Genomic DNA, 113,767 nt, shown 5'->3' on the forward strand with positions numbered 1-113,767 from the left:
TGCAATTCTTTTTCCTGGAGGGGGTGGGCACGCCTGGCGGTTCCGGTGCTGCTCCGGGCCCGTGGATGGCCCAAGGGTCCATCTCGGGTGGAATCCAAGCCTTCTGCATGCAAAGTGCTCGCTGAGCCATCCATACCACTCTCTGTCCTTGGTTGGGGGGTCATGCCCACCGGCTCTGCACTCAGGGACCCTCCTGGAGGAGGTGGGGGGATCCCAGCATGGGATCCCTACGTGCTGTATTCCTCTCCAGCCCACCATTCTCCTTTGTAAGTCTTCGCTTCTCCTTCGCTTTATAAAGCCCCCCCGACCCCCTCCCCCCGCCAAATTCAAGGGTGGAAGCACAGCGGACAGGGGCCATGCTGGGCCGCTGGCAGGTTGCTCCCCCCACCATATGTGGCCCCTGGGCACCTCCAGGAGTGACTCTTGAGCACAGAGCCCGGAGTGAGCCTTGGGCACAGTCGGTGCGCCCCCTCCCAGGCCCCCCAACTTAGGGTGGAACCCTGGGGGCACAGTGCATCACAGCACCGCGTCCTGGGCGGGCCGGAGCCACGTCCCCACGGAACCGGGCCTTTGGGGCTAAACCTGCCTTTCGCACAGACTCGGACCCCCAAGGGCCTACGAGGGGGCGGGGGGGAAACCCTCGCCAAAATGGGGTTTGGAGGAACTTTCCTTAAGATAGTCGAAGCCATCTATCACAAGCCTACGGCAAGCATTATCCTCAAAGGGGAAAAACTAAGGGCCTTTCCTCTGAGATCGGACACAAGACAAGGATGCCCACTCTCACCACTCCTCTTCAATATAGTACTGGAAGTACTTGCGATAGCTATTAGACAAGAAAAAGAGATTAAGGGCATCCAGATAGGAAAGGAAGAAATCAAACTCTCACTATTTGCAGACGACATGATACTGTATCTAGAGAAGCCTAAAACCTCTACTAAGAAACTCTTAGAAACAATAGACTTATACAGTAAAGTTGCAGGCTACAAAATCAATACCCAAAAATCCATGGCCTTCATATATGCAAACAATGAGGCAGAGGAAAGGGACATGAAAAAAGCAATCCCATTCACAATCGTGCCCCAGAAAATCAAGTACCTCAGAATCAGTTTAACCAAGGAAGTAAAAGACCTTTACAAAGAAAACTACAAAACGCTACTCCATGAAATCAAAGAGGACATTCGGAAATGGAAACATATACCCTGCTCGTGGATAGGGAGAATCAATGTTGTCAAAATGGCAATACTCCCTAAAGCATTATACAGATTCAATGCGATCCCTATAAGTATACCCATGACATTCTTCAAAGAAATGGATCAAGCAATCCTAAATTTCATATGGAATAACAAACGTCCAAGGATAGCTAAAACAATTCTTGGGAAAAAGATGATGGGAGGCATCACCCTCACCAACCTCAATCTTTACTACAAAGCAGTAACAATTAAAACAGCATGGTACTGGAACAAAGGCAGAGCCGTAGACCAATGGAACAGGGTGGAATATCCCTACACACAACCCCAAATGTATGATCATCTAATCTTTGATAAGGGAGCAAGAGATGTGAAGTGGAGCAAAGAAAGCCTCTTTAACAAATGGTGCTGGCACAACTGGACAACCACATGCAAAAAAATGGGTTTAGACCTTGACCTGACACCATGCACAAAAGTCAGATCAAAATGGATTAAAGACCTCAACATTAGACCACAAACCATAAGGTACATTGAAGACAAGGTCGGCAAAACCCTCCACGATATTGAAGATAAAGGTATCTTCAAAGGTGACACGGAACTAAGCAATCTAGTAAAAACAGAGATCAACAAATGGGACTACATTAAACTAAAAAGCTTCTGCACCGCAAGAGATACAGTGACCAGAATCCAAAGACTATCCACAGAATGGGAAAGGATATTTACACAATACCCATCAGATAAGGGGTTGATATCAATGGTATATAAAGCACTGGTTGAACTCTACAAGAAGAAAACATCCAACCCCATCAAAAAATGGGGCGAAGAAATGAACAGAAACTTTACCAAGGAAGAAATACGAATGGCCAAAAGGCACATGAAAAAGTGCTCTGCATCACTAATCATCAGAGAGATGCAGATCAAAACAACCATGAGATACCACCTCACACCACAGAGATTAGCACACATCCAAAAGAACAAAAGCAACCGCTGTTGGAGAGGATGTGGGGAGAAAGGGACCCTTCTTCACTGCTGGTGGGAATGCCGACTGGTTCAGCCCTTCTGGAAAACAATTTGGACGATTCTCAAAAAATTAGATATTGAATTCCCATTTGACCCAGCAATACCACTGCTGGGAATATATCCCAGAGAGGCAAAAAAGTACAATCGAAACAACATCTGCACATGTATTTTCATTGCAGCACTGTTTACAATAGCCAGAATCTGGAAAAAACCCGAATGCCCCAAAACGGATGACTGGTTGAGGAAACTTTGGTACATCTATACAATGGAATACTATGCAGCTGTTAGAAAAAAGGAAGTCAAGAATTTTGTAGTTAAGTGGATGGGCATGAAAAGTTTCATGCTGAGTGAAATGAGTCAGAAAGAGAGAGACAGACATAGAAACACTGCACTCATCTATGGTATATAGAATATCAGAGTGGGAGACTAATACCCAAGAACTGTAGAAATAAGTACCAGGAGGTTGACCCCATGGCTTCGAGGCTGGCCTCACGTTCCGGGGAAAGGGCAACTCAGAGAAGCGATCACCAACTACATTGTAGTCGAAGGCCATGTGGGGGAAGGGAGTTGCGGTCTGAATGAGGGCTAGAGACTGAGCACAGCGGCCACTCAACACCTTTATTGCAAACCACAACAGCTAATTAGAGAGAGAGAACAGAAGGGAATGCCCTGCCACAGTGGCAGGGTGGGTTGGGGGGGAGATGGGATTGGGGAGGGTGGGAGGGACGCTGGGTTTACGGGTGGTGGAGAATGGGCACTGGTGAAGGAATGGGTTCCCGAACTTTGTATGAGGGAAGTATAAGCACAAAAGTGTATAAATCTGTAACTGTATCCTCACAGTGATTCTCTAATTAAAAATAAATAAATTATTAAAAAATATATATATAAAAAAAGAATGAATTTTAAAAAATAAATAAATAAAATAAAGATGTATTACAGAAAAAAGCAGTAGAAAAAGTACTTCTTTTTTTCTTTTATTTTTATTTACTTATTTATTTTATTTTATTGAATCACCATGTGGAAAGTTACAAAGTTCTCAGGCTTATGTCTCAGTTATACAATGCTCAAACACCCGTCCCTTCACCAGTGCCTATATTCCACCACCAAAAACCCCAGTATACTTCCCACCCCCCACCCCCCCATCCACTGCCTGTGTAACTGAATAATTTCACTAATCAAAGTAAAGAGAAAAATCACTTCTGCAAAAGCCAGGAGTAGTGGGGATCAGGAGAGAAACCAGCACTTGGCTTTATTTTCCCCTTTCTACAGTTTCCAACCCCCCATTTCCTATTACTCCCACTTTCCCCCACAAATGGATGTGAATATTTTGGGTCTGAGGTCTTAACAGAATGTGACTGATTTCATGGGTTACCATGGTAATTATAAACTGCCATGGCACAGAGGGCATCATTTTGATATGTTATCCTTAATGTCATACAACGAACTAGATATCTTACAGTTCCATCTATGATGCAACAGATTGTATGATTTTATCATGACTTCAGCTGCATAATATTTCAGTATATGTTAAATAAACTTAAAACTTCTTTATTTGTTGTTCCCTTATCTAATAAGTAGTGTCTATCCTTATCTCTAATTACTTTCTGCAGATTGAATGCTTTTGATTTGATATAGCATGGCTGTCACAGCTGTTTTCTGATTACAGTTGGCTTGTATGATTGTTTCCCATCCTTTCACTCTGAGCCTGCATCTATTCTGGGATATTAGATTTCTTTTCTGTAAACAGCAAATGGATGAATTTTGTTTTACAGCGGTTGGGCGTTCGCCTTTCACGAGGCAGACCCGAGTTTGATTCCTCCACCCCTCTCGGAGAGCCCGGCAAGCTACCGAGAGTATCGAGCCCGCGCGGCAGAGCCTGGCAAGCTACCCATGCGTATTGAATATGCCAAAAACAGTAATAATAAGTCTCAATGAGAGACGTTACTGGTGCCCGCTCGAACAAATCGATGAGCAACGGGATGACAGTGACAGTAACAGTGATCCATTTTGGCACTCTGTGTCTTTTGATGGAAGAGTTGACTCTATTGACACTTAGAGAAATTATTCATATAAAGGGTTGTGATGCCATTTTACTGTGTGTGATTGTTGCTTCTGCAATTGCTTTTGTTTTGAATAACTTTCAGTATTTCATTCAGGGCCAATTAAGTTATAGCAAATGCTGTCAGATCTTGTTTATCTGAGAATGTTTTTATCCTTCCCTTCCATCTAAATGAGAGCTTCACAGGGTAATAGACTCTAGGTTAAAAGCTTTTTTTTTTTAATTGAATCATCATGTGGAAAGTTACAAAACTTTCAGGCTTAAGTCTCAGTTATACAATACTTGAACACCCATCCCTTCACCAGTGTACATATTCGACCACCAAGAATCACAATATACCTCCCCCCAACCCCCCAGCCCCCACCCTGCCTGTGTAGCTGATAAATTTCACTTTACTTTCTCTTTACTTTGATTACATTCAATATTTCAACAAAAAATTCACTATTATTGTTTGGAGTTCCCCCCCCCAAAGTCGGACCTGCTAAAAAGGAAGCATTTGATAATTTGTTTTCCATTGCTGAGAATGAAGAGGTATGAGGTCCTGCGGCCACAATAGCAGCCGCACAGTTTTGGGTTTCTGTATTTTAGTATTTTAGTAACTTAAGTCCAGAGAAATTTCTGCCAGAAGTTGCACCATTGCAAGCTCGTACCTCTCAGCTACTTTATATTCCACATATGAGTGCAATCTTTCTATGTCTGTCTCTTTCTTTCTGACTCATTTCACTCAATATGATACTTTCCACGTTGATCAACTTATATGCAAATTTCATGACTTCATCTTTTCTAACATCTGCATAGTATTCCATTGTGTAGATGTACTAAAGTTTCTTTAACCAGTCATCTGTTCTTGGGCACTCCGGTTTTTTCCAGACTGTGGCTATTGTAAACAGTGCTGCAATTAACATATAGTGCAGATGTCATTTCTACCATACCTTTTTGCCTCTCCAGGATATATTCCTAGGAGTGGTATTGCTGGGTCAAATGGATGCTCAATTTCTAATTTGTTTAGAAATATCCATACTGTTTTCCAAAAGGTCTGAACCAGTCTGCATTCCAACCAGCAGTGAAGGAGAGACCCTTTCTCCCCGCATCCACGCCAACAGTGGTTGCTTTTGGTTTTTGGGATGTGGTCCAGTCTCTGTGGTGTGAGATGATATCTCATTGTTGTTTTGACCCTCATTTCCCTGATGATTAGTGCTGTTGAGCATTTTCTCATGTGCCTCTCAGCCATTCGGATTTCTTCTTTTGGAAAGTTTCTGTTCATTTCATCACCCCATTTTTTGATTGGGTCAGCAGTTTTCTTCTTGTGGAGTTCAACCAGTGTATTGTATACCCTTGATATCAACCCTTTATCGGATGGGTACTGGGTAAATATCTTTTCGCATTCTGTATACTGTCTTTGTATTTTGGTCACTGTTTCTTTTGAGTTGCAGAAGCTTCTTAGTTTGAGATAGCCCCATTTATTTATCTCTGTTTTCACTTGCTTGGCCAGTGGCGTGTCATCTTTGAAACTGATGTTGAGGTCTTTAATCCATTTTGATCTAACTTTTGTACATGGTGATAGGTGGAGATCTAAGCCTATTTTTTTGCATGTAGCTGTCCAGTTTTGACAGCACCATTTTGTTAAAGAGGTTTTCCTTGCTCCACTTCACATTTCTTGCTCTCTTGTCAAATATTGGATGATCTTATATTTGAAGGAGTGTGTCAGAATATTCAACCCTGTTCCATTGGTCTGCAGCTCTGCCTTTGTTCCAGTACCATGCTGTTTTAATGACTACTACTTTGTAGTAGAGTTGAAAATTGGTGGAGGGTGATTCCTCTTTTTCCCAAGAATTGCTTTAGCTATTCATGAGGGCTTATTGTTCCATATGAATTTCAGGAGTGCTTGCTCCATTCTTTTGAAGAATGTAAAAAAATAATTAATAAATAAATATATATAAATAAATAGAATCTTTTTTTTCAGTGAGCAATTTGAATACGTCATTCCACTCTTTTCTCTCCTGTACATGAGAGATGTGTTGTGATTCTTATGTTGCTTCCCTTATATTTAAGATTTCTATTCTTTCTTGAAGATTTAAGAAAGCTGTCTCCTCTTTGATTTTGTCATTTCAATTACTATAGGTCTTGGTGTTGTTTTGTTTGGGTCTACTTTGCATGGGCTCCTTGACTCTGTACATTAGCCTCTCATTAGACAGTAGAGAAGTTCTCAGCTATAATATTTCTCTCCACTTGTTTGTACCCTTTCCTGTTTATCTTTACTTCTGGAATTTTTGTAATTTGAAGATTTTTTTCTCTTGCTATTGTCCATTAAGTATCTCACATACATCCGTTCTAGTGCTTCTCTTTTCATTTGCCATGTCTTTATCAGTGCTCGCTTCTATTTTGCCTTCAAAATGGTTTTTCAAGATGGTTTTCTGTCTGTGTAATTCTACAACAATGCTTGCTATTGTGTTCTTTAGTTCCTTCCGTTCATTTTGTGGGGAATTTGTCTCCCTCTGAATTAGATCTTCTTTGAATTGATCAAATTTCTTATCTAGTGATTACTTAATTTCACTTTGTGCTTGTTTAAGTTTGATTGCCAATATAGTGAGAATTGATTTCAGGTCCTCAAACAGGCTTGAGAGTTTTAATGGGCTCAAGGGCTTGCCTGGGTTTCTATATTTACCTGACACAAGAGTTGGGTTCCTAAGTTTTCCTATTGTTTGAATTTTATGTGAGTTCATGTTGGAGATTTATATTCCAAATTGCTTAAGAGATGATCTGTGTAGTTGCTTATACGAGAGAATTACTTGTAATGCCTCTGTTATTCAGATTCTTTTCTACTGAGTATAATGACAAGATCTTGAACTAGTCATTCTGTCTAGCTGACTGAGGTAGAGTCTTTTATAAGGTCAGTGAAGTACGGTTGTTCAGTAAAAGAGTGTGTTCAGTAAAAATATTATGATCACTGTTTGGGGTTTGGAGAATTAGAGTTGACTTCAGGTTCTGTAGCTCCCTGATCTATAGGAGGCCCTCAGTACTATGTCCAGGCCTTTCTATCTGGAGCCTGACCATGGCAGAAGGTAGGTAGAGTTCCTTAAATATCTTTTAAATATCTAAAGGCTGATTTTTTTTAAAAAAAAAATTGTGTAGTGGAGGGGGTGGGGGCTGAGGGGGACACTCCTGGCTGTACTTAGGGCTTACTCCTTGCTCTTTTCTCAGGTATCACTCTTTGTAGTGCTCTGGTGAACATGTGTAATACCAGGATGGAACCAGGTCAGCCATATGCAAGGCATGTGCCCTTTACACCATACTATCTCTCTGGACCCAAATTGGATATACTCTTGTGTAACCAGGCTCAAGATAGAAGTAAGAGACCACCCTGTGATGCAAAACGCAAGGAATTTTATTGTTAGCTCGAGTCAGGGTCCAAGTCCCCACCAACACAGTGGCCTCAGGACAAGGACCCTGATTCTAGTTTCAGAGGTCATTATATGGCATATGGTCACAAAAGCTCCTCATTCTTTGAGGTTAACAAAAGACAATATCTGGCACTAGTCATTGCTGATATGGCATGTGGTGATTGATTGAGCCCACTTGCTAGGCCCAAGGACTTTCCAAGTTGGGTCTTGGTGGGTAGTTTTGCATTGTTTTATTTCTGGGAAACCAAAACTGTTTCAGTTCCAGGAATTGAACCTGAGGCCTAGCTGATTTTTCTCATTTCTGCCGCCTGTCATGGCCTGCCATTGCTTATTGTGTGGCTCATTTCTTCACTAACTTTAGCATGGTTTATGTTAAAAAGTAGCAGTAAAAAGTGCTAGAAATTGTATAGAGCAAATAGAGTTCTCTTATGCTTTGGTGAAAGTGTAATTTGTAGCAACTACTTCAGACAAAGTATGGTGCTTCCTTAAGAAGTAATAATATAGCTGCTAAATCATTTTCAAATAGGCCGTTAATCCTACTTCTGTCTATATGAGGAACATGAAAACATAAAATATGAAGTTATACAACTCTAATATTTGTTGTGCCATTTTGTATAATAGCTAAAGTATGGAAGCCACACATTCATATATTGATAAAAATTTATGATGTAAACAAGTAATGCTGTTATCCTATATAAAAAATGGAATTTGCTATTCGCAATAAAATGTAAACCCTTAAAAGAATTATGTGAAATGAAATAAGTCAGGAAAAATTAGAATTATTAAATTACTTTGCTTTTATATACAATGGAAGCACACAAAATGATGACCAGACAAAACAAAATTTTAAAATGTGGACTTGATAGATCAAGAAGATGTCTCACACACACAATGGAATAATACACAGATGTAAGTAATGTTGAAATTTTGCAATTCACGGCAACAGGGATGGAGCTGGAAGACATCATGCAAGCCAGAAGAAGGATAAACACAGAAGGATACTACTTATATGTGGTATTCAGAATTACTGGATGTGAGAGTGCAATTGTTTAAAGGGAAAATGCCCTGATTAACCTTGGCCCCAGAGTATAGGGAGGAGAAGAATAGAAAAAGTAGAGAGGCTGGGAAGAAGAGACAGATTGCCATCAACCTGAGGTGACAGGGTACCTACGAGCAGTGAGCCAATTCCAAGATGTCTATGACTTAAGTTCATTGATACAAACATGTGTTATTGCCTGGGCACCAAGACGTGGGTCACTGACTGACGATCAACTAACAAGTTTATTCAGGGCAAGAAATGATTATATAGAGGCGAAAGCAGGCATGTGGTAAGGGGGTCAAATGCAGCAATCAATGGTTGCTTGTTAACATAGAGTTTCAGAGGGACACAGACTCAGTTTTCAAGCTCTCTAAACAGAAACAAAGCTTATTCTTAAAGGTTTCAAAGGCCACTCGCACCCCCAAGTCCAGTCAAAGATGAATTATTAATCTATACTATTCTCTAGAGGAGTGTTAGCCCCTCCCTAGCACAAGTCCATTGTCATTGTCTGAACTTAGTACTGTCATTAGACATTGTCATTGTCTGAACTGAAGCCATTGCCTCTGGGAACCCTGAAGTGATCTCACAAGTCACTCAGTCCAGGTGGCTCCCAACAAACCGGAACTTCCACAAACAGATGAGAAGCAACAGGAGCCAAGTCAGGGGAGCCACATACCAAGGTGCTATTAAGGAATGTTAGATCCAAATATCTAAATCATAGAGTCAACAACACTGAAATTAAGAGACACAAATTTAACATTCAAACTTAGAAAGGTGCCTGTCAAGAGGGCAGGCTGGAGTGGGATGTAATATGGGAGAGATTTGGGGACATTGGTATAGGAAAGTTGGTATGGGTGGTAGAATTGGTGCTGCAATACTGTATATTTACAATCCAACTGTGGAACACTTTGTAAAACATGGTGCTTTAATTTAAAAATATGCGGTGAAAATTTGATCATTGAACTCACTATGAGAAAAAATAAAGCTATCTACCGAAAAGATATAAGTGGACTTTGTAACATGACTAAGGTTTCCTGAGGTAAAGTTGAGGGAAGAAGATAATATTTTGGAAGATAGTAAAGAAAATAATAAAAATGTGCATTATTAACACATTCAATATTTTTTTTTAATAAAAAGTGATACTAGAGTCAGAGAATCAGTATAGTGGATAAGGCACTTTCCTCGCACACAACTGACCAGGGTCCAATTTCCCACATGCCATATGGTCCCCAGAGTTCCACCACAAGTGATTGCTGAGCACAGAGCCAGGAATAAGACCGGCAAACCTCTAAGTGTGGCCTCAAAACAAAATCAAAAAATTATATACCTATACAATATATTATTTTGTAATGGTAATACAATTTTGTAATAGAATATTATTTTGTAACACATAAACTATTGATATTTGCAATAAAATAAATAACAAATATGGTTAGCAATATAAAGGAAAGGAATTCTAGACCAGAGATATAAAGATAATTTCTGATCATAAGAAAGGACTTAGCTTGGTGCCCTGCATTCATAATGATATTAGAGCCACAGAGATACTAGAGTAGGTAAGACATTGGTGTGGTGTGGAACATATGTACTGAACAAGTATGAAACTTTACTCCTAGAACTTACACAGTTTTGTAAGCCAATATCTCCTCTTATGCAAAAAAGTAATAATAAAAAGAGGAATTGTAAAGGATACAATTTATATCTGGCAAACAAAACTAGTAAAAGTTCAACGAGAAGATAGAAATCTGGCAGACTTGTATCTGGGTTTCTCCATGAATAAAAAAATGTAGCAATTATTTTCCAATTTTAAGAGCGTGTGTATTAAACTAATCTATTTAGTTTTCCTCTAAATACAGGTTGAATCAGAGGATCTTAGTGTCTACAACACAAAGCAGGTAATAACAGAAAAAACTCAGTGAAAAATGGTTTATTTTACATTTTCAAGCAATGCAAAGTCCTGTGTATTAGTGATAGCATTATGGCTTTACTTTAGGGATAGAGAAAAAAAGTAATTGAAAAAGAATTAAGAGATACTAAGAGACTTAGAGATAATAATCAGAGAAATAATTTCCACATTAAAGCAGTCTCAGAAGAAGAAACAGTAAATTAGGGAGAACTTATTATTGGTGGATGAAATAATAGCTGAGAAGTTCCCATTGTAAAAAGAGGTATTTGCAATCATTCACTAAGCTCAAAAAGTTGAACACAAAACTAATTTAGAAACCAAGTCACACTATAATTCAAAGAGCAAGAACCTGACATAGTGTCCTAAAAGAAGCAAGAGAGAAGACTAAGAGTTAAAAAAACATCAGACACACAGATTATTTCTTGATTCTTTGCCATGCCAAGAAATATGAGTCTTTGCTATACCAAGCAAGACCAGTAGGGGGTGGGGGTTCAAAGTCTTGAATGCAAAGAACTTCTAACCTCGAAACTTGCTCCTTCCAAGGCATCACTCCAATTGGTAAGAATGATAAAAAATCACAAATGCTCGCATCTGGCTTCAAAGCAGATTCTATAAAGAATGCTAAATGATTTTCTATGTAGAGCAGAAAACTTCAGTAATAGGTGGAATAATACAAAAGTCTTTAAACGGGGAGAGGGGGTGGTGGAGGTCAAGAAAAATAGAGTGCACAAGTGGAATGCTAGATTTCTATGTGGGAAACTATAAGAAAAAATAATAACAATATATTGGCTGTCTATTGAGAGTTAAAACAGAGGATAAGGCACTTGCCTTGTACAGCTAATCTCAGGTCAATCCTTTGCAACAATAACAATTCAATAACTCTCAAGCTTTCTTTACCCCCAGCCTCTAGTGACCAAGAAAGCAAAACAAAAATATTAAAAGTACAGAAATGCAAAAGACTTTGCTTTTAAAGTGAACACAATTCAGTATAATCTTTTTATTAATGCAAAGGTAAACAAAATGTCTCTGCATCTTCACTTTTGTTTGACTCTTCTGCAGAACTGTGACATGCAGAGTATTTCCTCAGTTTTATTAGTATTTTTAAATTTTATTTTATTTTTTATAAAGTTGTTCACAATAATTCATTATGTTTACTATTCAAACACTAATCCCACCACCACTGCACCTACTACAAAGTGTGTGAAGATTGTTGTATTTCATCTTGGAGCTATTAAGCTATTAAGCTATTAAGCCCTTGTATAAGAGATTACAAACATGTGTGTGAAACCCAAACAAAAGTGTAATAATTTTGGTACATCAGTGGGGGAGAGCATAAGAGGTCCGATCCAGAAATTCTGAAATTTAGAATACAGCAGCATGGGCATTTGGGTTTTCATACCTTGGCTGCTGTACTAAGGCACGGTGATAAACATGGGTGTGCATAAAGCCTTTCGTTTTGGAGATCAATGCCAAAACTGTTTCTAGGGTTTTATGCACTAAACATTCCAGCATTACTTCTTTATATCCACATATGAGAGTATATTCTAATTATCCCACATGTGAGAGTATATTCTAATTCTGGCCCTCTCCTTCCAGCTTTCACTCATCAGAATGATACTCTCCAGATCTATTCATGTATTGGAAAATTGCATGATATTATTTTTTTTAAGCAGAGTAGCATCCCATTGTGCATATCTACCATAGTTTCTTGATCCAGTCATCTGTTCTCGGATACCTTGGTTGTTTCCAGATTTTGGCTATTGTGAATAGTGCTTCAGTGAACATAGGAGTTGAAATATCATTTTTGCAACATATGGCCCTTGGTTTAGATGCCAAGAAGTAAAATTGCTAAGACATTTGAAAGTTCAGTTTCTCCCTTCCCTTAGCCTCTTTCTCCATTTTTATTGAAATTTTTGGATTTACCGTACTGTTAACTATACTTTTCATGTATGCATCATTCCAACATCACAGACACTCCCAGATATTCTGCTTCTGACCACCCAAAGACCTCTCTAGGACACCCCTCCCTCCCATGTAAGTTCAGGTTTATAGACTTTGGCCTTCCTTGTTCACTTAGTATACTTATTTATATCCTATATATGAGAGATCTTTTAAAAATTTATTATGGATACACTTGGTTATATCTACATGTATAGATAATTAAAGTCAAACTAAAATTCCACAAAGTTCTGAATCAAAAATATATATACATATATATTTTTAAATTGTCTCTTTGGGGGCTGGACCTATAGTACCCTACAGGGTAGGGCATTTGCCTTGCACGAGGTCAACCAGGGTTCGATCCCCAGCATCCCATATGGTCCCCTGAGCACCTGCAGGAGTAACTCCTGAGTGCAGAGCCTGAAGTAACCACTGTGTATCGCCTATTGCCTGGTGTGACCCAAAAAGAAAAAAAAAAAAAGGGAAAAAATTGTCTCTTTCTCATTTAGTAGTTATATAAATTTAAAGTCAATGTGGATTTTATGTAAATTAATTAAAATATAACATGAAAGAGGTAAATCATACAAATACACAATTGAGTGAGAAGATAATTAAGAAAATTTAAGGTAAACAATGGATAGGCTTATAAAAGCATAAAATAGTGTATTTTAATTATAAAAAGGGACTATAAGCTTATATTTAGGAAATACTATATTAGAGATCATTCTTAGCTATCTGCATTGATAAATAAATTATCAAAATTCTTTATAGTGGGGGTATGGTGTATGGTGCCACCAGCAGGTCAACCTGTACCTGTGGGGCAAGTGCATCAGCAGCCTGATGATGCCTTCAGACTTCCAGAAACCCCAAAATTTCTGCTGTGCCTTTGGCCAGACCCCAACAATGTGGGGCCAAGTTTACCAAGAATTAAACACCAAAATTTAGGTATGTGAAAGACACACCCACACACCATCTCCAGCTCAGCTATAAGCCCATTTATTGGCCTTACTTCAAAGACCCATAAATCTCTAAAGAGATCAAAAGATGCAGTTAGGGCCTGTAACACAGAAGTAAACGGGAACCCATGACTGAGAGCCCCAGGCTCGCTTGGGTCAGGACTCAGCCTCCTCCCCACAAGTCCCCAGTTTTCCAGTAGCTTGGGAATCACACCCACAAACTGCCCAAAGAGCCATGTAATCTCATCAATGGCCAAGATCCAGAGACTATACACTAAAGCTTCTGGAAGAGAGTGCCACAGAATGCCCTGACCCCGCGCCAGGCTGTCTTCACCAGGGCATATTGGAGGTGGGGTGGGTTGAGTTTCCCTCCCTGCCCCAAGCATAACCCCAGCAGCTGGAAACCTCCAGAACCCAACCACAACCATGCCCAAGGCCACTCTCCACATAGTCAGACAAGCCTCACCCAAGAAAGGATGAACCTCACCAGAGAGCGGACCGTCAGGAAAACCCAGATACGTGGAAACACATGACTGAGATCTTCGAACCCACTTGGATTGTGACATGGCCTTCTCCCTCCAGGTCCCCAGTTTTCTTTCCAGTAGCTTGGCAGTTACACCCACGAACTGCGCCTGGTGCCTTGTAATCTCATCAATGACCAAGGCCTAGAGAATACAAATTAAAGTTCCCGGAAGAGAATGACACAGAATTTCTTGGACATCATATTCTATCCATAACCAGCAAAACAAAACAAATCATCTAGCATTGCTTTTTTGGCAGGTTTGAGAGTGGTGGTGAGACTGGTGTCGAAATACCAAATGTAACCAAAGTAGAGAGAGAGTATGGGGGAAATTGTCTGCCACACAGACAGGGGGAGGGTAGGAATGAAGGTTGGGGGGGAATACTGGGGATTTTGGTGATGGAAAGTGGGTGAAGGGATGGGTGTTTGATGGGTGTTTGATGATCGAAGCTCAAACATGAAAGCTTTGTAGCTGTAGCTGTATCTCATGGTGAATTAAAAATGGGGAAAAATATTAAAATAAAGTTAACATTCAGAATAGAATAAAAAAAATGTAATGTGGAGTTCATGCCCAATTCAATCAGTTTAATCAATGGCTGAATAAATAGCAGTACTCGTACATTGTTTAAAAACTCTTTATAGATGCAAAAATGATGGCATAGAAAATTACATGTAAATGAAATATTAATTCATTATTTAAAAAGTATAAATTTCCTTAGCAAACTAGAGTTAGGTATACCTTTCTGAGTCTTTTACTCTGAGGGCGACCTTAAGTGTCATGAGTGAATGCCATACTCAATGACAAACTATGATATTGTTATTTATAGCAGAGTTTTAGTTGTTCCAGCTCTGATCCCACTATCAATATCAATTTCCTTCGACCAATGTTCCCAGGATCCTAGTGCTAACACCCCACCCCAGTTTGACAGGCACCTTTTAAAATTTGGCTATTAAAGTTTGGGTCTCATCTGTGTCTTCTCCCCACCCTCACATCTACTCAATTTCTTTCCTTCTCTTTCCTTCTCATCCCTAAACTCTATGGCTAAGGGTTATCTAGGCATCTCTCTTTGGGATCCATAAACATTGCATTTCTTCCTCTGGTTATTCTAAATGCCACATGGTAGTGATATCATCCAGTATCCCCTTCTCTGGCTTAATTAAACATATTTTCCAGTTCCATCCATGTTGCAGTGAATTACATGATTTCATCATTCTTTACAGCTGCATGATATTTCATTATATATATAAAATCATGATCCATTTATCTGTCATTGGGCATCTAGATTGATTCCAAAGCTAGCTATTATACTGAGTGCTTCAATGAATCAATTTATTCTGTTGTGAATATGTCCTTTTGAACAATTTTTTTTTGTCCTGAGGATAGAAACCCAAAATGGGTTGTATGGCAGCTTAATTCTAAGTTTACTGAAAACCTTCCATACTTTTTCCCATAGGAGTTGAATAAGAAAACATTCCCACTAATAGTGGTTGAAAGTTCCTTTTCTTTTTAACCACATCTCCAACAACACAGAATATTCCCAGAACTTTTGTTTTGTATCATTATGGCTGGTAGGTGACATCTCATTGTCACCTTTGAATTTCCCTAATAATGTGATAATAAGCATTTTTTCATGTTCTGTTTGCCATTCATTAGTCTTCCTCAGAGAAGTCCCTCTTACTTTTCTCTCCCCCTTCTTCTGAGGGGGTTTCTAGTCTTTGTTGTCCTTTAGTCTCTGTGGGTACTTTATATATCCTGGATATCAACCCTTTATCTGATGTGTTGAGTAAAAATTTTCTCCCATTAAGCTGTCATTTAGTTTTAGCCCATGTTTCTTTTGTTGTACAAAAAGTTTATAATTTTATGTCAAGCTATATATTTACTTTTAATTCTGTATCCTTTTCCATTGGTATTGTATTATTGAATACTCCTTTGAGGTCGAGCTCTTAGAGCATTATACCTATGTTTTTCTCAATACATTTTATAGTTACAGTCGATCTCAAGGTCTTTATCAATACTGAGCTTACTTTTGTGCAACGTGTGAGATATATGAGATTTTATTCACTGAATAAATACTACATCTGACATTATTTTTCTTTTATTTTTAATAGAGGGAGTCAAGAATAAAAAAGCATTTACTCCAATTGTCTTAAAATTCATTCCAAGGATATCTTTGATGAATCATTCAGCACTGAGGATATAGCACAGCTATAGAAAGGTTTTAGTGACACAACAAAAGAAAGTGACACCACTGTGGGGAAAATGCATTCAAATGTCTGAATTTGGTGGGCAAGTCTCAAGGCCCACATGACTAATACTAACCTGGTTTCTATCATACATCTTATCCAAACATTTCCAGTGCATCTTATTTTAAGAATGATTTGTATTAACAGTAGCAAAATGTAAACTCTGGTCAGGGGTAAAGATTGGTCATGCATGGAATATTCTCATCTGAAATTACTAAAAATAAAGCATATAAATCTTCCTAAAGATCCGAGAGTTAATGACAATGAAAAATATTGGGAAATGATCTTGTGGATAAACCCACTCATTTAGAATGCACAATTAAACTACTAAGAATTTCAATGCATTCACAGTTTGCGCAACTACCATTACAATTGTAGAATAACATTGGTTGGCCCTTTCTCCCTGGCTGCAGGGAGCTTGAGTTTGTTGATTGCTCCCCAAACCTGTTAATTACCTTTGCCTCCTGATCAGACTCTGTTGACTTGTAAATATTGCTTTTCTCTTCTCCTTAATGTCCTTCACACAGTTAGTTACTTTAGAGCAATTACTTTTTATATGGACACAGGAAGACAGTTAAAAAGATAAGCCTGTAACTTGGGAGTTAATTGACTACAGATAATATTACCGCCTGGACATCTGCTCTCTCAACTTAAGCCTCAGTTGCCCTTACTTCCTAGAACCCCAAAAGCAGGGTCCCAATGAGGGACTGAATGGACCCAGGGTAAGCTGTGAGCTACTGTGGCATGGAAGTGGTCAAAGTGCCATAATGCTTAACTATAAATTAAGAGCGTGGTCATGGACAAAATTCTGTCATGATCTAAAAAGTAATAACTACATTTGACCCTGCTGCGGTTAGGAATGATTAATCAGGCCTGAGCACTGTGATCTGAGTCTGTGGTGAGGTGTCCCCAGGAGAGCTACCCTACAAGCTTAATGTATCTCTTACTGTGTCCTAATAACTAATATTAAGAAGTAAAATTAAGATGTTAATTAAGTTATTGGACTAGGGAGAGGAGAAACACCCATAGGTGGTATTTCCCTCCCTTGAGCCTGGTCAGCAATCAGGAAGGGCTTTTGATATGTTGATTGTGCTAACAGATGGGGTGTGGTGTCTACCCCCAAATGCTGGGAGCTGGTGAAAGACTAGAGAGAGACCAGAGCAGCAAGATGGAGCATAGAGAGACTAGCAAGGGGGACAGAGGGAGAAGAATGTAGGGGAAGATTGCAGGAGCAGATGGGTAGAGAGACTACAGAGAGAGAGAGACCAGGCTTCGAGAGGGTGGTGGAGAAATGAGTGGGAGAGACAGGAGGAGAAAGAAATGAGGGGCAGTGTGAGACTAGAATGAGTGACTCAGTGAGACTGGAACAGGCGCATGGGGAGAATGGAATAAACGGCCACTGACCATCAACCAGCCAGGTGGCCCTCATTCATCCTTCGTCAGCCCATGGCATTGGCCATCCCTGGTGGGCGAGTGGCCCGAGTCCACCAATCATAGGTGGCGAGAGAGAGCCACTCAAGGCTTTCCCTAGCCACCAGATTACACAATAATCAATACAATCAATATTGATAAGATCGCCTACAAGGCACCTTTAGAATTTTGGTTCCTCATCCAATCTTCTCATCCATTACCCTACTCCCAGACCATAAATAACAATAAACATTGTCTTAAGAGATGATCCTTTTCTAATATTCCAAACAAATAGATGCATTGTGTTTATTATTTATAGGTGTAACATAATGTTTTTAAGGTTCATCTATGTCTTTAAAGTATAAGTGCTTCATTCCTATTGTTTACTCATACATTATTGATGAACATTCAGAAAAAAATTATTTAGCTCTGTGAAAATTCCTGAACCATGATCATCTTTTGAAAGATTGACTTTGTAAATCCTAATTCAAGTCTTAGTGTAGTGATTGTCCCCTAATTCATGTTTAATCCTTTGAGAAATGTTGAACTGTATCCTTCTCACTAAAAGATGGAGAGGAAGAAACCAAGGAAAATAATTTTACTCAGAAATTTTGAAATCCAAAGAAGAGCAGAATTTCTGAGTTCTTCCAAATGTGTGTATGTATTCTACTGTGTAACCTAGTATTATAATAAAAAAATTACCTGAAGAGAATAGGTATCTATAATTAATAATTCAATATGAAAGATTCCTTGAAGATAGCTAGTGACTATTTGAGGACTCAGATGTCGCCGTAATTTACCTTTTAGCACTTTCTAATAACCCATGGTTTGGAATGGATAGGGAAAGGAAAGTTTTTATAAAAGGCAGACTATAGGTTTAATATGAGATTAGTTTGCTTGGATATTAACATCTAAACAGAGGCAACAGCTATGATTAATGGACTTCTCTTAGTCTCAAATATAATAACAATCTCTCAATTTGAAAAGAGCCAGTGATGTTTAATCCCTTCTAAGAACCACAGAGCAAGTATAGAAATCAACAGACACACACCTACAAATTTTCACTCACAGAATTTATTTTGGCTTATGAAATTGAAAGCCTAAATCCATGATGAAAGAAGGAAGCAGCAGATTTTCTTTCATTCTTGCATCCAGCCAGTATATGGTGATTTGGTGGTAATGTCCTTTTTTCAGATTTATAGTACTGAAGATGAGTTACTTTTGAAAAAGAAATAAAAAATTAGAGATTCTAAATTTTGTTTATTAAAAATATCATTTTATTACTCATCTGTAGCACTGTCAATCCATTGTTCATCAATTTGCTCGAGAGGCACTAGTAACGTCTCCATTGTGAGACTTGTTACTGTTTTTGGCATATCGCATATGGCACGGGTAGCTTGCCAGGCTTTGCCATGCAGGCGGGATACTCTCAGTAGCTTGCTGGACTCTCCGAGAGGGACAGAGGAATTGAACCTGGGTTGACCGCATGCTAGGCAAACGCCCTACCCGCTGTGCTATCGCTCCAGTTCAAGTCATTATTACTCATCAAGATGAATAATTAAAGACTGTCACCATCTATGCTTATTCTCTATGAAATTTTTAAATACAGGTTTATTTTTCATCAATTTGTAATTGGTATAATAAAATGAAATATTGTAAATTTATATATACATTTGTTTACAGTTTCTATGTGTGTAAAATATTATGATCAACATAAAAGAGTGGGTGGGAAAAGTATACAAGTAAATAAAAATTATTTTTAACTACTTCCAGAAGTCCTCGATATATTTTCAACAGATTTCCCATTTACATATGTCCAAACCAAACTAATTTTTTTACTCCTCTCCATTTTATTTTTGCAATACCATATTAATTTTTAACCTATATTAATTAGCATATCACATATTCTAGACTATTTGTCCTTGCACATATTTTTAACCCCAAGATACCTATCCAGTTACCTCTTTAATAAAAAATCTATTTTATTATTCTCAAAAATATAAAAGTGCAGTTCACAATGATTTAATAAAAAAACATGAAATTTTTCTTTAATTCATTAAACTAATTTTTTAGTTTAGTAAAACTAATGCTAATTTTTAAAAATATTACAGAATTTCCTTAAAATCATTCTTATTACAACAGTATTGACTAAGTTAATTTAAATATTGCTAAACTTATGTAAAGCAAAATTAATAGTAGATTTGGATGAGTTCTTTTACTGCACAACATGAATAGGTAGGAGAAAGAATTAGTAATTATGAAAATTATTATTACTAAAATTGTGTAGAAAATTAATAAATTATGCATTTTGTTAATGATTTTATTATTTTATTTCACCTTAAGCTATATGATTGATTTTCCTTACTATCAGATTCTTCTTCTTCTTCTGATATTGATCTGTAAAGAACAGATGTCAATTTCAGGGTTAGGAAGCATACGATTTTTAAATTAAGACAAAAATACATAGGTTTATGCTAATCACTCAATTAATATGTTAGATTCCATTTTCCATTTAATACACCACTCAGTGATAACATATTCTAGTGATTGTTATCCTCCCATTGCTCATCGATTGGTTCGAGCGGGCACCAGTAATGTCTCTCATTGTGAAACTTATTGTTACTGTTTTTGGCATATCCAATATGCCATGGGTAGCTTGCCAGGCTCTTCCATGTGGGCGAGATACTCTCGGTAGCTTGCCGGGCTCTCCGAGAGGGGGAAGAAATCAAATGGTTGGCTGGCCGCGTGAAAGGCGAACGCCCTACTGCTGTGCTATTGCTCCAGCCCTGTAGTGATTGTTATTTTTCCTAATGTTGCTGTATAACAATTAAAATGTTAGTTAAGTCTCTTCAAAGTATGTTGCCACCTAAAATTTATAGTTGTGTAAACTGTTAACTAGTTTTTAAATTTTAATCTCCCTTTATAAGGTACATAAAGACACTCAGTTCTTTATAATATTGCAAACCTAATATGTAGAGAATATAAGATATTAATATGTATTAAAAGTGTTTTTCTCTAAAGTTAAAAGAAAAAATCTGCAAACCCTCAAAATCTAAAACTTTTACAGTTATTTCTATAAAATAAACATGCAAATAATTATTTTACTTTTATTAATGAGATATCTGCTTTGCAACTATACAGGTATTTAAAATGTATGTTTGTCAAACCAGACCCCTTAGGTTTGAATGCCACACTGAGTGAGCTCAAGTCTTACTCCAGGCATTGGGCTCAGGAATAGCTTTTAGCAGTATATGTGTGAACATATATGGTTCTGGGGTCAAACCAGGGAGTGTCATGTGCAAGGCAAGCAAGCACCCTTGTACTATACTTTTTGGCCCCTATTCTACTTCCTTAAAAATAAAGTAACATAACTCCTACATTTGTAACTGTTCAACCAAATGTGAATATGGGCATCCAAGTTACTACTATATGGCTAAAATCCCGTGGCCACAAATGATAGATTCGTCCAGGAGCAGAGAAATTGTACAAAGATTAAGACACTTGCTTTATATGTGGTCAGCCCCAGTTCACCTCAGTAGTGGACATGACCATCCAAGTAGAGCCAGGAATGATCCCAGAGCACAAAGACAATAGTAGTCCCCGAAGACTAATATGCTTGGCCCCAATGTCTCCAGTGCCCCACCACCACCATAAAATATGTGTCCAAATACCTAACTCAGGATGTGTAAATCACATAGAACACTTTAAATTTTGGTACATGTTTTTAAATTGACATAACCATGCAGAGCTATGTTCATTCAAAGCAGTGATTTTTCAGAAATTGTAAACAAATGGTACAAATTATAAAGACAGGATAGAATAACCTAAATGTGTTTGATTTTGAGGGAGCAGGGGCTGTGGGCATACGGGGCTTTACTCAGGGAGGGCTTACTCCGTGTTCTAGGTTCAGAAGTCTCTCCTGCTAGAACTCAGGGTCTTACCAGGTGTTGGAACTTGAACCCATACAGGCTGCATGCAAGGCAAATCACTCCACCCCCAGAATAACCAAATTATGAATACCTAGCAATTTATTACTATTCTTTTTCTTGCTTTAGTTTTACATTTTGGTTCTACATCTGTAGTTTCAATTTCTGAAAGTACAAATACTCTACAACATAGACTGTCATGACTGATTTTAGTTGTTTATGATCAATAATACCTTTTCTATGACTTTTTTTACAGAAATCAAAATTATGTATATAAACTGCTTCAAATTTTTGAAAACCAGAAATGTATGCAAGGTACCATTTACTTGACTCTATTATAGTTTATTATGTGAATGTCTAAATTAGTGCCTTTCTGATATTGACAACTACACTGGATTTATCTAATTTATACTAAAATACTGATGAGTAAAATTAACTAACTTGGCAAATAGAGCTGTTGATGTAAATTTCATACAGTTTATTATCTTTATCTTTACCAAGTAGAAAAGAGATCATTTTATTTTAATATGGAAAATGAGACTCATTAATTTATTTTTATTTCTGCATTTCATTATCCTAAATATCCAAATTTTGGATTTGTAGATAATTTGCATAGAGAAACTATGCAAATTCTTTAACTCTAATTTTAAAAAACCATAAAAAATATGAATTATGTACATATTCTGTTGTCTTTATTACTCAATGCCATCTTTTATTGTTCTTACATTCTATTTGTTCTCTTTACAAAATTTGTTTCCATATCTCTATTAACCACTTGCAATAAGTGAATGTAAATGAAAGAAATGTAGGGATACTTGGAGAGCAGGTAAAATTCTTAAAGCAATTGCAACCAAGATGGCTTGGTATCTGAAACCACTGAAGATTTAAAATTTGAGGAACATGATATATTTCTGTGTGTATAAGAACATTGCTGGGGCTGGAGCAATAGCATGGTGGGTAGGGCATTTGCCTTGCACACGGCTGACCCAGGTTCGATTCCCAGCATCCCATATGGTCCCCTGAGCACTGCCAGGGGTAATTCCTGAGTGCAGATCCAGGAGTAACAACTGAGCATTGCCAGGTGTGACCCAAAAAGCAAAAAAAAAAAGAAGAACATTGCCTAAAATGTGAAAATTTTTATTTGTACTAAGTATTTCTAGCCATTCACCTAATTCATTACAAACTTCCTTTGTTTACAAGGCTGAAGAGCACTTGAATACTTCTGTTAACATGCTTTAATTTTTGTGAATTTTTTTCTTGTTTATTTTTACTTTTTAAAATTTATTAATGCAATGTGGTATGCAAATCTGATAATGCAGGGTTTAAAGCATAAAACATTTATATAGAACACACCGCCAGAGCTTCCCCTGCCCGCTTTGTGTGAAATTTACTACTAAAGATGAAGATTTCAGTTTTTGTTGCCTTTGAGTAGTAATTATTCCCCACTATGTTTCTTTATGTTCTGCATGTGAAAGAAATTATTCTGTCTGACCCTTTCATTCTGACTAACTTCACTTAACATGATAATCTCCAGATCTAAGTAGCAGCAAATTGCTTGATTTTGTTATGTCCTAAATGGAGTGATATTCCATTGTATTTATTTACCATAGTTAATTTATCCAATCATCCATTCTTGGATACTTGGTTGTTTCCAGATTTTTGCTACTGTGAAAATGCTTGCCAATCAACATAAGTATACAAATGTCTTTTCTAAAGAGTTTTTGAATCCTTGGGGTAATGACAAGAAGTGAAATCATTGAACCATATGGAAACTCAGTTCCTAGCTTTAGTATTAAATATAAAGTAAATTTACTTACCCTTCAGTTACTGTTTCTTCTACGGTCCAAAGTCTACTTATAGTGCTCCAATTATAAGCAATTAAACCACAGACTATGATTAAAGGTACTGAAATGTAGGTAATGGTCCAAATTTTATTTCTTTTATGAGCGACAGGATGTGGTAGAAGAAAGTCTTTACTTGCTAAAAACATAAGAGTACTTTTTGATTTTACAAAAATATTACACACAACATATTTTAGAAACTTTAATTATAAAGACTGTGCTTAAAATGATAAATTAGCTAAATTAATAAATTTTAAATGGTCACTGAATAAATTAAGTAAATTAATAAGTTAGCTTCATAGAAGTCTCTATCAATATCCAGTTATGCATTGCATAGTTTGACACTTTATCATTGGCATACTTTATTTTTATCTTTTATTGTATCATTTAAACTTATGTGCTATATTCTAAAAGATGTTATTCTATTATATTATTCTTGGCTAGTTATATCATACTAGGTTAAGATTATTTTATAAATGTTTTCATTTAAAATATTGAAGAAAATTAAAACAGTAAAATCATTCAATTAATACTAAGAACTAATTATGAAAATATTTCATAATTTTGGGAAGAAAAGTTTTGGTTTTTTATTTGTGAGAAAATATTGACTACTATTTTGACAAAGTGTTCATATCTATGACATATAGTTCACACAAAATTCAGTAACAAAATCAAACAACAACCGCATCATAACTGGGGATAAAATCTCAACAGATACTTTCCCAAAACAAACATGAAACACAGTGCCTGAAGAGGGTCTCACATCAGTTATTATCAGGAAAATTAAAATTTAAATGAATAATATGTCAGAGAATACTGATAAGAAAGGCATGTTTCTGAATAAAGAGAAATGTAAAGAACTGGTATTAATGGAAAACAAAAGGAACTCTCATTCATTGTAATTGGGAATGGAAATATGTTCAGTCTCTATGGAAAACAGCATGATATTTCTTGAAAATGTAAAAGTAGAACCACTGTTTCCAATCCTTGATATCCATAGCAAGAAATAAAAATGCATAGTCAAATGGGTATATGCACACCTATGTTCATGGCAATGCTTTTTAAAAATATTTATTTATTTATTTATTGGGGCTGGAGTGATAGCACAGCGGGTAGGGTGTTTGCCTTGCACATGGCCGACCAGGGTTCAATTCCCAACATCATATGGTCCCCCAGCACCACGGGGAGTAATTCCTGGGTGCAGGGTCAGGAGTAACCCTTGTGCATCACTGGGTGTGACCCAAAAAGCCAAAAAAATTATTTATTTATTGGGCTTTTGTGCTACACCTGTACACAGGGGCTAGTCCTGGCTCTCTGCTTAGGAGTGACTCTTGGCAGTAAACAGGGGACCCATTTGTGGTATTAGGGACTCTAACTAGGGTCTCGGCAATATCAACTGCATGCAGAGTAAGTGTTTGCCCCCTGCACTATCTCTCCAGTCCCAATATATGTATAGTTATCTTAAGCGTGATTTGTTGAAAGCATTGCCTCTTAAATAATTGAGTGGTCATGACTTTAATCATGACGTTATAAGATGCAATCAAGCAGTTTTCTTTAAAGTTGATGGAACTGGTAGGTGGGTAGCATGTGAAATAAAATAAGCCAAAGGGGAAAAATCAAATACCAGATTGGCTCACACATCTTAGAATGTACAGAGGCAAACCAAGTAAATACACTGTATCAAACAATGACAAAATATCAACCTTAGATTTGAAAATTTATCAACAGTGGAGAGAAAAATAAATCCGGGACAAATGTTGGATAAGAAGTGACAGAAGGATAGGAGTCTGGGTCGTGAGCACTTGATAGAGCTAATGCACATTGGTTCTATCAATGTTGTAAATGTGAACACTATTATAACCACGTTTACCTAAACTATAATATTAAGAAAATAAGGCCTGAAAAAATTAAAAGTAAATTGATAGGCTAAAAATATCCAAGGACTCATTTCTAGAGTCTCTGTTATGCTGGAAAACAACAGATTTATTATTTTATTGTTCAAAATGATATATGGATTTTCAAAAAGCTACAAATGAAACCTAGGGAAAATTTGTATCTTAATATAGGCATATCTGATAGTATTCAAGTCAGCGGGAATACTCCAACAACACTGGGACTCAGAGTGCCAGCGGTGACGCTGATCACTCAGGTTCTCATGTATATTAGGCATGTATGGGTGAACTATACACATGCTACCTCTATTTTTTTTTTAAGAAAATTCCTTCATTAAGTACCACAGAAAATTTAGAGGTGGACTAGAGTGATAGCACAATGGGTAGGGCATTTGCCTTGCACTCGGCAGAACCAGTTCAATTCCTCTGTCCCTCTTGGAGAGCCTGGCATGCTACTGAGAATATCCCGCCCACATGGCAGAGCCTGGCAAGCTACCCGTGGTGTATTCAATATGCCAAAAACAATAACAATAAGTCTCATAATGGAGACCTTACTGGTGCCCACTTGAGCAAATCGATGAACAATGGGACGACAGTGCTACAGTGCTATCCAAAAATCACTGTCACTGTCACTGTCATCCCGGGTTGTCAACCCGGGTAGGCCATAAGCAAGGCAAAGGTCCTAACTTCTGTGCTATCGATCCAGCCTATCCAAAAATAATTAAGGAAAATATGGTGTAAGACCTATTGCGTTTTATAAAAAGACAGATGATAGGAAACAACAGCGTACTGCTCTGAAAAGGTGATGAGGAATCTGATCTTTGAAAGTATGATCTTAAAGAGAAAGCTTTCATTTTTTAGTATTTGGTATGAAGTTATCTGTGACAGAGAACTTGATTTTAATTATGTTGAAGTAAGTACATGTGTTCCCTTCTTATTGAACTGATGTCTATTCAGAGTAAAACAGGAATACTTTGGGGTACAGTCACAAAACCATACAAAAAATAAATGAGCAGATAATTACCTGTCTTTCATGTGTGAATCTCTGTATTTAATCTCTAGCAGCTTCCTTCCCCTCAAACTAATACCCCAAATGACCAACATAATAATCTATTTTGTTTCTATATACAAAGATATTCGGAAAAGGGATCAAGAAAGGCATCCATTGACATTTGTATTAAATATTTAATTAATAAATTTTCATTGTCTTATTTATATTTGGGGCCCACACCTGGCAGTGGTCAGGGTTACTCCTGGCCCTGTGCTCAAGAACCACTCCTGGTGGGGCTTGAGGAACCATATAGGCTTCTGGAAATCAAACCTGGATTTGCCTTGTGCAGGGTAAATGCTGCCCTATTACTTTGACCACATAATAAATTTATAAGATTATAATAAATTTCACCAAGAGAAACCTTATATAGAAAAGTATAAATTATTGTAAAGGAAATATAATACAAATAAGTAGAAGGACATTCCACATTTATGAATGGGAAACATTTTTTTTTTCTTTTTGGGCCACACCCGGCGATGCTTAGGGATTACTCCTGGCTCTGCACTCAGGAATCACTCCTGGCGGTGCTCAGGGGACCATATGGGATGCTGGGAATTAAACCCAGGCCAGCATCGTGCAAGGCAAACGTCCTACCCACTGTGCCCCCAGGATGGGAAACATTTTATGGCTATCTTTACTTTTTTTTTAAATTTTAGGGACTGTAGTTTACAAAACTGTTATTGACAAGGTTTTACAATTAGAACATTTCAGCACCACACCTTCAGCAAGAGCGTCCATTAGATTTCAGCACTACCTTATCTCCTATGAATACATATACTAGGCTAAATCTTAGTCAGGAGACATTAAATTTGAAGTAATAAGTGTAATAGTCTTAGCAGACATATATTGAGCACTTCATTCCCCTGAAGGGGAATACACATTCTCCTATAAACATGGGGCGTGCTGGATCACAAACTGTATCTCCATAAAAACTGGATCACAAAGTATTGACCACATTCTGAATCACAAAATGTATCTCCATAAATCAAGAAGATAAAAATTGTGTAAACTAGAGGGCCAGAGCAATAGTACAGTGGTTAGGGCATTAGCCTTGCATGCTTCTGACCCAGGTTCAATCCTTGTTAACCCATGTGGTTCCCAGTGCACTGCCAGGAGTAATTTGTGAGTGCAAAGCCAGGGAAAAACCCTGAGCACCACCAGGGTTTACTTTTAGACGTAACAGAAAATATTCAGAACTAATATTTGTGATAAGTTCATATAGTTCATACCAAAAGCCTAACAATGAAAAAAGATACATTACTAAAATAATTAGTAAGGTATAGTTAGTTTGAGGAAAATTACAAATTTGAAGAAAATCTGTTCAAATTTCAAATAAACAATATTCATGTATTTCAAATATCACATTTTAACACACATACATTTCTACTGGGGCAACATAAATAAGTAGATTTTTATTGATGTAAAATCAGTACAGTTTATACATTCATGCAGGGCAGAAACAAAGTGCAGAATGTTGGGCACTTGCCTTGCATGTGGTCAACCTGGGTTCAATCCCCAGCACCACATACGGTTCTCGAAGCACCACAATAAGTGATACCTGAGCACAGCATTAGGAGTAAGCCCTGAACATAGCCGGGTGTGTTCTCCAAACAAAATAAAACAAAAACAGACATTTAAACACTCCCATTAAGGGAGTGAAAGAAAATCAAACTAATGAAACAAAAGTTAATGGTAGCTCAAATATTTTATGAGAATGTTTTTAAATGGAAGCATACATATATTATCATTGGGAATGTTAAATGATACTATCACTCTAAAAAATAATTTAACGGTTTCTAAAAACTTTATATATTTATCATAAGCCTGCAAATTTCACTTAGATATTTTTAAAAATCTATAATAAAATCTTGTACTTGAATGTTCATTGTGGATATAGTCATAATAACTAAAACCTAATATTCATTGAAATGTTCTTCGTGAGTGAAAAATCCTGGTACACAGTTACATAGAAATGCTAGTCCTAAATAAACTTAATTATATACTCAACTATGCAGCAAATCAAGATAGTTCCTAATAGTTGAACAATGTTAACCTCAAAGAGATGCAAACCACACAGTTAATCTTAATAATTTATTAGTTTTTATATGTTACTATGGTAGGAAAATATTAATATGTTTAAATTCATATTGTTATGTAAACAACCCAAGTGTCCAAGAACACATGATTGGGTAAAAAATAATATATATATACTATATATACATACATATATACACACATGATTGAATACTACTACTAGGTTATAAGATGAAATCAATCAGACAAGTTGTTTCTATGTGGATGGATCTAGAGAATATTATGCTGAATAAAATTATTAATAAGAAGAGGAACCGATACTGAATTATCTTTTTCATATATCTGAAATATACATAGCAAAGAAGTAGTAAATGCCCAAAGGCAACAGAAACCAGCTTATTAGTAGGAAGTTTTCCATAGTAGGGAAAGGGGAAGATATTTGTGTGTTTTGTGGAGTGGATACTTGGACCTTGGTTGAGGGAAGTGGACACTCAGTGGTGCTGGATACCCTTTCATTAACAGTCTACAGGGGCACCCTGCAGACAACGGCTCAGAAATTCAGACAGACTGCCCCACGTTGGGCGCCATTTTCTCCTTTTCATATTTCACACGAAGTTGTTTTAACAAATCCCGTCCCCATAGGGTAATGGCTATTGGAGCAACATATGGCTGAATTTCTGCCTTGTCTCCATCAGGATCAGTACAATGAAGGGGTCGCACACTCTGCTGTACGTCAGTGATCACACCCAAACCAGAAAAAGTAACATCTACACTGTGCTTTTCCCAAATCATAGGCCATTGATGAGAGGCAATAATAGTAACATCAGCACCTGAATCCAACATACCTTCCAGTTTTATTCCACCCGCAAAGGTCATAACTAAAGTAGGTTTATCATCAGTTATCATTCTTGCCCAAAATATTTCTGCGTTAGTACATCCAAAATCACCTTCTCTTTTCATGCCTGTACTTTTCCCTGATACATATGGAAGCAGAAGCAATTGAGCAATGCGCTCCCCTTTTAATATCCTGAAGTCTGCTTGGACAGTGACTATGAGCCAGGTACACAGAGGCTTGACATTAGATAAATTAAGTTTCTCTTACCAATTTCTTAGTTTTTGTAATTACTAGAGTATTCAGAATGTTAAGATGCTTAATGACAAACATAAAGAGGCTTAATGACAGACATAAAGATCTTTCTTCTAATTTTTTTCTCAGTTTGAAAAAGTGCTCACAAGCTTCTCCTGGCTCATTGCTTGGGGTTCAGTTTAGGTGGCATTCATGGAACCATGTCATACTAGGGGTTGAATTTGGGAGTAGCACATTCAAAGCATGCAAAAGCACATTTAACTATTTCTTTAACTCCTCTATATTTCTTAGTAATTCCTTATGTATCTATAATTTTCCAGCATAAAAATTAAAAATCACAGTGAGATTTAAATCTAATAAATAAAACACAAAGTTTAATTCTTTAATTGTGTTATACATATGTTGTATAAGTGTTGGAGATGTAGAACACTACTGCTAAGTGAAGAAATATCTATTGGATTAATTGGTCTAAGTACTAACTTGTCATAATCCAATTCCCATCATCAAGACTTCCTCCTGGAGATGATGGTGTTGGTGTACAATTTGGAGGGCTGTATCCAACTTCGCATTGACAATGAAAGAGTTCATTGCAAATCTAAAACCAAAATTAAATGATAATTGAGAGTACTTTGTATAAACATAAAAATCAGGTGTTTTACTTATTATGTTAAATACAAATGAATTATTAAGTTAGTATAATTTATAATGCCATAGTAAAATTAATGTGCAAAATAGAGATAAATATAATAAATGTTAATTTAATATATTGCTAAATATTTCAGATAATTTCTTGAATTTAATATCTTTTTGATAGATAACATTTAAAGACAATTGAATTATTCTTGTAAAAAAATCATAGTATACTAGCAAGTAACATTTATAAGATTTAGATTTTGAAAATAGTTCTAGATTTTAAAAATTCATTCAGAATCAGTTAAAGACAAAAACATAAGAATTTTCTTCACACCTTTTCCCAAAGAAATCATGTAAAACTATGTATTGAATAATTCTTTCTGAGAAAAATCAAGAATGTGCTCACAAGATAAAACATTTAGAAATGTATAAAAGAAAAAGTCACAAATGTTGGTTTTTCAAGCAACCTCACCTCTGAGAAGTTAGTTCAAAAGTAGCAGAAATATTAAAATAAGGACATTCCATTTAAAAAGTTAAGTATTCTAGGCCTATATAATGTGTCCCAACCCTTGACACCTGCACAAGAAAAAAGATACCTGGAAACACTGAGATTTGGAAACTAACAGGGAAATCCTAAAGAATCCGGGTAACACAGAGTTAATTCTTCAGATACTCACTCACTTAGCACCCAGCACACACTTGACCCCCTTCTATCCCAGTCAACCGCCCACCTTCACCACCCCCACACACACACATAATAAAGTTGACAGGCACCCAAACTCGTACAGGAAGAAAACTCATCAGCTGATCTTAAAAGTACCTAGAATATAGAAAATTATCTCTAGGAATGCTCTTCCTAATCATAGCTGGCATGCACCATTGTTGCATTTACACTATACACTCACAAAGAGAGGATACCACTTCAGCATTATACCTGTCAGACAAGAGTTTGCTGACTTGTGACCATAGAGTCCTTGTACTAGTCTACCTCACCAGTTCTCCACTAGAGTCAGGACCCAGAGTCCAACACCACTGGAGAACTGGTGTGGTAATCCTGCCCAGCTAGAGAGTTCTGGGTGCTTCTCTGTCAATGACTTCGGGACAAAGCAGAGAGTACTTTGAGTACATAAAAGCAGCAAACCTTGAGCTTAGAGTCTAAACTGCAAGATGGTTAAGGTAAACCAAACAGGCTTCTACACGCACCAAGTTTTGATTTATTCCTGAACAAAGATTTCTATTCTACTCGGTCTCCAGAAAGGAACAGAAAGCAGTAGCTGAAGGAAGAAAGTAATAGAGCAAGTGAGGTCCTTGCCATGCACATGGCTGACCTGAGTTCAATTCCCTGAACCCCATACAGCCCCCTGAGCACTGTAAGGAGTAATCCTTGAGTGCAGAACAAAAACTAAGCCCTGAGACCCGCTGAGTGTGCCCTGACCTCTTACTTTTCCCACTCACTGAAAAGAAAAGAAATATACAGCTCAGATCAGCCACTGACTTGACTCAATAAGCTTGACACAGCAAACTCCCAGTACTGACCCAGATACAGTGGTGAATGGAATCATCATTGACACCTAGTCATCACAGGATGGCTAATCTTGTACCTATTATCCACATAGCATTGAAAACAGTAAAAGAATAGAGAAACCCACCAGCATTGATGGATAATGTCAAAAGTGTAAAGTATATCAAAGCTTTTTGCTATCATTGATGAGAAACTTAAAATGTCATTAAATTGAAATAAACTATACAGGAAAATCCCAATAAGAAAAAGAAATTGTGAGATAAATTTAATAAGAAATCACTGAAACTAAAAGAGCATAGTAGGGGAACTAAAAACCTCATGGAGAAAATAGGCAGTAGATTGATGGACACAGAGGATAAATAATTATGCTCAAGATCAAAATAAAAGAAACAGTTGAAGAGAATATAATGAAAAATAAGATTTAAAGAAAGAATGAAGAAAACAGCTAAGACCTGTGAGACAATTCAGAAACAATATATTATTGATAGGGTTCCCAGAAAGAGAGAAAAGGGAGAAGGAGGGGAAGTTGATGAGATAAGTACACGCAATCCTAAGAAGCTCAAAGTGTTTCAGTTATAACAATTCCAAACAAAATAATATCAATAGACATCATAATTAAATGGCAAACTAAAGATAGTGAAATATTCTAAGAGCTGTAAGAGCAAAGCAAAAAACTACCTATAAGTGAAGGTCTCTTAAAAATAACAGTGATCATTTAAATGAAACTGTACAAATTAGGATGAGATGGTAGATATAACTAACACACTGAATAAGTACACTACCAGACAATAATTCACTTTAAAAATTAATTTTTTTAATTTTTTCTTTATTTTTTAATAGGTGAGTCACTGTGAAGATACAGTTACAAATTTACCCATCTTTGTGCTTGTGTTTCCTTCATACAATGTTTGAGAACCCTTCCACCACCAATGTCCATTCTCCACCACCAGTGAACCCAGTATCCCTCCCACCCTCCAATCCTGTCACTCCTTCCACCCCACCCCGCCTCTGTGGCATGGTATTCCATTTTGTTCTCTCTCCTTTTGTTTGCGATAGGGGTATTGAGTGGCCATAGTGTTCAGTCTCTAGTCTACTTTCAGCATGCTTCTCTCTTCTCGTGCGGGGTCCCCAACTACATTTTACTTGGTGTTCCCTTCTCTATCTGGGCTGCCTTTCCCCCAGCATGTGAGTCCAGCTTCCAAGCCAGGAGCCAAACTCCTGGTATTATATACTGCTATTCTTGGGTATTAGTCTCCTACTCTGTTATTTTATATTCCACAGATGAGTGCAATCTTTCTATGTCTGTCCCTCTCTTTCTGACTCATTTCACTTAGCATGATACTTTCCATGTTGATCCAAAGTTCATGACTTCATCTTTTCTAACAGCTGCATAGTATTCCGTTGTATAGATGTACCAAAGTTTCTTTAATCAGTCATCTGTTCGGGCACTCGGGTTTTTTCCAGATTCTGGCTATTGTAAACAGTGCCGCGATGAACATATAAGTGCAGATGTCATTTCGACTATACCTTTTTGTTTCTTCAGGATATATTCCCAGAAGTGGTATTGCTGGATCAAATGGAAGCTCAGTTTCTAATTTTTTGAGACGTGTCCATATTGTTTTCCAAAAGAGCTGAACCAGTCGGCATTCTCACCAGCAGTGTAGAAGGGTCCCTTTCTCCCCACATCCGCTCCAACAGCGGTTGCTTTTGTTCTTTTGGATGTGTGCCATTCTCTGTGGTGTGAGGTGGTATCTCATGGTTGTTTTGATCTGCATCTCTCTGATGATTAGTGATGCAGAGCATTTTTTAATGTGCCTTTTGGCCATTCGTATCTCTTCCTTAGAAAAGTTTCTGTTCATTTCTTCTCCCCATTTTCTGATGGGGTTGGATGTTTTCTTCTTGTCGAGTTCAGCCAGTGCTTTATATACCCTTGATATCAACCCCTTATCGGATGGGTATTGGGTGAATATCCTTTCCCATTCTGTAGATTGCCTTTGTATTCTGGTCACTGTATCTTTTGTGATGCAGAAACTTCTTAGTTTAATATAGTAAATTTGTTTATCTCTGTTTCCACTTGATTGGTCAGTTGCATGTCATCTTTGAAGATACCTGTAACTTCAATATCATGGAGGGTTTTGCCAACCTTTTCTTCGATGTACCTTATGGATTGTGATCTGATGTTGAGATTTTTAATCCATTTTGATCTGACTTTTGTGCATGGTGTCAGGTCGAGGTCTAAGCCCATTCTTTTGCATGTGATTGTCCAGTTTTGCCAGCACCACTTGTTAAAGAGCTTTCCTTGCTCCACTTCACATTTCTTGCTCCCTTATCAAAGATTAGATGATCATACATTTGAGGTTGTGTGTAGGGATACTCCACCCTGTTCCACTGGTCTGTGGCTCTGCCTTTGTTCCAGTACCATTCTGTTTTAATTGTTACTGCTTTGTAGTCAAGTTTAAGGTTGGGGAGGGTGATGCCTCCCATCATCTTTTTCCCAAGAATTGTTTTAGCTATCTGTGGGCATTTCTTGTACCATATGAATTTCAGGATTGCTTGATCCATTTCTTTGAAGAATTTCATGGGTATTTTTATAGGGATCGCGTTGAATCTGTATAATGCTTTGGGGAGTATTGCCATTTTGACAATGTTGATTCTCCCCTATCCATGAGCAGGGGATATGTTTCCATTTCCTCATGTCCTCTTTTCTTTCATGGAGTAGCATTTTATAGTTTTCTTTGTAGAGGTCCTTTAATTCTTTAGTTAAGCTGATTCCAAGGTATTTGATTTTCTGGGGCACGATTGTGAATGGGATTGCTTTTTCATATCTCTTTCTTCTGTCTCATTGTTTTCAAATAAGAAGGCCATGGATTTTTGGGTATTGATTTTATAGCCTGCAAGTTTACTGTACAAGTCTACTGTTTCTAAGAGTTTCTTAACAGAGGTTTTAGGCTTCTCTAGATATAGTATCATATGGTCTGCAAGTAGTGAGAGTTTGATTTCTTCTTTTCCTACCTGGATGCCCTTAATATCTTTATCTTGCCTAACAGCTATTGCAAGTACTTATAGTACTATATTGAATAGTGCCTTTTGGTGAGAGTGAGCATCCTTGTGTTGTCACTGACCTTAGAGGAAAGGCCCTTATCTTTTTTCCATTGAGAATAATACTTGCCATAGGTTTGTGGTAGGCGGCTTTGATTATTTTGAGGAAAGTTCCTCCAAAACCCATTTTGGTGAGAGTTTTCATCATGAACCGATGTTGGATCTTGTCAAATGCTTTCTCTGCATCTATTGATATGATCATATGGTTTTTATCTTTACTTTTGTTGATATGATGGATTATGTTGATTGATTTCCGAATGTTGAGCCATCCTTGCATCCCCGGGATGAATCCCACTTGTGTATCATCTTTTTTAATGAGTTGTTGGATTCTATTTGCTAATATTTTGTTGAGGATCTTTGCATTGGTATTTATCAGGGATATTGGTATATAGTTTTCTTTTTTTGTGGTGTCTTTGTTTGCTTTTGGTATTAGGGATATGTGTCCTTCATAGAAACTGTTTGGGAGAGTTCCTGTTTTTTCAATTTCCTGGAAATGCTTGAGGAGAACTGGCAACAGGTCCTCTTTAAATGTTTGGAAGAATTCACCAGTGAATCTGTCGGACCTGGGCTCTTGTTTTGGGGGAGGCTTTTGATTACAGTTTCGATTTCCTTGATATTAATGGGCCTATTCAGGTATTCCAGGTCTTCTTGGTTCAGTCTTGGAGATTGAAGGAATCAAGGAATTCATCCATTTCTTTTAGGTTCTCTTGTTTCATGGCATACAGACTTTCAAAGTAGTCTCTGATTATCTTTTCAATCTCCTTGGCTTCTGTCATGATGTCCCCCTTTTCATTTCTGATTCTGTTTATTAGGGTTCTCTCTCTCTTTCTTTGTGAGTCTTGCTAGTGGTTTATTAATCTTGTTTATTTTCTCAAAGAACCAACTCTTGGTCTTATTGACCTTTCAGATTGCTTTCTGGGTTTCCATGTTGTTAATTTCTGCTCTAATTTTTATTATTTCTTTCCTTCAGTTAGGTTTGGGTTCCTTTTTCTGGTCCAGATTTTCTAAGATCTTGAGCTGTGAAGACAAGCTATCTATGTAGGCCCTTTCTTCCTTCCTAAGGAATGCTTGCAGAGCTATAAATTTTCCTCTTAACATGGCTCTAGCTGCGTCCCATAGGTTTTGGTAGCTTGTGTCTTCATTCTCATTTGTTTCAAGGTATCTTTGATTTCTTCCTTGATTTCCTTCCTGACCCACTCAGTGTTCAACACCGAGCTGTTTGATTTCCAGGTGTTTGCTTTGGTTCTCTGTGTCTGTGTGTGATTAGCTTCTATCTTTAGAGCACCGTGGTCTGAGAAGATAGTTGATACAATTTCTATTATTCCGATTCTATTGAGGTATGTTTTGTGGCCCAGTACATGATCTATCTTGGAAAATGTTCCATGTGCACTGAAAAAGAATGTGTATTCTTTTTTTGGGGGGGGGGGGAGGTAAAAAGCCCTGTATAAGTCTATTAGGCCTCTCTCTTCATTTTCTTCTTTCAGAGTCAGTGTTTCCTTGCTGAGTTATGTTCCTGTGGATCTATCCAGAGGTGATAAGGTGGTGTTGAAGTCTGACTATTATTGTGCTGCTAGCGATGTCCTCTTTAAAGTCTGTTAGGAGATGTTTTAAGTATTCAGCCAGTCGTTCATTAGGTGCATATATACGTTTAAGAGTGTGATTTCTTCCTGTTGTACATATCCCTTGATAAATAGAAAATGACCTTCACTGTCCCTTCGAATCTTTTTCAACCTGAAATCTATGTTGTTGGATATTAGTATGGCCACCCTAGCTTTTTTGAGGGAATTATTTGCCTGTAGGATTGTTTTCCATCCTTTGACTTTGAGTCTGCATTTGTTCTGATTGTTCAGGTGTGTTTCTTGCAGGAAGCAGAATGTTTGGTTTAGTTTCCAGATCCATTTTGCCACTCTGTCTCTTAATTGGTGCATTTAGGCCATTGACATTGAGAGAGATAATTTTCATGGGGTTTTTTGTCATCTTCCTTTGGGGTTTGTTGTTCTTGTGGGGTTCTTCCTTGTCTTACAATAGATCCTTTAGTCATTCTTTTAAGTTTGGTTTTGAGTCTATGAAGTTCCTGAGCTGTTGTTTATCTGAGAAATAGTGTATCATTCCTTCGAGTTTGAGTGAGAGTTTAGCCGGATAAAGTATTTGTGATGCGTTTATTTCGTTGAGTTTTTCACTATGTCCCACCATTGTCTTCAGGCTTGGAGGGTTTCCTCTGATAGGTCTGCTGTAAATTTAAGGGGTGCTCCTTTGTATATGATTTCCTTCTTTGACTGTGCTGCTGGCAGTATTTTGTCTCTATCACAGCATCCATCATTCTGACTATGATGTGCCTTGGAGTCTTTTTATTCGGGTCTCTTTTTGCTGGTACTCTTCGGGTTCCTTGTATCTGGATGCCTGCCTCCTCCAGCTCTGGGAATTTCTTAGCAATGGTGTCTCTCACTGTGTTTTTTTCATTGGGGTTACTTCCCTGTGCTTTTGGTACTCCAATGATTCTTATGTTGTTCCTCTTGAGGTCATCCCCTAGGACTCTGATTCGCTCTAGGGCCATTTTGAGGTCTTTTGCCATTATTTGTTGTTGCCTGAAAGCTTTGTGCAGCTCATCTTCGAGCTCGCTGATTCTGTCTTTGGCTGTAGTCATTCTACTGTTGAGGGCTCCTACTGAGATTTTTAATTCATCTACTGATTCCTTTATTTGTTTGACTTCCGTTTGTAGCTTTTAAATTTCTGCTCTCATTTCTTCCTGCATTTTCTTGGTGGACCGTTCCAATGCTTCATTTATATCCTCCCTTAGTTTATTGGATGTCTGTTTCATGGTTGCTTGGAGTACATCTACTCCCTTCAAGATTTCCTCTCTGAATTTTTTTTCTGAAAGGTCGTATAGGTGGGTAGCCCCTGTTGAGGCTTCTGGAATCTTTTGTTCATCCTCTCTTCGTGGAGGGGATTTTCGCTGTTTCTTCTTATTGGTATGGAAGTATAGAATTGAAACGTTCTAGTTGTCTATCCCTACTCCCTCTTGCTGCGGGAGTAGGGGCTCTGTTTGCACTAAATTGATAATGGTAGCCTTGTTCCTATTCTAGAATTCTTCCTTACTCTCAGGCATTCATCTTGATTTATGTGGGGCCTCTAGTAAAGGTTTAAAGCTATGCTCTCCTTGCAAAGTTTCTATTGTTCACAGATAGTTTTTGTGAAGTTAGAGTAGGCTAATATACTACTGACATAGAGTGATTGAAGATGGCCAGGGTATTTTTCAAAGGAACAGGTTATACAGATTATGCTAAAAAATAGTAACTGTGGCCGCTCTGGCAGGGGCCACGCCCCCTGTGAGACCACGCCTCCTGAGATACAGGCCACACCCACAGTAACCACTTGGACACTGGCAGTGCTCTGTGCAGGACAGGGGCAACGCAGTTGGGGAGTGAGCAGAGGCGTGGCGATGGAAACAGGGTCTGGAGGGTTGTGGGAGAGCCAGGGAGGGCGGGGCCAGCCTGAGAGCGGTCCAAAGCCCAGTAGGAGGAATTCACGGTGGGCTGATTACCTGGAGGACAGGAGCGACACAGTTGGGGAGCAAGGAGAGAGGTGTAAAAATTAATTTTAATGGGAGAAACATCTGATGGTGCTTGCTTGCTCCTGGTTCTATACTCAGAAATCACTCCTGGCAAACTCCAGTAACCATCTGGGATGTCAGAGATGAAGCCTAGGTTGGTCATGTGCAAGATAGATGCCTGACCTGCTGTACTATCTCTCCAATCCCCCTAACAGGAATTCTTTATAGAGTTTGGCTATCATTTAAGTTTGAAGTAGTGACACAAAGTTTTACTGCATACAGCAACTAAAGGAGTTCATGAGCAGTTAACTAACAATGCATGAAGAATGAAATATTCACAACGCAAATAAAAGTCCAATAAAACAAGTATTATTCAAACATATACAACCTGATAAAAAATTTAAATCAGGTTTTTTCAACAATTTTTTCAGTGCCAATGTCCTGAACTTAATATTTTAAAGACACTGCATGTTGCGATGTATCAGATCAGAAAATTAAGCATAAATTTTTGCTAACAAGTAAAACCCTTGAGCTACCATGATAAATCCAAGATCATAAAATTGTATAATCATTGTTTTCAGTTGGGGAGAAAGCATTTATTATTATTCAACACCTGAGTGTAATAAATACTATCAACAAAGTGAAGATTAAAGAAATTTAACATAGTAAGGTAGTCTATATACAACCAATTTACAACTAATAACTATACTTATTGGGAAAATTTGAAAGCATTTCCTTTAAGATCAAGCACAAGACAAGGCTATCACTTTCACTGCTATCATTTAATATACTATGGGAAGGTGTAGTCACAATAAAGCAGGAAAGATAACATAAAAAGATTCGAATGGTAAAGGAAAAGACAACTGAGAACAATTCACATAAAATGATATTGTACTTAAAAACAACCAAAATCTTTTAGAGTCTTAAATTTTAATTATATAAATAAATTTTGAAAGTTTATCCACATAAATATGTAGCATTCTTATATGTAAATAGACAAGAAAAATATTTAAAATTCCCTTTGCCATGTGAGAAAAAACAGTAAGTATCTAGGAATTAGCTCAACAAAAGTGGTGAAAAAAAAGTACCTCGTAAAAATCATAAATATCAAACAAAATAAATAAAACACAGAAAGTGAAAACATTTCCCTTGTTCATTTTGATTAGAATAATCAATATTATTAATATGACCATCCTTTCCAAAATCATAAAATTTGAATAAAAACATACAATTCCCAGATAACCAAAGTAATTCTTTTAAAATAGAACATTCAGAGTTATCTTCAATGATTCAATGCCATTGGTCAAGTGAAAAGAAGATAAAGAAATAGGACAATATTAAATTAATAAGCTTCTGCACTACAAAAGAAATGATTCACCATAAAAGATAAAACGTCACCTTGATAAAATTTATGACTTGGAGAAATTATTTATCTAGTATCCATTTGACAAAGTAATTTCCAAGATATAAAAAGCACTGGCAAACCTTAACTAAACAAACAAATAAACAGCTAAATCTCATCAAATATGGGGAGAAGAGATGAATAGGAACTCTCAAAGAAGCCATACAGATGAACAATAGGTACGTAAATATTCCTGAATTACTGATCATCGGTGAAATGCAAAACAAAACAAGGAGCTATTGCTTCACAAGAGTGATCTAGGAACACATGACAAAGAATGAATACAACCAATGTTGGTGTGGATATGGGGGGAGAAGGCAAGCTCATGCCTGCTGGTGGGGATGCACACTGGACAATTATTTCTGAAAAACAATATGCACATTTCTCAATAAATAAACAATTTAACTTCTATATGACCCAAAAATCCCACTCTGGGCATCTACCCAGATGCCTTGAAAACCCTACTCAGGAAAATATCAGCACTTTTATGTTTACTGCAGCACCATTCACAATAGACAAATCTGGAACAACTCAAATGTTGAAGAACAAATGAGGATTAAGAAACTATGGTTTTTTAGAATAGTACTTGGCTCTAAGAAAGGAGAAAGTCATGCATTATGATACTATGGATGAAACTGAAGGGCATTATGCTGAGAAGCACTGTGGCACTGTCCTTCTGTTGTTCATCGATTTGCTCGAACGGCACCAATAACGTCTCCACTTGTTATTGGTGCCCATTACTGTTTTTGGCATATCAAATATGCCAAAAATAACAGACTTGTTACTGTTTTTGGCATATCAAATATGCCACGGATAGCTTGCCATGCTCTGCCATGTGGGCGGGATACTCTGTAACTTGCCGGGCTCTCCTAGTGGGATGGAGTAATTGAACCCGGGTTGGCCACGTGCAAGGCAAATGCCCTACCCACTGTGCAGAATGAACTCTCACATATGTAATATAAAAACCCATAGCAAGGAAACAAGAAATGGCCCAGATCAACAGAATATAAGATCTGGTATACACCAGGAAAAAATGAATTCATGAAATCTGCTAATAAATGGATGAACATGGAAAATATGTGAGTGAAATGAGTCAAAAGAAGGGACAGGCATAGAATGATCGCATTCATTTGTGGAATTTAAAAGAAAGAAATGTTGCATGAGAATAATATCCAAGAACACTAGGAACAAGGCCAGGGGGACTGGTCCACAGTTGGAAACTTGCCACAAGTGTGTGTGGTGGGGCGCTAGAGCATTAAGACATAAAAGGTAACACTATGAAAATGATCACTGAAAATGACTAATGTGGACAAGAACTTAGTACTGAAAGTAGGTAAAGAAGGAATATACCAGTATCAGTATTATAAACTCGAAAGGAGAGAGAAAGAGAAAGAGAAAGAGAAAGAGAAAGAGAAAGAGAAAGAGAAAGAGAAAGAAAGAGAAAGAGGGAGAGAAAGAGGGAGAGAGAGAGAGCAGGAGAAAGAGAAAGAAAGAAAGAAAGAAAGAAAGAAAGAAAGAAAGAAAGAAAGAAAGAAAGAAAGAAAGAAAGAAAGAAAGAAAGAAAGAAAGAAAGAAAGAAAGAAAGAAAGAAAGAAAGAAAGAGAAAGAGAGATAGAGGATCAAGCACTGGGGGGCATTGGTGATGTGAAATTACAATGATGAAGGGACAGCTGTTGAAATATTGTAATACTGAAACCCAATCATGAAAAACTTTTCAACTATCTATCTCACGGTGCTCATTAAAATTTTTTTTTTCTTTTTGGGTCACACCTACGATATTCATGGGTTACTCCTGGCTCTGCACTCAGGAATTACTCCTGGAGGTGCTTGGGGGACCATATGGGATGCCGAGGATTGAACCTGGGTCGGCCACGTGCAAGGTAAACCCCTTATCCACTGTACCACTTACCACTCTGGCCCCAAAAATTTTTAAGAGAAATAAAGATCTGATCTACATAACTGAACTTATCAGGGCAATAAGTTAGAGGAATGGGTGGGAATGATGAGGTGGGGGTTGAGGTTGGGTGAGGGTGGAGCGAAATAAGACCCTATGGTGGCAGGTCTGGAGTTGTAATGTATGCAAGAACCCCACCCCATCCCCACGAAAGCATTGTAAACTGTAAATCACAGTGGCTAAAATAAAATTTTAAAACAAATTAAAAATAAGATAGGAGGGCTGGAAAGATAGAACAGTGGGTAATGTGTGTGCCTTGCAAGCAACTGTTCTGGCTCTGATCCTTGGCACCATATATATTCCCTTAGATTCACCACGAGTGATTAGTGAGCACACACAGAAAAACAAACATATATACCTAAATAGAATAATACACAAACACATTATAATCAACTCAGCAAGAACAAAAGAGAGACATACTTAAAACAGCAAGAGAAAAGAAAAATTAAAAAAAATAATTCAAAAAAATAGAAAGAATATCAAGCTCACAACAGATCACCCATGAAGATCGTGAAAGTATGAAGAATCCATCCTTGCAATGAATACAAATGATCACCCACAAGAGCAAATATCTACGGGGAAAATAGTCAAAATCAACACAGAAAAATGACGGAAAACTCATCTGTGTCATATATTTTCCTGAATATCATATATATTTCCTGAATATCAGTGAATTAAACTCTCCCATTAAAAGGTGGTGACTGGCTAGGTGGGTCAGCAAACATAATACATCGAGTTGTGAATTACATGAAAAAGGAATCCAACTAATTGTACAAAATAAATACAGGCTTAGAGTAAAAGAATGAATAACAACCATACAAGCCAAACAAACAAAATATAGCTTAAGCTACCATACTTCTATATAAAACCAAACACCATTCACTCTAAATGAATTTCTTAGAGATTGGTGTGGACATTGATTATTGGTTACGGGAACAATAGATTAAGAAGTACTTATGCTTATCAACATGGGTGTACCAAAAGAAAGGGCAGAAAAGTTAATAAATCTTCTCACAGACCTAAAGAAACACACTGACAGAAACACAATTCCACATTCATCATTTGAGATCATCTAGACAGAATGTCAGTAAAATTACAAGAGCCCAAAATGAGGAATTGATAAAACTTGTATTAATTTATTCATACAAGGCCCTCTATCTCAAGAATTTTATTACATCTTTTTCTCTAAAGGACATGAAATACTTCTCTGGGTAGATCACATACTAGAGCATAACTTAAAACAACTATAACTCAAACATACATAATTTCAAACATTTATAAACACAAAACTACCAACCGCCTTCTCATACCACAGTACCATGAAAGTTGAAATTAAAAAGAAAGGGGAACTTCAGTAGCTGGAAGCTGAACAAAATGTCACTGAATAGCAACTGTGAAAGTGGAACTAAAAAATTTCCTTGAAACTAATGCAAGAAAATAAACTAACAGAATCTATGACACAGAAAAGCTATCCTAAAAAAAATAATAATTCATTGCTATAAAGGCCTACATTAGGAAAGGGGGAAAAAAGCTCAAATCAAACTTAAATACACAGCTTAAAACACCTGGAGTTGAATAACAAATGGATCCCAAAACTAGAAGGAAGGAAAGAATTAAAAATATAATATTTTTTATTTAAAAAAATTTTAAACATGTTCTTTAAATATGCTTTTTTTAAAAATAAAATTTATTTTAAATATGCTCTAACTGAGCAGAATTCAATGCTACAGAAGTCAAAGAAGTAATGCGGAGTCAATAAAACCAGGAGCTGGTTCTCGAAAAAAAAAAAAAAAAGAATGGCAAATCGTTGACCAGAGTCATAAGGGAAGTAATGAAAAATTCCTTAATAAATCATATGAGATGAAAGGAAAGAATTACATTAAACTACTCAGAAATTCAAAATGTGATTTGAGTTTACTATGAATAAATTTTATGCGGTTAAACTGAAGAACCCTAAAAAAATTTTCTGACTCATTTGATCTCCATGAACTGAATGAAGAACAAATAGAAAACCTGAGCAGGCCAATCATAGTTAAGAAAATTGGAACAGTAATTGGGAGTCTTTCAAAGAATAAAAGTTGAGTTCAGGTAAGTTGTATCAAACCTTCAAAGAAGAATTACTACCTTTACTCATTAAATTCTTCCAAAATGCTAAAAAAAAAAAATGCAGGAATTCTTCTTAATGGCTTCTATCATGACAGCACTGCATTAAAACTCAAATTTCAGATATTACTGAAAACAAAAATTTCAGACCAATTTCCCAAAGGAAGATTTTTGCAAAATCCTCAACAAATTCTAATGAATATTAGTCAACCATAATAAGAAAATCATACACCATGATCAAGTGGGACCACAAAATGCAAGAATAGCCAAGATGTAAAGGGTCCAAAGATAATGGTTTAACTAGTAAATGCTTTTATAAAACCAATACTGGTGCAGCTCTTTCATGTTTGTAAAAATGACCTGCTTTCTGATCATGGTTTAACATGAAGATGAGGGGCTGAGCCACGGCACAGCAGCTCCTGCCTGCAGCCAACTGGTTCCATCCCCAGCACCACAGACGCTCTCCTGAGCATTTTGTAAACAATTTTTAGACTTTATGAGGTCTTTTGTTTGTTGGATATTGTCTCTGGGACATGAGAGGCGAATGTGCTGGTTACCGTAATGAGAGTTCACTCTCCAGTGGGCATTTAGTATTCTTCCCTCTTCTGTACTGGAGCCATAGCACAGTGGGTTTGCCTTGCACCCGGCGGACCCCCGGTTCGATTCTTCCGTCCCTCTCAGAGAACCCCGCAAGCTACAGAGAGTATCCCAGCCTCACAATGGAGACATTACTGGTCCCCGCTTGAGCAAATGGAATGAACAACTGAGGCTACAGTGCCACCACAAATCAGATAAAAATCCTGCTGCTCATCGATTTGTTCGAGCGGGCACCAGTAATATCTCTCATTGAGAGACTTATCGTTACTGGTTTTGGCATATCCAATACGCACGGGCCACCGACGCTGGGGCTGGATACACTCGGTAGCCTGCCTGGCTCTCCGAGAGGGGCGGAGGAATCCAACTCGGTTCCACCGCGTGAAATGCAAAAGCCCAACCGCTGTGCTATCCCCAGATAAATATATATATAAACAGTGAAGAGAAAGGTTTTGACAAAACCCAACATTCACTCATGATTTAAATAAAAAGAGTCAACAAAGTAAGATTATATATACCACCATACTCAAGAAATCAATGATCTCCCATCCGTACTAACCAGCCTCCCGCCCCGTTTAGCTTTGGAGATCAAACGCGTCTCGGAGAGCTCAGCACAGTACGGCCACAACTAGAGCCATTGCCCAGCAGACAGGATGTTTGAATTGCACGAAAGCGATGACCATTAGTGTTTATGCCGCTCTCAGCCCTCTATCGGTTTTGCTACTGCAAGCAAGAAACCATAAGCACATTCTATTGTTTCAGACAAAGCTTATCAGGGGAGAGCGCGAACGCAGTCCCCCACTACCACAAATTATGCAGTCGAGTTTCCCACATTTGGGGAAATCGCAGGGGTCAGCACATCCGGAGTGCAATGGATAAGCCTCGCCCTGGGAAAACCACCTTCGTGATCATGGTATCTCCCCTGCCAGGTAAGTATGAGTTGCTAATCTAGCCTGGCACCTCAACCTGATCATCAACACACTTCATAGTTATGGTCATTTTGTATTTGTATTATTTTTTGTATTCAGTTAGAAACTACGGAAATACTCGTAATGAAAAATTAAAAGATATAATTTCCTATATTCAATAAAACGTTTTATAATTCAAAAATAACTAACCAGCAGTCTGTGCGCGCATAATTTGCATATCCACGCCTCTGAGCGGTACTTAACCTTTTCTGCAGTCCCCTCCCTCCGCCTCCGGAGGAGAATACTTTCGCTCAGGCTTCAGAGGTGGTATAACTGGGAAGATTTTTGTTTGCTTCCTTGCTTTTCTGGATCTACACAGAGGTTCTGATGTGGATTTGTCTGCACCCAACGCTGCAGTGCCGAACCTACTGGTAGGCTGTGGGCTAAACGGCTCCCACAGGGCAGGCGCTGCAATCCACGCAGTGCAATAGATTAAATCAATTAAATCGGATTGAAACGCTGCTTCTCTCAGCGACTAAATTACACACTCAGCCCCGGTACGTTTCTCGGTATACGGATCCGGGTACTATCTCCCCCACCTATTTTTGGTTATAGGTTGCTCCCGGCAGTGCTCAGAGCTTACTCCTTAGCTCTGAGCTTACTCCTGGCGTTGCTGAGGTGAGGTGTGGGTGGAGCACAGCAGGCCCTACTTCTGGCTCTGAACTCAGTAGTGAAAGATTAAAATTATAACAAATCAAGATGTTTACTTCCATTGCCCTTTTTATTTAATATAATATTAGAATCCCTAACAACAGAAATAAAGCAAGAAAATAAATGAAAATAATTGGAAAAGAAACCAACCTGTCCTTATTTGCAGACGACATGATAATATACTTAGAACACCCTAAAAAGTCTGTTACGAAGATCCTAGAAACTTTAACCAATACAGCAAAAGACAGGCAGCAAAGTCAACACAAAAAAATTGGTCACATGCTCATAGACAAATAATCAAATATAGAGAAAGAGATAGAGTGCCTATTCCATTTAATATCAAAAAAATCAAGTATCTACATTCCAACACAATAGACAATGAGAGGGACCTAATAGCATGTCTCTTTTGAAAGAGAGGAAAAGACCTTAGAAAAGTGGAAAACACTCTATTGTCAAAATAACCTTCCTATCTAAAATATGATATAAATTCAATTCAATTGCCATCCAAATTCTAATGTCACTCTTTTAGGAACATGAAACAATGATCAATAGTAAGGTTTTTATGAGGTGGGGGGCCAGGACTGATAGTACGGTGGGTAGAGTGTTTGCTACACATGGCCAATTTGCATTTGATCCTCTGCACCCAATATGGTCTACTAAGAGTTATCTCTGAACACAGAACCAAGATTAAACTCTGGTTATGTGATCCCTAAATAAAAAATTATGATTTGTATAGACCCATAGAATATCCCAAATAACGAAAACCATATTGAGAAATAAGAAATTGGGAATCAAGGCATTACCTAACTTGAAACTAAATAATAAAGCTATTACAATAAAAACAGCATGGTACTGAAGTAAGAACAGTCTCCGACTAATGGTTTTTAATCAGTTACCTAAAGACAAGTCCCAGATTTATAGTCATCTAATTTTCAACAAAAGAGCTTTCAAACATGAAATGCAGTAAAGATAGCCTCTTCAACAAATGGAGTTTGGGAAACTGGAAAGCTACAAGTTAAAAAAATGAAGCTGACTCCATATCTCATACCTTATAGAAAACTCAACTCAAAGTGAACCAAAGGCTTTGGTATCATACCAGAACCTACAAAATAGATATATAATACAATATAGACAGAATGCCCACAAACCTGTACTTTCAAGGTGTTTTTAATGATACAGTTCTATTGTAAAAGAAAGGCTACTGAAACAAAAATAAATGAAACTGCATTGAACTAAAGAACTTCTGCCAGGCAAAAGAAACAATTATTTTTGGTAGTACTAAATGACATCATCCTCAGGAAATTAATGGACATCTATTACAAACTCACACCCACTATCATTTTCAATAGTAAAAATCTATAATTATTAACAAAGCAAGATGGGAGATACTAGATTAAACTGATTAAATCGGATTGAAATGCTGCTTCTCTCAGGGACTAAGTTACACACTCAGCCCCGGTACATTTCTCAGTATATTGATCTGGTACTATCTCCCCAATCTATTTTTGGTTTTAGGCCGCTACCGTCAGTGCTCAGGGCTTACTCCTTAGTAAAAAACCAACACATACGATGAAGAGATTAACCAAAAGCCCTATCAAAAAATGGGGAAAAGAAACAAAGACAATTATCTGAAGAAGACATAACAGATGCATAAAAAAGTGCTCATCATCACTTATTATTAAGAAAATCCCAAGAAAGACTACAATGAGACATCTCACATCAATGAGAATTGCACAAATCAAAGAAACTGGAAGCAATCTGTGTTGGCAGGTATTTGTTGTAAAGGGAGCTCTCATTCAATACTCGTGGGAACAACCACACTGCTGTCTGGCTCAAACCCTGTGGGAAACAGTATGGTGATTTCTTAGAAAATTAAGAATAGAGCTTCTCTAGGACCCAAAATTTCATTTCTTTGTATCTACCCTCAGAAACACAAAACATTCCTTCAAAAACACATATGCACACTATAAAAGTTATTCATTACGGCACTTATACAATAGCTAGGATACAAAATCATCACAGGGTCCAATCACAAATGAAGTAATGAAGGTGATATATATATATATATATGCATATATACATAAAATGGAATAGAAAGCTGTTGCAAAGAATGATGATTTCATCATGCAATATGTTGCAACTTGGATGGAACTGGAGGATATGGTATTTAGTATAGTAAGTGAAAAAAAATAGGATGATGTCACTTTATTTGCGATGCATAGAATGAGAATGCAAGCTATAAAAGAGGGGATACACTTTAATTATTCTTGATCCTAGATTACAGACAGGAGAAAGAGCAAAGAAGAAATTGGGGGAGAAGAATAAGAAAACATGGACAGGAGGTAACAGGGAGAGGGGTAGGAGAAAGGGGCCTCAGGTGTAAACGTTTGGTGTATATAATATATACATAGAATCTGCAACATTGAAAGCATAGGACCCAACGTACAACACCCAAACTTAAATATGTGTCTACTTAAAAGGTAGGCTGTGAATTGATAAGGAATCTGGAGACAAAGGTGGAAGGAAACTGACAGTGGTGGTGGGACAATTTTTCAAATCTTAGTGCCTTTGTAAAAATCTAAAATTGCAAAGCAATTTTATGATTTCTCAAATACTGTGTAACAATCAGATAATTAAACCTAACACAGGAGAAAACTGACAATAGTCCAGAAATAAAAGTTCATTCCACAAATAGAAAAATCTTAAATTGAGAAATTAAATTAAAATTAATAAATTAAACAAAATATATTGTAAATAGTGGGATATTTAAGCTAATTTGGAGGAAAAATTTAATAAAAACAAGTAGATGTTACTTTCTCTAGATTGCAAACAAAAAATGAAGTCTCAATACATCAAGAGATATGAGCCACAATATTAAAGGTAGACAAATTCTTTGAAACCATTAAAAATTTACAAAATTTATAAGCTACTTAGTAGTTTCAAATCAATTGAACAGTATAAAAGCAAATGCTAAATATCTTAAACAGACTGAAGAAATATAGGATTATTGCTAAATAAATGCAAACACAAGTATTGTTAGATTGTTTAGAGATTAAAAACTGATAGTATAGTCTGAAAAGAAAATTTGAGTAGTGTGTATATCAGTTCATCAGATTTTATGGCTCAGAATTTAATAAATCATATAAATAATGTACAAAGGTGTGTAATAGTGGCTCTTTTCATGATTGACAACATTTGAGCAAATATATAACTTTAACCAATGACTATAAAATAATGTCTTTTCTAATACAGTGTGGAAGAGATAAATTATTTTAAAACATTGAAACTAAAAATGAAATTGATAACAATTAATACATGTGTAATACTTAATAAAACCATTTCAAAAATTTTCAATCTTAATCACATTATAATACACTATTTCATGCAGTATTTTTAACAAAAACATTTTAGTGTATCTTACAAACCCCAAGACAACATAATGGAGTGCAAAAATGATATATATAAGTATAAAGGCATTTATATTGAAAACTAGTTTTCCAAAATGGATTTTCTTATCTAACAATTCTGAACCATGTTATAATTTAATAAATATCACTGATATGATTTAATATAGTTATACTTAAAGATAGTTTACATAGTTATACATCATTATACATCATCAATAGTTATACATCATTACATACCCCATGTCCATGGCAATGTTTACTAGATACACAATTTTCTAAGATATTTAATCTACTTCTGTATCCTGTGACAGAAATGCAATCTTCTTTGTTACAAAACTGTAAGGTTAAAACAACAACAAAAATTTTGAATTGATCATCAAGTTGAACAATGGCTGCAATGCGAAAATTAGATGTCTATAACCATAGAACAGAGTACCTGCATTAAGCCACGACAAACGTCTAATTTTACCCTTCACTATACAATAGGCTCCCTTTTATGCTACTTACATGCCTTTTATTTCCTTTCCCTTTTGTACCAACTAATTGGTCTTATAATATAAATCACAATTTATGAAGCTTTTTCCAAGCTACATCCTTCTCCGAACCTGGTTTCTTTTCTGTGCTTCTCATTCCACTGGTTAGTCCCCTATCTTGTGCTATGAAACTCCATTTACAAGATTTTCATGAATGACCAAGCAGCATCACAGGGGACCATATGATCACTGAGAAATATGGGTCTAAAGAACAGTTCTATTCAGGCATTCGGTTAGTTCCTCTACATACAATATATTAGTAAAATCATATAAAGTTTGTCTTCTCCACTGTACTTACTTTACTAAGAATACTCGTTAGGTCCATCCTTGTTTTTATAAAAACAATATTTCATCTTTCCCCTGAATAACTGAACTGTATTCTATTATACATATATATCATATTATCATTGTCCAGTAATCTGCCAATGGATTGTTTCAAATAGAAACACATATCTATTATATATAATAATATACTAAATAGGGAAATATTACCATGCCTTTTAAAATTAATACTTTAGAAAATTTTTTAAATCACTGAAATTTTAATTTTTGTTAAATTGAGAAACCTAATTTATTCATTTATTTATTTACTTTTGGATTTTGGCTCCACTTAACACTGTTCAAAACTTATTCCTGGTGGATTTGGGGGTCATATGGAGTGTCAGGGACTGAAGCAGGGTCTGCCTCATGCAAGGCAAGCACATTACCCACTATACTATCTCTCCAGTCTCCTTATTTCTACTTTACATATTGTGTCAATTTGCATTTTCATCAATATATGTATCAATGTTCCCTTTTCTTCATATTTTCTCTAACTTTTTTATTATTTTTGATAACATATTATCAGAGTTGTAAAGGGATATATAATTTAGTTTACCTAATTATAAGACATCTAATAGCGCAACATCTAATAGTCTAGTTCTCCCTCTTGGAGAACCTGACAAGCTCCCGAGAGTCTATTGCCTGCATGAGAGAGCCTGGCAAGCTCCCCATGGCGTATTCATATCCCCAAATACAGTAATTATAAGGAGATGATGAAAATTTTTTCATGTACCTATTGCAGATCTGTATGCATTTTAGTGGAAAATTGTATTCTCATAATACAATAAGACACAAAGGCAAAAATACAATCTATGTTTTATTAGAAATACCAATCCACAGAATTCCCATGTATGATTCAAATAGAATTTTCTGTTGTCTTGCTTTTAGAGCCACACTCAGCAGTGCTTATTGCTTAATCCTGGCTCTGTACTTCCTGGTCATTTCTGACCAGGGTCAGGAAAACATATGGAGTTGAACCTTGGTTGGCCATGTGAAAGACTAGTGACTTACCTACTGCACTCTTTCATCAGCCCCCATAAAGAATTCTTGTTTTGAAATTTCTGCCCTGAGGTGAATTTATAAATTGTTATGAACCATGTTCAAATTTTATTTCTAAAAAAGACCCTGTGAATAATATAGATACACTGAAATTCATGATGGACCTGTATTTGGCAGTTAATGTTTTATCCTTATTATAATACATTATAGTTACTCTATGTCAATGAGTATTTATATCTAAAAATTAATTTAATGTCAGCACATAGAAATGAATTGTTAGTTTAGACTATACTTATAAAATACATTCTAAACAATATGATAATGTTTTTATAACAATGATTTCTCTTTCATACATCTATTGTCAATGTCAAAAAAATTGCTGAACATTCACTTGCATTTCATTCAATCATAAGAGAACCATTTATATGAACATTGGCACATGTTGAATTTTATGCTTTTTATGTTTTATGTATATAAATGAATGTGTATTACTATATATTTCAATATGCATTGCTACTAATTCATACATTATAATACACATACTTATTGTGGTGTGCATATATTTTGTAGGGTATTTTTGGGAAATTACTGAAGGCCCAGAAATTTGAAATGACTTTGTTTCATTAGCTGAACTGAATTTGTTAAATTGCTTCACAGAACTGAGGAAAATAGTTTTTTTTTCTATAAGTTTATAATAAAAAGAAGCAGGAACACCCAAGTTAATTAGTAACCATAGGACTAAGAATCTTTTGGTTTTGTTTTTTGATTTTTTGCTTTTAGAGTTACAGCCAGCAATGCTCAGGGGTTACTCCTGGCTCTGCACTTAGTAATTACTCCTGGTGGTGCTCGGCGGACTATATGGGATACTGGGACTCGAACCCGGTTCTGCCACGTGCAAGGCAAATGCCCTACCCTCTGTGCTGTCGCTCCAGCCCCTAAGAAACTTTTGGTTATAGAGTGATGGGAAATGAGGGCCAGATGTTAGAACTTACAAATTCTCTCAGAGCACATAAAGAAATCAAGAAAAAATCTTTCTTCTAGTTTATTGGGGATTTTTTTTATATTCCTATATGCAAATAAAACAATAAAGCAGAGGAAGAAGAAATTTTTAAAGACTCAGTTCCTAAGAGTGTCTCAAAAAATCGAGTACCTAGGAATATGCTTAACAAAAGAGATGAAGAAGTTATGCAAACAAAACTATGTGTTGTTTTAAATATACAAAAGACACAAAGAAATGGAAACACATCCTCTGTTAAAAGCTTAACAAAAAGGATGAAGAAGTTATGCAAACAAAACTATGTGTTGTTTTAAATATACAAAAGACACAAAGAAATGGAAACACATCCTCTGTTAAAAGATTAAGAGGATGAGTAATGCAGAAACTACCACCCTTCCCAAATCACAATAGACAATCAGTGTCATCCTAACAATTATTTATGACATTTTTAGAGATATAGATCAAATACTGTACTGTAAGTATTAAACTCCTTACATTGCCAAAGCAGTCCTAAGAATAGTGAAGGAAAAAAGCTTTAAATTGTACTAGAAAGGGCTGCACTGGAACCAAGATACTAGTACATGCTCTCAAATCAGTGAATTAGAATAGGACACAGAGACGAACCACTCAGGAAAGTGTTCTCAACAAATGGATAAATCCTGGTTAATTATGTTTGTTTGTTTGCTTTTTATCTATAGAACTTAATGTCTGTCTCACAGATTCATCAGATTTTATGACTTATAATTTAATAAATCATATAAATAATGTACAAAGGTGTGCAATAATGGCTCTTTTCTCAATTGACAATAGTTGAGCAAATATATAACCTTAACTAATGACTATAAAATAATATCTTTATATACTAATGAATACCCAAAAGTCAACACAAAATGGGTTAATGTCCTTAATATCAGGCCTTACACATAAATTATATTGTGGAAAACAGGGAGAACCCATCATGACACTGAATCTGGAGGCATCTTCAACAGCAGAAGCAAAATTAAACAATTGGGAAACATCAAATTAAGAAGTTCCTGCATCACAAAAAAAATTACCTGGAACAAAGATATCCCACAGACTTGGAGTAAATATTTTCTTACCACTCATATGGCAAAAGGTTTATATTCAAATAGAGAAAGAACTTGCAAAAAAAAAGTTAACAGCACAGCACCAACAACAAAACAACCCCAGTAATTAATGAGGGAAGAGATAGGCAGTCCTTTAAGGAAGACACACAGATGTCCAATAGTTATATGAAAAAAAAATGCTCTCTATCATTAACACCTGAGAAATGTAAATCACAAGATTAATGTGATATCACCTCACAAGTGAGACTGGCATATATACAAAAGAACAAAATGTATAAGTGCTGATGTGGACGTGGGGAAATAGGAGCCGTCATTCACTTTTGGAGGGAACATAGACTGCTTCAACTTCTTTGAGAAACATTGTCAAAACACCGAGAACTGAACTTTCACACAACCTAGAAATTTCACTTCTTATCATTTACTCCAACGAACCAAAAATTCTACTTCAAAAGGCATGTGTGCCTCTGTGTTCGTTGTAACCCTATTCACCAGTCAAGATTCAGAAACAATTCAGGTACCCCCAAACAATTGTCTGAATACAGAAATTGTGGTATATGCACACAATGGAATACAATTTTAAGAAAAGATGAAATCATGCAATTTGCATCTGCATGGATGCAACTAGAAGGTTTTACGCTGAGTGAAGTCAGAGGGAGAGGGACAGATAGTCAATTATTTTTTTTATTTTTGGGTCACACCCAACGATGCTCAGGGGTCACTCCTGGCTCTGCACTCAGGAATTATCCCTGACCATGCTCAGGGGACCATATGGGATGCTGGGAATAAAACTCGGGTCAGCCACGTGCAAGGCAAATGCCCTACCCGCTGTGCTATCACTTCAGCCCCCAGTCAAAATTTTCTTATATGTGAAATATAAAGAAAAATAGTACAGGTATCAGAACTGAAATGAAGAGTTGTTATAGAAAATTAAAAATTACCTGTTAGGGGGAAGTGGATGGGAGCGGGGTCTTTGAGACATTAATAAAGGTGGGTGTTGTGCTGGGCAATTATAGCTATGAATATATCACAAACAGTACTTTAAATTTTTATATTTTAATGAAATTGGAGAACAAATTCTGACTTTTGAGTTATGATGTAGTAACCAAAATTTATAAACTATTAACATACAAGAATTTTAATTTATCTTTTTCTTTCTCATGTGCAGATGCACAAACATAAACACCCAGACACACACACGCACACACACACATACACACCATATATAGAATCAAGTAAAATATGTAGTTACCTTTCCATCATCACACTTAGTACCAGTTTCCACAACTGTAATATCTTTACTTGCCCTATTTCGTAATGATGAGGATATACATACATGTTCTCCCAGGAAAGTATATTGAATATCAAGCTTATTATTTTCTGCTATACGTGTATCTGTCCAGTGACAAACTAACTTTCCACACAGTATATTCCTGGCAATGTAGGACAAAAAATAGTACCCATATGTCATTTAGAGATGCTAGATATGACATAACAGATAAATATATGAGAATAACTTTAAAAGATCACTCAGGTTAAAAATACCAAACTATTCAAAATATATATAATCTTACGATATATAACATCTACATATAACATCTATAAATCCACCTATATATCCCATTTGAATATATACTTTGAAGGTACATGGACACATGCATTTATAAGATGTATGATTTTCTAAGTACTCACGCATAATCACATGGACCTCCCTTACAGTTTCCAAATTTATCATTTTGTGAATTCACTTCTTGTGAACATAAATATGTTGAGAACGTAGCAGCTGAAAATATAAATAGTTTAAATTATTTTTAACATTTTTAAGTGTGGTGATTAAATAATTATAAGGACATCTAAACAACAATGTTATAATTTAAAAATATCACTCACTATAACTTTTTATTTTCATCTTACTATAGAAGGAAAGGAAAATTGGGGCTGGAGGTGTAGTACAGCACGTGCTTACCTTGCACCTGGCTGATCCTCAGCACCCATATTGCCCTCTGAGCACTGTCAGGAGTAATCATTGAGCAGAGAGCCAGGAATAACCCCTGAGCATCACAAGGTGTGATAAAAAAATAAACAAATGGCACTACATAAAATTGAAGAGCTTCTGCATGACGAAAGAAAAATGAGCTATATCACCCATGACATCAGTGTGTAGAGGAGAGAAGGACGAGAAATCAAGGAAGGTAGAAGAAAATGAAAAGTAATGGGTGAACAGGCATCAGGGCTTCAGTGATAAGGGTGTTGATATAGCCATATATCCAAAACACAGACTCCATACAACTGAGAACATGAGCTCTAAGCTGTAACCACTGAATCTTTGTAATCTGCCAATCAAGTTGACAGGCATGGATGGGGCAGGTGTTGGAGTGGGGAGGGAGTATGAGAAAACTAGTGGAGGGAAGTTGACACTGGTGGTGGAATTGGTGTTGAAATATTATGTGCCAAGAATTCAACTATAAATAACTTTGTATGGGGCTGGATCAATAGCAAAGCATGTAGGGCATTTGCCTTGCACGCAGTCGATTGGGGTTCAATTGCCAGCATGCCATATGGTCCCGAGCACCGCCAGGAGTAATTCCTGAGTGCAGAGCCAGGAGTAATCCCTGTGCATCACCAGGTGTGACCCAAAAAACAAAATAAATAACTTTGTAAACCACAGTTTTCTAATAACAAAAAATTAAAAAATAAATTTCAGGACTAAAATAAGAACAAAAATATTAATTATTAGAGACATGTAACCTTTACTACAATGGACAAGCAAGCACTGTCTTTTCGTTGTTCATCGATTTTGCTTGAGTGGGCACCAGTAACATCTCCATTGTGAGACTTGTTCTTACTGTTTTTGGCACATGGAATACGCCACGAGGAGCTAGCAAGGCTCTGACGTGCAGGCAGGATACTCTCAGTAGCTTTCCGGGCTCTCTGAGAGGGATGAAGGAATCGAACCCGGGTTGGCCGTGGTGCAAGGCAAACGCCCTTCCTGCTGTACTACTACTCTAGTCCCTTGACTACAATAGCTGAATAAATTTTAAAAGTAGCAAATTTAATTCAACTATACACCATGAGTTTCTGTCATTGCATATGGTTTCCTGAGAACCACCAGGAGCTATCCCTGAACACAGAACCAGGAGTAAGCCTTGACCAATGTGTTTGATCCCAAACAAAAATCATAAAAAATATGATTATAGGGGCTGGAGTGATAGCAGAGAGGTAGGGTGTTTTCCTGCACGCGGCCGACCCGGGTTCGAATCCCAGCATCCCATATGGTCCCCTGAGCACCGCCAGGGGTGATTCCTGAGTGAAGAACCAGGAGTGACCCCTGTGCATCGCCGGGTGTGACCCAAAAACCAAAAAAAATATTATTATAATATATAAATACATTTATACTAATAGGAATAAAAATCAGGACCATGAGTAGGTTGTTCACTCTCTCCATTTCTATTTAATTTAGCATTAATGGTTTTAGAAATGGTACAAAGTGACTGGAGAGATAATAGAGTGGGTTGCCCTTTACGTGATAGATCACTGTTCTATACCTGGAACTCCATATAATCCCAAATCCCAGATAGAAGTTGATCCCAGAGATCAGAGTCAGGAGTAGGCCCTGAGCACAGCAGTTCTGGTTCAAAACAAATGGGGGGAAAATATGTTGCATTCCTACATGAGAAGTAATTTAAGAAATTTAAGAAAATGATCTTTTTATTTGCATCCATCATTAAATTTGGAATAAATTTAACAAGGAATTTAAAAATATATACAATGAAAAATACTATAAGACATGGTGTAAAATGAAAATACACCAAGAATAAAAAATGTATCTATGAGTTCAAAGAAACAAGTCTTCTGTGGTTTTACATTGTTATTAAATGTTGCTATGCATTTTCCTAAGAACAATGTAGAGATTTAGTGAATTTCCTATCAAAATTCCAGTAAAATATTTACTAAAACAAAAAGGATTAATTTATAGAAATTTATAGAAAACATATAAGACCCCAAATACTGGGTCAGAACAATAGTAGAGAGAAAGGTGTTTGCCTTGCACTAGACGGATTCTGATTTAATCCCTGATACCTCCTCACATGGTTCCAGACACATTATACCAAGCTTTCCCCAGATGTAATTCCTGAGCACAACCAGGTAAGACCCAAATTCCTCTTTCCCCCAAAATACCTCAAAACCCGAGGAACAAAATAATGTGTAATATCATTTTAAAGCTGTTTATATGATATATAAGTAGATAAACAAATTGGATTGAACAGGGGGCACAGAATTAATACTGCATAGACACCAATATTTAATGGAAGCTATGGTCACACGATAAATTAAAAAAAAAGCTCTTCAATACATGGTGTTAAGAAAATAAATAGTCAAAAAATATAAATCTGGAGTCTATCAAATTGCTCAAAAATTAATCCAGAATAAATACCTAGCTGTAAGACATGGAACTATAGAATACTAAGAAAAAATATATAAAATATTGCATAAGAAAGACATATCTTTGGGGACTACATCTTGACGAAAAAGAAAATTAAGTAAAAAAATAACAGTTTGGACTACATCAAATTAAAAAGTAACAACAACAAAAACATTGAACAGTAAAACAAAACAATAACTAAATAAAATACAACCTATTGAGGAGAAGCTATTTACACATAGTAAGCATAGAAAATTTTTTATATACACATTATCGTCACTGTCACTGTCATCCCATTGCTCATCGATTTATTCAAGTGGGCACCAGTAACGTCTCTCATTGTGAGACTTATTGTTACAGTTTTTGGCATATCTAATACACCACAGGTAGCTTGCCAGGCTCTGCTGTACAGGCGCAATACTCTCGGTAGCTTGCCAGGCTCTCCGAGAGGGGCAGAGGAATCGAACATGGGTCGGCTGCGTGAAAGGTGAACGCCCAACCGCTGTGCTATTGCTACAGCCCATATACACATTAAATATGAATTTATGAAACAAAAATTAACTCCCAATCTTAAAAGTAGGCAAAACGTGTTTATAGCTACTTCTCCAAAGCAAAGATATAGATGAGTAAAGGCAGCTGAAAATATACACATCATCAAATAATTAGGAAATCAATTTTACAACAAAAAATGGTAATCTCACATTTGCTTAATCAAAACTGATAATAATTATAGATGATAATGTGGGAAAAGGAAGCCTTTATATATTTTAAGGGAGATGGAAATCTATGCAACTATTTAAGAAATAGTGTGGTGCTTGCTTTTTCAGAAGATAAAAATGAATTATCATATAATTGATTCACTAATCTCACTTTTGTTATCCAAAGTTCTGAAAATGTTAACCCCAAAAGTTACATCTACCCCAGTGTTTTGTAGCATAATTCACAATAAATAAAACAAATAAGTGCCCACTGAAAATTGTAAATATATGTGTATATATGCTACATTATATATTAACACTAATGGAATTCTCATCCCAAAAATATTTTTCTTTTTTGCAATTGCACCAAAAATAGAAGGAACTTAAAAAACAAGAACAAAACAAAGTACTCAACTTTTAGCAAACAACTTAGTAAATTCTTAGACAAGGACTTAACAACCCCATTAAGTGTATAACAATTTTCACATAAAAATTATTTTTATACTTATTGATTTTAATATTGGAGCTTTGTTATTCAATTTCAATTTTAGAACTAAAAAAAAGAAAAAGAAGACTCAACTTTCTATAATGGCAAAGAAGAAATGTAGCAGCTATAGAAACAGTTACAACAGATAAGAATTTCCTTTGGGAAAAAAGGTATTAACGAAAAGCCAAATAAATTAGATAATAGAAAAATCTTGGTTTGGGGCCAGATCTATAGTAGTAGGGTGCTTGCCTTATTCTCTGCTGAGTGTTCCATTCCCGCATTTTAGTGCACCAATTAATTCCCCGAGGCTGCCATTAGAGTGATCTCACACCACACACATGAAAATAAAACTTACAAATGGGCAAAAATAAAATAAACCAGGTGACAATAAGTACAAGAAAGGCATTACGAAATGAGCGGGACAAAGGGTGAAAGAATCTTGCCAGAAAGAAGTGACCTTTTGTTTTATTTTTGTTTATGGGCTACAGCTGGCAGTGCTCTGGGGTTATTCCTAGCTCTGTATTCAGACATCAGTCTTGGTGATTTCACCGGAATGCTAAGGATCAAACCCATACTGTCCCTTGCAATGCAAGCGCCCTACCCTCTGTTCTATTACTCCAGCCCTAAGAAATGATTTTTAAAATGTTTAATTTATCTATAAATTAAATTTAATTTTGGGGGTTTTTTTTGAGCCATTTCAGAGATGCTCAGGGATTACTCCTGGTGCTTCACTCAGGAATTCCTGGCCTTGTTCTGGGAACCATAGGTAATACGGTTTCCAACCTGGGTTGACGACGTGCAAGGCAAATGCCCTACCCAATGTACTATCGCTTCAACCTCTGAATTAAATTTTTAATTGAATACTTTTTTAAATTAAATTTAAATTTAAAATATCCCATTAATTGTGAGGAATTAAGCATTTTACCCATAAGAAAACTAACAAATAAATCATTTACTGTTCTATTCTATAATTCAAAAGCTTTATGGTTTTCACCGATTATAAAAATTATATGCTTTTTTCTATAGTTATTATATCTATTTTATGTCTTGATATTTTTCAGATTAACTCTTACAATTTTCAGTTTCACTTCCAAATTTAGCACAGCAGTATGTCATTTGCCTTTCATGTGGTCGACCAGTGTTTGATTCCTCCACCTCTCTCGGAGAGCCCGGCAAGCTACCGAGAGTATTTCACCCCCACAGCAGAACCTGACAAACTACCTGTGGTGTATTGAATATGCCAAAAACAGTAAAAATAAGACTCACAATGAGAGACGTTACTGGTGCCCACTCGAACAACTCAATGAGCAACGGGATGACAGTGACAGTGACTTCCAAATTTGTTTATGGAAAATAATACTTTTATATTATGACCATCAGGCAATAACTAATTTGAATAAAATAGATTTATAGCCAATACCAGACAAAAAGAGAAATATTACATTTTCCAAATAACTTTGAGCACTGCATATCTGGATCTTTGCATTCTCCATTATAGCAATAGGAAGTGGAATTATTGCATGGCTCTAAATCAAGAGCCCTTATATTAGGACCACATGACTCTGAGATTCCACTGCAAAACTCTGGAAAATCACATGGATCAGTGCTTTCTCTACATAAGGATCCTCTCTCTTTTATCTATGAGAAAATGGGAAACAAAGTAATATATTAACAATGTAGAAAAGAAATATTGCATTTGTATTTCAATTATTTTACAATTGCACTTTATAAGTATATATTATAAATTTGCTTAAATGCTTTGATGAAATAGAAAAGAACACAAATTAATATATAGTAGAAAGATTCTGGTATACACATACAAAAATATTTTTAACCATGTAAATAAATGATGAATACTTACACATTTTACAAGTTTGATAAATTTCATAAACATACAAAGTAAGAAAGCTGTGTGCCACATATAGTATATGTATGTCAAATATTCAGAATAAGTAACCCCAGAATATGTGATCTATAGGGAGAAAGCACAGGTTGCGAATAAAAAGGACTGAGAATAACTGATTTGTAGGTGGGGGATTTCCTGCTTACTCATGACCATGTAATGGGACAATATGGAGGTAGTACTTACACAGTACTACACATGTAGATGTTATCACTGTTATCACTAAGTTGTGCCTTTAGGAAGGTTAATTTCATCTTCTATGGACTTAATTTTTTAAAAAAATCTTAAACAAGCTTATAATGATATGATTCCATTGGCAAAAGGAACAAAAATAAATTGGACAACATAAAATAAGGTTTTCCGCAAGTCTGATCATAGATAAGTGGATAATGAAGGTGATATGTGTGTGTGTGTATATATATATATATGTATGTATGTGTATGTAGATATATATATATCTTTGGGTGAGTGGATATCTATAGAGATAGCTGCAAGGATTGATTAAATCATGTAATTTGCTGCAAGTTGGATGGAACTGGAGGATCTCATGTTAAGTGAAGTGAGTCAGAAGAACAAATACTGCAGTATGAGGAAAGCAAAGTATTAAAGGGGTGTCACCTAGATTATAGAAATGAGGGCAGGGATGGTAAAAAATATCGCAGAGGGAAGTGAGAAGGGTGGGGGTTATCCTCTGAGAAGGGACCAGATGTATCTCTACAGTTAAACCACAGAATGAACAGTGAAAAACACTCAACACCTTAGATCCTTAGATCCAAACTAGAACAACCAAACTTTAAAATGTGTCTGTCATCATCCCAGGTTGGGGCTGGGGTTCCTAGAGATTTATATGAAGGGAGGTTTACAGTGATGATGAAACATCATATATCTAAAACTCAATTATGAAAACTTTGTCAATAATAGTGCCCTAATAGAAAATTATTTTATAGGTTCTATTAAAGGCTGAAGCGATAGCATAGTGGGTAGGGCGTTTGCCTTGCAGGTGGCCAACCTAGGTTCAATTCCTCCGCCCCTCTCAGAGCCTGGCAAGCTACCCGGGGCGTATTCCATATGCCAAAAACAGTAACAAGTCTCACAATGGAGACGTTACTGGTGCTTAAACAAATCAATGAGCAACGGGATGACAGTGACTGTGACAGTTCTATTAAAGATTTGCATGTAAAAATACTGTGATTATTATTAACATTTACTCCAAAATTAATAACAGGCTCATTTTACTCCACTTTGGAAATTTGCCCACATCTCAACAGAGATGTGTACTCTTGGCTTTTACTTGTTAGATGAAATTCAAGACTTTTTCCCTATATCTTTCTCTGTCCTCATATTTTTTTAAATAAAATCAATTTACTTCAATAAATGCATAGAAAATATCAAAAATACATGTGTCACTTTAGAATATTTTATTATTGGGAAATTATTACAACTGAAATATGCTTAGGTGCTAGGTGTTAGTGCTACCATATTTCTAAAATTTTGCTTAGTGATTATATTTCTCATGATTGCATTCCTTTTCCACCTACTCTACAATAAGAGGGATAAAATTCACCAGAAAACATACACAAATTAAATTCTTCATGAGAATATTTCAATCCAAACACAGTGATTGATGCAGTGGTAGGAAATTGTCTGAATTCTTTTTTTTTTCTTTTTGGGTCACACCCGGCAATGCACAGGGGTTTCTCCTGGCTCTTGTCTCAGGATTACTCCTGGAGGTGCTCGGGGGACCATATGGGATGCTGGGAATCGAACCCGGGTCAACTGCATGCAAGGCAAACTCTCTACCCGCTGTGCTATTGCTCCAGCCCCCAGTGGAAGAAATTTTATGTGAGAATTTTTCCAATCTATCATATCTTATAGATCCTAGAAAATCAGAGTGAAAACAAAGTAAACACAAATAGAAGAACAAAATGCATTTTAATTTAAATAGTGAAATCCAAAGATATAGAAAGAATATTGAAGGTAACAATATTAAAGCAAGAACTTGGATGAACCAAGAGCCGCGGCACGAGAAGCAGAGCCTCCCGCCTACTGACTGTGATCCTGAGGTCTCCTAACCCATTTTGGCACCAGAGCGGATTCTTGCAGCCATGCATTTTGACTGCGAACTGAACTACAACCTCGTGCAGCCCGGGGAGGGATTTTTTTCCCTCTCCACCCCATTTTTCTGAGCGAAAATGGCGGCAGCGGCAGCAGCCACGCGGTGAGAGCCACCCTCTAAGACCCCTACACCAGGAGGTAGGACTTTCTTTAGTGACGTAGCCTGTGGGTGATCCTGGGAGGGGAGGTGTTCCCGGCGCGCCTTCCGCCCAGAGATGAACCAAGAGCCGCGGCACGAGAAGCAGAGCCTCCCGCCTACTGACTGTGATCCTGAGGTCTCCTAACCCATTTTGGCACCAGAGCGGATTCTTGCAGCCATGCATTTTGACTGCGAACTGAACTACAACCTCGTGCAGCCCGGGGAGGGATTTTTTTCCCTCTCCACCCCATTTTTCTGAGCGAAAATGGCGGCAGCGGCAGCAGCCACGCGGTGAGAGCCACCCTCTAAGACCCCTACACCAGGAGGTAGGACTTTCTTTAGTGACGTAGCCTGTGGGTGATCCTGGGAGGGGAGGTGTTCCCGGCGCGCCTTCCGCCCAGAGATGAACCAAGAGCCGCGGCACGAGAAGCAGAGCCTCCCGCCTACTGACTGTGATCCTGAGGTCTCCTAACCCATTTTGGCACCAGAGCGGATTCTTGCAGCCATGCATTTTGACTGCGAACTGAACTACAACCTCGTGCAGCCCGGGGAGGGATTTTTTTCCCTCTCCACCCCATTTTTCTGAGCGAAAATGGCGGCAGCGGCAGCAGCCACGCGGTGAGAGCCACCCTCTAAGACCCCTACACCAGGAGGTAGGACTTTCTTTAGTGACGTAGCCTGTGGGTGATCCTGGGAGGGGAGGTGTTCCCGGCGCGCCTTCCGCCCAGAGATGAACCAAGAGCCGCGGCACGAGAAGCAGAGCCTCCCGCCTACTGACTGTGATCCTGAGGTCTCCTAACCCATTTTGGCACCAGAGCGGATTCTTGCAGCCATGCATTTTGACTGCGAACTGAACTACAACCTCGTGCAGCCCGGGGAGGGATTTTTTTCCCTCTCCACCCCATTTTTCTGAGCGAAAATGGCGGCAGCGGCAGCAGCCACGCGGTGAGAGCCACCCTCTAAGACCCCTACACCAGGAGGTAGGACTTTCTTTAGTGACGTAGCCTGTGGGTGATCCTGGGAGGGGAGGTGTTCCCGGCGCGCCTTCCGCCCAGAGATGAACCAAGAGCCGCGGCACGAGAAGCAGAGCCTCCCGCCTACTGACTGTGATCCTGAGGTCTCCTAACCCATTTTGGCACCAGAGCGGATTCTTGCAGCCATGCATTTTGACTGCGAACTGAACTACAACCTCGTGCAGCCCGGGGAGGGATTTTTTTCCCTCTCCACCCCATTTTTCTGAGCGAAAATGGCGGCAGCGGCAGCAGCCACGCGGTGAGAGCCACCCTCTAAGACCCCTACACCAGGAGGTAGGACTTTCTTTAGTGACGTAGCCTGTGGGTGATCCTGGGAGGGGAGGTGTTCCCGGCGCGCCTTCCGCCCAGAGATGAACCAAGAGCCGCGGCACGAGAAGCAGAGCCTCCCGCCTACTGACTGTGATCCTGAGGTCTCCTAACCCATTTTGGCACCAGAGCGGATTCTTGCAGCCATGCATTTTGACTGCGAACTGAACTACAACCTCGTGCAGCCCGGGGAGGGATTTTTTTCCCTCTCCACCCCATTTTTCTGAGCGAAAATGGCGGCAGCGGCAGCAGCCACGCGGTGAGAGCCACCCTCTAAGACCCCTACACCAGGAGGTAGGACTTTCTTTAGTGACGTAGCCTGTGGGTGATCCTGGGAGGGGAGGTGTTCCCGGCGCGCCTTCCGCCCAGAGATGAACCAAGAGCCGCGGCACGAGAAGCAGAGCCTCCCGCCTACTGACTGTGATCCTGAGGTCTCCTAACCCATTTTGGCACCAGAGCGGATTCTTGCAGCCATGCATTTTGACTGCGAACTGAACTACAACCTCGTGCAGCCCGGGGAGGGATTTTTTTCCCTCTCCACCCCATTTTTCTGAGCGAAAATGGCGGCAGCGGCAGCAGCCACGCGGTGAGAGCCACCCTCTAAGACCCCTACACCAGGAGGTAGGACTTTCTTTAGTGACGTAGCCTGTGGGTGATCCTGGGAGGGGAGGTGTTCCCGGCGCGCCTTCCGCCCAGAGATGAACCAAGAGCCGCGGCACGAGAAGCAGAGCCTCCCGCCTACTGACTGTGATCCTGAGGTCTCCTAACCCATTTTGGCACCAGAGCGGATTCTTGCAGCCATGCATTTTGACTGCGAACTGAACTACAACCTCGTGCAGCCCGGGGAGGGATTTTTTTCCCTCTCCACCCCATTTTTCTGAGCGAAAATGGCGGCAGCGGCAGCAGCCACGCGGTGAGAGCCACCCTCTAAGACCCCTACACCAGGAGGTAGGACTTTCTTTAGTGACGTAGCCTGTGGGTGATCCTGGGAGGGGAGGTGTTCCCGGCGCGCCTTCCGCCCAGAGATGAACCAAGAGCCGCGGCACGAGAAGCAGAGCCTCCCGCCTACTGACTGTGATCCTGAGGTCTCCTAACCCATTTTGGCACCAGAGCGGATTCTTGCAGCCATGCATTTTGACTGCGAACTGAACTACAACCTCGTGCAGCCCGGGGAGGGATTTTTTTCCCTCTCCACCCCATTTTTCTGAGCGAAAATGGCGGCAGCGGCAGCAGCCACGCGGTGAGAGCCACCCTCTAAGACCCCTACACCAGGAGGTAGGACTTTCTTTAGTGACGTAGCCTGTGGGTGATCCTGGGAGGGGAGGTGTTCCCGGCGCGCCTTCCGCCCAGAGATGAACCAAGAGCCGCGGCACGAGAAGCAGAGCCTCCCGCCTACTGACTGTGATCCTGAGGTCTCCTAACCCATTTTGGCACCAGAGCGGATTCTTGCAGCCATGCATTTTGACTGCGAACTGAACTACAACCTCGTGCAGCCCGGGGAGGGATTTTTTTCCCTCTCCACCCCATTTTTCTGAGCGAAAATGGCGGCAGCGGCAGCAGCCACGCGGTGAGAGCCACCCTCTAAGACCCCTACACCAGGAGGTAGGACTTTCTTTAGTGACGTAGCCTGTGGGTGATCCTGGGAGGGGAGGTGTTCCCGGCGCGCCTTCCGCCCAGAGATGAACCAAGAGCCGCGGCACGAGAAGCAGAGCCTCCCGCCTACTGACTGTGATCCTGAGGTCTCCTAACCCATTTTGGCACCAGAGCGGATTCTTGCAGCCATCCATTTTGACTGCGAACTGAGCTGCAGCATTAGAAACCCAAAACCGCGCGGCCGCTATCGCGGCCGCGCGGACTCAAAGTCTTCACTTTTACCAAGGAAGGGAAATTATTAGATGTTGCTTATTCAGCAGGCCTGATTGTTGGGGAAAATTTCCAATCAACAATAGTGAGTTCTGTATGGAAATATGAAATGTACTCAATATATAGAGAGAATAATGGGAATATCATCACTACTTAGATGGGGGTGGGGTGGGAGGGGGGTGTATTGGGGTTCTTGGTGGTGGAACGGGTGCACTGGTGAAGGGATGGTGGTTTAATCAGTATTTGACTGTGACTTAAACCTGAAAGCTTTGTATTTTTTTTGTTTTCACGGTGGTTCAATAAAATATTTCCTTAAAAAAAAAAAAAAATAAAGCAAGAACTTGCTTTATAAGATACCCTTGGCCTACCTGTGTTCAATTCCTCTGCCCCTCTCGGAAAGCACGGCAAGCTACCAAGAGTATCTCATCCGCATGGCAGAGCCTGGAAAGCTACCCATAGCGTATTGGATACGCAAAAAACAGTAACTATAAGTCTCACAATGAGAGACGTTACTGGTGCCCGCTCGAACAAATCGATGAGCAATGGAGTGACAAGTGACAGTGACATAAAAATATGCAATGCTCAATAAAGCAAACAATAAGATACTGTCAAAAGAATAAAAGCTATCAACTGATTAATAGGACAGTATTGATAAAGGAGGTTGCTAAGAATGGTGTGGATTGCAATAACATTTTAAACCTAGAACATCAGTATTAATGTATGATGCATCTTTATTGTTGATAAAATAATGAAAAATTATGATTAAGCCCAAATCATGACATAAAATAATAGGAATATTACCTGACAAGTGTTTTTATCACAACAAGGTCCACTGCCACACTTTGAATTCCCACGTAATTCGCAGGTTTTAGGGTTACAACATTTTGGATGAGTACATAGCTACAAACAAATATATAAGTTAAATAGCAGAAATATGTCATTATTTTTAGGTGCAGGATTATACAATAAAGATCAATTACAGAAATTATCACGTTTAGATTACATAAATATTAAGAAATCATTGTTTTTTCTTTATTATTATTTATTCTATGTTAAACTGGTGCATCATATATATCCTTTAAAAATTAGTTAAATGGAGTCAAAACTAATTTAACTGCTATATTTGTTTCAATGTTATTTCTATTGTTAATGTGATAAAAGTTCATTATATTCACTTTGTTTTTTATTATTATTGTAACAGTTTTATAATTCATTCCCATATTTCTGTTAGGATAGTCTATTTATTTTCTTGCTTATAAATACTAAGACACTGTGTGAAGGTGTTTAGTAATATATTGTGGAAGAAGTTTTAATGTTGGATATTCTTACCAGAATAACTCATCTGTTTTTGTTCATAAAATTATAATTTATTCCTGACTTTTTCATGAACTGGATTGTCAAATAATTGATCAGAAGATAAACTGGATTATATTTTATCCAGTACAAACTTAGATATAGTATTCATACTTATACTAATTGCAAATTACTAAGGCATATAGAAAATGTTATAATTTTACCATTTTTGTTTGCTTGCCACTCCCAGTATTACTAAATCAGCTAGGTTAGAAGGTTCAATGATAAGGTAGGAGGATGCCAAGAGTGACAGAAGTTCCAGGACCATATCAATGGCTGTTAGGAGACTTCCAGAGTTGTGTTCAGTGGCACCAAGAGAAACAAAGGTACTGGGAAACTGGGAACTGAACCCAAGTCCAGAAAAAGCAAAGCCTATGCACCTGACCCCTGTTCTAGCTCTCTGACCCATATTTACTTTGTTCTTGCTGTCTATTCTGGGGGCAGAGGAGCACAGATGACAGTGCTCAAAGCTAACTCCAGAGGAGCTCTAGGACCACGTGATGCAGGAAGTAAAATCGGAGGTTCCTTAAGAAAAGCATAAGGTCCAACCCTTTGTAACATGTTTTAAAATTTACAGAAATTTAATATTTATTTTTATGATAATGTTAAAATAAGATGTATATTATGCTTTTCATTATACATATGTTAATAAAAATATCAAATCTACTATGTGAAGATAGACATTGAACATAAAATAAGTATTTGATACTGGGGGAGAAGTATGACTATATAGCAATAAAGATAAAACTCTAAACCAAGGCTCAAAGAGAAAACATATATGAAAAACATGATTCATCAACATTAAATGAATAATGGAAATTTGCACTATAAATTCAACTCAGAAACTCACCTGTATTAGTTTATAAAATTTTCACAGGTAATTTTGGTGGAAGCACAGTGATTTACAATACTGTTAACGTTAGTGCTGTGGGCAGACTGTTTGCCTTGCACACAGCTGCGTTGGATTCTTACTGAGATAGCACATAGGATCCGTCCAAGTACTGCCAGGAGCAACATCTGAACATTGATCCATATCTAAGTCCTGAGCACAGCTGGGTGCATTTCAAATAAAAACTACAACAAAAGGCCAGAGTGATAATAAAACTTGTGGAACACTCATCTTACACAGAACCCAGCGGAGTTTGGGGCCTGCTACCCTATATGGTCCCTCGAGTTTGCCAGGAGTGATTCTCCTTACCCAGGAGAGTAAGCGCACTCCTGTTCTTTGAGGAGAAGAACACACTTCTCCTCAAAACCCAAATTATACAGATTATGTAAACACAGGACACCAAAAAGACTTTAAAACATAGCAGCATTAGAAAAAACTCCATATCGTCTGTATTTGAAACCAAAAAGTTAGCTTCTAGGAAGATACAGTAATTGTAAATTCTAAAAATAACTTTAAGTCTACATAACATTAATTAAATATATTATTGTAAAAATTAAACAAACTATATAGTTGAATATATCAATATTTTTATACTACCAAGAGTTTAGGTAATCAATATTAGTAAAAATGTAAAAGATTTAAGATACTCATTGAAAAAATAGTGATTCAAATTAAAAAGAATTTTCTTCCTTAAATAGAAATGACATCTTTTCAAGAAAATACAAAACCTTCAAAAGATATCACCATGAAGAAAATCTTATATAGCACAAGTAAATCCAAAAATTGGTTCTCTTTCCAAATAAAACAAATGAAAAAGCAAAAAACCAAATTACCAGAAACAAAAACCTTATGACAAGAACCTTCAAAGAACCCGTTGTGTGCAGGACATTCAGTTTTTATATCTGGCACCATATGGTCTGCAAGAGACACTCTCAAGCATCAAGCTCAGAGTAGCCTCAAGCACCACCTTGAGGTGATGCTTTTTGCAAAAACAAAACACAACAAAAGATTGTGAGCAATTTCAATCTGTTTGTGAATTTTCCGAGCAGAGACTGAAATTGGTACTGCAGTAGTAATAGAGTGGGTATGGTACTTGCCTCACTCGACCCTGTATGAGGTTCTATCTATGACACTCTATATAGCCTCTGAGTACAGCCAGGAAAGATCCCTGAATGCAGAGTCAGGAGTAAGACCTGAGCAGAGCCTGGTGTTGTACCCCAAGAAATAAACTCACATTAATAGAGGAAATAATAAGAAATTTAATAAAGAAGCAGCCATACTGAATCATTAAGAAATGCTTCAGGTGATTATTAAGTTATGATAGTATATATCCAGTGGTATATTGATATACTATAGCATATATTCTGTAGTATGTTGTGTATTGATATGCATTGAGATTTACAATAAAATTATAACTTCTTTTGACTTTTGTTTTCTCTTAAAATACACAATTTTATAGTACCTAATGAGTACCAAAGAGATAAAATCTTAAACTCATGTACTTATACTATACAATTTTATACATCCACTTCTTATTGAAGAATTATTTAAAATCTGTGATGCATACTTATTATTTAATCTAGCATATTCAGTTCTACTCCCTCCAGAAAGATAGCCACTTAAGCCATTATTATTATTATTAATAGGAAAAGATGTTTACTGATTTATTCTGACATTTATGATATAGAAAAGTGGACTTTGATCTAGTCATCACACAATGTAAAAAATTATTTCGTAATTCATGTTATATTTAAGCCATAGTTTAACTTTAATAGTTACGTAATTGAAGTATATGTTTTATGATAAAAAAACATTGTTATATTTTGGAAAGAACTCTTTTTTATATCGTACTTGCATGACTAAATCAAGACAAATCCAAGATTTAGACAATACATTACTACTTGAAACTAACCTTTGGTAGACCACAGTCACAGTGTTCTGAAGATTCCTTAATCCCATTTCCACAGATTACTTCTGGTCTTGTCTTTGGGTTATTCACTTTATAAACTACTTTCTTCTGAAGACATTCAAATTCAGGATTGGAAACTACACGTATAAATTCATCTCTGCTGCAGCTGCTAAAAAGCTTTACACCACGGGAATGACTAAAAGGAAATTATACCAAACTAAATGAAACAAACTCATTATCTAAATAATCATCTAAAAGAAGTTACAAATTTTTCATAACCTCACTTTAGACAAGAAAGAAGAGTAACTTTGTTTTTCAATAGATGAGGCTCTGTTTAAGTATTTGTTTTATATATTAGTCATATTACTGACTATGTGGCTGGAGTGATAACGTAGCAGATTGGGCATTCACCTTGCACATGGCTGACCCAGGTTCAATTCCTCCGCCCCTCTCAGAGAGCCCCACAAGCTACTGAGAGTATCTTGCCTGCACAGCAGAGCCTGGCATGCTATCCGTGGTGTATTTGATATGCCAAAATTAGTAACAACAAGTCTCATAATGGAGACGTTACAGGTGCCTGCTCAAGCAAATCAATGAGCAATGGGATGACAGTGACAGTGATACTGACTATGGGGGACTGGAGTGATTGCACAGTGGGTAGGGCATTTGCTTTGCATGCGGCTGACCTGGGTTCGATTCCTCAGTCCGTTTTGGAGAGCCTGGCAAGCTACCGAGAGCATTCTGCCTGCATGGCAGAGCCTGGCAAGCTCCCCGTGGCGTATTCAATATGCCAAAAACAGTAACAAGTCTCACAATGGAGACGTTACTGGTGCCCGCTTGAGCAAATTGATGAACAACAGTATGACAGTGCTACAGTGCTACTGATTATGGGAATAATACATTTATTTCTCATATCATTTATAACTATTATGACTATTAAACAAAGCAGTACAAAAAAATTAGTCACTTTTGTTGAAAATGTTGAAAATTTAAGGAGTAAAAGACTATGGTATTAATGCAAAAACCAGTATTTTTGTGACAAAATTAAAGTTACAAATCTCAGCCCTTACTGTTTTGCCTAATTTTTTGTCTTTCTACACTTCTGTGTACTGTGTAGTGAGTTTTTATTTTGTAATAATCTCAAGGTTATTATAATTATGCAAATATAGTATAAATAATAACTTTTGTATCCTAAAACAAAAATATTAATTTATCAACAAGATTTTCTGGCAAATTTAAATATTTTTATATGTAATTTTGAATATAAATGAATGATCCTAGACAGGGCCTTCAATCTCAGAAGTAATATTCTTTCTCCATTAGGGGAGGGGTTTTGAGTCATATCCAGTTATGCTCAGGGCTCTATACTCAGGGCTCACTCTTGATGCCTTCAGGGGATCATATGGAATGTTGGGGATCAAACGCAGGTTAGCTTCATGCAAGGAAAGTACCTGACCCACTGTCCTATCTCTCTGGGTCAAGCTTTATGGCTTCCAACTAATTGTTTGGCAAATTATTTAAATTTAGATTTAGATTGTGTAATGTTATCTATCTATTACAAAAGTATTTTGTTGAGCTCATTTTATTGCATTTTAACAAATGTCACACAATTTTAATTTCAAAGCTTTGGTGGTATTCAAAAGCTGTCTCTCCCAGCCTTTGTGGTTTGGGCAGCTATTACAATAGACTTAATCTCCCTTAGTTAATTTCTTTTTTTTTTTGCTTTTTTTTTGGGGGGGGGCTCACACCTGGAATGCACAGGGGTTACTCCAGGCTCTGCACTCAAGAATTACTTCTGGCAGTGCTCAGGGGACCATAAGGGATGCTGGGAATTGAAACCAGGTCGGCCGCGTGCAAAGCAAACGCCCTACCTGCTGTGCTATATAGCCCCCAATTTCTAAAAACAACTTAGTATGATGATGGTGAACCCATTTTAGATCCCTGTTCCTCAAGATCTGGTTTGTGCACTTAGAATTCACACCCCTATAGTCATATCAAAACTTCCCTAATGATTCCATTATTCATATTTTCTTTCCTCAAGCAATGTCTTTTTATTCTCTGTTTATTAAGTGTGATATCAAACCTATGCATAATTCTTATTGCCTTTTCACTCACTGGAATATTATACCATATTGATGAGATGCACTGGCTTTCTGATTTGCTATATTATTATTTCTAATATCAGTTTTATTATTTTTCAAAGATGGAGGTGGGGTCATGGCTGGGCCATTATTGAAGAGCTCAGGGTCTCTTCCTGGTTCTCTTCTCAGAAGTGACCCCTGATGGTGTTCAGGGACCATATGTTGTGCTGGAGATTCAAACCAGGGTCTTGGCTGCCACTGACATTTTCAGGACAAGTACTTCACCTACTGTTCATTTTTCTTTGGATCCAAGATTACATTTGAATATCTGTATCACTGTCATCCTGTAGTTCATCAATTTACTCGAGCAGGTACCAGTAACGTCTCTATTCCTCTCAGCCCTGAGATTTTAGCCACCTCTCCTTATTCGCCTTTCCCAATGACTGGAGGCTCTTTTAGGGTCAGGGGAATGAGATCTATCGTTACAGTTTTTGGCATATTGAATGTGCCACGAGTAGCTTGCCAGGCTCTGCCCGTGAGGGTGGGATACTCTCGGTAGCTTCCTGGGATCTCCGAGAAGTATGTGTGTATATATATATATATATATATATACACACACATATCTATATGTATACATATATAGACATGTATATATACATATATACATATATATGAAATATATATAATTATATATATATTACTCTGCCTCACCCCTCTCTTTACATCAATGATCACTTCCTTGTAGAATGGTGAGATCCTGGTGGTGAATCCACAATACAGCTCGCGGAGGATTTTGATATACTGAGTTTGAATGTCCTGTTTGGCCGGGACTTTGATGACCGCGTCAGTCTCAACAGAATAGAAGGCCATCTTTAAGGTGATGAATGTTAGACAGAGCAGCATCTTGAACTCTCACGAAACTTCAATGAGTTTGGTCACTGTGTGGATATGGTCTATTATGCTGAATCCCCTTCAGAACCTGGCTTGCTCACATGGTTGTTCTTCGTCTAGTGTTCTGCCTATTCTATTCAGGATGACACGAGTGAGCAACTTGTAGACGACAGACAGCAGGCAGATTGGGCGACAGTTGCTGATATCGTGGATGTCTCCCTTCCTGTACAACAGAACGGTCCTACTGATTTTCCACTGAGACGGAACCTTGCATTCAGACAGATAGCGTGTGAAGAGTCGGCCAGTGTATTGAGTACTGACAGCAGATTCTTCAGGTGTTCGGGTCTGACCTTGTCTGGACCAGGTGCTGTTTGCGTCTTTACCAGCGAAATGGCGTGTCGGATTTCAGAAGGGAGAATATTGGGAACGACATATCCATCCTGCGGAATTTGGTATGTGGGCAGGTGGACATGGCTGTCAAAGAGATTTGAGTAGAAGTCATGAATAATTTTCTCCATTGCCTTTCTAGAGGATGTGATAGATCCATTGGGACATAGGAGGGCAGTCATATTGGTCTTGTCGTTGGAGAAGGACAGGCTGGCGTTGCAAATACTTTTCTCAGCTTCTGCCGCACTGGCCAACACTGCTGCTCTCCTCTCTTTGAGGTCTTCCTTTATCGCATCTCTGCACAGCTTTGGGAGCTCGGACATTAGCTTGTGGTTGCCTGAGGCTCTCGCCAAACCACGTTGACGATTGAGCTTGAGAGTTTCCGAAGAAAGGCGTCTGTTTGTGGCTTTCTCACTCTTGGCATTCTTCACACAGTCATGGAGGTGCTGAACCAGTCAATCATATTCCTTGTCGATGTTGTCAAGGATGGCATCTTCCCACGTTGCTGCAATAGTGCCAAAGAGCTCCCAGTTGGTGGCCATTCTGGGAGTTGCCTTCTTAGACTTAAATTTTGCAGACTTTTCCCCCCGCTCTGTGAAGTAGAATTTTGCACGAAGGAGATGGTGGTCTGATCCCGTTTGGGGTTTTGGGACAACAGCGACATCGGTCAGGCAAAACCTTCAATTGAATATGATGTGGTCAATTTCATTGTAACTGTCCACCGGGAGACTCCCATGTCCAGCGTTTAGATTTGGCCTTCTGGAACTGTGAGTTACCATGGACGGTCTTGGTGGACATGATGAATTCAGACAGTCTCTCACCCTGATCGTTCCATTTTAGGCCATGTGTCCCAATGTACAGTTCTTCAGGCGACCTTCTCGGACCTATCTTGGCATTAAAATCACCAATAATGATCTTGTAGAAGGTGTGGTCTTCTATATAGAGCTTCTCCAGTTCCATGTAAAACCTCTCAATTTCTTCTTCATTGTAGTTGGTAGTTGGTGTGTAAATGATGAAGATATAAACTGCTGGCAGTGAGCCACATCTATTCAAGCATAATCATCCAATTCGGGTTGTGAGGCATTCGAATGAATTGATGCTCATGGGCCAAGTTCGTGTTGACAAGGACACCAATGCCACCAACGCCTCTGTTGTCACATGTTCCGAGGAACAATTCTCCTCCAGTGTTGAAAATGGCATGATTACATTGATGTCTCCTCGTTTTGGTCAGACCAATGATGTCGTACTTGATCTTCTGTGCTTGCACCATCAGGTCCTTGACGGATGCTTCTGATGCCAGTGTCCGTGTGTTGAAAGTACAGACAGTCATTTTAGTTTTTCTTCATTTTGGCAGTCTAGTTAGTCCCCGAGATTTTTTCAGCCTCTCTTTGCTCATCTTTCTTAACACTGCCTTATTGGGGGCTCTTTCAGTGACAGGTGAATGAGGCCAATTGTTGTTACTGTTGTTGGCATATCGAATACTCAACGGGTAGCTTGCTAGGCTCTGCCGTGCAGGCAAGATACTCTTGGTAGCTTGCTGGGCTCTCCAAGAGGGACAGAGGCTTTTAAGTTGGCCTCCAATCGCCCTTAGAGGTGTTACCATGGTTCACACCAAATTTGAACCCTATCAAATATGGTGCAATTTTATATTATATAATATAATATATATTATAATATTATATATAATACAATATAATATATTATATAATATAATACCCTATCAAATATGGTATTAAATACCTATCAAATATTGATAGGTATTTAATACCTATCAAATAGGTATTAAAAAAGTGTTTTATGGTGAGGTTCGACCCAAGTGTCCGGAGAATGACTTGTAGCATGGCTGTGGCTGGGTAGTGGATGTAGTGGGGGTCAGCCAATGAGGTATTTATCTTGGGTAGGGTGGAGCGTTTTGGGTATATCAAAATCCTCCTCGAGCTGTATTGTGGATTCACCAGCAGGATCTCACCATTCTACAAGGAAGTGATCATTGATGTAAAGAGAGGGGTACGGCAAGGTGATACCATTTCACCGAAACTCTTCAGTCTCATGAGAACATCATGCGACGACTGGAATGGGAAGGAATGGGAGTGAAGATAGTCGGCATTTACACCACCTCCGCTTCGCTGATGACATCATTCTCATAAGGCCAAACATTAGCCAAGTGGCACAAATGCTGGCCGACTTCGACCAGCATTTGCAATCTGTGGAAAGGTCAGATTGCAGCTGAATCTCAACACGACGATGTTCATGAAAAACAAACTGGTCCCTGAAGCTCCATTTGCTCTCAATGAAACGTACATCTCTGAATGCAGCAGCTATGTGTACCTGGGTCGAGAAATCAACATGAGGAACAACTTGGTGCCGGAAATGCGCAGGAGGAAGAGAGCAGCATGGAATGCATTCAAGAGCGTCGAAGAGTTGGTAAGAGAACGAAGAACCTCCGACTCCGGGCACATCTTTTCGATTCCACCATTCTTCCTGCACTAACATATGCCTCAGAGACCTGGGCCCTACACAAATAGGATGAGAATGCTATTAGGCTATCCCAAAGAGAAATTGAAAGAGCTATGCTGGGAATATCATGTCTCACTCAAGTGAGAGAAGGAATCCAAAGTTCTGACCTCCATCAACGGCCAAAAATCAAGGATGCTGTCTCGTTTGCCAAGGCATCAAAAATCAGGTGAGCCAGTCTTGTAATTCGATTCAGAGATGACAGCTGGACTAGAGCTATTACCGACTGGATTCCATAGGATGTCAGAAGACCGCATGGCCTCCCACCAACTAGATGGTCAGATTTCTTCAGCAAATCCCTGAATGAACGATTTGAGGCTCTTCCTGTTCCTGGAGCAAGCAGATATCATTGGGCTGCACTAGCACGCAACAGGGACAAATGGAGACGCTACTGGTGCCCGCTCGAGCAAATCAAAGATCAACAGGACTACAAGTGATACAAGTGATATATTACTCTCTGTGATTAGTTGCCTACTGTCTGAACTCCATCAAATATGGTGTATTAATTATGGAAAATGGATAGGAAACGTCTTATAATGTGTCACACGACTGCAAAGAGGCTGAGTGGTCCAGAAAGTGACCTGGAGCGTGGTAGCGGTTGGGTAGTGAAGGTCGGCTGCCAGGGTTGGGTCCCTTGGGGCAGGGAGGGCTCTCACCTTATCCCCTCTGGGGTGCCCCGAGTGAAAACAGCCTGGCACGAAGTCTGGTGGCCAATAATCTGTACTATATAAATCAAATCGGTTTAAAATGTAATATATTTTTACAAAAGGGCAATGTCTACTTCACTATTGCATAATAAGCTTCAAGTTCATTCTTATAATTCCAATTTTTTTTTGTTTTTTGGGTCACACCCAGCAATAATCAGGGGTTACTCCTGGCTCTGAACTCAGAAATTATTCCTGGTGGTGCTTGGGCACCATATTCCCATATGTCGGGGATTGAACTCAGGTCGGCCGCGTACAAGGCAAAAGCCCTACCTGCTGTACTATCGCTCCAGCACCTATATTTCCAATTTTACATGCAGTAACTTATTACATAACTGTCATTTTTCTCCCTTCATTTTACTCTATTCTACACCAACACACACACACATGCACACACATATATATATATGTTCCAGATATATATACACATATATATGTTCTATGTATATGTTCTACATAAACATACAAGTTAACAGACACATACAAACAAAATATCCTGGCCCCCACACAAAATAAACATATATATGTACACATAATATACATATGTATGTTACATACATACACACATGTATATATGTATATTTGGGGGGCAGGATATTTTGTTTGTATGTGTCTTGTTAACTTGTGTGCAAGATATGAAAAGAGGGCATAAGAGAGAGCTCAGAAAGGGTTCAGTTCCTTCTCTGCCAGCAGGAGGCCCAGGATAGATACCAAGCACTTCACAGCCACTCAGCACTGCTGGAAGCACTCCTGAGCACTAAGTTGGCAGTAAGCCCTGAGTAACTGTGATATGACCTTTTCCAGATAGTCAAAAAATAGCTGGACATTGTAGATAATTATTGCAAATATTTAGAGTACAAAAGATGAAATTAGATTTTACTCAAATTCTACTAAAACTCAAAGTCATCAACATTCACTTTCTGGCTATAACGTTGAAAATTAGGATTACTAAGTCATTTTTGCCAATATGAAATTCTTGAGATTCAACACGATGTAAATTATCACATAGTACTAAATAACAATATTTTTCTCAAATTATATTGTAAGAAATTGTATACAAAGAATAATAAAATATTTCTCAAGAAAAAATGTGATAAAAACAACACCTTACATAGCCTCAGGATTCATTATGCATGCAGTTCTTGAACAATGACAATTGTTGACCTCTTCATAACTTAAACCAAAACTGACTCCAATCAACTGTGTCATTACAACTGAAAATGACTCTAAAGTTATCGTCTTTGGAAACTAAATTTAAAAAAAAAGCAAATGAATGTTGCTTATTATTTGTTCAACTCTTCAATATTTTCAGATATTTATGTTAATATTATATAACTTTAAAATCATATGTAATTGCATAATAAATTTTATTATTTTCATGTAAATATGGAAAAATAGTTATATTTGTTATTTATTTTAGATATTTTGACATAACAGATAGTGCTGTTGCATATTTTATGTCCTCACTTAAGATCTAAAAATAACACTGGTTCATTAACTATATCAATTTTCAAGTCAACACATGGAAAATATATTAATAAGGGTTTAGCTGATAATTAATGATAATTTCAGAAATAGTTTTAGGAGTTATTTGATCTAAATTCTTTTCATGAAATTACCAACTTGAAAATTGATAATTGCAGGATATGTTGTTTTCAATTTTGATTATTATTAATTACTATTAAGATTAATAAGAACCCCTTTGTGAAAATATAGGTTTAAACAAATTCTCTTTGATATTTACCCAGCCAGATGGCTTTAAACCTTTTATCTGCTAGCTGACTACACATTTTTTTTAGAATATCCCAACAGTGCCCCTCCAGGTAAATTCAAGTGCATGTATGACTAACGGTTTGTTGCTGGGTCTGGACATGTGGTGTTGCTTGAGTCAAGAGAGCTCAGTGGTGAGCAGGGACAAACCGAGTAGTGCTACAGGGATGGGTGGTGTCTTGTAGTGCAGGATTCAATTTGGAGCAAGGCAAGCTTTCGAATACTGATCTATCTAATCAGCCCCCAGAGTATTCGGAGGTTGGAGGTTATTCATGCTTGAAAGTTTCTTCCAGTGGTGCTTCGAGAACCAGGTGATGCCAATGGGTGATGCTGGCCTTTCTGCATGCCAAGCCAACACTTCAATGTACAGAGCTAACTCTCTGCCCAGAACACAATTTTCTAAGTATATTTAGAGTTTTCTCCAAGAAATGTCATATTTCTCATTGGTTTAATAAAAAAAATACCCTTTAATTTTTTTTCTGACTTTAATTAAATAAAAACAAAATTAATAATTTAAAAATACATTAAAAAGTAGGATTTTAATAAGCAATTTTTGCACACTACTCAAAAAAAGTTGTATGAAACGTTGGAAAGCACTGTGAGATACATGAAAACAAAGATAACATATTCAACTTTGTGGACAGCTAAAGATTTCCTAGGAGAGTGAAGGTTTTATATGCAATATATGCATTAGGAGAAAAAAAAGTGAATGTCTTAAATCAACAGCACATCTCTTATAAAACAATAATTATATGGGAATAAAATTACCAAACTCATTCCGTAAGGCCTACATGGCCCTGGTATCAAATACAGACATTGAATAGGAAAAGAAAATTGACAATGTACAAAAAGAATGTTGATACAAGAATATTCAAATTTAATGCTAGATTAGATTAGAAGATACGTACATTGTGATCATGACATTATTGCATAAAAGACTGAAATATGTGGACACCTATCAATTCAGTATGTTTTTACAAAATGAAGGAAGGACCAAAAAACGTTTTAAATAAATGCAGAAAAACATTCTACAACAGACAAGATCTTTTTATAATTGTAAATGTCAACAAACTATAAATACAATTTCAGATAAAATCCTCAGTTCTTTCTTTCTAGGGGAAATGACAAGATAGGAAATTTCTATTTAAACTTTTATTTAGCATGGCATTGAAAGACCTAATGATAGCCATCATGAATTAAATGAATAAATAATAAATAAACATGTTACACATCTTGGACAAAAGAGGCAAAATCAACTTTGTTTATAGACTGAAAAGATACTACCCCTAGAAATCCCAAACAATTTGATAAATGGGGCTGATAGAATATATAAATAAATTTAGCAATATTTCACAATGCAATTTTCTTTTTGCCTTTTGGGTCACAACCAGTGATGCACAGGGGTTACTCCTGGCTCTGCACTCAAAAATTACTGGTAGTGGGGGCTGGAGCAATAACACAGCAGGTAGGGCGTTTGCCTTGCAGGTAGCCGACCCAGGTTTGATTCCCAGCATCCCATATGGTCCCCTGAGCACCACCAGGAGTAACCCCTGTGTATCACCGGGTGTAACCCAAAAAAACAAAAAAAAGAATAAAGAGAATAAAAAGCAAACGCCCTACCCACTGTGCTATCTCTCCAGTCCAACAACATATACTTGGACAGAAGATAGTACAGTGGTTAAGACATACGCTACAGCAGACATGGGTGTATACTTATATAACATGGGTGTATACTTAAACTTATATAAAAACACAAAATCAAATAAATATGACTATAAGAATATTTTATTTATTTTGGGGGGGGTTTGGGTCACACCCGGTGTTTCACAGCTATTAATCCTGGCTTTGCAATCAGGAATTACTCCTGGCGGTGCTCAGGGGACCATATGGGATGCTGGGAATCAAACCCAGGTCAGCCATGTGCAAGGCAAATGCCCCACCCACTATACTATTGCTCCAGCCCTGGATATTTAATTTTTGTGGTTCAAAGGACATAGCCAGCAAAGTTCACAAATATTTTGAAGAATGAAAATAATATTTTCTATAATGTATTTAATAGAAGGTTCATAAAAAAACTTAAAAATATCCTACAATCAAAGAACAAAAGCTAAGTAATCTACTTTTAAAATTGACTTATGAGTTGAATAATATTCCTCCAAAGATTGTATACAAAGGTTATAAGAATTTTTAAAGGTTCACTAATATTTGTAGGTATAAATAAAAATCATAATATATCATTTTATATCAATTAAAGCAGATACAATAGCATAGTAATAGAAAATAATATGCTAATGAGAATGCAGTTTATCTAATATGAACTCTTGGTTGATAATGAAACAATGAAGTAACTTTGAAAATCAATGATAATTGCTCAAGTATTAAACAGAAAAATATGACATGCAGTACAGCAAACCAACTTCTGTCTATGTCTAAATGAATTCACGTAAAAATCTTAAAATATATGTGAATTTCAGGGTGATAGCTTTAGTACAGAAGTTAAGGTGCTTGCTTAGCTGTAATGCTCAATGTCACACATTCCTCCAAAACTGGGTTATGGCTGCTTTACACAATGTAAATATATTCCAATTATTAAAAAATACTGTTCAAAAACATTCAGGATAATAGGACAAAAAGTTTAAAACTTTGCTCTAAATAATAAAGAAATGTGAATAGAATGCATACCACGGCAACCCCGGAAGAAAATTTTGGATCACATGCCTTTCCATGAAATGATGCTCCAACATTATTAGGGTGTTCTCTATAACTAAATAATACATTTTTCATGAATAAATTTGCATTAAATAAATAACTACTGAATGGTTTTATAAAACTGAACTCAATAAAAATGTTGCTTTAAAATAAGAAAAGTACATACATATTTGCCTATTGTTTTAATATTTTTAATAATTTTAAGGTGAGTAATCATTCATAGTTCTTACAAAGTACTAACAACTACTTGAACATTACAATTATATACAGCAAAAAATATCTAGTAATGCTGCATTACCTCCAAAACACACTCAGCTTTTGTTACCAATGTATGGATATAATTCTAAAATGTAAAAGCCAGCATATTTCTACCCCCTACTATTTGCACATAAGTGATTTCTTAAGATGTGTGAAAAGTGTTAGATCAGAAGGTATGAGTGGAAAGTCAAAATTATGCAGCCATGTGTGAAAAATTCATATATGCATATAAAGTGTCCTAATGTCCTGATTTACTGAAAAAGTTACTCATGAGAGCAAGAAGGAAAGTGCTTCCCATAGAGGGAGCCTGGGGTGGGGGGTGGGGGCTTGGGGTGATGGTGGTAAAACGTGGAACATTGGAGCTGGGAAATGTACAGTGATGGAGGGATGGGTTCTGGACCATTTTATGACTGAAACCCAATTATGAACAGCTTTGTAATGGTCTCTCAAGGATATCCAATTTTAAAAAGTTAATAAAAAAGTGGGCTGGAGCTATAGCACAGCGGGTAAGGCGTTTGCCTTTCACGTGGCCCACCTGGGTTTGATTCCTCCGTCCCTCTCGGAGAGCCCAGCAAGCTACCGAGAGTATCTCGCCCTCAGAGCAGAGCCTGGCAAGCTACCCGTGTTGTATTCGATATGCCAAAAGCAGTAACAACAAGTCTCTCAATGGAGATGTTACCAGTGCCCACTTGAACAAATCGATGAGCAACGGGATGACAGTGATACAGTGAATAAAAAAAGTAATGTGGAGTTTATGCCCAATTTAATCAGCTTAATCAGTGGCTGAATAAATAGCAGTACTCCTACATTGTAAAAACAAATACTTACTCATGAATCCCAAAATCTGACCTTAGGTTGCACAGGAGACACCAATGAGTTTATAAATATATTCCATATTTTCAAGATTTTTATGATTGCATTTTTATCCCAAACAAAATAATGAAAATATTAAAACAAAAATCTGTATAACTCATTGACTACATTCTAAATTTGTAGATATACAGTACAAAATATCATAACAATCATATTTCAGTTTGTGTTTCTCCCATCATAATTAGGTTTATTATAAAACTGTTGAAGCATGTTAGGTATTTTACATTTTATTTAAGGCTAGGAAGGCAGTTCCAATCATTTACAAAAAAATCTTTGAAACTATAGCTCTCATGTCTAATGTAAGACTTTTCAAATTTTCCATGTTACTTTTCTAAATGTAAACAGTTTACTCTGAGAATAACTGCCCTGCCTATTATAAATTAGTGTCTTACATGATTCTCACTTTTTTTTTTGCTCTTGGGAAATGTAGTATTCACACAATATTTTATATTTTATTGTAAATATACATTTTGTGATATATTGATGTGTACTCTCAAAGAAATTAATAAGTCATATATTAATGCAAATAAAGCCATACATTAATAAGTATGCCATTTCATGGGGTCTCTGAGGCAAAAAATTCTCTTTCCAGGACACAAATCTTTGTAGTACTGCACCAACATCCCCATCAGTTTGAATCTTATTTTTATCAGACCAGATTTCCAAAGAAGACAGGTAAACAGTCACTTTTAGCTGTGAAAACATCTGGAAACAGAAAATAAAGGATATATATACAGAAATAAGTACAGTATTGCAACTTTATCAATGTTAATATTTAGTGAACATTAATATTTTAGAGTTGAAATTTATTGGTGGTTAAAACAATCGAGAGCATTCTGCCTTTTATGAAAAAGCATGTGCAATTTATATTTCTGATAGAAAAAAATTTAAATAAGTAATAATACTCACACTGTTGATAAGACCAAAAACACTGAAAACTTTCTCAGTTGCGATGGCCACGTTAGAGCCCATATAGTCAAACTGAAAGACAATATTTTTCTTAATCACTAGAATGATCATACATTACATAAGTATATAGTATCATGTCAAAATCATGAAATTGTTTTAAAGTGAAAGGTCAAAAATACAATTTTGAATTACCAGTCAGTTTCAGGTACACTAAATATTTTTAAAAGATAGTTGTAAATTATCTTTCTATTACTAGATACAGGAATTAATGGGAACACTGGCGGAAGGATGAGTGTTGGAATATTGTATGACTGAAATTTCATCATGAATAGCTTTGTAAGGGTCTATCTGACAGTGATTCATAAAAAGGTTAAAGAAAGGAAAAAGAAATTATGGGAAAACTTAAGATCCCAGTTCTTAAAAACTAGTATACATTATCACCATTACTTAAACTTTCAGCTATACACATTAATCAAGTATGCTTTCTCCACATCCCCCCCAAATTACATAACTATGTATTTTGGGTAAATGACATAATCCAAATACAACATTGAAGCTTAAGTCTTCAAAAATTTCCATCAACTTTTCAGCAAGCTCCTGGTATGAAAGAAAATACAATATATAAGAGTTCTCTGGTAAAGACAATAGCAATGTTATTTCCTTAGCTCTTTATTAACTGCTCACCTTTTTTCTATCTTATGTAAACTTTCCACTTAAAAAACATATTTTAGAAAATGAAGCATATATTTCATTCATTTTATCAAGTGATATAGGTTTTTATTAGATGTACTCAGTTTAGAAAATGAACCAAGAAAGGTGATTCTTTGAAAGTCAAGTATAGCATATAGTAGGAAAAATTTAGTGGAAATAAGTGCACAGATATTTACAATAGCAAATATGAGATAACAAAAAAATATTAGAAATAAGTGCACATATATTTATATTGGCAAATAAAGATAACAAAAAAATTAGTGTAACTAACATATTGATGGGACTGGAGCAATAGCACAGCAGGTAGGGCATTTGCCTTGCATGAGGCCGACCTGGGTTCGAATCCTCCATCTGTCTCAGAGAGCCTGGCGAGCTACCGAGAGTATCCTGCCTGCACGACAGAGCCTGGCAAGCTACCTGTGGCATATTTGATATGCCAAAAACAGTAACAAGTCTCACAATGGCGACATTACTGGTGCCCTTTTGAGCATATCGATGAACAATGAGACAACAGTGCTACAGTGCTACAGACAGTGCTAACATATTGATAATTACACTACAATTACACAATTACAAACTGATGCTTCAATTTGTGTTAAGTCACACTCAATTTTGAGTTACTGATGACATATGAAGACATTAAAATAAAAGAACACAAAACATACCAAGAGTAAAAGCATCAAAAACACAGAAAATTTCTGAGTGAAAAGAAAGCATACCCACATCAACTGGAAGAAAAATAGATCAAAATAATATTAAAAAATATTACATATAAAAACCATATATGGTTGTATTAATATAAAAACTAGAAGGCAAAAATAAATATATTTTCAAATATTTATAAAATAGTCATCATAAATGATGCATTATAAATTTTCATATTATAGCATAGTAGCCAAGTATATAAAACAAAATTTAACATTATTGTAGGAGCGATAGCACAGTTTGCCTTGACAACCCGGGTTCAATTCCTTCGCCCTTCTCAGAGAGCCTGGCAAGCTATCCCTCCCACACGGCAGAGCCTGACAAGCTATCCATGGTGTATTCGATATGCCAAAAACAGTAACAAGTCTCACAATGGAGACGTTACTGGTGCCACTCGAGCAAATTGATGAGCAACGGGATGACAGTGACAGTGACAGGGAACATACAGTACAGATGTGAAAGTCTAAATTGTTGTCAGAATCCCATTGGACTAGGTAGGTGAGTTACACAAACTGCTTCTCCCTGAGATATTTCCCAGGACTTTAGTCTCCCGCATACCATGAGCCTCAGCATACACCTTTCATTTTCTTTTCTTAGCAGGTGAGTAACAAGTGTCCAAGCTTTGTCTCTGTTCCCAGGCACTTCAGTGTCCCCTACCTTTGCCCTGAAAAGTAAACCTCAATTCTCTCCTTAGACCCACCCATGACATTTCTCTTTCCCCAACCTGAAGCCTAAATAAATACCCAGTCACCACACACTTTGACCCCATAATATTAGCTATTTGACACGCTGTAATCCTATATCCTACTTTACCCCTGTCATCTTCCGTAGTTTAACTGATATAATCAAGAATCTTAAAGACAAGCCCTGATCTCACCAGTTCCACCATGCTGGTCTAACTGATAATCACACAGTAGCTATGGATGCCAGAATTTAATAGCCTTAAGTATTAGACTGATGATGTGAATGGGATCACTGAATCACTTCTCAGGCAACCCAGTATTTGGTGCTCCACCGTTAGTATCAATAGAGCCACAGTAATAATGAAAAGAAATGAAAGAATTAAGCTGATCTCATGGATTCAGACAAAAGTCCTTGAGTACTTCATAATGTTTAACAATGCCTGAGGATGATTTTAAAACAATAATTCTCTGTATTTACCAAACTAAGAAAATCATTGGGAGATACTTAAACTTAAATGAAACCGGATGGTGAAAAAGATAGAATTAATTCAACAGAAAATATGGAGCTAAACAATATATTAGCAGAACTCAGCAGAAAAATTGGGAAAGCTAAAATTTGCATCAGTGACTTCATATGATGCACACAGCACCATTAAAGAGGTGGGAATAGGAAAGAAATTTTTACTGAAGAAAGTTTATTGAAGAATATTTCAGATAGATAATAGTTAGAAGGACACCTTATACATTTTAGGAATTCCCGAAGGAGGAGAAAAAAAGGGAACAAATAATTAATAGAAGAGATAATATCAGGTAAATTTCCATCCAAAGAAGAAGACTTATGTACTGATCCAGGAAGCCCAAAAAGTAAACAAATGAAATAATCTCAAACAAAATAATACCAGTGCACATCATAAAGCAAAAAGACTAATAATAATAATAATGTGCCAAGAGATGCAAAACTACACATATTAGGGAAAGAATATAAGTTTCACATCTGGTTTCCCAGTGAAACTCAAGAAGCAAGAAGACAATGGCAAGAAGCAAGAATAACATATTAAAAATAAATAGGAAAATTCTTTGACAACAAATTTTCAACTCTAAGTATATTATTCAAATTTGACAGAATAATAAAATATTTCTAGACAATATATAACAGAAAAAAATGTTATATCAAAATGAGATCTACAAGTAATACTGATTGACCTGCAGTAAGAAGCAAAAAATAAATAATGGAAACAACAAAAAACAACAAAAATATTTAATGGAAGCAACAACAGCAAAAAATTTAATGGAAAAATCAACCAAAATTCTAATAGAAAAATGGCAACAACCACCATTCATAAATATTTCATAAATTTATATAATTTATTGGGCTAGATCGATAGCACAGCCTTAGGGCGTTTGTCTTGCACGTGGCTGACCCAGGTTCAATTCCTCCGCCTCTCTCGGAGAGCCCGGCAAGCTACCGAGAGTATCTTGCCTGCACAGCAGACAGAGCCTGGCAAGCTACCTGTGGCGTATTCAATATGCCAAAAATAGTAACAACAAGTCACAAGATGGAGACGTTACTGGTGCCCACTAGAGTAAATCAATAAACAATGGGGTGACAATGACAGTGATATAATTTATTAATAATCATACAATTTATAAATAATTATAAAAAATTTCTCTGTCGAAAGGATGGATATATCATGAAACAAAATTCACATTCTGCTGCTTACATCTTTTTACAATTTTTTTATTTTAATGAATCATCGTAAGATACATTTACAGACTTACAGATTTTCATGATTGCATTCCAGTCAAACAAAGTTCAAGTACCCACCCCTCCACCAGTGCCCATTCCCCACGCCCAATGTTCCCAGTATCCTTCCCCTCACCCCCATCCCTTCCCACCTCCCGCCTCTGTGGCAGGTACAATCCCTCCTACTTTCTCTGTCCTTTGGGTGTTATGGTTCAAAAAATAGGTAAAAAATGCTGCTTACATCTTAATCCTTATGATAAGCTCAGAGTTTGAACTAAATGATGAAAAAAAGAGTATGCAGGTTAATTTTACATTTATAAATGTACAGAAAGTTATACTTGCTCTCAAAGTCATACATAGCATTCAAGTTAGATAAAATAGTAAGATGTAAAGATGGGCATTTCATGGTACTGAAAGCTCAATAAATAAATGCGGAATAATTATTATCAAAATATTTGCATGAATAAAGGGGCAGAAATTTTTTAGAATAACTATTAACAAACCTGAACAGATACACTGATGTTGGTAAAATATCAGTAGGAGACTTTACACCCACTTTGGCATTGGACAGAACTAGATAGAATATCAGTGCAAGAACATCAGAAACATAAGAAAAATCAGAAAATAAGGGACCTAAATGAAGAACTAGAAGAACTGGAATCTTAGTTAATAGAATCTTCGAACCCTCTAAGATTTAACAGTGTTTTCTAGAGCACAGGGCAGACATCGTGCTGAAGCATTATTCAACTATCGGTAAAATCAGAAAAGTAGAAATCATATTAAGGATATTCTCAGAGCACAATACCATGAAGTTATAAGTGAGCTATAGAAAAAGGTGGAAAGTTGGCAGAGAGAGAGAGAGAGAATGGGAGAAAACTGGGGACACTGGTGGTGGGAAATGTACACTGGTTAAGAGACAGGTGTTGGAACATTATATGACTAAAATCCAATCATGAACAGCTTTATGACTGTATTTCACTGTGATTTAATTTTTTTAATTATGGAAAGTGTATTTCACTGTCATTTAATTTTTTTAATTATGGAAAGAAACAATAAATTAATGCTGGGCAAAGAAGTCAAAGAAGAAAGAAAATTTTTCTTGAAATAAGTGTTATATAAAGATGTATTAAGTGAAAAGAAGTCCTAGTGGAAGAGTTTCAGAAGCCCTAGTCTATATGACAAGTGCTCAATATCCAAAATACAGAAAGTGCTTATACAGCAGAACAATAAACAGTTTGATGAAAAAATAAAGCAACAGATTTGAATAAAAGTTTCTTTAAGCTTGGCGAATCACCACCCAGAGGTCTCCAGAAATCTCAGCCCCAGGCAGTGTTACCAAGGATTATTCAGTGTCAATGCCTTTTTACATCTTCTTATACTAAACTAATTGATCTCATATAATTACAGTCACCTCTTGCTTTGTTTGGCTTCCATTTGTTCTTATTATTGTTTTCAGGTCTCTTACTTTTAATCCCTTTATCATATTTTAAAAGTGTATTTTAAAAGTAGTGTTACTCAGTTTTCTCATCTGTCTTGTCATTTTGGCACAGAATTGGAAAATTCAGTCCATTGATATTTTTTAAAATATTGAAATAAAGATATACAATGTCAACATTTTGTATGGGCTTTGGATGTTTCTTCAGGTTAAGTTTTGCTTCCTGAGCTTCATAGAGAGACCATTTCATACATCTTGTAGTGACTGGTAATGAGCAAGAATTTCTTTAGCTGTTTTTGTCTGTGAAGTTTTGTATTACACCATCAAACTTGAATGATAACTTAGTTAGATGAAGCATTCTTGATTCTATCCCTATTTTATTCAACAATGATTTTTGAATAGAGAAAAAAAGTTATTGTAAGTAATGTTAAGTTTTTTCCGTATTTCATTTCAGAACATAAAACAAAAAAAAAAGAAATATGTCAGTAATACATACCAAGAATTTATCCATAAGAATCCTTATTTTCACAAATCTTTTAATTTGGATAGTTTCTGCATTTTTCTGTGAAAGTGATATAAATAAAATAAATCTTTTAAAATTTATAGTTGTTTGGAATGATTACTTACATTATATATGCATATAAAATGTATTTCACTTAAGTAGATGCTAAACATATAAAGATATACATATTATTAAACTGTATATGTACAAATTATAGGAAAATAAGAGGATAAATGGTCACTGCATATATGAGTGAAATTCCAATTGAGAAATTTATAAGCACATCAGAAAATTTAATGTTCTGTTATTATTGGCACCCACAAAATAAATTACTTATATGAATCAGTGTTCACTTTGATGCACAACATTTGTACAGGGACTTCATATGCCTGTTAGCTAACAACTTCCATTAACTTCTCCCAAAAGCTGCTTCTATAAAGTTGCTTCTATATTTCCACTGAGCTGGAGTGATAGCACAGCCGGAAGGGCTTTTGCCTGGCACAAGGCCCACCTGGGTTTGATTCCTCCACCCCTCTCAGAGAGCCCGCAAGCTACCAAGAGTATCCCGCCTGCATGGCAGACCTGGCAAGCTACCTGTGGCATATTCGATATGCCAAAAACAGTAACAACAAGTCTCACAATGGAGACGTTACTGGTGCCCACTCGAGCAAATCGATGAGCTATTGAATGACAGTGACAGTGATATTTTCACTAATTTTATACTTTTAATAATTGATATTCATGTTTTGGCTTATATTCAACAAAGTGAATTGTTTGAAAAATATTCAATTGATTTTTTTAATTCTTTAACTATTTAAGGGCTGGAGCCATAGCACAGCAGTTGGGTGTTCGCCTTTCATGCAGCTGACCCGAGTTCGATTCCTCCACCCCTCTCGGAGAGCCTGGCAAGCTACTGGAGTATCGAGCCCTCGAGGCAGAACCTGGCAAGCTACCCGTGCATATTGGATATGCCAAAAACAATAACAATAAGTCTCTCAATGAAAAACGTTACTGGTGCCCTCTTGTGGAAGTCGATGTGGAGGTCTCGTTCTGTTCAGCAGGGAGAACCCTTCGTAGGGCGCAGCCGAAAGAACAGACGCAGAGCCCGGAGGAGGGAGAAAAGGCATTTATTCTATGGCAGTTACAGTATTTATACCTCCCTGTTGGGAGGAGATGGTGCCAGGACCCCCAACAGAAATGCAGGGTGTGGCACGGGATTTAGCTAGTAATAAACAAATGCTGATAGGATAAGATCAGTAAGATTAGGAGTGGCAACCTTTGCTAGGTGTGGCATGGGGTTAGCTAGTGATTAAACAAATAGTGACAGGATAAGATCAGTAAGGTAAAATGGCTCCCTACACCCTCTCGAACAAACTATTAAGGAATTGTTATAGATTAATACTAATATATACATACAGTTCTATAACTAAATATTTCATAAAAATTTTTGCATAGTAACTGTGACTAAACACAACATATTTGCTTTTCTGTCACTATCATTTATAATAATCAGTCTAAGATTTCATATAAACATTACTAAATGGATTAATCAGTCACTTTAGTACTTTTAGTCCATACTCATCTATGCCTATGTGATTATTAGTAATTCGTTAAATTTATTGCTATTGAGTGTGTCATTAGGTGACTTTTTTTTAGGGTGGTACCAAGGTTATTTCCAGACAGGAGTGGCAGTGAAGAGGGCGCCATACAGTGATGGGAACTGGACCTGGGGCTCCAGTTCCTCACACCATTTAAGAAATGCATTAGATTATTCAACATTTACTTTTTGATGATAAATAAGGTTAATTAGACATTTTCCCATAAATATTCCAAATAATATTTATGTTCTGACTTTTTTTTTTTTTTTTTTTTTGCTTTTTGGGTACACCCGGCAATGCATGCACAGGGGTTTCCTCCTGGTTTGCACTCAGAAGTTATTCATGGTGGTGCTCAGGGGACCATATGGGATGCTAGGAATCAAACCCGGGTCAGCCGCGTGCAAGGCAAACGCCCTACCTGCTTGCTATTGCTCCAGCCCCTATGTTCTGACCTTTTAAGGGTTTTATTTTTTATTTATCTTCATTTGATAATTGTGGTTAGTTATGTAAATTCTGATTTTCTGATAATCTTGTTTGTATTAAATCACTATATCACTGTCATACCCTTGTTCGTTGATTTACTCGAGTGAGCACCAGTAATGTCTCTATTCCTCCCAGCCCTGAGATTTTAGCAGCCACTCCTTATTCATCTTTCCCAATGATTGGAGGCTCTTTCAGGGTCAGGGGAATGAGACCTATCGTTGCTGTTTTGGGCATATTGAATACGCGGAATCTACCTTCAAAATCCAACCATTGCCTGCTATACCTATCACTTTGTTCTATGTCGGCTTTTGGAGGACAAATATTCAAATGCCTAATACTATACCGTGAAGAATTAAATATGTTCTACAGAATTATGTCAGAATTCTGTGAGATTATAGAGGAAGGACCAAATCTAATTTGGGGAAATCAGTGACCATTTCTCAGAGGAAATGGTATTTAAGGTGGAACTAGAACAATAGATTGATTGTGATAGAGAAGAAGGGCAGTTGTGCTTCAGGTCTGGAAACCATTGAGTTCTTTTCCCTATATTGTTGTCAGATATTTTAAAAATTGTTCTTTTTAATTCTTTTTTTTTTTTGCCTTTTGGGTCACACCCGGAGATGCACAGGGGTTACTCCTGGCTCATGCACTCAGGAATTACTCCTAGCGGTGCTCGGGGGACCATATGGGATGCTGGGATTCGAACCCGGGTTGGCCACGTGCAAGGCAAACTCCCTATCTACTGTGCTATTGCTCCAGCCCCATGTTCTTCTTAATTCTTATAGTGTGCTCATGGACGATTTTGTATGCATTACAATATTGAAGTATTCTTGGTTATCACCACGTGTATTATTAACTTTTGATTCCTAACAAGATGAAAGGACTTTCAGAAGTCAAACAACAAGTGGCATAGCTGAATTACTAGCTCAGGCTGACCCAGGAAGTACTTTCTCATGGCACTGAAGTGAAGGACAATCTTGTACCATGCCAGATGACACATGCCTAAGAAGTGATTTCAAACAACAAAGTTTGGGTTTTGAAATTGCCTTATTATGGTTAAAAGCAGGAAGAATAACAGGCAGAGAATCTCTGCTTCCAAGTCCCACTGAGTTCAGAGTCCAAGGTCACAAAGTTCCACATTATCTGGGTTCCTCTCGGAGAGCCCCGCAAGCTACCGAGAGTATCCTGCCTGCACAAACAGAGCCAGGCAAGCTACCCATAGCATATTGGATATGCCAAAACAGTATGTATTAATTAGTAGGATTTATTTGTATTGCATCCATTCCTGTGGATTTGTATAGATCTTATTAACAATGTCAATTTGTTTTCTGTGAGTTATAGTTAAGTCAGAACTTTGGTTAATTTTCTTTAATATTTCTTATGTACAGACTTATTAGGCCAATAAAATAAGGCTTCTTTTTTCCCTTTGAAAATTATCACAGCATCACTGTATTACTGTCATCTCTTTGCTCATCAATTTGCTTGAGTGAGCACCAGCAACGTCTCCATTGTGAGACTTCTTACTGTTTTTGGCATATCGAATACGCCACAGGTAGCTTTCCAGGCTCTGCCATGCGGGCAAGATACTCTCAGTAGCTTGCCAGACTTTTCAAGAGTGGTGGAGGAATTGAACCTGGGTCGGCCTCGTGCAAGGTAAACGCCCTACCCACTGTGCTATATTTATTCTTTTTCAACTGAAGTGCTAAATAGAAACATTAGGAAAATGGTGACTACAAATAATGTGGGCTGATAACCCAGTATATTTCCTAATATCATTATATATATATATATATATATTAGTGTGCAGCAGCATTAATTTTCACACAGGTCTGAACATTTGGGAAGCTTAAGATTAAGGTATAATCATATATGGAGTGCTCAGAGCATTCTTACTCTGCCAATGACATCTCTGCATTTTAATACGACAAAGAGGGAAGGAAGAGGAGGAAAGAGGAGATGAAATAAGGAAATGGAAGGGAAAGATGATTGGAGAGTATAAGAGAGGAAAGGAGATGAGAAGATTTTTACCTAGACCATTTGTGGGTGGAGGAAGCATTTCAATATATGAACACAAGCATACACAGCTAAAATGTTGATTTACATGCTAACTGTAGATGCTAATACATGTTATCTTTACATTAAGAAAAATTATTGTTACTAGTTTTATCAACATCAGTGTTAAAATTTCAAAAGGATTTCTGAAACTAATAATGTTAGCCTATGGTTTTTATATAACTTAGCTCTACTTACAAATTTCACTTTGAAATGCCATAAATAATATAGTCTCAGAATCCTTGAAGAATATAATCTCCGTGTTATATAATACAACATGACTTAAGAGGGTAAGAATGTAAGTGCTTGTGTCCATGTAATTTTACAGCTAAGAAATTTATTGTATTTTGCTAGATTTCTGCTTAATTTTCATCTCACAATAAGGCATTTGCCTTGCTTATAATAAGTTTGCTTAAGGTATGGAGTGATAGAACAGCAGGCAGAGTGCTTGCCTTGCACATGGTGGGCACGGTTTGGTCCATGGCATCCTATACGGTGCCCTGAGCCTCACCAGGACGGATCCCTGAGCACAGAGCCAGGAGTAAACCCTAAGCACTGCCTCGTATGGCCCAAACCAGAACAAAACAAAGTTTGTGCTTATTATAAATGTCAAAATGTTTAAAGTATCAACTTTGACATTATTTTAATTTTTAAAAATTAGCTATAATGGGGGCTGGAGCAATAGCACAGCGGGTAGGGCGTTTGCCTTGCACGCGGCCAAACAGGCTTGATTCCCAGAATCCCATATGGTCCCCTGCGCACCACCAGGGGTAATTCCTGAGTACAGAGCCAGGAGTAACCCCTGTTACTCCTGGTTCTGTGACCCCCCAAAAATATATATAGCTATAATGAAGATTATTTACATTTTTTGTTTTTTTGTTTGGGGAGCCACATCAGTTGGTTCTCAGGGCTTACTCTTGGTTCTGAGCTCAGAGATCACTTCTGGCTGGTAATGGGGTACCATACAGGATACACATCAAACCCACCTTGGCCATGTTCAAAGCAAGCACCTTACCTACTGTACTGTCTCTCCAGTCCCTCAGATTCTTAACTATAAATTAAAGCTATCAAATTCAGAATAAAAGGATATCAGTGTCTTTCACAATCACTGTCACTGTCATCCCGGTGTTCATCGTTTTGCTTGAGTGGGCACCAGTAATGTCTCCATCGTGAGACTTGTTGTTACTGTTTTTGGCATATCAAATATGCCACGGGTAGCTTGCCAGGCTCTGCCATGTGGAAGAGATACTCTTGGTAGTTTGCGGGCTCTCTGAGAGGGGCGGAGGAATCAAACCCCTGTCGGCCGTGTGCAAGGTGAAAGCCCTACCCACTGCTCTAAAACCTAAAATCACAGGCACCTACTATTCTATTAAAATCCCGTGCTTCTTAGGTTCTGAAGTTCTTGACTTTTATTATACCTTTCCAAATTGTTTGGAGTGGTCATTTTCTATAATTACTTCTAAGTATTGTTCTAACATATATTTATTGTTTGTGGTGCTTTGCATATGATGCCAAGTAATTGCTATTAAGTTTTGTTGTTGTTGTCGTTGGGGGGGGAGGCAGGAAGAGATATTTGGCTCTGCTCAGTACTTACTCTTCACCCTGAACTCAGGGATCATTTCTGGAGTTGCACTATCTAAGGGGCTGGGGATTAAACCAGGTTGGTTGCTTGCAAATCAAGAGCCTTATTCATTGTATTTTCTCTCAACCCACAGGAAGTTATTTAACATTTGACATAGTTACATCTTAATATTTTCAACATTCTTTTTTAGAGATTAAATAAATTATGCACGGAATGGTTATGTTAATTTCCCACATTAATGTCCTTGTTGACAGCCTAGAAATTTAAATAGAGTCTGTTCAAAGCTGAGCCCTTTCTTCTAACTCATCACTTAGTGCAGATTCATTCAATGGATGTAGAATCCTGTGACACATTTGCTTTATTTTTTGTGGTAGTACTGCATTTCAATAGCAAAAGTTGTGTTTCATAATATTCAATATTCTATTGCAGTTGTCTTCAGACTGGCATAAACTTTATGTTTCAGTTTAATTATAAATGTTTTACCCTCTATATACTTTTGATATTTATGTATTTTGTGATATCCTTGAAGAACTGCTTTATGACCTTTACTATTTTCAATATTCTTTCCAAAACAAATGAAAATAAAGCCAGACATATGGAGTTTGTCATAAACTAAATCCATTTAATCAATTACTATTTGTTTCTCTTTAGCACAATATTAAATTTTCTTCAAATTAAGTGGAATAAAACTCATTTTTAGCAGTAATGATAAAACTCAACTTTTAGAAACAATCCTAATGAGGAAGTAATAACAAATACACACCTTAAGATATGACTATAATAAGCTGCAACTATTAAAAAATGTGTCACCTCCATTTAATTAAATATTTGACTAAAATGCAATGAAAATTTATAACTCTATAAATTTAATTCATATTACTATTTTGTCCCAGGTTTGATTCTCCCTCCCCTCTCGGAGAGCCCGGCAAGTTACTGAGAGTATCTCACCCCCACAGCAGAGCCTGGCAAGCTACCTGTGGCCTATTTGCTATGCCAAAAATAGTAACAAGTCTCACAAGGGAGACGTTACTGGTACCCGCTCAAGCAAACTGATGAGCAATGGGATGATAGTGACAGTGACATTTACTATTTTGTACATAAAAAGCATGTATGTAAAAAGCATTTGAAATCCACCAAAATGAGGTCAATAGTTTCCACAAAACTATTTATATTAGAAAAAAGAAATTAAGACCCATTCTTATTTTCCAGACATACATAAAACAGTAAAGACATTAATAGATATTAATGAAGAATATTGAATTTAAAAGAATAAATATAGCATGTTAATAAAAAGATCACATCATTTATTATAGAGAAAATGATTTCAAATGAGAATAATTATTATATCATTTTATTAAAAATTACACTTTGGTAAATTTACATTTTACCAGATATGTTAAAATAACTGAAGCATGCGTTCTAAGATTTTTAAGAACACTATCTCTAGTTCGGAAAATTTGACTTAAATTCTTGCCTTATTTTGTCTTTTAAATTTTATATCAAAATGATAGTTTGCAAATGAACTAGAGGGGGAAAAAAACTAACAGAAAAATAATCATCATGAAAATTTACTAATTATTATGTGTAAATTTGTAAAATTGCAATTAAGATAAAAGTCTTTTATTTAACTATTGTGCTCCAAACCCACAGTGCTCCAGAAACTATGTAAGCTGAGTATCAAATTCAGGCTCTCACATATGCAAGACATATATATGCTCTACCACCTGAAGCACATATTCAGCCCTTAGAGTTGTATTTTTTTTTGTTTTTAGCTAGTCAAGTGTGTATCTATTACTTTGGCATAGCCATTGTATAATTGCATGTAAATATGTTTAAAAGTCTTACAAAATAAATTTAAATCATAGTTTAAATGTACTTTTTAAATATAAAAAATTTCAATGTGAATAAATATAAAATTAGAACAAAGGTTTCATAAACAGTATTACTTACCTCTGACTTCACAAGAATCTTGTAGAATGGATCTACCAATGGGTTGTTCTGACCATTTTCTTTTAAAAGGGGGGACTCAATTTTATTGCCATGTATTTGATAAAGTATATGTTCATATGTAGTTGCAGTTTCCAATGGTTCAATTCCGTAAGTGACATTCTCCAGCTGCAATAATCCCCTGAAAGAGAAAAGTCAAAACTAATTAATATATATTCTAATTTTAAATATAAATAAGGGAGTCCAAGAGATAGTTCAGTAGGTAGGTGCACATGTTTCGAATGTGGCTTTCAATGCTTGGCATCCCACCATACTAGGAGTGATCCCTGAACACAGAACCAGGAGTAAACCCTGAGCACTACAAGGTGTATCCCCCTGCAACCACAAACAAATAAAATATAGATCAATAACAAATAAAAATGTTTAGAAGTTTTTGTGCTTTTATTGTGATTAATAAATGCATACTTATTAAGCTTTTCCTGCACACATTTTGTGATTGTAATTATATCTGGAAGAGAAACAAAACAAAAATATACAGTAACTAGAGGATATAAAATATATCTAGAAAGAAACATAATCAAAGTCATATTGTTGTCATCATCATACCCTTGAAGAGGCTTCTTAATTTTAATGAAACACTAGATCAACATTTCTCAACTGGAGTGACATGACCAACCATATGGCACTCATACACACCCACCAGAATATTCCATAGGAGACACAAATGACAATTGCATAAATGGGGACCACTGCACAAGACCAGGGCACCATCTGGTGGGAGACAGGATTCATAGCAAAGAAGGTCAGTTGAAAGAAGCCCAAAGTTAGGAAAAGGTTCTGAGAAGGACATGCTAGATATTCAATCATCTACATCTCTGGAATGCGCAATTACCTGAGTCCTGAACAAGTGCTCAGTGTCACAACTGATTCAGGAATCTCTTCAGCATATCCTTGATAAAAGCAATGACCCTAAACAAGAGTGCATGAAGATGTATTCCTAAATTAATTTGTTTTTGGTATTACACATTATCAATTTAGATTATCCAAATTAAGACAGCAATTACCATATTATTACTCATTGAATATTCTATTTCCTATTTGTCTTATTGCTCTTCCTCTTACATCATATGAATAATCATAATTCCTATTCTCCAAAAAATATAATCGTGTATTTTCAAATTTTGAGTTTTATTTTCTTCTTTCTTTTCTCAACCTTGTGCCCAATTTTAATTGGTGTTATTTACAATATTGTTCATGATAGTTTAATATGGTTATAAACAACGTACTCCATAAGAGTAACTTCTCTCCTTCACCAGTGTTCCAAAACCCCCTCCCAACTCCTCCCTCCCTCACCAGGAAAGCTCAGTTCTCTAAACCAGTTCTCAGATACTGTTGTCTTTATTCATATGTTTTCCCCTTACTACGACTCTTTATATTCCCTACATGAGAGAGGTCATTTACCTCACTCAACATGATATCCCCTAGTCCCACCCATATAGTGGAAAAGGAAGAGTTCATGTTAATTTATATCAGAGCAGTAATTCAATAATGCATATATGTACCATCGATTCTTTATCTAGTCATCTGTTCTTGAACACTCAAATTTGTTTCCAAAATCTGGCTCCTGTGACTAGCGCTGCAATGAACAAATGTCTTTTCAAGTGCCTTTTCAAAATAATGCTTTTTGGTGCTTAAGGTAATAAATAACACCAATAAATGGAATTGCTGGGTTGTATGGAAGCTCAATGATTAGTTTTTGAGAAGGGTCCACATTGTTTTCAAATGACATGAACCAGCAGTGATTGATAGTTCTTTGTAAAGCTATATCTACACCAGCACTAGTCATTTTTGTTCCTTTTTATTATGAATTCCAATCTCAATGGAATGAGTTGATATCCCACTGTTTATTGATTTGCATTTAACCATTAAATAAATGATAGAGAGCATTTTTTCCATATACCTATCTTTAAGGAGATTGTGGAATGTCTCTTCCACATTTTAAAATTTATTGTTATGCATTACAAGTGATTTAGATAACTTAGGTATTAACTATGTCAGATTGGTGATAGGGAAATATTATCTCCCAGTCTGTGGGGTGTATTTGCATATTCATTTTCATTTTTACTTCTTTTGCAGTGTAGGCAGAAGCTTCTTAATTTGATATAATCCTTCTTTTTTAAATTTTTGCTTTTCTTTGCATGGTCAATGGCTTTGTGTCCTCATGAGGATTATAACAATGCTTTCTTCTGAATAATTTTTGGATTCAGGTTTTTAATAAGACCTTTAATCTACTTTGATTTCACTTATATGTGTGGTATGACATAAAAGTCTGAGTTCATGAGTTCATTTTTGGACATATAACTGACCAGTTCACCTAACGACATTTGAAGAGGCTTCCATTGCTCCAGTACAAGCTTAATGCTTCTTTGTCTATTATTATTGTTGTTGTTGTTGTTGTTATTATTATTATTCATGATCTGTCTCTTGGATATCAATTCTATTTTATTAGTCAATAAATCTGTCTTTATTCCAGTATCACATTATCTTGATTACTATGGCTATATATTATAAAGTTGGGGAAAGAGAAGTGTCCTGTATTCTTTTTCCTAGGATTTCTTTGGCCGTTTAAGCAATCTTATTACTCCATATGCACTTCAATAGAAATTTGTCTATGTCTCTAAATAAATGTCGTGGGTATTTTTATAAAGACTGAAAAAAATTGTATAGTGCTAAGGGTAGTACTGTCATTTTAGCAATGTTGATCTTTTCAAATCATTAATAGCGGTTGTGCTTCTATTTCCTTCTGTCTTATTTGTTTTAGAAGTAATTTATAGACCTGATGTGTGTTGTATCTAGTGCCAGATATTTAAGACTAAATATTCCAGTTGTTCACCAAGTCTCATTGGCCAATCTAATCGTTGCTAGATTTTAAGCTTTTGGTTGGGAGAATTGTATAGTTACTATCTCATTTCAAGGACTGATTCTCCTAAGTATTAGTTTATCTTGTCTAAGCTGAATACCTGGAGTTTGAAGATTTCTACTCTGCTTGCACTGAAAAATCCTATAATTTCCAATATAATATAATACATACACTATTATACATTTTATTATCTAGAAAATGTGCGATCAAATCTTTCATTAAAGACATACATAAAATAATCTCTCCCATTTCCCTCCTAAAATACATCTCATAAACCATCTTTATATTTGCTTATATGTTGTGCAAATTGCAGCTGTTTGAGTAGTCCTAAAGTCCAAATAACTGGAGTGTTGTTTTGTTTAATCTCCCTTCTATGATTACTGAATTTCATTCAACCAAGTTGAATGTGATAACATTTCTTTGCTTTTTATCCCTTCTGAGAGAAAATTTCAAATTGGCAAATGTCTGAAAACAGATCTCATGTGTATTTTTTATGTTTATAACTTGTAAGTGTAGAGAAATATTTAGCAACTACCATATTTTAATTCCACTATCTCAATGAAACATAGCAGTTAAATCTGAGCAATCAATCACATCTGCTTTTTAGAAATATTCATGTATGGCAAAAAATTGTGTCTTATAGACTGAAGTTAAGTTTCTCATATCGTTTAATTTTTTTCCTCATGCCCTTTTGCATTTGGGGCTACAATGCAAGTGTGTGTGCTTTACAGGGAAGTACACTGATCTGTATCAATGATGTTCTGCATTCTTACTCTCCATGAGGTCTCTCTAGAAGGTCATTTCCACCATTTTCCCCAAGATTCATGTCCCATAATCTCATTTAAATTTTCTCATTGAGTTTAAAAGCTTTTTACTTCCTTTACCTATATATTTTTTGTCTTTTATCTAATACTCCTACTATTAATTCCAAAGACTTTCCAAATATATGATTTTTGTAATGTAGATACAGGTAATTATTGAATTATTCAATTCAATATGCTTTCATAGAAATTACTGCATGTATTTGAATTTATGTTTGATCAATGGTTCTACTGGGATTAAAATATTCTTTTTCTTTTAGAACATACTTGCTTTAATCACAATAAAATATTAATAGTCTATCATAAAATAAGACTTACTTTTATAAATGAAGAATCTGGAGAAAATATTCCTGAGCTGTTGCTTATGTACACATGGAAATGAGGGTCTAAAAATGATCTAATTCAACCAAAAACATGACAGTTCATTGTAATAGTATAATTAATATAACAATTTCTACAAAGGTAAAATTAAATAAAATTTAATATGGTTTTATGTGTTCAGACATATTAATAAGCTTATAGATTCATTACAGACCTGTGTTTTGACCAGATATGTATGGAAATAATAAAATAACTAAACACCAGTATGAGTATAATAATGCCACACACAAATATGGGTCACTGTCACTGTCACTGTCATCCCATTGCTCATTGATTTGTTCGAGCCGGCACCGAACAAATCTCTCAATCTTTTCAATGATTTGAAAAGATCAGTAACATCTCTCACTGTGAGACTTATTGTTACTGTTTTTGGCATATCCAATACACCATGGGTAGCTTGCCAGGCTCTGCCGTGACGGCGCGATACTCTTGGTAGCTTGCTGGGCTCTCCGAAAGGGATGGAGGAATCGAACACGGGTCAGCCACATGAAAGGCAAACGCCCTACCGCTGTGCTATCGCTCCAGTCCACAAACATGGGTAAGAGGGAAAAAGTTTCCAAATCAAAAACTTTATTTTTTAAAAATTAAATAAAATTTATTTTTTAAAATAAAATAAAAAACATTTTAGGATAAATGTTAAAATATTTGAAGATTAAAAACAGTTAAAATGTTGCTTTAGTTTTAGTATTTATGTTAACCTTCAGTTTTATTAAAAAATAATGTGAGTTATTTTGATTCCACTTGACTTCATTCTGCACCGGAGAAAAAGACATGGCTCCTCACAAGGACATGCCTTTCTGTATCAGAGAGGCAGGAAAAATCAGAGCACCCACTCAGTAAAAGCTTTCTTAAGTCTTTCTTAAAGCAAGATACTACTGTTTTGCTCAAATTTCATGAGTCATTTATGTACATACATGCCTAGAATAAAAATGGTACAGAACTATATAACTACTGGAAGAATCCTCAGCTTCCCATTGCCAGCTGCAGTTCTGTGTGAGCAAGTTAGTTCCATTTTAGATGTCTCCATTCCACTTTTTAAACTTCCCTTTAAATTCCTGAACTCTTTCTGAGACTGGAAAGTTTACCATTTCCTCAAGTCCATAAATTCTGCCACAGACACAGGCCTCACAGGCGAATAAAAAATATTGGGGCAAATCTTGGGCATATGTTGAACTATATAACCTATAAAGCCTTAAAAGAACAGACAGTTCCCACTGGACTAATTGTGAATGAAAGATGATAATCCTACTTTACGAACACAATTTAGCTCTAAATTAAAAGATATTTCTGAGAAATAAGTGGGATCCCTCTGATACTTTATTTGATAAGATTTACAAAGACTTGGTTTTTCTATAAAAACCCGACCATCTGAACCATACTTAGTCCTCTACTAAATTCCTCCCGGCTGGAGAGATTCTCTTACACTTTTCTTTCTTTCTTTCTTTTTTTTTTTTTTTTGCTTTTTGGCTCACACCCAGCGATGCACAGGGGTTACTCCCGGCTCTGCACTCAGGAATTACACCTGGCGGTGCTCAGGGGACCATATGGGATGCTGAGAATCGAATCCGAGTCGACCGCGTGCAAGGCAAATTCCCTACCCGCTGTGCTATCACTCCAGCCCCTCTTACACTTTTCAATAAAATTGCCCATCTTTCGAATTCTGAAACTAAGCATCTTTATTATTCAATATATTTATTTTATTTTCCAGCAGTGAACTACTGAAGAGCTCAGAAACCCTGAACCAACAGAGACTCCACGGCCACCACTCAGCATTTACAGAGCTATTAGAAAATATTGTAAGACCAGAATTCATTGTTGAAGAACTAGGGGTGTTCATGGACTTCTGACTCATTTAAAGATTAGAATCAAAGTAGGTTAAGGCCTTTCTCAAAGTACTTTCTTTCACAAGTAATATCTTTACCTATCTTCTTAGTTTTCTATTCTTTTGCCCTTTCTCCTCCCCTCCCACCCCCCCACCCCACGGACCTTTCCAAACTGGTCAGAGCACACAGACCACTCCCTGAAAATAAGGGCTTAGTGTTGAACCTAGAGGCATTATACTTCTGGGAATGCCCAGGCTATGGGTGCTTTTGTTCTAGAAATCACATGGTGCTGGAGCCGAAACTCTGGTCTTGTGAATGCAGGGCACATGTTGCACCACTTTACGGGCCTTTCCCTGAGCCTATATCCATGCTTTATTTTCTCTCATTCGGGGCAACCTTCCCTTTTCTTCAATTCGAATCAAACCACAGAAAAGTTGGCATTATTCCATTTATATATTTAAAATATATATATACACATTCAAACAGGCCTCATGCATGAAGGTACTGGCAGAGGAACCCAGGTGTGTGTAATCCTATCAATGGCCAACATCCAGAGAGAGGGACAGACATAGAGTGACCATACTTATTTGTGGAATACAAAAAAGAAAACAGTATAACATTTATATGCAATGCCAGGGAAAACAGACCAGGAGTACTAGTCAATGGTTGTGGGAGATGGCTGGTAGTTAAGATAGAGGAGGATTCATTATGGCAATACTAGTTGGAAATAATCACTCTGGACAAGAATGAAGTGTTAAAAGCAGGATGTTAAAAGCAGGAAAAGGTTATCAGTAACCTTCCAGCATCTGTGTCACAAATCATAATGCCTAAAATGAGAGAGAGAAAAAAAAAGAGAGAGAGAGGAAAGAGGTGCCTGCCATAGAGGCAGGCAGTTGGGGGGTGGCTTGAAGGGGAGGCAGGGAAATTGGGGACACTGGTGCTCAGAAATGACAATGGTGGAAGGATGGGCGTTGGAACATTGTATGACTGAAATGCAATTATGAACAATTTTGTAATGCTTTAAATCTCATGGTGATTCAATAAAAAATTTTTTAAGTTAAAAAAATAAATTTTAAAAAATAATCATTTTGATGGAGGTTATTGATAACAAAGAGACTCATAATGCATGATAACAAGGGGTGTATGTGAACACTAATCACTAAGAACTAATTTTCCTGTGAACTTAAACATAAGACATATTAAAATAAGAGCATTAATGATAAATAGTAACTGGAAAACCATATAAACAGGAATATTCATACAGGAAATAAGCCACTATTTAGACAAATTAGTCAAGTAAAATGGTGCTAAAATTAGAAATGAAATTTAAGCTTTGTATTGTTTTCGGGCTGGAGCGGTAGCACAGTGAGTAGGGTATTTGCCTCGCACGCAGCCGACCTGGGTTCGATTCCTCCACCCCTCTCAGAGAGCCCAGCAAGCTACCAAGAGTATCTCTCCCATATGGCAGAGCCTGGCAAGCTACCTGTGGCATATTCTATATGCCAAACAGTAACAACAAGTCTTATGATGGAGATGTTACTGGTGCCTGCTCAAGCAAATCGATGAGCAACGGGATGACAGTGTGACAGTGATTGCTTTTTGAAACTGCCAATGTTCTTTTAGAACTTTATTGCTTTTTCTTTCTGTGTTTTGATGAGAGCTTCTGAATGGTACTGAAGGTGCCTAGCGGCTAGTCCTGGTGAAACTTGGCTAGTTGTGCTACCAGTTCAATACTTATAGCCAGAAATACAGTGCTGCTTGGATTCTGCAGTGACAGGGACAGCAGAGTCAACCATGGTAGTTGAAAACTGTCAGGGACACACATGAAGGTGCTGATTAGGCCATGTGGTGTGGAGGATTGAATCTAAATGTACTATTTCCAGGCCCATCTTTTTAGAATATAATTATACATCCTTTCAAAGGCCATAATATACTGTAAAATCCAAGTATTAACCACTGCCTGCCTTAAGTTCCTGTGAAAATTAACTCAGTTATACATGCATATATAACTCCAAGCTCAGTTTCAACAAAATCCATTATGTAAAAATATATATAATGTTGCGTATTGAAGAGCACTATAGTGGGGATCCCTGAAAATAATTAAAAAGTTATCAATATTGCATGTCATTAAACCTTGTTTATTAATAAATGAATCGGATATACAGAGATAGTTGGGGAGATAATTCAAAGATCTGAAGTAAATTGTTTGCATGTTGGGGGTCTGTGTTCAATCCCAGGCTCTGCATAGTTTCTCAAATACCACCAATTGCTCTTCCTGGAATAAGCCAGGAGTAGTCCCTGAACATTTCTGATGAGACCCCCAAACAAAAACTTACACACAGATCAAGACAGTAGACACTATTATTCAACAAATCCTGATACCTGCAGAACATGATTTTCCATTTTTCTAAATGCAGAAATTGAGGATAGATTTCTGTGTTTCATTTAAAGAATAAATATTTAAAACAAAAAATTGCGAATGCTCACTTGTTATTAATAATTGTTTCTCCATAGAGTTAACAGAATATTTAAGAGAGGAAAATATGTATACTATGACAAAATGAGAAAAAACATGATGTAAAACAAGCAAAATGAATTTCAAATAAATAGATAAAAAAGATGTGAAACTGAACAAGAGCATACACAAATATTATTCTTTCCTTAATTGTTGCTATTATGGTTATAATTTCAAGAAGTAGCATGTATACATTCATTTATCACATATAAATATTTGCATTATCAGAATAGTATTTTGTTTTTATTTGATATACTGCTATTTAATACTAGGTTAAATATTTAATATTAGGTGTCAAATCTAAAGGCAAACTTTGAAAGTGAGTTTAACATAGGTAATAATGCATAATATGCCATTTATGCTCTTGTTTCAGCTCAATTTATGTCAGTGATTGTAAAAAATTAGAAACTAAAAAGAATGACCACTTACTGCTTCTTGAGATGAAAAGTGTAGGTGTTCTTTGCAATTTTTATGACATAAGTAACCTACAACAACGTATTCAAAGGGAAAATAGTTATTAGCAATTTCAAATTTTTTAAGAGTCAAATCTCCATTAAATTGGTTTACTTTTGTTTAAACATAGGATGTGACATGGAAATAAGTCTTAGTGTTAAATAAATAAATATATACATATATATAAAAACATACTGCTACCTTTAGTCTTTGAATAGATGACTGAACTAATAATTATTAAATTTATATTCAATCAAGGTGTTAAAGTTAATTTAAAGTAAAGACATTAGTCATCAACATTTGCTAAATAACAGTGAAATTTTATTTCAAAATGGTTATACATTTATATAAAGTAATGATATTAGATTTTATTAAAAATACAACACAGGTCCTCTTTTAATTTTTTTTCTTTTAGGGTAACACCCAGCAATGCACAGGAATTACTCCCTGGCGGTGCTCAGGGGACCATATGGGATGCTGGGAATCGAACCCAGGTTGGCCACAGGCAAGGCAAACGCCCCCACCCACTGTGCTATCGCTCCAGCCCAACACAGGTCCTCTTTTAGTATAAAATATTCATGACTGACAAAAATGCTAACTACAAAAGTCTTCATCTCCTTGTCCACTTTATTAGTGCCTCAGATTAGGATAGTTACCACACGGTCAATTTGGGGGTTCAGTGCACATTAAATGAGAAGCCTTCCCCAATTCTGGCTTCACACTTTGTTCAAACTCAGTTGGGTGTCTTCATCTTCACATTCCTTTTTTAATGTGATTTTATTGTGAATATGCTATTGATTGAGCTACTATTTTTGCAATATTGTTAATTATAGAAAATTGTACATAATTCCAATAGGATTGGACATAATCCCATGTACATAATTCTAACACCTCACCCATCACCATTGTATCCATCTCCCTTCCCCAAGGTTCCCAGTGACTCACTTTAGATCCCCCAAATTTTTTGTTTCATCATGTATTTTGGTATGTAAGTATATACAAATTATATGTAATGTTGATTTATGTACAGCATTCAGTACCACTCCCTTTATTACATTGTTTGAGAATAAGTTGACAATTCACCTTTTATCAGATGTGCCATCATCAGATAGTCAGATGCTAAAAACAAAATTCTGATCTTTATCATAGCTAAGACTTTTCTTTTAAATCTTCTGCTTCTTTTTCTTAAACTTTCATGTACTAAAATTTTTAAATCAAAGTTTAAATAGACATCCTATCTTTTTCTGCTCTTAAAACAGAATGCTAAAATATGTGAAATGTTTTATGATTGACATTTGCTGTCATTGATGTTGGCATTGTTGTTTGGGTCATTTTTAAACCGTATTAAGGATGTTCTATTTTATCATAAGGTACTATGTGTAACAATATGAAATTATTTCAAATCTGTTTTTCTGGGACTGGAGTGATAGCACAGCAGGTAGGCATTTGCCTTGCATGCAGTCGACCAGGGTTTGATTCCTCCATCCCTCTCAGAGAGCCTGGCAAGCTACCCATGGCATATTCGATATGCCAAAAAAACAGTTATCAACAAGTTTCACAATGGAGACATTACTGGTACCCGCTTGAGCAAATCAATGAGCAACGAGACGACAGTGCTACAGTGATTTTCTGAATGATTTGATTGATATTTTAAATATTTTTGGTTAGCTAATTTAATGTTTTTCTAATATTAAAACAATTCTATGGAAAGAAAACCAACTTGGTTATATGGTTCATAATTATTTGATATTTTTTCTTTTAAAATAATTTGTTAAGTAAAAGGACTGTAATGTAATATGTGATATAAAATTTTTCCTCTTGGAGATCCCGGCAAGCTACCAAGAGAATCTTGCCTGCACGGCAGAGCCTGGCAAGCTACCCATGGCATATTCAATATGCCAAAAACAGTAACAAGTCTCACAATGGAAATGTTACTGGTACCCGCTCGAGCAAATTAATGAGCAATGGGATGACAGTGATACAATGAAATTTTTAACACTAAATATGCATTGAGACCCCTGAAAGTCCCTTTCCCGGCCAAGGCTGCTTGAGGAGCGCCTGGCCAGTGGAAATCCTATGAGCCCCAGGAGTTCCAGAAGTCAGTGCCACATCCCTTCCAGGCACTGAAGGGTCCTGCTGCTCCCTGTACAGGTGAGGAGGCTAGTGGGCGTGGCCTCTGCATCAGCGGCTGAGTTATTTTTTCCTCTCCCAGCATTTTGGACTCACAGCTCAGCATCCATTATCTAATTCTGAAGAGGACATCCTGGCTATCCCAATCACATTAGGCCAATAGTTCACTAGCCTATTCCAGCCAAAATACTCCCCTTAACCACCAAAATAACAGTCAACATAAAGAATTGAACAATCCCAATGAAAAAGATCACATCTCCTGAAGCTACACTAAAGACCCCACATGAGGCACAGAGGAGCACTGAAGAGGTAGTATTCTTAAAGGGGAAAGAAGAGACCACCATCAACCGAGCCCATCTAGAATCCTCCCCTGCAGTGAGAGTTGGTCACTGATAGTGAACAGAAGGGACACACCTCCACACTACCACAGCAATATGAAGAAACAGTGCAGATCCACCCCATGAGGAGTGGATGAAGAAAAGAGCCTCATCAGGAAATTCCCACAAATATAGTCTCTCAGACAAAGAATTCAGAGATGAAATGTTGAGGACATTCAATGAACTCAAAGAGACAGTGGAACGGACATCCAGTAAATTAAAGGAGAACATGAGAGAAACAGTGGAACGGATAGCCAAGAAAACACAGGAAGAAATGAGAGCAAAAATAACAAAGCTACAAACAGAAGTGTCACACATGAATAAAGGATTCAGTATATGAAATAAAAAACTCAGTGGGAGCCCTCAACAATAGAATGTCTACAGCCAAAGACAGAATCAGTGAGCTTGAAGATGAGCTGCAGGAAGCAACAAACAATTGGTAAAGTCCTCAAAATAGCTCTAGGGTGATTCAAAGACCTAGGAGATGATTCCAAGAGGAACAACATTTAGAATCATCAGAAAACCAGAAAGGCAGGAAGGCAACCCCTTTGAAAAAGCCACAATTAAAGAAATCATTGCTGAAAAGTTCGAAGAGCTGGAGAATGCAGGCATCCAAATCCAAGGAGCCCGAAGGGTGCCAGCTAATAGAGACCCTGATAAAAAGACTCCAAGACATATCATAGTCAGAATGATGGATGCCACAGATAAGGACACAATACTGCAAGAAGCAAGGTCAAAGAAGGAAATCACATACAAAGGAGCACCTCTTAGATTTATAGCAGACCTATCAGAGAAAACCTTCCAAGCAATGGTGGGATATAGTGGAAAAACTCAGTGGAATAAATGCTTCACCAAGAATAGTTTATCCGGCCCAATGTTCACTCAAACTTGATAGAACAATACACTATTTTATGGTTAAACAACAGCTCAGGATCATCATAGACTTAAAACCAAACTTAAAAGAAGGACTGCTGCTCTCCGCCCAGATGTGATCCCGAGCGGCCACACATGAGCAGCCCCTCTGTTCCTGAATGCCTATGATTCCGGAGGCCAACTAACTACTTTCGGCACCCAACATCTTCTTGCAGAAATGCCTCTAGACTGTGAAGTAAGCTATGGCCCCATGCCACCCCGGGAGGGGAAAGGTTTTCCTCTCTCGGCCTTTGCTTTCCCTGGCAGCGGCATGGTGACCGCCATCTTATAAGGTCCACTAAACAAGGTACAAGCTTGCGATTTCTGGCAGAAATATCTCTAGACTTAATTAAATTTACGGCAATTTATATTACAAATTCACACATTTTCATAATTTTAAATTGTAGTCTATTTTCAGATATTGTGATTCTTTCTGAGTCAAATTCTCATTGAAAAAAATTAACACCCTCTATCACTGTCATCCCATTGCTCATCGATTTGCTTGAGCAGGCACCAGTAACGTTGACACTATCAATATTTTTCAACATATGTCAAACACACAGTAAACATGTAATTAAACTTAACTACTGTCTTCCTGTGTTCTACACATGATAAAGCAATGAGGACTGATGATACTTTATAACTTTTAATTCTGTATTTGATTTTCTTAAGTAATACAAAATTTCTTAAAATAAAGCAGGGATTATATAGTTCGATATCCAATTATCATTGTGAATTATCATTTGTATTGAATTTTTTATATAATCAAATTACATGCTAAATATGTATACATATATTTATAATAGTTGATATATAAAAGCAAATTTTTCATAAAATGAGTTAAGCAACTTAATAAAAAACTTTAAAAATATTTTATCATAAAATGAAAAAGCATAATATGTTCTATAGGACATCTCTATGTCAACTACAAAACAGCAAAAGAGAAACCTAAATAAGTGGAAAGTATATAATAATTTTATTACTTTAAAATTTAAATAGGGGCTGGAGCGATAGCACAGTGGGTAGGGCATTTGCCTTGCACGCGGCCGACCCGGGTTCGAATCCCAGCATCCCATATGGTCCCCTGAGCAAAGGCCAGGGGAAATTCCTGAGTGCAGAGCCAGGAGTAACCCCTGTGCATCGCCAGGTGTGACCCAAAAAGCAAAAAAAAATAAAATAAAATAAAATAAAATTTAAATAATGATACTTGTATTCCAATTATTTTTGATGTGTAGTTAAATAAAATCTAAACATTTTTAGGATAATTTTAAAGTTTTATATTTAAGTGTGTCCACTCTATTAACATATTCTCAAGTTAAAAAGTATGACCATATCTTATTAACTTTTATATTGAGATAATAGTTGTAAGACGGCATATATTTTAGGAGTACTTTCATACCTCTTTGAAATATGTTATCACACTACAGCTACCAACAAAGCAACTATACATCTCTCACAGTTCACTGAACTTATTTCCTGTTCAGATCCCTTCTTCGGTAACTTTGGTAACTTCAGTTCTTCAGAGACTAGTGGTTAGTTTTCACTTGGATTTATTTATGCCCTTGCTTTTCTTGTCTATATCCCCATACAAGTGATACCATTCATAAGTTTTCTCCTTCAAATTACTTTGCTTAATCTGACCCTCTCGGGTTTCATTAATCTTGCACAATGCAATACTTCATCCTGAGAAACTAAACATGTAAGGAAGGTCAATCACTGAAAAATACTTTTCCTTGGATAATCAGTATTTCTTTGAAAATTACTTTGAAAAAATGGGTTTAGGAAGTAAAAAAAAAATAGTGAAATTTTAAAATAGAAACCAGCAGGCCTTATCAGAATTGCTTACAAAGAAGAGAGCTGACTTCCAACATTCCAAGAACCCAGAGAAATGAAAATATTCTGCTTGGAGGAAGCAATGATAAGTAAATTTCTATTTAATCACATTGATTCCTCTACCTCAACATGTTATTTTCATCTGACCATTATTTCATCCTTCTCCTTCTGTATATAAATAAAATAAAACTGAACTTGTCATTCTTTGGGTACACTTAGTTGGGTTCCTATAAAAAACTGGGATCCAAAATTGCACTTCTGTAATCCTAAATAAAATTCTTTACCTTATCAATAGTCTTTTATGTTGTCAGATTAACAAAACTATTGAGATGAGCACCCAAGTTGCATTGTAAATCAACAAGTCTAAAATTTAATAAACTTTGATATTAGAGTAATATAAGATATGCAACTATGAAGAATAAGATACTTTATTAGAGTAAATTATAGCTTTATAAATGAAAGCAAAGTGCATTTATGCAAGCTCATTAAAATATATAGGTCTCTAAAAATCCATTTATTTCAAATAGAAATAAACTACATTGAAACTAAGGTGGTAAAACAACTTTGTGCTATTATTTAGAATTAGTTTTGCAAATTAGTTGTACAAAATTAAGTAGGCCCTTTATTTATAAAAGATACATCCCAGGACCTCCAAAAGATAAATGTACTTGCAGATAGTATACATATATAATATTCTGTTCTATATTACTACATATGATGGCTTAATTGTAAATTTGGCACAAAATATTGATAGGATAGTGATAAAATAGAACAGTGGTAATATGTATGACAAAAGTTATGTAAATGGACACTCTTATGCTCTCTAAAACAACTAATATTTTGAAGCATGGTTAACTATTGTTAACAGTAATCATAGAAATAAAGTAACAACATGAATAGTACAGATACATGGCAACTTAAAATAGCATTAATTTTTGTAGTTTAGTATATACATGTATGAAAAAAAGACAAAATTTTTGTATATTGCCATTTTATATGTAGAAAGTAAATATTAACACAGTGGTATTTATATGATGCATTTAAATATACACACTTTTTATAAAAATTCTGGAGACTATCATCTTTTGTGAGGGAAACAGGATTTTCTTTTAAATTTTTGTTTTAATATAAATTTGATGTTTACTAGAGAAAAAAATTCAGTGCTTTCCTTCAAACAAAACTAACAGTAAACCAGAACACAACACAAATGTAGCAAAAGAATATGCATGACTTATTTCAGACCATATAATCTGAGTATTCTAAGATTATTCTTATTAGAAATACAATATTTTTAACTGATTTCTTAATTACTTGAGTTTCTGATATATTGTGGTTACGGGTATCTGTTCCAATCTTCTTCGGTACTATAATTTGTAGAAATGATGTTTCAGAATCTGCAGTGAGCGAAATGTGAGTGAGCATTTCCTAGTACATAAGAGCATCTATCACATATCATACCATATGTCATATCACATATCACTCTGAACACACACACACACACACACACGGAGAGGGAGAAGGGGAGACGATGGTGACAAAATCATACTTAGCCAGATTACGAGAGTACAGAATGTGTTTCTCCAGCACAGGGAACTTCGCCCTGATGCAGCCCAGAAACACTTTCCGGCCTCAGCCCTGAATTGGAAAAAAGGTAGCAGGTCTCTGGAACCCATCGGTGCCTCTCCCTGCAAACACGGGACTTATCTCCAGTCATTGCAGGGGCAGGTGGGGGGCTGCTTATCCCAGGCTGGATCCGGCTCTCCACCCACCACGCCTCAACAGGATGCTTGGCGGTTGGCGGGACCTGACACTCGTGCGTGGGTGGCTGCTGCCTGGGTTTCTGGTGTCAAGCCGAGAAAGCGGTTACTCTAAGGGGCAATGGGGCTCCTATCCTTCTCTAGTGCAGGGTCCTTCGCTTACTCTGGTCCCCAGAGACCAGCCAGCCCAGGCTTGAGATGATCAGCAAGAGAGACAGCATTTCGTGGGCTGCAGCAAGGTGATGTCTGTTAGAACTGCTTAACGGCCACGGCTCAGCTCGTGGGCTCCTGGTCCATTGTGTGGGGTTGATGAAGGAAGGGGGCAGGGGCGAGCAGGATTTGGGGGAGTCTTCGCTACCATCGTAGTTCTCCCCATCGCTGCAGTCCAACGTGCCAGAATTTGCAGTATCAGGGAGGCCGGATTGCAGCCCAAGGAAATACACAGAAGCTGGAGCAAATGGACTTGAGTTTCTCAAATTGAGCATTTAAATTTTATTCATAACGGTTATCAAAGTGGTTATAAAGCTGATTTTCTCCTCTGGAAATAGGTCACTTATTTACTAAAGTTCTTTTCAGTATTAATAATTCAAATTGGGGCTGGAGCAATAGCACAATGGGTAGGGCATTTGCCTTGCACGAGGCCGACCCGGGTTCGATTCCCACCATCCCACATGGTCCCCTGAGCACCGCCAGGGATAATTCCTGAGTGTAGAGCCAGGAGTAACCCCTGTGCATCCTCAGGTGTGATCCAAAAAGGAAAAAAAAAAGAATTCAATATTAAGAATTTAAGCCATAGATTTCTGTTATAATGGTTGAATTAATGTAGGGAAGACTAAAACAAAATTTGAATTCAAAG

The 113,767-nt window shown here is 37.0% G+C and overlaps 1 protein-coding gene and 1 non-coding gene across 2 annotated transcripts; both read right to left on the bottom strand.

The window, feature by feature from the left end:
• Positions 1–28,985: 28,985 nt before the first annotated feature.
• Positions 28,986–113,396, bottom strand: LOC101543291 (A disintegrin and metallopeptidase domain 3-like). The gene is made up of 19 exons (XM_004606924.2): positions 113,075–113,396; positions 112,466–112,548; positions 105,879–105,934; positions 101,049–101,127; positions 97,882–97,958; positions 96,993–97,170; positions 89,322–89,387; positions 83,548–83,619; positions 83,177–83,343; positions 81,481–81,562; positions 78,140–78,276; positions 70,455–70,647; positions 67,102–67,200; positions 60,383–60,578; positions 55,025–55,115; positions 54,585–54,765; positions 49,635–49,811; positions 29,995–30,109; positions 28,986–29,476 (listed from the first exon to the last, which is right to left on the bottom strand). The coding sequence occupies exons 1-19, from the start codon at positions 113,394–113,396 to the stop codon at positions 28,986–28,988; spliced, it is 2,862 nt and encodes a 953-aa protein (XP_004606981.2).
• Positions 45,145–45,308, bottom strand: LOC129401352 (U1 spliceosomal RNA). Its single transcript, XR_008628282.1, has one exon. It is a non-coding gene; the product is annotated as a U1 spliceosomal RNA (small nuclear RNA).
• Positions 113,397–113,767: the final 371 nt, after the last annotated feature.

Source organism: Sorex araneus, chromosome 1 (genome assembly GCF_027595985.1).
Source record: "Sorex araneus isolate mSorAra2 chromosome 1, mSorAra2.pri, whole genome shotgun sequence".
Classification (NCBI taxonomy): domain Eukaryota; kingdom Metazoa; phylum Chordata; class Mammalia; order Eulipotyphla; family Soricidae; genus Sorex; species Sorex araneus.

Coding starts and splice junctions, on each gene's coding strand:
- LOC101543291 (XM_004606924.2), bottom strand. CDS start 113,396: ATGCTCAATTTGAGAAACTCAAGTCCATTTGCTCCAGCTTCTGTGTAT. Junction 83,620..89,321: donor TTCTTATGGATAAATTCTTG/GTATGTATTACT, acceptor ATTGTCTTTCAG/TTTGACTATATGGGCTCTAA. Junction 54,766..55,024: donor GGAGGTCCATGTGATTATGC/GTGAGTACTTAG, acceptor CTACATTGCCAG/GAATATACTGTGTGGAAAGT.